This window comes from Mytilus trossulus, chromosome 9 (assembly GCF_036588685.1).
Source record: "Mytilus trossulus isolate FHL-02 chromosome 9, PNRI_Mtr1.1.1.hap1, whole genome shotgun sequence".
NCBI lineage: Eukaryota > Metazoa > Mollusca > Bivalvia > Mytilida > Mytilidae > Mytilus > Mytilus trossulus.
Genome location: NC_086381.1, coordinates 26,857,331 through 27,001,509, shown reverse-complemented (window position 1 = coordinate 27,001,509; position 144,179 = coordinate 26,857,331). Strand labels below are relative to the sequence as shown.

The 144,179-nt window shown below is 31.9% G+C and overlaps 6 protein-coding genes across 6 annotated transcripts; 3 read left to right on the top strand and 3 right to left on the bottom strand.

Moving 5' to 3' along the window:
• Positions 1-6,686: 6,686 nt before the first annotated feature.
• On the top strand, positions 6,687-14,710 carry LOC134684431 (uncharacterized). Its single transcript, XM_063543716.1, has 2 exons — positions 6,687-7,152; positions 14,280-14,710. Exons 1-2 carry the CDS (start codon positions 6,702-6,704, stop codon positions 14,708-14,710), a joined length of 882 nt encoding a protein of 293 aa, XP_063399786.1. The 5' UTR covers positions 6,687-6,701.
• Positions 14,711-25,402: 10,692 nt separating this feature from the next.
• LOC134683751 (uncharacterized) lies at positions 25,403-30,582 on the top strand. Its single transcript, XM_063543064.1, has 3 exons — positions 25,403-25,780; positions 27,329-27,511; positions 30,038-30,582. The coding sequence occupies exons 1-3, from the start codon at positions 25,471-25,473 to the stop codon at positions 30,274-30,276; spliced, it is 732 nt and encodes a 243-aa protein (XP_063399134.1). The 5' UTR covers positions 25,403-25,470; the 3' UTR covers positions 30,277-30,582.
• Positions 30,583-34,880: 4,298 nt separating this feature from the next.
• On the bottom strand, positions 34,881-58,126 carry LOC134685392 (uncharacterized). Its single transcript, XM_063545113.1, has 6 exons — positions 57,587-58,126; positions 55,251-55,379; positions 53,122-53,272; positions 49,113-49,331; positions 37,319-37,505; positions 34,881-35,260 (listed from the first exon to the last, which is right to left on the bottom strand). Exons 1-5 carry the CDS (start codon positions 58,045-58,047, stop codon positions 37,320-37,322), a joined length of 1,146 nt encoding a protein of 381 aa, XP_063401183.1. The 5' UTR covers positions 58,048-58,126; the 3' UTR covers positions 34,881-35,260; position 37,319.
• A 13,492-nt stretch (positions 58,127-71,618) lies between these two features.
• Positions 71,619-75,638, bottom strand: LOC134684430 (uncharacterized). Its single transcript, XM_063543715.1, has 4 exons — positions 75,574-75,638; positions 73,248-73,484; positions 72,756-73,094; positions 71,619-71,622 (listed from the first exon to the last, which is right to left on the bottom strand). The coding sequence occupies exons 1-4, from the start codon at positions 75,636-75,638 to the stop codon at positions 71,619-71,621; spliced, it is 645 nt and encodes a 214-aa protein (XP_063399785.1).
• A 6,653-nt stretch (positions 75,639-82,291) lies between these two features.
• On the top strand, positions 82,292-87,920 carry LOC134683750 (collectin-12-like). Its single transcript, XM_063543063.1, has 3 exons — positions 82,292-82,762; positions 84,014-84,196; positions 87,580-87,920. The coding sequence occupies exons 1-3, from the start codon at positions 82,453-82,455 to the stop codon at positions 87,810-87,812; spliced, it is 726 nt and encodes a 241-aa protein (XP_063399133.1). The 5' UTR covers positions 82,292-82,452; the 3' UTR covers positions 87,813-87,920.
• Positions 87,921-103,939: 16,019 nt separating this feature from the next.
• On the bottom strand, positions 103,940-110,806 carry LOC134685391 (serine/threonine-protein phosphatase 6 regulatory ankyrin repeat subunit B-like). Its single transcript, XM_063545112.1, has 2 exons — positions 110,694-110,806; positions 103,940-107,998 (listed from the first exon to the last, which is right to left on the bottom strand). The coding sequence occupies exon 2, from the start codon at positions 107,979-107,981 to the stop codon at positions 105,180-105,182; it is 2,802 nt and encodes a 933-aa protein (XP_063401182.1). The 5' UTR covers positions 107,982-107,998; positions 110,694-110,806; the 3' UTR covers positions 103,940-105,179.
• Between the last annotated feature and the right edge of the window lie 33,373 nt (positions 110,807-144,179).

The window sequence follows — 144,179 nt, the reverse complement described above, 5'->3', positions numbered from 1 at the left end:
GTGTTATAACAGTTATTGACTAATCAAATCGGTATACATGATTTAATCTGCACGCTCATTTGCACATTTAATTTTTCATGTAAGTTGTCCGTATTATTATGACCCTGTTTATTTTTGTTCAATTTAAACTTTAGAATTTGAAATGATGTCAGTTGTGTTAGTACAATTAATTTTACGTCAAGAATAATGTGTATGCATTACAGTTTTAGCATTACACATCTCATGGTCATAGAGATTATTTGGCTCTGACCGAAATGTCATGGTCTTTTGACATTGAAACAATTGCTTATGTCTAGAGTTAAAGTCTCTGTCAGTTAAAGTAGAACCGCTAATGATCAGTCAATTATATTTAGTATGCAGTTGTATCAGCAGTATACTTTTAAATGTAAGGTGAGGCATAGAACAGTTGTTCGCTATTTTATTTTGGGTTCATATTTATTATTGATGACACAGCATCTCTTAAAATAATATTACTTTGTTTTAAACTATTGAATATCATTGTTTAAGGAAATTGACAAAATGTCCAGACATGAATCTGAAATGTTAAGAATAAATCAAAATTTTATGACAACTGATGTTGGATAGAAAAACCCCAAAAATTGTCAAATATAACTTTTGCCTTTAAAGAAAAAAAAAACACAATTGCTTCCGGAAACGAATTATTTGTTTTATCTACAAATAACTTTCATAAATCTAAAACGGAATGTGTTTCCTGTGAATAAATTAAAGTCAAGTTCGATTTGAAAGGATTTAGCGTTAATTTGTCGTTATTAAGTTAAGTTAAAGACTTCAAAGTATCAGAAAGTGACACTTAAGGCGTTGACCGTGCAATAACTTGAATACTAGTTGACGCAATCTTTCATAATTATTTATTATGTTGTTTCCTGTAACTATAGAAGTTCAGTTTGTTTATCTTTTTTTATTGTTGTGCAATTGTACACTCTGTCCGTGTATTAACTTTAGAATGTTTCGACGAAATCTTTTCAAATTTAAAACTAATATTTCTTGGAACTAAATGAAGAAAAAGTTTGGTTTTCACAATTTCTAACTTTTCTCATTGTTAAATTGAAAATCTTTAAGAGTTTTCACTACTCTTTTTTTGACTTTTAGGCAGATATTCAGAATTCTCTAGGTTTATTCATCATGTTCATGAAGTCATCTGTAACATCTGTCTTTTTCTAATGTTTCATTTTAGTATATAAAAATGTTTTTCTGTTACAAATCATGATGTATTGTTTTATGTGTACATGTTATGCTGCCCATCAAGGGCCCTTGATTGGAATAATAAAATTTGTGTTCTTATTCTTATGTAGTGCTGAAATAAATTGAACCCGCTAGCCCCTGCTATCTTTTGCTAATTTTGTTAAATATAGTATAAAAATATTGAACCTTATTTAATCCTTGTTGTTTGTTTTCATAGTTTTTGAAGGAAAGAAAGTTCTAATGTTTAATGTATGGAAAGTGTAGCGAGAACATCCTTAAGTTCGACTTTTATTTTATTTTGTACCTTTATAAACATCATGTATAATATTTAAGATGTAAGATCTTAGTTACTTTTTTTTTTATAAATATTTTGAGAAGCAAATAAACTCATCATAGATACCAGGATTGATATATATGTATTTGTGTCAGACGCAAATTCACATGTATATTATGTATGATATCTCCGTTGGAGAGATTTTGTAAATGTATGTATAGATATGACTTAGATTTCATATAGTTATGTATATGTCGTGTAGAAGTTGCAATTTTGTACAGGTTATAACGTGTACAAAAATATTGTACATGTTATAATTTGTACAATGCTAAAATACAAATTATAACATGTACAAAAGTACCTCGTACATGTTATAACCTGTACAAAATATTGCTTAAAAATGGTTTTAACCTATACAAAATTGGACGCTGACGATGTACCTGGTTTCTAATTAGTATCCCTTTATTTATCCCACTTTAGTTCCAATTGTATAGCCGCTATGTTCATTCACATTCATCATCACGCCTTTTGTGATTTTCTAATCAGCAGGGCTGATTATTAGATTTAACTTGCATAATCCATACACAACATGGAAAGTGTATCATGTTGTCACAACCAATCATTTTTTATTATATATTTTTATATCATATTACAATATATATAATACTACATTTTTAACACAAGAGTCTTTAACACATCAAACACTAAAGTAATACGTGTCACCATACAATTTAACACATAAAACACCGCAGTAATACCCAGCAACACGTGTAAACATACAACTTAACACATAAAACACAGCATGAACACGTGTCACCATAAAATTTAACACATAACACACCGCACTAATACCCAGTGACACATGTAGCCATACAACGTTTTCACATAAAGCATAGCAGTTACACATGTTACCGTACAATTAAACACATAAAACACTGCAATTATACCCAGTGACACATGTAACCATACAACTTAACACATAAAACACTGCAATAATACCCAGTGAACTAACATAATGAACAATTGTAATCACGTATATACAGAAGTAAAGAGTAATGCATGTATAGTATAGTACCTTTAATGATGTGATTATGAGACGTTTTCAAATGGATTAGTTTTACTCAATTGTTAGATGAAAAATATTCTTTTAGTTTAGTATGACGGAGTTAAGTATGACGTCCATTATCACTGTACTAGTATACAATTTTTAAGGGGTCAGCTGATGGACGCCTATGGGTGCGGGAGTTTCTCCCTACATTGAAGACCCATTGGTGGCCTTCAGCTGTTGTCTGCTCTATGATCGGGTTGTTGTCGCTTTGACACATTACCCATTTCCTTTCTCAATTTAATTTAGTGTTCCTTTTTCTGGCACTTTTAAATTCTGAAAATTGCTCATTAACATCCCACTCCTGCGACAAAATAGCTTCAAGACAAACAACAACGAAAAATATGGTTCAGATTTTCTTAGCATAAGTTGGATGAGTTTAAACTTATTAAAAAACCGAATACAAGTCAAAATACATAAAAAATCGAAATGTGTACATTTCAGATAACAACCAGATGCAAACTAATTGAATAGGAAATACAAGACGGCACGGCACATCCTTTAGAAATCAGGGTAGACATTTCGTCGCTTCTTAATGTAGAAAAACTAACATAGATCTGACTATTTTCTAAAACAAAAAATCGATTCAAAGTTTCAGATTCTGTCCTCTAGTATCAACATCAACAGAACAATGCAAATCTTTCGTCTGTAAACTGGCTAAACTTAACAATAATTTTTTTTTATACAAAACGCGAGAAAGACTAAACATCAGTTATTCGACTGAATATTTTTCCTAAGTTCTTAAAATCATTCTTTTAACATGGGAATATGGTCTTCATAAATATTGCGGAAAGGTATATATGACCCTTTATGCCTTTCCGATATAAATTCTTAAAATCATATTCACCTACAAAATTTTCTACATTTGAAAATGCCTGTACCAAGTCAGGAATATGACAGTTCTTGTCCATTCGTTTTTGATGCGTTTGTTTTTTTGATTTTGCCATGTGATTATGGACTTTCCAAATTGATTTTCCTCTGAGTTCAGTATTTTTGTGATTTTACTTTTTTTTTTCGATACCAATCTTGATTTTGCAGTATTATTAGAACTTTTGTCTCATCATTACTATTACCAAATGCGGAATTGTACAGACCATTTTCTTCAAAAGTGGGCATCGTAGATACAAATTTCCTGTTTAATGTCAATGCATTAGTTGATCGCTACGACAAGTATGTGCGTCAGCTCAAAAGCAAACAAGCTCAATTTAGATATCAGGGTTACATTTTGTATTTACGCCAGACGTGCGTTTCGCCTACAAAAGACTCATCAGTGACGTTCGAATCTAAAACAAAGTTAAAAAGGTCAAATAAAGTACATAATGAGCATTGAGGACCTAAATTCATAAAATTTTGCCAAACACAGCTTAGGTAATCTTTTCCCTGATGTACAAAATGTATAAAAGCCTTAGTTTTTCAAAAATTCAAGTTTTGTAAACAGCTAATTTACAAACATGACCATATTCATGATGATGTTTGTAAGCACAGAATGGTGACTATTGGGCTGTTGATACCCTCGGGGAATTTTAACTCCACCAGCAGTGGCATCGACCCAGTAGCTGTAAATAAAAACATCATACATATCATGATTAACTTTTGTATTTACGCCAGACGTCTACAAAAGACTCAACAGTGACGCTCAAATAAAAAAAAAGTTTAAAAAGGCAAAATAAAGTGCGAAGTTGAAGAGCATTGAGGACCAAAATTCCTAAACGTTTTGCCAAATACAGCTAAGGTTATATATACCCTGAGGTAGAACAGTCTTAGTTTATTAAACAAGACTGCACACGCTGAAATGTCTCGCCTTCTTTACTAATCATTGATATTATGTTGATACACCTAAATATAAAGCTTTATTACAACTTTCACATAAACTCAACATTAACCAAGAAAATGAAACATTTATCAATTAACCAAGAAAACTAAACATTGATCAATGAACCATGCAAATGAGGTCAAGGTCAGATGAAGCATGTCAGGCAGACATGTACAGTTAACATATCTTCAATACAACAAATATAGTTGACTTATTGCTTATAAATTAAGAAAAACAGACAAAAAAAAAACCACTTAGCAATGGACCGTGAAAATGAGGTCAAGGTTAAATAAAAACTGCGTAACAAACATAGATCATAAAATATTTTCATACACCAAATATAGTTGTCCTAATGCAAAAAGTGTAAGCAAAATAGACCAAAACTCAAAAATTTAACTTTGACCACTGAACCATGAAAATGAGGTCAAGGTCAGATGACACCTGTCAGCTAGACATGTACACCTTACAATCATTCCATACACCAAATATAGTACACCTATTGCATATAGTATAAGAGAAACAGACCAAAACACAAAAACTTAACTATAACCACTGAACCATGAAAATGAGGTCAAGGTCAGATGACACCTGTCAGCTAGGCATGTACACCTAACAATCCTTCCATACACCAAATATACTAGCCCTATTGCTTATAGTATCTGAGATATGGACTTGACCACCAAAATTTAACCTTGTTCACTGATCCATGAAATGAGGTTGAGGTCAAGTGAAAACTGTCTGACAGGCATGAGGACCTTGCAAGGTACGTACATACCAACTACAGTTATCCAATTACTTATACTAAGAGAGAATTGAACATTACAAAAAATCTGAACTTTTTTTTCAAGTTGTCACTGAACCATGAAAATGAGGTCAAGGACATTGGACATATGACTGACGGAAAGTTCGTAACATGAGGCATCTATATACAAAGTATGAAGCATCCAGGTCTTCCACCTTCTAAAATATAAAAGTTATAAGAAGTGAGCTAACGCCGCCGCCGCCACCGGATCACTATCCCTATGTCGAGCTTTCTGCAACAAAAGTTGCAGACTCGACAAAAAATCATTTGTTTTTTAACATCTAATTTATAAGTATGACCATATCAATTATAATTCATGTCAGCAAAGTGATGACTTCTGGGTTGCTGATACCCTCGGGGAAGTAAAACTCTACTAGCAGTGGCATAAACCAAGTGGTTGTAAATAAACTCATCATATATACCAGGAATAAATTTTGTATTTACACCGGACGCGAGTTTCGTCTACAAAAGACTCTTCAGTGACGCTCGAATTCAAAAAGTAAAAAAGTTTTAATCTAGCGTCGTAATACAGTACATGATTTATAAGGCATGGAGATGTTATTGTTACAGATCAGCTCAATTATTTATAGTAAAGGATCCTACAAACTAATTAATGCAAGATACAGTCACAGAAAATAATTATATTTATATATATATATATATTTATAAGTTATGAGCACAACTTACTGCAAAACAATATTTTAAAGAGAGCATATGGTACATCTAATTAAATACTACATCAAACTGAATTATTCATTTTTGATTCATGTTATCGTAAAGGAAAACACACCTTTTGCATTCTGTAGGATAAGTAAATGCTATAGGACAAAAGAGGTAAGTAGAACTATAATAACAATCATACTTTAACCGTACATTAACGATAATAGAAAGATACAGTAACAATATAATTGATCATTTAAGAACCTCTGCGATGATTGGAAAGATGTGTGTTATTATCAAGTATCCTCTCCCTTGACACCGTTTGCGAGTATGGTCTTGAGGAAACAATGATAGTCCGTCGGAAGGGGACGATAAATGGCTGACCCGTGTTAAGAGAGAGCCATATCTCTTGCACGTTAAAGACACCCTTTTAGATTTCGAAAAAGAGTAGGCTAATGCCACTACAAGTCAGCACTCGCATCCGCAAAGTGGAAAGGGATTAATATAAGTTGCAAAATAAATAATAAATAATATGTTTAAACTAATTATCAAATATATAAAACATTTACGTAAAATCGAAATATGTTTTTTCTTAAAAATGTAAATCTCCGATTCGACAAGCCTTTTTCTCTCTCCTATATAGCGTGTGCTTAGCCCAGAAGCAGTACATTAATGGTTTCATATCTTTTGGTTGATCACGAAAGACATACTGAACTTTGGAGACGTGCACACTACGGATATAAATATTCATTCTTATCTTACGATAATTACATGTATATGTATATGTTAGATAAAGCTTAAAAGCTCTTATCTGTCTTACTATTCACAGTCTAAATTCACAATCATGGACAAACTAGATTCTTTGATTGTGGTAACCGGTATGGCATGTGTAATATGGACAAGGAATGCTACTGCATCGCCAGTTGAAGACGCACGGGTGTACACATCATATCCCGATCAGGTGTTTGAAACTATACTTGTTAAGTTTCAATCTATGGAACAAGAATTGAAAATGCTGAAATCTGAACTTAAATCCCAGAAGGAAACAAGTAAAACAAAACTCGGAGCTATGGCGGATGAACTGAATAGACAAACAATTCTCATTCAAAAACAAGATATTCAGATTCAGAGACTTAACAACGTGCTTGTTGGTAGTGACATTAAACCACATAAATCAATGTATAATAGATCACAGGAATATCCTAGTCAACACCAATCTAAACCTCTGCGGGACAGGAGGAATACCGACGAGTTTATTTCTAAAAAGGAAAGACAGACTCAAAAGCGTCTGTTAGGTATCGTTATCTACAATATTTAACCCATCAACAACTTTTTGTTCAAATATTATACTTACATAAAATATTTGTTATAATGATAAGGTCACTGTGTCTAAACCACACCGGAAAAACTTGTTCGGACTCGATGGTATCGAACATCCGGCACAATGACGGAACATCAATAGACAGAAGAAAGATATGTTTCTCCATATTTTCTTAATTTTTTTTATTATATCGAAGAATATATATACATATACAACTATTTTCTATTGTGATATGCAATATTTTCTATGACCGTTTTATATTAACGGAGAGATAAGTAAAAATGCATGTCAAAATGACGAATTGAGTGAACATTGCCTCGAAATTGTTTAATTTCTCGTTAAATTTTTCACATTATACGGAAAGAAAGGTACGGGAAGATAGATGCTGACACGGAAATTGCAAAACTAATCATTATGAGCATCTCAATACTTGTATTTCTGCGTAACAAAAGAAATGGGTCATGTCAAATTAGAATACACCGGTTTTGTCATTGTTGTTTACTACACAATAACCCGGTTTCGTCTATATATATCATTCGGTTTTTTATATTTTTTTAAAACCAACAATTTATGAAAAGCAACATAAACACGGATTTGAACATTGTCACTCGAAAGAATTTAAATATATATGACGCCCGTCAAGCAAAAACAAACCTTATCGCATCTGACGTCGTTATCGGTAGTCAACGCTAGAATGTAAAGTACAACAAACCGATAAATTGCACGTTGAAATTGAGACATTTTTCTAAACATAGCGTTATCCATTCGAATTGAAGTATATTCTTAGAGTACATTACTTCTATATGAAATATGGAAAATGTGTTTAAACTTGAAATTAGAGTTAAACTTTACGGTCTTAAAAAATCGAAACACACAATTGATATGTGATTTTATCGTAAAATCGGATGGACACCTTTATAAGTACTCTAATTATTCTATGTATGTAATATTTTCTATGATCGTTAAAAATAAATCATTGACGTTAAGACAAATGTATATATGCATGCATAATCGACATAGAAAATAAATGTTTATTGGAAGAAAAGGATTGCAACTACCAAGCATCTAAATGTTGGGTCTGGGGCGTGCAATCTATACGCCTTCTAGATTCGCCACTTATCTTATAAAGTGTTTACCGAATTAAAATATTGTTAGAAATAAGAAAACAGGGACACCGGCGAAATAGGATTGTGTGAGTTTGATTATGTTTATTTTAAACATTATCATTGATATATTTAAACAAGCGACACTAAGTGATTCGAATTCATAGCGTTTTGAACTATTAGTATAAAGCTGCATATGTCAAAAGTTAGGTGGTTTGATGTAAATATACATGTATGGAAGTTGGAACACAGATCTAGCGACCCCCCCTATTTGCCATATGTCCATTGCCCTTGCTCTTGATCTCATTTCTATATTATTTTCCTTTGGCCACATGACGATCCATGTGACCGTGAACTTATTACCCTCATTGATTGGTAAATGTTTAGGTTTTGTGTTGTTGGTTTAAATAATAAGAATGGGTCCATGTCCGTCTGGCAGGATCCATTAGACCTCGACTTAAATGGTTCCATAAACAATTGGTTACGTTTCTGTGACCATTTTTTTTTTTATCTTACAGACCTTCATTATAAATTGAATTGCGATCCTCAAGCATTTGTGACATGTCTGTGCGTACACTTAAATATAAATAATATGTCTTATTATTCTTTTATTAAAAAAAAAACCGCCAATGAAGTTGTTTGCTATGTCCGACAAGTTATCCGGTTCGTGAAATTTAAAATTTTCAGTTGTTACATTTTTTTTTAAATTCAAGTACGGTGTCATTTTACTGTGACCCCGCTTGTCAACCAAAATGGCCGTCATGGCTAAGAAATAAAAAAAAAGGGGGGGCATGAAAGTGCATGATGTCAATTATTTAAAAACAGCCGTAGAAATATAGACAATTCGAAAGGGCTAAATGACAAGTTTGAAGTTCTTTTTATCAATTTCTATCTATTATTTTCAAACATATATATAAAAGTCTTATAGCAAAATTGACTTAGGAAGTCAAGAAAATATACAAATAAATCGACATGGCCAATATCCTAATTAAACTTATTGACCTTTGAGTTTTTTCCCCATTTCATTGCGTTTTTACACGCCCGTCACAATTTTGACAGGACCTATTATAGTATACATCCGTCCGTCCATCCCTCGGTCCTTCCATCCATCCGTCAGTTCCTCCATCTATCAGTCATTCTGTATGTCCGTCCGTCCGTCTATCTAACCGTTTATTCTTCTGTCCAGCGTAAACATGTCGCACCGTAACTTGAGAACAGCTTATCTAGTTTTCATGAAACTTAACAAAGTTATTTCTTTAAATGGTTTGACGATCTGTAAACCTTTTAGTGAAAATCAAATTAAATATTTTTGAGTTACAGGACTTTGTAAGTAAAACAGGAGCTGTGTTTTTTTAACATGTCGTGCCATATTTCAAGGTGTAATACCACCAAATCATTGTACGTCACATCCGGTTGTATACGAAAGTAGGCCTAAAAAAATATCCCTTGAATTTGACAGTTGTAGAAAATTAACCCTGCATTTCAATGCACTTAAATTTTTCTGAGTCATAAACATGTATATTGGTTGTCTGAAAGCATCATTCTTTTTCTATTTGCTGGTCTTATACAATATTTTGGAACGTTAAGGTTAAATAGTTACCAAAGCAGGTAACCAGTAAATAACAGTGTAAAAATTGGGTTGTTTACTTCCGGTGCTTGTTATTTTCGTATATGCAATGAAATGTAGTGTGAAATTTTCACTATACACTGGAAAGGATTAAACTTTATACATGCAAAGTATTTCTTTGGTTGAAATAAAGGTAAATACTGTACATTTTTTTTAAAAGTGCCAATTTAACAAAGACTTATAGGGAATAAACTGTTATCACAGAGATATGTCTCGCCTTTTTGTAATTTTGGCAATGAATTGTGCGAATTAATGCTAATACAATTGCAAACCAAATATCAATGACCTACCACAAGTGGATCCCCATAAATTGACCTGATCACAAACTAATACATATAATGTAAGCAAACCAATCAAAGTCAATAGACCATGACTGAGGAGGCGGAGCCAAATAATCTCCATGGCAATGAGATGTGACAATGCTAATACATCTGCATACACATTATCATTGATGTACCACAAGTGGATCTCCATAAGCTGACCTAATCACAAACTAATACACGTAAAGTAAGCAAACCATTCAAAGTCAATAGACCATGACTGAGGGGGCGGAGCCAAAAAATCTCCATGGAAATGAGATGTGGAAATGGTAATACATCTGCATACCAATTATCATTGACGTACCACATGTGGATCTCCATAAACTGACCTAATCACAAACTAATACATGTAAAGAAGGCAAACCATTCAAAGTCAATATACCATGACTGAGGGGGCGGAGCCAAGTAATCTCCATGGCAATGAGATGTGGCAATGGTAATACATCTGCATACCAATTATCATTGAAATACCACTAGTGGTTCCCCATAAAACTGAGCTAATCACAAACTAATACATTGTTGACGCCGTCGCCGTCGCCGACGCCGGAAACAGCATACCTATGTCTCGCTTTTTGACTCCGTCAAGGCGAGACAAAATTCGATGGTGGTATTACACCTCAAAACGATTTATCATTATTGCGTCTTCTTTTACAACCTTCATAGTAATATGAATCTTTACCTCTGCATACCATTTGGTGATGTTTTAAATTTTGTTTATTAAGCGTAATTTGTAAAAACAAAAAGGGGGTGTCACATATTGCGATGTAACTCAAAACCTTTATAAAAAAAAAATCATTATGTTAATGTTAAATAGAATAATCATATATCAGTGTTTGCCATTGAGTATTTATATTCCATTTAAAATTAGTTTGAAGATCAGTGAAATAACGGATACGCCTTTCATTAGGAAAATGTGTATTACTATAATTACCTATGTATATAAATTTATACACGCCAAAAAAATGCAAGTTTACTTTATAATAAATATACATTTAAATTCTTTCGAGAGACAATGTTCAAATCCGTGTTAATGTTGCTTTTCATAAATTGTTGGTTTAAAAAAGATATAAAAAACCGAATGATATATATAGACGAAACCGAGTTATTGTGTAGTAAACAACAATTACAAAACCGGTGTATTCTAATTTGACATGACCCATTTCTTTCGTTCCACAGATATAAAAGTATGGAGAAGCTCATAATGACAAGTTTTGCAATCTCCGTGTTAGTATCTATCTTCCCGTAACTTTCTTTCCGTATAATGTGAAAAATTTAACGAGAAATTAAACAATTTCGAGGCAAGGTTCACTTAATTCGTCATTTTGACATGCATTTTTACTTATTTCTTCGTTAATATAGAACGGTTGTAGAAAATATAGCATATCACAATAGAAAATAGTTGTATATGTATATATATTCTTCGATATCATTACAAAATAAGAAAATAAGGAGAAACCTATCTTTCTTCTGTCTATCAATGTTCCTTCATTGTGCCGGATGTTCGATACCATCGAGTCCGATCAAATTTTGCCGGTGTGGTTTAGGTGTCAGAACACCAATTAAAAGTCACTATCTGTTCAACCAAATTTTGCAATTTTCATAGCTTTCTAATTTTTTTATCTTAAGTTTAACCTCCTACAAACCAGGTATGTCCTGAATCGTACAGGTATCAATCACCTTTCATCATGCCAATTTTCGACATACCTTTAAAGCCATATAAGAAAGAAGAGACCTTCCGAATAGATGTGTCACTAAAAATAACCCCTGGTTTTCTTGAAATCTTAAATTAGTATACTATGGAGCGCATTAATCCTCAATTTTTAATTTCAACTCATAGACAAGTAAATTTGGGTTGAAAATGGTCTTAATATATTTCTCTTTCACCAAAAGTTTCATTTCTGCAAATTTGTTGGGTAGTTTAAGTAAACGATGACATCAAATGCACTATTTTTTGTCCCGAGTAGGCCTACTTTTACATACGTTCTAAATTTGAAGGAGTAATTGGTGGTCTGACACCTATATACACAGTGACGGTTATGACTTCGATAAGGTAATAAGAATAAAGCCTAAGATAAAATGAGATTTGAAAAATATAATGTAGGGTAAATACTTGCCCCTTTTAGTTTTCCACGGGAAACTAAAGCATGTACATGGAATCGCAAAACAACTTAATGAAAAAAGTTAATAAAAAATGTATGCACACAATAAAAACTAACTTAGAAAAAAATCAATAGGTGCTCACAATAATGATTGATAATCATTTAAGATAAACAATTTAAAAGAAACAGATTTCTATTTTAAACTGAGAATATTTTAGAAAATAGAGAAAATCTGAATGGCCAGACCAAAAACAAAATCATCTCACTTACATACGGTAATGACATTTGTCAGTGTAACAAGCTTAAGAGTCTGCATTTATGCCGTTAATAATGTACAGTAAAATAATTCATGTTATATTTACCACTATACGACATACCGGGCTTCATGTGTTTTATCTATAGATGTAAAATTTCGCATATAATGTACTAGATGATTTGATTTCTAAATTCCACCGGAATAGGAGAACAACCAGTCTTGTGCTATTACTCAAGGTACAAGGGATGTACATGGGTGATTTAGTGGAATTTTATGAAAAAGTGCATACAACCTGAGCACGGGAAACTGTACACGAACATCGTAACAGTTATAAATATAACAATAATACTTTCAGAGAAATAAAATATTCTGAGAATAGTAGTACTAATGTATAGAATAAACGTAAATATCGTTTAAAAATGTTCAGCAACTTTGTTTTATCAAAAACAACAATAGTTTACCGCTGTTAGAAAGTCATAAATCGAATGAAAGAAGCATATTCGGAATAATCAAGATTTAAATTTTCTCAAAACCGGTTCTAAAAATTTTCTAAAAACTATATGTTATTCCTCATGAAATTTCCATTTTATTGGCATTATATGTATAAGAGGTCACTGAATTCGTTTTCTGAATATGAATAAAATTAATAAAACGAAAAGTTTAGTGAAAATAACCACTTGTGGAGCAGGATCTTCTGGCCCTTTTGATTTGAATCATCTGAGATCACCCCCAGTTGTTGTGTACTATCATTTGTCTGTATGTCTTTCTATTTTTTAACCATGGCGTCGTTAGTTTATTTTCGATCTATGCGTTTGGCTATCCCTCTGGTATCTTTCGCCCCTTTTTGGAAGAAAAATTCTTGGACACGTTTTTGAGAAAGACAATTTAAAGTAATTTTTTGGAATATTTTAACATTTACAATGTACCTGCTTCCTATACATTACTACTTAATTTTACAACTTATTAAATTTGCTATACTAAATTAAAATCCCGGTAGCTTTGATAACTATACATCCGAAGTTATCAAAGGTAATTTTTCAATAGTTATATTCATTGTGCACTTGTTTGCAAAATTTATAAAAATCCGTGCGATTGCACATTCACGTACATGTTACCTTAATTGCAAATTTCGTAAGATTACCCGGTAGAGGTAAACAGAAAAAGATGTGTTATATCCCTGGTTTAGTTAGATTAAACTACACACATTTTCACACTGAAATCTATACCTATATACGATGCCTAAAAAAATCATACAAAGTTTGATTGACATGATATCAAACGTAAAACAACGAAAAATACCGACCTCGGAGAAAATATTAAAACGGAATGTCTCTAACGAAATGCCAAAATCAAAAGCGCAAACACATCAAACGAATGGATTTCAACTGTCATATTCCTGACTTTGTATGGTAATTTTCTTATTATAATTGTAATCACTATTAACACAAACAAATGTGTCAACAAAGGAACACAAAAAGGCATATGGACAAAATGATGTTGTTACTGCTCACACACATTTATCAGCAGAAATTAGAAAAGGGGTAAAGCAGTCATAGGAAATGGAAGTGTAACGGTAGAAAGGTGATAAAAATGTACGGGCTCTAACATAATGAATCTTTCTTGAGTGTTTACTCAGTCCAGCTAAGGGAGCAATTATACAAATAAGACCATCTCTAACACTTAAATTGTTTTATAGGTATTACTTCCACAACGAGCCCGATAACATCTCCTATAGCATTTTCTGCATATTTCTCAACAAATGAAGACCAGTTATCAAGTCACCATACTCTTGTATTTGATGTAGTACAAACGAATACTGGAAACGGGTATAACAAACACTCTGGATCATTCATTGTACCACGTGCTGGATTATATGTTTTCACTTGGACATTGATTACCGATTCAGGTGGAGAAATTTGCACTAATCTTGTAGTTAATGGTGTAAATAACGGTTTTAGCTATGCTCATGGCAATTGGCAGCAAACAACATCAATTGAAGTTATTCAAGTGGAACAAGGCGATACAGTACTTGTGCGAACTAATAACTATTCTGGTTGCAACCAGGCCGGATCGATAAGAAGTGACAAGTGGCGTCGTTCAAATTTTTCTGGATGGTTAATTAGATAGATGAATAAAGGATGATCTCCTTTTTTTTTATGATTTTCTTATATAATATATGGGTAACCATATCCTAATTTTTGGCAAATGAGTGATACAGATGTAAAGATGAACAAATAATATATTTCAATTAATTATAATACTTCAGAAATCAATCTTAAATAGAAAATGTATCGCTACATGAATAGTTCTGATTCCTCGTCATTGGTTGGCTTTCTGTTGATTTTATCAGATCTTCAAAATTTGTTTATATATATATATAACATATGACATTTATTGTCGAAATTTGGATCTGGTGTACACAAATTATTGACACCTTATGTTTGAGGCATAACTATCTTGGCCACTTGTTAATTGTTTTTTGTGTTTAGTATTAAAGTTAATACATTAAGATCCATTTTGTTACATCTTGTGATCAATTTTATTTGGCAATCGCCAATAACAGTATAGCAGGGTAAAAGAACATCAGTTGTTCGACCTGTTAGTCAATTGCGTTTTGTTTAAATATATTTTTTCCCTTTTTTTGTCTTTTGGAAAATGTTGTTTGTGCTGTATTTATACCCTTCTACAACGAAATTTGTTTTACATCCACACGTATAAAAATTGCGGTTTTTATCCAACGCAATCATAGGTTAGAACGTAGTTTTCAATTTAGACTTGTTAATATTTTTTCGTTTGGGCTTGTATCATATTTTCTCCGGTTTATATGATCCGTTCATACTAAGACTCTTAAAATTCAAGGCTCTACCTAAAAATGAGGGTAAATTATATATGGCCTTCCAAATACCGTTTCGATCCCTAACATCTCTGAAGAGACACTTATTGTCGAAATCCGGATCTTGTGGACAAAAAATATTGACACCTTATGATTTTGGCATAACATCTTTGCCACTAGTTAATTGTATTCTGTTTAGTATTAAATTTAATATATTGAGATCCATTTTGTTACATCTTGTGATCAATTTTATTTGTCATAGGTCTGAAAGTTGTTTTCAATTTAGACTTGTATATGACATATGCGCATACAGTGTAACCTGCCTAATACGACACCTGAATATTCCAACATCGATCCTGCTTTAATCGACATATTTTCATAGTCCTAAATATGCCCATCCTTGTACAAGAAACATAAGTATCCCAACACCCTGCTTAATCTGATATTTTTTTTATAGTCCCACAGTGTGTCGAATAACACAGGTTACACTGTACTTTAGTGTGAGAAAACTTGACTTATGTTATAAGACTTATATCGCCGATTTGCGTCTACTGTTTTATGTATGCTATTTCATTTTAACGTGAAATCGATTTATTTCATCATCATCATCATCATCATCATCATCATCATCATCATCATCATCATCATCATCATCATCATCATCATCATCATCATCATCATCATCATCATCATCATCATCATCATCATCATCATCATCATCATCATCATCATCATCATCATCATCATCATCATCATCATCATCATCATCATCATCATCATCATCATCATCATCATCATCATCATCATCATCATCATCATCATCATCATCATCATCATCATCATCATCATCATCATCATCATCATCATCATCATCATCATCATCATCATCATCATCATCATCATCATCATCAGTCTATTAATCTATAAACGATTTGAACATTGGAAAGCTACGGTTGCCGATTCTTGTGATAATCTTGGTAATATTGGCGTCAATTGAAAAACGTGACTTTGAATCATTCTGATGGCCACCAATTAAAACATTTTGATTAAAGAAAAGTCCTCTGACGACCTGTTATTATTGTTTTGGTTATAAGGTAAAGCTTTTGCCCAACACAATTTTTATGAGTAGGCGTTCATGTGCAAACAAATAATTAGTAAGGGTTCCGCGGAACCCATGCCAGTGTCTCGCCTACTTTTTCTCTAAATTGCAGACTCAACAAAAATGAGGAAAAAAACCCCAATAACAATATTCCATTTGGTATCATTTTTTTGGTTGTAAGAAGCCTCTGCCTGATTTTGGTAAAAATCCAGGATAGTTTATGAATCTAATAAATGTTTTAAAAAATTTAACTGCAGACTGTATGTAATGTTAACTGAAAGTAAAAGTAAAATTGAGAATGGAAATGGGAAATGTGTCAAAGAGACAACAACCCGACCATAGAACAAATAGGTCTTTAATGGAGCGAGAAATTCCCGCACCCGGAGGCGTCCTTCAGCTGGCTCCTAAACAAATATATACTAGTTCAGTGATAAAGACTAACAAAGGCCAGAGGCTCCTGACTTTGATCAGGCGCAAAAATGCGGCGGGGTTAAACATGTGTGAGATCTCAACCCTTCCCCTATACCTCTAGCCAATGTAGAAAAGTGAACGCATAACAATACACACATTAAAATTCAGTTCAAGAGAAGTCCGAGTATGATGTCAGAAGATGTAACCAAAGAAAATAAACAGAATGACAATAATACATAAATAACAACAGACTACTAGCAGTTAAGTGACATGCCAGCTCCAAACATCAATTAAACTGACTGAAAAATTATGATTTTATCATATGAACATCAGGTAAGATCCTTCCCGTGAGGGGTTTAGTATCATACCATCATAACATTTATGAGAAGAACATAACCCGTGTAATGCCAACAACTGGTGTTTGAATAAATGTGTTTAGTTCCGAAGCAAAGACCCTATAAGTGAATCAATATTTACGCCAAAATATGCAATCTTTAATGACCTGGCAACAGTATCGTAACTATATACCTTCTTAATAAGTCTATTCAAAGGTTTTGATAGTTTCTGAGGTGAATACTGACACCTTTTGTGCTTTATAAAGATATTTCAATAAAAAAATGGATGTGAAATACCTGAATAAATCCATTTAATAGTAAAATACAGATACACAGGTGTAAAATTTTTAACAAAATGTCCTTCTAGATACTAACTTTTGATCATAAACTAGCTTATGTCCAAGTTTTGTACAAATTGTATAAGATAGTTATTAAAATTTAACTTTAACCACAGAGTGAAGGTGTAGTTTCGTGCAAAAAATCTAAGTCCGTTTAAAAGTAAAATACGGTAAAATAAGGATTTTTTTTTACAAAATTTACTTCAGGATACTAATTTATTATCATAAACAAACTTCTGTCTAAGTTTGGTAGAAATCCAGTATAGTTTAAAAAAGTTATTAAAATTTCTGAGTGAATATTTGAGAACACAGCCGATGACGAGGACGACGACGAAATGTAGGATCGCTACGTCTCGCTTTTCGACTTAAGTCGAAAGCGCGACAATTATATACCAAATACCAATCTACAGGTCAACACAGACATCAAAAGGACCGCAGCGGTATATATTTGTATATGCAATATGGCGATGTGTAACTCGGTATAGGGAAATGTATTCGAACCCACAAAAAAAACTACAATACAAATTATGACGAAAGAGAACAAGGTGAAAAGTTAAACTTTCTTTCAGATACAACATTGAAACATGGTAACGGAAGAAGTTCGAATCGCCTTAACGAATCAAAAACTAAAATCCGGTTCTTCAATATTGGAACCATTTTTTTGTCAATTCTCGAAATACCCTTTATGAAAATAAGGGTATATTATAAGGAAACAATTTACACAAAACGAATATGACAGACATGAACCAACAACAGCTAGTGATTTAGAAACTCCTTACTTGTGAAAGTGACATAGAGAATGTGACAGATGAGAACATGTTTAAGACCGTTCAACCCTCCACATAACCTGTGACAGTGGTGTTATAGCACAGCACAGGTAGGTACCCACTACATACATCAGTTGATAAAGCTTAACTCATCAGATCAATACCAAGCAGAAAAAATCTTAAAAAAAACACACGTACGTGCCCGGATATGTATACATTCCAAGATATAAAAAAGATATAGAGTACAGATATATCGTTACATGGTTCATACTCAGTATGTGCCTATCAGTAAAAAAATGACAACCAACACAAGTATTTTGTAATAAACTACACTTTTAAGATACACCTGTTTATAATTAACACGGATCCATTAATCATTTGTTTGTAGGAAACTTTACCAGGAAAAATAAATTGAACAAGTGAAACTGCGAGCTACTGCTCACTGATGATTCCCCCGACGCAAGTGGATAATATTAATAGTGTAAAAATATGCAAGTGTTCGGTAAACAGGAAGTTGTCGAGTGATGAATCTGAAAACGCATCACAAGGTATAGCTGACTTATAAAAATCCTGAAACCAAATTTCAGAAATCCTTGTATTGTAGTTCCTGAGAAAAATGTGACGAAAATTTTTAACTTGGTTATCATGTGTAAAATCATACAAGTGTTCGGTAAACAGGAAGTTGTCGAGTGATGAATCTGAAAACGCATCACACGGTATAGCTGACTTATATAAATCCTGAAACCAAATTTCAGAAATCCTTGTATTGTAGTTCCTGAGAAAAATGTGACGAAAATTTTCAACTTGGCTATCATGTGTAAAATCATACAAGTGTTCGGTAAACAGGAAGTTGTCGAGTGATGAATCTGAAAACGCGTCACACGGTATAGCTGACTTATATAAATCCTGAAACCAAATTTCAGAAATCCTTGTATTGTAGTTCCTGAGAAAAATGTGACGAAAATTTTCAACATGGCTATCATGCGTAAAATCATACAAGTGTTCGGTAAACAGGAAGTTGTCAAGTGATGAATCTGAAAACGCATCACACGGTATGGCTGACATATATAAATGTTGATACCAAATTACAGAAAGGGTGGATGTGTAGTTCCTGAGAAAAATGTGACGAAAGTTTCATGGGACGGACTGACTGACTGACGGACTGACGGACGGACTGACAGACAGAGGTAAAACAGTATACCCCCTTTTTTAAAGCGGGTTTAAAAAAAAGACTGATTTTTTAATTTTGCTGTAGAATAGAGATAAATATAAAGTATCTGAATTTCAGCCTTCGTATACTGGAAATTTTGATGTCGAAAATTGAAAATATCTAGCAGTACCAATCGGTTGGTCATAACGCGGAATAAACGTTTTTGTGTATTACAGTAACTGCGTTTTCGCTAAAGGTAGATATATATATATAGGGAAAACGGTACTATTTATTCTGCCATAGGCGACAATACTAACATATTCTAAATTTACCAGTTTTTATTATAAAAACCTGGATAAAACAGTTATGTGTGGTGTTAGTACTTTATTACAGTATTCTAAAAATTGAAGCCAAATAGTATCATGACCAATTTCCAACGGAGCTGGTTTATGTTATCCATGCCCACCATCATTTTGCACCAAATTTATGAAATTTTGGAAGCCTTTTCGAAAAATTCTCTAGAAAATATTTCAAGAGGTTTTAAAATTTATATTGTAAATTTACACACTGTAGTTATTCATAAATAAGAAAAAAAATATATTGTACCCTTACATCCAATCACAGCGCTTCTAATTTGACTTCCTTTACCTGTCTTGGGTACACAAAAGGCCAACCTACTGCTGGGAAAATGTAATACGACCGTTTTCCCAATATATATATAGTGATACTGGTTGACGATAATAGGACGTCATAATTCTTATATGATTTGCATATTAGGAAATACGTTGATATGATCGGTCGAGATATATTCCGGTAGTTGACCTTGACGTTGGTTATTTATATGATATATAGATGAATTTCATGGAACTTCTTTTCGTAACCAATGTAAACAAGATGGAGGCGATACTAACACCAACGTTAACAATTTTTTTTTCACTGCACGTTTTTCGTTTAATAATATAATACACAAAAACATTCGTTGGAATGATAATAAGAATTTTTTTACTTTTAATCAGATAGCAAATTTCATTGGAGTACATAGTTTTGCGTTAACCAACACATATGTTCATGCGCCAGGTCTATTCAATGACATACATTTACAATTTACGTGTGATAGAGGTAACGAGTGTGAAAAAATAAATTCTATATCTCCAATTTTAAGGAATTATAAGGATTAAGCGCATTTTTAAAGGAAGTTATTGGTGTATTAACTCGACCAATTACTCACAAACAAATAAAAGTCCGAAATCACAATTACTCCCCCGTTTCGTCGATTGTGTATTCGTCGAACAACTTCTGTTTACTTCCCTATTGGATGTGTTTTGAAAGGATTGCTTTTGCAAGTTTTCAATGTTACAATTATCGAAAGTTTGTTAGGGTCCAATAACTGCCGTAGAAGATATCAAATCAAAATTAAGTTACTCTATGGTGAACTAAATATGATGGCAATTAATCTTATAAACATATTTTAGCTTTCTGTAAAGGAAGTTGATTTACAACAAGGTGTCAATATTATAAAACTCTTTAATGTTTTAAATCGGATCACTCCCGTCAAATTTTTAAAATCAAATTAAAGCTGACGTTGTTCAGGGTAAAAAAATATGACGCCACTAAAGCCTATCAAATACGAAAGATTTATGTCAAATGGTCATTCAGCATTGATGTGAATGGACGGCCGCTATACCAATACCCTTGTAGCATAAGTACAGAGAGGACAAACACGGAAATACGTGGTTTTTAAAAACCCTGACTGTAGTAAATTTAAGATGCAACACTTTCAAAGGACGAAACATGCATACATACATACATCACATCATGACAATTATCGTTGAAATACATTCCGTACGGCTTAAAAAACAAATCATATATGTATGATTGATTGATCGATTTTAAATTATTTATATTTGCTCCATGCGCATCAGTGCAAACAGGCTGTATACTGCGACGATTTTTTAAATTTGTATCATATGTTTCGAACAGCGGTTAGCTACTGTTTCCTATATTTAAAGACTTTCTTCACAAAAATTATTTATTTTACTAATTTTATTTCCCAATGAAACACTTTAACAAAAATATCGAACTTCAAGGCAAATTAAAAACGGGGAAGTCAATTAATGAAGGTTAATAAGAATGCAATGTATGCTATAAATAAAATCTGGTTAAATATAAAATAGGGATACCCGGGATATATCAAAACAAACGTGTTGGGAATTCCACACAGTTAGTTGACTAACTCGAACGATATCAATCAACGGAACAACTGAAAAACATCTGCTATATTCTTGAACTGGTACATATTCTTGAACTGGTACAAGATTTTCGAAGAAGTCAATGAGCTCAACTTGGTTTTGTAGCTAGCTAAAACTCCCACGTGTATGACTGATGAAACCTGTATAAATTTAGAGGAAAAACGATGACGTAGAAGTGAATTAATTCTATAACGCAGTAAAGATTTAAAGAATAAAATGTCTCATCTAAAATACCGTAGATTTTCATTAAGAGTAAACGAAGACCAAAACATTTTGATAACACAGGATCCCAGATGACAGTTGATACCTGTATCACTGTATGGACTTTATTTCACACTAAAAAAACCCGATGACGCAGAAGTGAATTAACTCTAAAATCTAAGTAAAGATTTAAAGAATGAAAAGGCTCAATTTAAATTCCGTAAATTTCAATAAGAAGTAAACGAAACCAACACATTTTGATTTTGCATGATCCCAGATAACATGCATGTCCCCACGGACAATATAAATCATGTGATGCTCCCTGACTATCAATGATCAATATAAACTAGAGGCTCTCAAGAGCCTGTATCGCTCACCTGATTCTACTTGGGTTTTTGAAATCATATTAACAAAAGATAAAATTTGGCAATAAAGTAACAACACTTGGCCAGCACCTCATTGAGAAAGGAACATTAATGCTATGTTTGCTTTCATTCCATTTAGTTGTTCTCTAAAAGAAGCCATTTAATGTATGTATTTCCTATAGGATCCTATGTTAGATCAAGTCCTCTGCTAGCGCTGGAAGCCATCTTGGGTGATGGATGGGATATAAAGTAACAGTACTTGGTCAGCATGTCATAAGGAAAATTCATGCTATGTTTGGTTTCATTTCATTCAGTGGTTCTCTAATAGAAGTTATTTGTATGTGCATTTCCAATAGGGTCCTATGTTAAACAAAGTACCCCACTGGCTGCCATCTTGGATGCTGGATTGGCTACAAAGTAACGTCACTTGGTCAGCACCTCATAAGGAACATTCATGCCATGTTTGGTTTCATTCCGTTGAGTATTTCTCTAAAAGAAGTCATTTGTATGTGTTCAAGACCATATGAGTATTTGGACCATACGCATTTACTTTCAGACGGTATCATAGCTTTTTTGCATTTGCTAGTCTTGGTTGTGCACGATCCTTTTCATTTACACCTTCTGTTTGCGAGTGGAAAGCTAGCCTTTTTGTAGCCGCTTACAGTGGTATTGTGGTCAAGGTCCATTCCGATGTGTCTACGGTGTTTTTAAGAAGCTCTAGATCTCAAATATCGTAACATGAAAGCAATGCATCATATTCACAAGACTTAAATAAAATATGTTAATTTTCAGTAACTTCTTGTGTATCAGTTCATTTAGAAATTATGGATTTTTTTTTTAAAGTCCACATATTGCTATGCACTCGTAATTACAAATCGGTAATGACCATCGGTATAAAAGAGGGACGAAATATACCAAAGGGACAGTCAAACTGACAACGCCATGGGTTTATTATAGTTTCGACAGGTAAGTAACATTAACTACTTGAATTTTAGAGTTCTAATTTAAATTTAGCTAATCTTTTTATTCTATAAATATAATAATAAAACTAACAATAAGATAGCGTCTTTTTAATGAACGGTCATACCATATGAAGAGTTTAGAAGTATTCAAAGTAAATTGTAACAGTTTTAGTTACACCCACCATACGCGTACGGTCGGACAATACGCGTATGATCTGACCATATGAGTATATACCCATATGGTCATGACCATACACGTATGGTCCAAATACTCATATGGTCCGAAACATATGTATTTCCCATAGGGTTCTATTTCTAACTAAGTACCCTGCTGGGGCCATCTTGGATGATGGATCGGCTACAAAGAAACAACACTTGGTCAGCACCTCATGAGGAACATTCATGCCATGCTTGGTTTCATTCCATTCAATGGTTCTCTAGGAGAAGTTCAAATTATAAATAGTCAACGACGACGATGGACGACGCCGGACGTCGACGGACGACGCCGAGCGACGGACCACGCCGGACGACGGACGCCAAGTGATGAGAAAAGCTCACTTGGCCCTTTGGCCCAGGTAAGCTAAAAAAGAAGTATGTGTCTATTTTTTAAACACAAACAATTATTTTATGTATTTTAACCTTTTTGTTAGTCGAATCAACGTTTTAAATTCAAAAGCAGTAAACACAATAGAAGATAGTTTTATGAAATATTTATCAGTTTAATTCTAAAAGGTATTGATGTAGATTTTTTACAATGAATACAAGAGAAGAATTGCGGAGGTAACATATATAAATGAAAATCTTGTTCAATCGTTTACTACAGACACCATTACTTGGGTGCTTCATTAAATGCAACTAAAATACTAGATGTTTTTCAATGTCTTACATCTTATGAAGATATTGCACTTAGGGTTTCTAGTAGCAAAAAATAAGTCTTCATTAATGACATCTTTAAAATGCAATAAGAAAATGGATAATGGCTGTCCATCTATGTCACAAAATCAACATGGGTACAGCAAAAAAGACAACAACAAAAGATTGAATAAAATTGAAAAGCCTGCCTTTCATCTTAACAACAGAACGCGTTATTTCTCTAAATTATATTGCTTCACACGCTAGTGGTAAAGTTCTGTCAGATGATATGTAGCTTCAACTACTTTAAAGCCGAAATTTTCGTGGATTTAATTTCACTTATTTCGTGGGAAGAATATTTCCACGAAATTAAAACCTCCACGAAAATTTAACCTATATCTTTTATCACTTCCAATTACTGGAAACCACGAAATTAAATCCCAACGAAATCTCACTTAGAAATAGAACCACGAAATGCTAACCAAACAAAAATTAATGTTTCTACAGTATATAACGTATTCCAGTCATATGTATTAGGACGGACATTTACCTATAATGCTATAATGTACACGAGCCCTAATTTCTGTGTCATTTGGTTGGTTTCATGAGGGGAGATGTCTCATTGGGAAACATACCTTATTTTCTTATTCTTTTATTGGTAATACGTACATGTGCAGACATGACAATATGACCAACATTTCCTATGACTGTAGCATTCAACAGTATTGTGTATTCAAAACTTTTAAAAAGGGGGTTGTTTTTCGGGACTAAATACCTATGAAAGAGTTCAGAAATGATTTCACCTCTTCAAGAATTACATCTCATGTATGTGTCTACATGTATAACGTTAGGCATGACGTTAATCATCAAATTAGAGGCAAATCCATTCTGATAAAAGTAACCTTGGAATTGTTTGAACAAACAGGTAGAGAATCTTATTATTAAATTTTAAATGTTTACATGACCAGTTATGTTCCTTTGTTGCAATTGTTGACAGAAGATTGACCGACAATAAAGACGTAAGAACGAGGCACTTTCCCTCAAAAACCAAATTGTACGGAATGCCCCTTTGTATTCTTCAAAATATATGAATTTTAATTATGCTTCTTGTTTAGATATGTAATATGCAGACGTACATTGGGGATTATAGGATAACAATCATTGAGAACTTAGGTATGAATAATATATTTACAATCACTTTGCTTTAAAGTTTGTAATTGGAAAAAACACAATACATTTGCAAATCAGTCTTATCAAATTACGACCGTGTCAGTGTCAGTACCATTAGTCGAGTAAAATAGTTTCAATGAAAACACCACATTAACATGGAAGCTGGGTTCTTAAAATGTGTCTGTTTTATAGTTACTAGTTATATGACTTTAATTTCAAAACCTATTGTTGGCGATTGTTTTAAAATGACAGAAAGAAACGAATTGAGAAATAAACATATCAAAGGAAATCTAGTTAAATCTGTGACGACGGAGACTAGTATTGAGTGCTTTAGACAATGTAATAAACTAATTAGATGTTCATCAATATCTTACAACCCACAAAATAAGATCTGTTATATGTACTCGAGGTTAAATACATATTCAGATGGAACCATAGAAGATGGAAGGATGTACTATTTGAAAGGTTAGTGTGTCGATAAAAATGTTTAAATTTTAAAATTTGAAGTAATATATTGTGCCAAAAGTTCTTATTGGTAAAATGAAAGTAATGATAAATTGGACGGACGCCATTCTGATTTGATTGACTTGTATGGTATATCAGTGTCTCAAGCGCATTTGGTGACCTATAGTGGCTTACAACATTTTGACACTTTGTGGTTAATATCTCAATTATGTCATAGATCAATGTTTTTTTTATTATTAAAATCGCATTTAATTAATTTTCTAGAGAATTTTCACTCCCTATGGACTGACTCCTGTAAATACTGAAACTATCCGCTCAGCTGGAATAATAACTTCACATCTAAGTGAGTTGGTGAAGGGAATTGAAGAAGTTTATTGTACGGTTTTCCAGTATATCATTAATTTTGATGTTGTATTGAATTCATGAACAAGAAACATACTTTAGTATTTGTACTTCAGGATTTAACAATATACATAAATATTAATAAGTGTTATTTGCATAAATTAATATGATGACGATTAATTAACACTTTATTTATTTTCTGCGTCCGATATTCATGTTTGCATTTATCTTCATCAAGAACGCTCATACCATAGACATTGATGTATGAGATCTAAACATGAGAATACCTATGTGACCAAAAGAGACCTAAACATGAGAATACCTATGTGACCAAAAGAGACCTAAACATGAGAATACATATGTGACCAAAAGAGACCTTAACATGAGAATACCTATGTGACCAAAAGAGACCTAATAAAACATGAGAATACCTATGTGACCAAAAGAGACCTAAACATGAGAATACCTATGTGACCAAAAGAGGTCTAAACATGAGAATACCTATGTGACTAAGAGAATTAAACACATTTCCAAGTCATATAAGGCCAACTTTGGCCGAGGGAGTTGGAACCTTTTTTTCTCAATAGTTTATTGATTAATTCGGGAAAAGTTCGAATAAAAAAAACACCGAGTAAACACCATTTGTATAGCAGGAGGTAAAGTTTAAGGATAATTCCAGAATATTTTAATTCCTCCTGAGAAGCTCTGTGTGAATGCTGCTGTATGTAAATAAAGTTACAAGTCGTCAAGAAGAAGAGCACAGTTTGATCCTATTGGAATACCAATTGTTTGTTGAAATACACGTCCTCTAAAGGTTATAGATATGTAGTCGATCAAAGATCTTTAGGATGTCTGTTTCGGAGATCGTTCATTATCAGAGTGCTTATTCTTTCTTTTTTTTATATATATATACAGCATGAGAGAGTCAACGCATTATTTCGTAATTATTATGTACATTGAAAGGTTTTAAAATTTATCAGTTTATATTTGTATCCGAAATACATATATTTGATGAGTCACTTTATTAAATAGACGTAGTTTAGTTGTGGGTCAACAATGCTTCTCAACTTCGCGATGTATTTGCCCTTCTTTTCTTTTTATTCGAGCGTCGTTGATGTATCTATGAGGAGGTTTTTTTTTAATTTTATTTTTTACATCATTTTACAGAACAGAATTAAAAAAAAATGGTATATCTAAATATTACAGATGTTAAAAACTGTCCCACAGAAGAAGGATATACATATAAATCGAGTCTCATGCTGTGCATTAAGTTTTATGATGTTGAAGTAACGTACCAGAATGCTGTTTCTACATGTCATTCAGAAAATTCATCCCTGGTGAGAATAGATAGTCCGGAAGTTCAAAAAATTGTGTATTCATATTTAACATGTGAGTATTTTTATCATTTTCCTAATATGTAAGATAAAGTTTATCTTTTTGTGAATAGTTCAGTAGCAGTAAAGTTTTATGAAATATAACGGCGATTTGATTTATATTAAAAAAATATGCTGATTTACACATGTTTTTGGACCAATAATATTCAGCACAGAAACTCGAGAAAAAAGTATGGAAAGGTAAAATTCATAATAATTGGGGAGCAAATAAACAAAGGAACTTACACCGACCAGTTACAACCAAAATAAAACCAATGTTGATATTTTAGCTTATTTCATGAAGTCCACTACTACTAGTACTAAATATGGCGTGTTGGTTGTCTTGTAAGCTTAGTAAGCATACTATTTAGAATAACTACCCTAAAATTGCATGGAACGTTCATGAACTAGTGACATTGGGCTCATAACGGTCATAACATATTTCTCAATTTAAAATGTTTGATTTATATAAATTCATTTACTAGGTTTACATGGTTTAGTGAGCGAACCAGTTAAACTCCGCCCAGTCAAGTAAAATAAATCGAGCAACACCAATGATGCAACTCTCCACCAGAGAGCATATGACAGTGAAGTTATCAACTAAATGCCAACATACAGCCTGTAACAATGAGCAACTCGAACATGAGCGCATGATACGCCCGACGTCTTGTGTGGAAGTGTTTTGAAATAATCATTAATAGTTTCTGAGAAAGTTTTAAGCAATAACCATATATTGTTTTTGAGATACGGCGAGACATGTGAAACCTCCAACCCTGTTTTTTTTTAACAAAAAATCTAAATATCACAAAAATAAAATTTTGAATCAAAACCAAAAAGTATACAGATCTTTAGATTAATATAACAAAGAAGTGTGTAAAGTTTTAAGGAATAATCATAAATTATTTTTGAGATACGGCGCGACATGTAAAAAAAATCTCCCCTGTTTAGCAAAAGACTCAATAACTCAAAAATGAAATTTTGAATCATCACCAAAAAGTATACAGATCTTAAGATTAATATAACAAAGAAGTGTGTAAAGTTTTAAACAATATCCATAAATTGTTTTTGAGATACGGCACAACATGTAAAAAAAACCTCCCCCCTTTTTTTTTTTACAAAATACTCAATAACTCAAATATTGAATCATCACCAAAAAGTATACAGATCTTAAGATTAATATAACAAAGACATGTGTAAAGTTTTAAGCAATAATCATAAAGCGTTTTTGAGATATGGTGCGACATTTAAAAATAAACTCCCCCTTTTTTACAAAATACTCAATAACTCAAAAATGAAATTTTGAATCATCACCAAAAAGTATACAGATATTAAGATTAATATAACTGAGAAATATTTAAAGTTTTAAGCCATAATCAAGAACCGTTTTTGAGATACGGTGCGACATGTGAAAAAAACACATCCCTGTTTTAGTGACAAAGTGCCGTAACTCAAAAAGTTTTAATCTTATTTTTACCAAAAAGTATACAGATCATTTGTCCATCATAAAAAACAACTATATTAAGTTTCATGAAATTTGGATAAGTCGTTCTCAAGTTACAGTGCTACATGTTTACGCCGGACAGACAGACGGACGGACACCGGACATTTGTATACCATAATACGTCCCGTAAAAATTTTTACGGGCGTATAAAAACCAAAAAAACTATAAAAATAAAACGATAACCACTAAACTCACTTAAAGAAGTATATTTAGAGTCTTGGTGTCATATTTTTGTTATACTGTAAACAATAGAATTTTGGAAATAAGTCATCTTAGATACCAGGATTGAAATTTTATATATTTACGCCCGACGCGCGTTTTGTGTACAAGACTAATCAGTGACGCTCGAATCAAAACATGTTAAAAAGGTCAAATAAAGTACAAACTTGAAGAGCATTGAGGACCAAAAATTCCTAAAAGTTTTGCCAAATACAGCTGAGGTAATATATTCCTGAGGTTTTGTTCACAGTTTATTTACAGTTTTGAACATACCAATAATAAATCAAGTAAACACAGAATTGCTGATTACTGGGCTTGTGATACCCTCGGAGAATTAAAACTCCACCAGCAGTGGCATCGACCCAACGGTTGAAAATAAACTCATCATCGATACCAGGATTGAAGTTTTATATTAACGTCAGACGCGCGGTTCGCCTACAAAAGACTAATTAGTGACGCTTGAATTGAGTAATACAAAATTCCACCATTTAATTTAGGACAATATTTGAACAGAGAATTCCCCACACTTTTTAAGAGTAATGAAACGGGGAAAGTTTCAAGTTTTTGGTAGGGTTCGTGTTGCTTAGTCTTTAATTGTGTTTGTTGCGTCTTGTGTAATATTATTGGTCTGTTTGTCTTTTTTCGTTTTTAGCAATGGCGTTGTTTATTTTCGAGTTTTATGAGTTTGACTGTGCCTCAGGTATATTTAGTCCCTCTCCTTGACATTAATTTGCGAAAACTAGAACAACAGTTCTTAACATATTTCAAAAATACCTACCCTTGTCAACAAAAAAAAACTGTATAGACTTTTTGTATGTGCAGATGATGAAAAGTTTACCAACAGTAAAGCCTATATACAAGGCAACAGAAAACAGAACACACCAGAATGGGAATTCGCTGATGGAACCCTTATATCATACATGCCATGGAATCTGAACCAAAAACAACCAGAAGCGTATGATCAAATATTCTTATGTTTCAATGTTGTAGACCAGGGCATGTGGCATGACTGCATTGGTACACAATTATTTAGATTTGTTTGTGAAAGATATTTGTTTTAGTTTGAATATAATAAAGATACACTGTATCTTGTAACTAGTGTTTAAGTGTATTCCGCAAAATGTTATACACTTGAGGAAAATTAATATTTAATAACCGATGTTTGTGCTGAAAAAATATATAGATTATAACATGGCATTTTTCATATCAGACCCAGGTCATGATAGCCTGAGAGCCGACAAGCTAGAGGTATGAGTTTGACCATGGGCTGATAAGAAGTCTGAAAAAAAATATAAGGAATTAGAAAAATATATTATCAAAAAATACAAATCAAATAACAAAAGCTATGTTCTTTTGATCATTTACTTCAGCAGAAGACATGAAGACAAAAAAACTTCAAATCTTTGAAAACATGAATTTGTTGTTATTTGATTTGTATTTTTTGATAATATGTTTTACTGATTCCTTATATATTTTTTTTATCCAATTTCATGTGATTTTATCTATGTTTAGATGAAACCCTTTTGTGTAAATGAACACATAGATATGTTTAACAATTAAAATCTCGAAAAGTGTAATTATGTAGTTGTTTCTTTCTTCCATTGATAATGACCTTTGAACGACCATTTAGAATAAAATATCACTGCAAGATATATTTTGTCTAAGTGGTACTGACCAAGTGTAAACTTGTATGTGTCTCCATGTATTTGTGAAATTATATGAAAGTTAAGTTTGTTCTATAATAGAATATGTGGCGTAAAAACATGTATAAATTCAATACATATTATGGCTTGTATTTTGTTCTTGAAATGGGAAAATTTGCACACAACTGCTGCAGTTAATGGAGAATTTGGTATAACACTTTTCATAAGCAGTGGAAAAGCATTTTCCGTTTGTGTTTTATATTAAATAACATGGGCTCAAATCAGTTTAATGCAAAAGTTCATAAGTGCTAATACTAGTATAAAAGATAAGTGTGTTAAAATCTGGAACTTTTTGTAAGTTACCTTCTGTGAACTAAATTTAAGTCATTTATCATGTCCTATGAGCAAAGAAACATTGGAAAATAACTTTCAGGCACAGAAGTGCTTTCGCCAAAATTAGATGTGGCGTTGCTCCAATAAGAATTGAAACCCAGAGATATGAAAATATCGTTTTAGAAAACAGAGCGTGAAGTATATGTACCGGTTTTCTTGAAGACGAAGCGCATGATTATAAAGATGTTCCCATTATGACGACTTATGATAACCAAAAGTTAATGTTTTTATTCTAAGATGAAAATATGATATGTGTGAGTGCCAAAACCTGTTATTTAATTTAAAAAGGCGTAGAAATTTTTATATTGTAAATAGTATTTTATTTCATATTGCATAATGTATTATATCTATGCATTGTAATAGTTTTTGACTGTCCCTTTGGTATCTTTCGTCCCTCTTTTCTTATAATTGAAATTTTGTATAGAATTTCTCTCATATTATATAGTATTGTTTTAATACAATGTATTAACATTGATTGTATTTGTCAAGGGATGAGATTTTGATTGAATTGATTATAAAAAACAAGTCAATAAAGAGTTAGTCAATAAATAGGTAAATTTTTTTATTAACTCTATTGAAAAATTGATGTACCACATGCATGGATATAATTCCTATAGTAGATAATTTAGAACTCCCATTTATTTCAATTCAAACAATACAATTAAAGTGATAAAAAGCAATGAACGGTAAAGATTACTTCAAATTATCAGTGGGTAGTAAAATTAAATATTGCATTGGTTGAAGTTGATTAAACAGCTATTATACAAAGGAACTCCTTTTATTTAAAGATGAGGTTAACAATGACATAATTTATATTTTTTAGAACATCTATTAGATTCATGCACCTTCCAAAAGTTATGTATTTTTTTTACAAGTGCAACATAGTTTTGTACCTTGAATACCTGAGCATATATTACATCGATAAATTTCTGGAAATGTTAATGGATAGGATGTCTAGATTGTTATGATCAATGCACTATATTTTGTGAATCAAAAAGTTAGTGATCAGCTTTGGAACATTTAGATATCTAGTAGGTCCCATAAGGTTTTGATTGCATTTCATGCAATCTTTACCTAAAAACGGTTTGTTTAATGAAATCATTAGTTAATATTTTCAATTAAAATGTCATCTGATGATTACTAAAGTATACTTTCTTGATCAAATAAAATAATGAAAAAAGAAGTACTTAAAAAATGAATAACCTATGCTTTGAAAAGATAACAGGATTTTGGCGTTATTTGCCTTTAATAGAATAATTCAGAAAATGATATAAGATCATACAGATATAAAACAAAACATAGCTTTGAATGAATAAGTTTTTACAACAGGGAAACATATCATCATTTGCACCAGTTTATAAAACGTATATCTACACGTGTAAATTATCGGAGATTTCCCCTGGTAAAATGCTGCAAATTGACTTTTTCATTTAATCTTTTAATAAAGGAGAAAATCCAAAGGGACAAATGGAATTAAGAATTGGAAGAGATATTCACAATAACAAAAACACCCAAAACGAAAGTGCAAAAAAAAAAAACACTGAAAAGAAAAATCTTAGCAACACAGACCACATATAGTGAAACAGAAGTGTAAGAAAATCTGCTTCATATGTAGGTAACCAATTTTTATTCTTTTATATGTTTTGGAGTTTTTAATAATATCTATTTTCACTAACAAGTACATATTCTTGCTTAGGAGCAAGCTGAAGTCTGCCATCTGGTGATGGATTTCTCGCTGTGTTAAAGACCCATTGGTGGCCTTTGGCTTCTTAATGCTCTTTGGTTTTGTTGTTGTCTCTTTGACACATTCCACATGTTCATTCTCAATTTTGTAATCAAACTCTACTTAGTATTCATTTGCTAATTATATTTTATAACTCTCTTTAGTTCTCTTTTTTCTTGAAGTCTTTTCATCAGCAAAGTTGAAAGGGATAAATATAAGTTGTAATAGCTTGTTTCAAAATCCACTATAAATAAATAGGTTAAAACTAAGTATTTTCCTAATGGTTTCACATTATTTTTAGACTCAACACAAATTAAAACTTATAAATAAGATATGACTCTTTCAATTATATAATATATTCCCAAATATTAAGTTAGAGATATAATGATGAGTAACAAGTCATTAACTTCCAAGCCGACAGTTAAAATCTAAACTTTCATTGTAAAAAAACCCCAGAAACTTATTAAAAAAAACCAGGATATGATTACAAGCTTGGACAATTTATTCCATATAGAATAACAATATGCATAATTGTCAATTATTATTATCAAGTGGATCAACATTCAAACTTTAATTTATATACAAAACGTGTTGTGTGTGTACAAATTTCAGCATTGATTGGGCACTATCAAAATTTCTGACTGCATCACTGGTCAGCGGTGGTGAGTGATTTCATAAAATTGATGTCAGAAGTCATAGGTCATCTCCATATCAATAATAACACAACAGAATCAAGTGCTTATTAACAGTTAAATCCAATCAGAAACAGGTCAACCTCATGAATTATATAAATGAATTGGGTTTCGATGGTGAGAACACTGCCTTGCTAAAAACTTAACCACTTGGTAAAACGTTATCCCACTGGTTGTAAGACCTTTTTCTTATTTCAATGTCAGAGGTGCAAGTCTATTTAAGGCAATGCCAATATCAGGATTTTAAATGATTAAAGGATAAATATGTCAAAACCAGAAATCACCTGTGACTGATTTACTTAAAGAGGAGAATATACTGTGGATTCATTATTATTCGTTGGATACCAATTTTCTTGGGTTTCGTGGGTTCAGATGAACCACAAATTCAAATTTTCAACGAATATCCTATTTTCAATAGGCATTATATACAGAGATCTGCAAAACCACGAAATCAAATATCCACGAATATGCAAGTTTTCAGCAATCCACGAAAATTGATACCCACGAAAATAAATGAATCCACAGTAAATGAGTGTAGAATTGAGAATCCTTCGTCAATGTGGATTTAAACTGCAATAATGTAAAGCCTATGTAGGATAGAAAATATGTGCCAATATCACAAGTAGAACTATGACTTATTACTCACTAATGATACTTCTTTGTAGTTGTTGGTTATATATCAGTATGTTAAAGGGCAAAAAAAAGGAAATTTCATGAAGCTCTGACCCAAAAGTATATGACGAAAATTTCATACATGGCCATTGTGTTTAGAAACTATAAATTTTCTGTAAAAAGAAAATTGAAAAGCATCGAATCTGAAACATGAAGCCTGATAATTTTCAGAAACTTCTGAATTGTAGTTTGAAAAGAGTTATTTGTAATATACATGTATAAGTATTTGGTAAACAGTTAGTTAATTAGTAAACAAGAATGTGTCTATAATACATCTGCACTATCATTTTCTATGTTCAATGGACTGTAAAAATGGGGTAAAATCTCGAATTTGGCATTAAAATTAGAAAGATGTCCCATAATGGACATAAAAATGTTTTGCCATCCATGAGAACAAATTCTGAGAAATATCATGGGATGGACAGAGAGGGGCAGATGTAAAGAGAAGGGATAAAACAGTATACCCTTTTTTTCTTTAGAGGGAAAATACAATTAAATACAAATTTTAAGTATGCCAAGCCTGATGAAGATAAACCATGTAGTTAAATCCTAGAATACAGTTTTAATCTTCAACCTCTGCTTGACTTCGGATCTCCTCCAGGTAAAAATGTCAACAAAATATTGAAACATGAATAATATGTCCCTCAAGCCACACATAAACACAAAGAGATCAACTGTTCCATAACAGTATCCCCTGGTGCAACTTTCTTTAGAGCAGATATTTAATTGAAATTGGTGATTATGAAAGCTGTGTTTTTGAACAGCTAACACATACAATTGATCTCTGCCTTCATCATGTCATATAATTTCCTATACCGGTACTGAAAACATGTCCCATGATTTACTGTACTAAACACATGTTGTCTGTTCAGATATAGATCTTTGCATTCTGTCAGTGCTTCTAACTTTTCTGGGTTCAATTCTAAAAACAAACAAAATAGAAAAATCAAATGTCAAATACATTACTCTATATTCTGATTGTTTTGTAATTGTTCAGCAATGGACAACATGCAATTCTAATTAATGCTTTTCCAGGACATCTGTAGATTTTAAACTAGCCATTACCCTTTAAATAGACAATCACATATCAGTGAACTGACCATTGCACTTCACCAAGACAACAGCACTTCAACATCTTCTTTGCACTTCAGAGTACTACATATTAATCTGATTTAAAAGTCTTCACTTGATGGCAATTAAGGCACTTCCATTTGAAAATGTGCTTGTTCAAGAGTTTAATGACTATCTCCTTAAAGATGCAGTATGCTTTGAAACAATAAACAATAATTTACTGGTTTTGAGGTGAATAGCCACTTTTTTAAAACTTATTACTAATTTGTTACTTTAGGCTAACTGACCTTGACAACAGGTAGGTTTGAGGGTAAAACAAATTAGTTATTGCTGTAGAACCCAGTCGAATATTGTAATTATGCTGCCACAATAGAAGCATCAGATTAACCACACCTCTGTGGTCAACAGTCTGATGGCTGTTGACCAGTTACATCAAATTTGGAAAACTTATAAACTCCTTCATAGCTGCCTCTGTTTCATTATATAGGGATATCTTATGAAGGTAGAATAGTTTTTCATAATCAGCTTTAAAGAAAGGAACAATAACCCAATATATGCATGCAGTATACGTAGCTGAATCAATCTAAAGTCAACTAGATCACTATTGTCAGAATTGAAAATAATCCCTGCAAAAGTAGTATTAGTTTACCCAAGAAACCTATTTAACACATTTGCCCATTTTATATCCAAAATTTAGAACCTTTAATGACTCAACTTGCACTAAAATCCTTTTACAAAAAATCTATTGTCAAACAATTATCATTGTGTATCATATTACAGCAGATATAGGTACTAACTAAGCGGGCATGATTGATTTTGAACTGACACGGTAATGAAAATCTATGTTTTTGTTTTATCAAGATTCAGTGTACATTTCTCAACATCTGAAATTCCTGCTCCAAAATAATTTTCACATCGATTTTTTCCTATTTATAAGACTTTTATATTCTAATAAGAACAACTATTACTTATAAATGCGCAAATAGCTGTAAATGTCAACACCAACTTTCAATTTCAATACAATTGTTGAGACATTTACATGTTTTACCTGAAAGAAAGCTAATACAGGACAAAAGTAATAGATATCAATCATAAATCTATCTGTGATTACTCATTCCTTGAACCTTTTTGGTTAATAAATGAGTATGAACATTTTGTTTTGTGTACGGTGTTCAGCAACTTAACTATGCACTGTACAGAAGGATTTATGTTGTCAGCTAAACACTGTACACAACGCTTCTTTTCGGAATAAAATATAGAAAAAAACAAATGAAAGTAAGATTTCAATGCCAATTATTGATACAACTATACTTATTACACACGTACAGTGACCTTGTATCAGAAAAAGAGTTGCAATGAATATAGAATTATATCGGATGAGACGAGTGCCAACTTCTTTGACAAGTATTTGCAAATGTTTTATGTAATGATCGTTCTTTTTTTGGGAAAATAATGAGACATCTCTTATCATTAACCTACGACCAAATCATTTTTTAAAACAACAATTCTGTTTAGATTGAGGTTCACATTGATATCATGTGAACAAAACGAAGATTTTTGTTACCATGTGATGTCAAAATCTATCACGCCAGCTAGGTTAGTACCTATATCTGGTGTACTGATGATACACGGTGGTTATAGACACGACAGCTACCTTAATAACTAAACAACTTGATTTATTGATGGTTGCCTTAAGTCAAGAAAGATTTATGACAGACATATAGAGTACAAGAACATTATAATGAAATATGAGTATCATACCAATTTAAAAAAAGTATTAGTTTTGATCTTGCAACCAACAGTGCCTACCAACTCCTGCTTCTAGCTGGTAAAAAAAATAGATATTTAAAAACTAAACCTTACAAAATTTAAATGTGTAAAGTTTATAAACCAATAACTTATTCATTACCTCAAACAATCTGCATCACTAATTTCTCTATGCCTAACAAAACAGGGATTAGATCCTTTCTTCCTTCCTTTGTTAACAAGTTACATTCTTTACTGTATCTCACATCTGCCCAAATGTTTTTGGTTTTGTCATTTATAAGAAGATTGTTAAAGTACTTCTTACTGCTTTGTAGTGATACAAATGTTACCTAAACAAAAAACAAAAAGACATGAATTAAGAATCAACTGCTCTAAAAACTTAAACAGCATTATACAGATAATATAAAATAAGGAGATGTGGTGTTGAGAAAACAATCAACCCAAATTCAAATGAAGTGGTTGTTAACAACTATAGGCAACAGTACAGTCTTCAACAATGAGAAAATACTCAGAAAAACCCATATCATATAATCTGCTTTTAATGACCTTACAATAAAACATTGAAATAAATAAATTTATTAAACTAACAGATCAAATTTATAACAAATTAATTTTAATACGAATAACAATTATGACAGGCATGACCCTATGACAACTACTAAACTTCAGGCTTCTGAATTGGAACAATGTGAGTGCTCACATTGATATCTTTCCCAATCCAATTCCAAACAAATCAATGATTTAATGGTCACTAGAGTAAGATGGTCAGCATTTTTCAATGTTTTGTAGAATATTTTTACCTAAACACCACTTTGATTGATGTGTTCTGTAAATACCAAATTTGTGACCCTATTATTATTTTACATCATTAAAATAAATTTATCCTTATCAAACATGCTTTATGTTTTCCACTAGTGCTTACTGCTTAGCTTATATTAATATGATTTTTATTTGTGTTGATTTGCCTGACGCTTAATTAAAATGTGCATGACTGAAGCTTAATTTGTACATGTCAAGAGCTTTTATATTAGCTGCTATTAATTCTCAGTTACATATACATGTTTTCCTGTGCTCATGGTGTAAATATCGTGAAGTGTATTAAATATACACTTGCAAAATCCTGAAAATGTTAACACTACATGGACAATATCTACTGATTTTATTGAAAACCAAACACTTGTTTGTCTGTTTGTACAAAACTAAATATACACATTTTTATTGTCTTCATTAACCCTTAATTTCTTTCGGCCTTTGTCATTTGAATTGAAAGGAAATAAAAACCAACTTTAATCAACAAAAACAGTGTATATTAAATGCATTTAGATTTTGATATGAAAACACATAATATGATGGAGATAATTTTTATTATAATTTAAATTAGATAGATTTATCTCCCTTTGTACACAGTATTTCTGTATTAAAAAATATTTGAACACAAGTGGATAGGTTGCTCTTCACTACAATAGTAATTTGTTTTTAATTTTTATTATATCTTTGATATTTACACTATGATCTCAAATTTTCTTTCTTTTTGTTTCTTTTATTTTTTATGCTTGTTTTTCATTTTGACACAGTATTACTTATTATATGAAAACTATGATGTATTTAGGATACAGCAGGAAATTAATCCAGACAACGTAGAGGAGGTCAGACATTTCAGAGTTACACTATCACTTATTTTTATAAATACTATGGGCGAATTGATCGCATTACACTTAAAAATAAATGAATAAATGAGTGATAATGGTATAAAAATTGTTTCATACAACTGTCAAGGTTTAAATTCAAAGGAGAAGAGGAGAGATGTTTTGGATTATCTAAAAGCAAAAAATTGCCACATATATTGTTTACAAGATACACATTTTTCAGAAAAAGAAGAAATATCAATAAAAAATCTATGGGGAGGAGACTGTATTTTCAATTCTTTTGCAACAAACAAAAGAGGGGTAGCAATATTTTTTACCAAAAACTTTGAATACAAGATACATAGGATAAAAAAAGATGATCAAGGAAATCTGTTAGGCATTGATATTGAAATTGAAGGAAAAAGAATAACTTTGATATGCTTATATGGTCCAAATAAAGATTCACCTGAATTTTATTCTAGAGTAAGTGATATAATAGAAGACTTGAACAACCAATCAGTTATAATAACTGGAGATTATAATTTAGTCCAAAACCAAAATCTTGATACTTATAATTACCAAAATGTAAATAACCCGAAAGCCAAAGAGGAAGTTTTAAATATAATAGAAAATTATGATTTAACAGATCCCTATAGGGAATTGTACCCTGAACAAAAAAAATTTACATGGAGAAAAAATAATCCCATTAAACAAGCAAGATTGGATTTCTTTTTATTATCGCAAAGCCTTAATCAACATGTACATGATATACACATTCTTAACAGTTATAGATCGGATCACTCCCCAATAATGTTACATTTAAAGATGAATTACTTTATAATTGGTAAAGGTCTATGGAAATTTAACAATTCACTTTTACATGACATTGAATATTCAGCTGCTGTTAAAGAGACTATTAATAAAGTAAAAGAACAATATGCATCACTAGTATACAACAGAGAAACATAAGAAAAGATAAATGACTTAGAAATTCAATTTACTATAACCGATCAACTCTTTTTAGAAACTTTATTAACAGAAATTAGAGGAAAATCAATTGCATATGCCTCTTTTAGGAAGAAACAAAAAGATAAAAAAGAAAGAATATTATTAGAAGATATTAAAAAACTAGAAGAACAAATATTGTCAGAAGAAATATTTTTTGAAATTGAAAAAAAGAAAACTGAGCTTAAAGTATTAAGACAAGAAAAGATAAGGGGTTCTTACATCAGATCCAAAATGCAATGGATAGAAGAAGGAGAAAAACCTTCAAACTTTTTTCTAAATTTAGAAACAAAACATTTTATAAATAAAACTATTCCAAAATTAGTCAATGAAAAAGGTGACACTATCAGTGAGCAAGATAAAATATTAAAAGAAGCAAACAATTATTACAAAAGGCTTTATACTAAAACAGAAAGTTTGAATAAGGTCAACCTAAAAAATGAAATCCCTGATACTGATATTAAAAAAATAAATAATACCATCAGAGAATCTTTGGAGGGTGAAATTACTTATGATGAATTAACAACAGCTTTGCGAAAAATGAAAAATGAAAAAAGCCCTGGATCAGATGGTTTCACAAATGAATTTTTCAAGTTTTTTTGGATAGATATAGGAAAATTTGTATTTCGGTCTATAAATAATGGTTACGAAAAGGGGGAATTATCAATAACTCAAAGACAAGGTATTATAACCTGTATACCAAAGGGAGATAAACCTAGACAGTTCATGAAAAATTGGCGACCAATAAGTTTACTAAATACCACATATAAATTAGCATCAAGCTGCATAGCTGAGCGTATAAAATTAGTTCTACCCCAAATTATTAACAGTGATCAGACTGGTTTTATTCCAGGTAGATTTATAGGGGAGAATACTTGTCTTATTTACGATATATTATTTCATACAGAACTAAATGATTTACCAGGACTGCTCCTTCTCATAGATTTTGAAAAAGCTTTTGATTCTGTATCATGGAGTTTCATTGAAGAAGTTTTAGATTTTTTCAATTTCTGCCCCTCTATAAAACAATGGGTGAGAACCTTTTACAAAAATATAAGTTCTGCAGTTTCTCAAAATTGTATTTTATCTGAATTCTTTGAAATTCAAAGGGGTTGTCGACAAGGGGATCCTTTATCTCCTTATATATTTCTTTTATGTGCAGAAATACTTGGAATATTAATTAGAAAAAATAAAGAAATAAAGGGAATTAAAATAGATGACACTGAATATTTGATCTCTCAATATGCTGATGACACGTCAATTATTCTTGACGGTACACCAGAGTCCCTTGACGCATCTCTCCGCTTATTACATAAATATGCTGAAATGTCTGGTCTCCGTATGAACTTAGACAAAACTAAGGTGGTATGGATAGGAAAGAAAAAATATAGTCAAGATACCATGTGTGTAAAGTGGGGATTGGAATGGGGTTCCAGTAGGTTTACACTATTAGGAATAAACTTTTCTGTAAATTTGCAAGAAATGGAATCTTTGAACTATTATCCTAAAATAAAAGAAATTGGAAATATAATCAATATTTGGTCTAGACAAACACTTACTCCAGTGGGAAAGATAACAATTATCAAGACGCTAATTATTTCAAAATTAAATCATCTATTTCTAACATTATCAAGACGCTAATTATTTCAAAATTAAATCATCTATTTCTAACATTACCAACACCATGCAATACTACTCTTAAACAACGTATTCGTACACTATATTCATTTATTTGGGAAAACAAGCCTGACAAGATTAAAAGAAAAATATTATGTCTGGAACATAAATTTGGGGGGCTGAAAATGTTAGATATTGAAGAATATATAAAAGGGTTAAAATTAACGTGGGTCCGACGGTTGCTAAAAAACAATTCAAAACTCAAAAAACTTATAGAAAGCACAGAAAATATTAATATTGAAGATCTAGTATTTCTAGGCCCACCAAACAAATGTAAAAACCCCTTTTGGAAAGATGTTTTTAAAGCATGGACAGAAATGCAAAATAAACTTAAACCAAAAAATGAAGAAGAATTTTTAACAGTTTCACTTTGGAATAATGAAAATATTAAAATAGGTAGCAGATCTGTGTTCTATAAAGACTGGGCTGATAACGGTATTTTGTTAATTAATGATCTGGTAGATAATGAAGGTAAATTAATGTCGTTTGAACAATGGAAAAATATTTATGAAATTAAATCTAACTTTCTAGTTTATAATGGAGTTATATCAGCAATAAAATCATATCAAAATTCACTTAAACATAATATCTCTATAGAAAATATTTATAAAGTTCATGGACCAGTTCTACCAATTAATATTAGAACATTTTTATTGTCAGTTAAAGGATCAAAAGATATGTATAATATTTTCTTAGAAAAAAGTAATACTAGGCCTACTTGTGAAGATAAATGGTCTTTAAGATTAAAAACAAATTTTGATTGGAAAAAGGTGCATACGATGTCTTTCTACACCACAAAAAGCTCTAAACTTCATTGGTTCCAGTACAGAATAGTGCACAGAATCATAGGCACAAATGAATTTTTATTTAAAATTAAGGTAAAACAATCAAGATTAATGTACTTTCTGTAATGAAGCTATTGAAGATATTGAGCACATATTTTGGACATGCCATAAAATATCAGATTTATGGATTGAACTTGGTGATTGGATTTATAACCAAACACAAATATTGATTCCAGTTAATATAGATATTATTTTATTTGGAAATTTAGGTAACAATGGAAATGATAGGATAAAAAACTTAATAATACTCCTGACAAAATTCTATATTTACAGAACTAAACTCTGTGAAAATATTGTAAATTTTACAGGACTTAAAAACTACCTCAAAGAATCTCTGGTACTAGAAAAGAATTTATTTTTTAAAAGAAAACCTTTTCATAAGGCCAATATTTGCTGGGACCCCTGGCTTCCGATTTTAGAAGACTAGTTTATTATAAACCAGATGCTCCGCAGGGCGTAGCTTTATACGACCGCAGAGGTTGAACCCTGAACGGTTGGGGCAAGTATGGACACAACATTCAAGCTGGATTCAGCTCTAAATTTGGATTGTGATTAAATAGTTGACACAGCATAGGTTTCTGACACAGAATGAATGTGTTCTAATGAACTTAAAATTTTTGTTTTCTCTTAGAGCAATTCACTATGCTGTTCAATATTAATCCTCTAAAAAAATGTTTGAAGAAATTTTCTATTTATTTATGAAATTTCAAATGAGAAAAATTGAACCCGTTTTTGAATCACATCCCCCTTTCCCTTATTCCAAAACTAATCTCAATTAAAATATTCTAATGGAGTTTGCAACAATAACTACTCATTTAAATACATCATAAAATATTAAGATGTAAAAAAACTGCTTGTTATCACTGAATGGTAAAGATTATTTAAATTTATCAGTTGGTAGTAAAAAGTGAATTTACATTGTATATTGTATATAACAAAGATTTAAGTTGATTCTGGACAAAGAAAGATAACTCCAATTAAAAAAAAAATTTGCAATAAGATATTTCTTGCTTACTATTTTGGACAAAGAAAGATAACTCTAATTAAAAAAAAATTTGCTATTTCACAATATTGTGAAATTAGATATTTCTTGCCATTGCACAATACTGTGCAATTGAAAAGACTTGCTATTCCACAATACTTAATATAATAATTTTAGATCCTGATTTGGACCAACTTGAAAACTGGGCCCATAATCAAAAATCTAAGTACATGTTTAGATTCAGCATATCAAAGAGGCCCTAGAATTTAATTTTTGATAAAATCAAACTTAGTTTAATTTTGGACTCTTTGGACCTTAATGTAGGCCAATTTAAAAACAGGACCAAAAATGAAGAATCTACATACACAGTTAGATTTGGCATATCTGTGACACAACACATGGTTATTTGGAATAGTAGTTTATTCAAGCCCGTCTGGACCAGTGTCCATAACGGACGGTCTCCACTATACAGTAAAATACACAAGTATATATACAGAATATAAACAGTGTCAAGGTTTCTATTAATTTGACCATCATAGTCTTAAATTAAAAGATACAGGGATGAATATCTATTAAGTTGACTCTAATTGACATGTTTTGGCCAACCTGGAAATTAATGATCAAAGAATACACACATGTCCAGTGTTTTAACTAATTGTTATTGCTACCTGTCTCCACATGGTATGCAATACACGTATGTCCAGTGTTTAACTAATTGTTACATGTCACCTCATGATCTGCATGTAAATATTTCATATGCAGTAGCGGTCAATTGAACAACCTTTTACAAGGTCATGATTTTCTTAATAGATATTCCCCCGTATTTATATTATTCAATTTAATAAACATTTTAAGAATATATAATCATCAATATAAATATAAATATATTTTATATATATTTATATATATATTTTTCGCCTATCATATTGTCACATTCCTCCCTTTCTTAAGAAATATAATTTATATTTTAGTTAAAATCGGTGACAATATGAATGCTTGCAAATTTCCCTAAAAACAACAAAAATATTCATAAATAAAATCATTTCAAAAGTTCAACAACATCTAAATGTTCAGCAATGTATAGTTCATACAATTCTTGTGTGAATAACTAAGTTCGTAACATCAACTATTGGAACTTCTTATTCCTAGAAAAAAAGGCGCAACCATCAACTGCGGACCGTCTTCATAACCCCGACTCCAGTGAACTGCTCCTCTGATCGTCGTTGTCAACTCCAACAATCCATTTGTTTATCTGCGACACCAATTCCCGTCATTTAGAAGTTCTGCAATCATTCCAACTTCATGTGATCCACCATCCGTACTTCATGTGATCCACCATCCGTCCTTCATGTGATCCACCATCCGTACTTCTTGTGATCCACCATCCGTACTTCATGTGATCCACCATCCGTCCTTCATGTGATCCATCATTCGTACTTCATGTGATCCACCATCCGTCCTTCATGTGATCCACCATCCGTACTTCATGTGATCCACCATCCGTCCTTCATGTGATCCACCATCCGTTGTTGATTTACTCCTAACTGACCTAGCTTACCTACTCTGTTAATTCAGAGTCCCTGACTAGGTTGCTCAGTTATCACCGGCTGAAACATTTCAGGCAAATCTACCTGTGATGCTGTAGAACAATTCCCTCTACCAATATAGTTATGTGATCGTATAGTTTTATGTACATCTAAACGTCTGCGTTGTGTCCAATGATCAAAGCCAATATCCAATACTGGATAATGGTTATTAGTGGCTGGTTCTTAGTAATGGTGCAGAAGCTATTTTAACATCTCTGTAGGCAGTACCATCGCCCTCAACATCAGTTGACACCATTCAATTGCCACCAAGGTATCGTGGGACTATTTGAATCTCTCTATTACTAAATTCTCTTGGCTAAACACCTATTATTACACTTAAGAATATTTTAATAACAAATACCTATAAATATAGCAACAAAAATAAATTAATGCATTTACTAAATTTGATAGTTCAAAGTCATTCTCAAGTTCTAACTGCTTTTTATCTATTTGAAATAAGAACCAACAATAAATTTAAACTCAAATACAAAAACAATAAAACTAATAAAATAAACTTTTATCTAGTATTAAGAATGAAAAAATATTTACAATGTGGTTTAACATTCAACCAACACTTTCCTTCCTTTTTCATAAACAAAGCTGTGATTCAGAGATTACTGATATTTATAGGATTTCTTAACAATCAACAATTTTTCAGCGAGCCATCTGAAGCGAGAATTAGAATGATTAATCAAAACAAAATTATTTTATATACACATATATTTATTTAAAAACAATCATCACGAAGCCTACAACTACGATATGTTAGTCGTTCATTTTATTAAAATAACTAGAAATGTTTGAGAGAAAGTTAAACATTAATTGATTTTTCTTTCAAACTTTTGAATTTTCGTTTATTTTTATTTCGTATTTTGATTTTATCAACAGGCATGTCTTGGCTACTTTCTAAATTATGTCTATCAGAACTATTATCATTTGTCATATCCCTTAAACTGGAATTTATAAATGACCTTATGTTCCTTTATGTTTTCTCATTTTTTCTTGGTTTGCTAATTTTCTTTTAATTTAACCAGCATCACATTAAAATATTTGCGGAAGATGTATCGCGTCATTGTTTATAACGATTAATCATATGATACTTATTTCCATATTTTAAATCCTAAATTGTTTTCTTATGAAAACATTTTCATTTTTAACCCTCGCTATAGATTTATGTTCCCTATAAATAATCCTATATTTCATCTATCGCTAAAAACTGTCAATACGTTTAAAACTTATTGAAACCTACATTTCCCTAAGAGTGGACTTACCACTTATATCAATTTTAATCATTTAGGCGCTATTTTCTGAAGATAGGTCCGACATTCTTTAAAAATACCACAATAACTGTGCGAAAATAAAGGTTTTGGATTCTAAATACCATAGAATATTTTGTTTCTCTAAACAAATGTGCTTACGCACTTACCAAACTGCGTCAACCATATTTGAACAACCATATGATTATAACATCGCAGAAATACCCTTAAATCCGTCGCCAAAAGTGTTCTTATGAAACTTTCTTATACCAATGTATATAGGCGCGTATATTTTAGAATTACTGATTGTCTCTTCAGAAAACAGATCAAAATATGATTCAAAAATTAAATTATTATATTCAAAATCAAGATATATTTAAAAATGTTTTGATATTATCATTATTCATGCATTTAAATACTTTAAAATATAACCAACATCTTTAAAATATTTTTACTTATTGTTATTTAATTCTTAAATATTAATATTCAAGTGTTGTTTTTTTCTTATTTAAATATCTAGTCTGTCTTTTAAATAACAGCATATAAAAACTTCTCATTATATCATTACAACATGTACGCAAAACTTATATATTGACTATCAAATACCTACAAAGTTGCCAGTCTTTTATATTGACTAAAACAATCAAATACCTATCATAAATACCTTCACCCTTATCATAATGATTACAAAAAAAATAAACCTTCACCATTGACTTATAAGAAAAATAAAAAATATCTACATTTTCGCTTAAAAAAAAACATTATCTAATAAACATTTTTAATGAGTTAATCAGCATCTTGATCATGAACAATTGTGCTCACATCTGATACACCTATTCCTAATTTGTCCGATTTTGAACCATCAAAGCTTTCAATCGAATTAATGCCTTTTTTAAATACCTTTTGAGTGAAACTTTGAACTTGTGTTTCTAGATTTTGAAAAACAGACCCTGCATTAAATTCTTGTCTAGCCATTTTGAGAAATTAAGTAAAGAGTATCAAATTAAAAGTCACTTTACCTTAATATCCTTTGGTCACGGTTAACCAAAAATAACCACATGTGACACAACACATGGTTATTTGGAATAGTAGTTTATTCAAGCCCGTCTGGACCAGTGTCCATAACGGACGGTCTCCTCTATACAGTAAAATACACAAGTATATATACAGAATATAAACAGTGTCAAGGTTTCTATTAATTTGACCATCATAGTCTTAAATTAAAAGATACAGGGATGAATATCTATTAAGTTGACTCTAATTGACATGTTTTGGCCAACCTGGAAATTAATGATCAAAGAATACACACATGTCCAGTGTTTTAACTAATTGTTATTGCTACCTGTCTCCACATGGTATGCAATACACGTATGTCCAGTGTTTAACTAATTGTTACATGTCACCTCATGATCTGCATGTAAATATTTCATATGCAGTAGCGGTCAATTGAACAACCTTTTACAAGGTCATGATTTTCTTAATAGATATTCCCCCGTATTTATATTATTCAATTTAATAAACATTTTAAGAATATATAATCATCAATATAAATATAAATATATTTTATATATATTTATATATATATTTTTCGCCTATCATATTGTCACATATCAAAGAACCCCAATTATTCAATTTTGATGAAATCAAACAAAGTTAAATTTTGGACCCTTTGGGCCCCTTTTTCCTAAACTGTTGGGACCAAAACTCCCAAAATCAATACCAACTTTCCTTTTATGGTCATTAACCTTGTGTTTAATTTCATAGATTTCTATCTACTTAAACTAATGTTATGGTGCCAAAACCAAGAAAAATGCTTATTTGGGTCCCTTTTTAGCCCCTAATTCCTAAACTGTTGGGACCTTAACTCCCAAAATCAATACCAATCTTCCTTTTGTGGTCATAAACATTATGTTTAAATTTCATTGATTTTTATTTACTTAAACTAAAGTTATTGTGCAAAAACCCAGAATAATGCTTATTTGGGCCCTTTTTTGGCCCCTAATTCCTAAACTGTTGAAACCAAAACTCTCAAAATCAATTCAAACCTTTCTTTTGTGGTCATCAACCTTGTGTAAAAATTTCATAGATTTCTATTAACTTAAACTAAAGTTATAGTGCGAAAACCAAGAAAATGCTTATTTGGGCCCTTTTTGACCCCTAATTCCTAAAATGTTGGGACCATAACTCCCAAAATCAATACCAACCTTCCTTTTATGGTCATAAACCTTGTGTTAAAATTTCATAGATTTCTATTCACTTTTACTAAAGTTAGAGTGCGAAAACTAAAAGTATTCGGACGATGACGATGACGACGACGACGACGACGCCAACGTGATAGCAATATACGACGAAATTTTTTTCAAAATTTGCGGTTGTATAAGTTAACAAGGCCGGAATAAGGTACCGGTATTTGATGTATCCACTAACAATTGTAAAAATATCAATAAAGTATGATTACTTCAAAAAAAAAAAAAAAAAAAAAATTAAAATAAATTTTTTAAAGCATAATCTATGGTATGGAATAAGAGACTGGATAACTTCAAGACACATTTGATTGTATGTGCTTTCTATATACAATTCTTCACCTATTTTATATAAGTTTTCAATCCAAATATTTCAGAAAATAAAAATGATCAGTGGATTATTTTTTCAATTTTCCATTCAGTTCAATAAGCCAAAATTGTATGCAAAACTCTACAACAATGTGTGACATCGGCAATTTATTGTAACTTGACAAGAACTGTTTTATTGTTGTGTTTTGGCTTACTGTATTTGATGGGTTTTTGCTTATTATTGACCTGTAATTTTTTATATCTTTGTCCTTTGGTCTAGACTATTGGTAGTTTGCTCATTGGGAATCATACCACACCTGCTTATTTATGTACATGATGTAACGTATGTGTAACTAATTTAGATTTATGACAATTTTCATAAATAGAATAATAATGATCAGAACAAACCTTAGTTCCCTGGACAATAAATCCAAATATTCCATTGTAGTCAAAGACAGATGCTTCAGACTGAGTTACAGCTAACATATCTCTAATATGTTGTCCTTCCAATCTTTTATGTACATGTTCAGCAAAACTGTTTATTAGTCTGCTGTCTAGTCTTATTTTCTTGGCTTCTGGTGATGAATCAGAATCCTGGTCTGGTGAATGACTGTACTCCTTTCTTACCTAAAAGCATATTGAAACATGCCACATATAATTAAATCTAAGGTGGCTATATACATGATATAGACAGCTATGGCAAAATTCATAGATATATACCTGATGTAAACTTATTTACATTTTTGGTATTTAGCTAAATTTGGTCTTAAAATGACCTTAGATCTGCTGCAAATAACTTTCTGACGTCAAGCAACAATCACTTTTCAATTGTGACATCATGTTGTTTGAACTGTGATCTCAAAGTTTACAGGAACATATGTGATTTTACAAGATCATGGTAATGGTGGACAAAGGAATAATGTCAGTAAGAATATATTTGTCTCCGATTATTAAGTTCAATGTTACAAGACAAAAAATGTTTTAAGTTGACGTAAAGATGTGTGAGAATGTTAAGTAGAACTGTTTTTAATTCTAAGACGTTAATTTTTAAATCCCAAAAAGGTCAAGATATAAGATTGTGGTGAAATTTGACAAAATTGACTGAATTTCAACCAAATTTAGGACCAGGAAACATAGAGCGCAGACGTTGACAAACTAAACTTTCAAATAAGACATGTGAAATGTCTTCAAAACATTATTTTAAAAGATCTTTGTTGTGGACGTATGCACTCTATGTTTCCTGTCCAATAATCTATGAAATTTACCCATACATTTTCATTGATTTTTTCTTGGAAAAACAATTTGAGTACAATTTGTGATGTCATAATAATAGTCTTTTATTCAGAAGCAATACAGCTTATAGAATTTACATATACAAACATAATACAGTGATATGCAGTGAAGTTTAGCACTTGATAGTTCATTGATAACATTCTGGCGTATCATAAACAAACAACTTGTAACGTCTCATTTCATTGGCCGAAAGATTTAAATACAACAGCAATGTAGTCAGTTTGCACGTGAATTGACACAGGTGACCGACAATGGAATTTACTATATGTTTAATACTACGAACGTAAAAACAATGATTTGTATAGTTTACAAACCTTTGGCCAAAAGATTTATATAAATGTTTTGTTAACTTCAAATAGTGGGGTCAAAATAGTATACTGATATTCTAAGTTCTTTATGCATGCAGCAACTCAATTATCTTGTACCCGGCATGATGAGAAATATAAGGATAAAATAAAATACATATGCCGCTTTTATACGGATGAATAAATGAACCACTTTTAATTTCTTTCATACCTACGATAGGTTATAATCCTCACAATGTCGTAGTCACTTATAAAGTATTTCATAATACTGATCCCGCTTTACAATAATTAATGATGGGTTGCACTGACATTCCTCTTTTATTATTTTCATGCTAAATACACACACAGTAGCTACCATAAAAGGAGGAAGTTGTCCCCCAAAGATAGAAACAAAATAACTCTAATCGTATCATTTGTGCACCTGAATAAATTCAGTGAAGATTATTTCTTTCGCATGTTTGGAACTAAATAAATATTAATTCTTGTGAAAATGTCGTCGTCTATAAGGAACAACTCCCGTTTGAATTGTTTTACATTGTTATTTCGGGGCCTTTTATAGCTGACTATGCGGTATTGGCTTTGTTCATTATTGAAAGCCGTACAGTGACCTATAGTTGTTAATTTCTGTGTCATTGTGGTCACTTATGGAGAGTTATCTCATTGGCAATCATACCACATCTTCTTTTTTTACATATATTAAATGTACTGTTTTCGGTTATGAATGGGTGAAGATTTATTTTTTAAATTTATACTGTAAGAATAGAGTTGCATAACATTGTTGAACAATCCGCTAAAGTATATGTAGTATGTATCCGTATTTAAAATAAAATACAAAACGAAACATGTATGATAAACTGATAAAAAAAATATCAAGAAATTAAGGATGACTAAATGTATGTACAAGATGAAACTCACCTTTTTATAAATAGATATAGGAAGATGTGGTGTGAGTGCCAATAAGACAACTCTCCATCCAAATAACAATTTAAAAAGTAAACCATTATAGGTTAAAGTACGGCCTTCAACACGGAGCCTTGGCTCACATCGAACAACAAGCTATAAAGGGCCCCAAAATTACTAGTGTAAAACCATTCAAACGGGAAAACCAACGGTCTAATCTATATAAACAAAACGAGAAACGAGAAACACGTATATATTACATAAACAAACGACAACTACTGTACATCAGATTGAATACAGACATTGTTTGTTTCTATTTACATAGATATAGGAAAATGTGGTGTGAGTGCCAATAAGACAATTCTCCATCCAAATAACAATTAATAAAAGTAAACCATTATAGGTCAATGTACGGCCTTCAATACGGAGCCTCGGCTCACACTGAACAACAAGCTATAAAGGGCCCCAAAATTACTAGCGTAAAACCATTCAAACGGGAAAACCAACGGTTTAATATCTGCAATATATAATTTACGTTCGTTTTTCAACCGAGAATAGTAAAACCTCATGAATTATATAGTTTGTATAAACATCATTTAATTATCCGCTGTGCCATGATTGGCCATCTCCATTTTTTCATAACAAAGCGTGTTACATGTTATGAATTTACTTACAATTTCGGGATTTGATTTTTTTCTTCAAGTTAATGGAATCAGAAAAAAAATCACTATTCTATGAAGAATACCTAAAACTTGGCAAATAATATGAAAAGTGTTTGTAGTAAAGTATACAGTTTCATTTTCAAGTACAACGTTAATTAATAGAGTCCATTGAGTAAAAGACAAGGCAGGATAAGCAACTTGGGTGTGTCAATGAAAAAAAAAAGTGAATTGAGTTGTTTTTTTATCCTACATCAAACTTTTGATTAAGAGGAGATATTTAAATTTAATATTTTAACTGTTAAGATTTTAAAGTCAGTTTAAACTTTACTACCAATTAATTGCAGAAAATTATAAAACAAATGAATTTCACATGCACTGCACATTTATAAAGCTAGAATTGTGATTAGAATCATGTATGTGAATACGACGATAGAAGCTTTAGACGACCTTGACCAGCTACGTGAATATTAATCAGTCCATTCAACGTTAAAGTACGTGTGTTCTATTTTTGAAGGTGTGAGGTCGAAGGTTTGAATTGACCAATGAAAACGATAGTTCCTTAGAGAGTTAATCTAATAAAGTTTGTTTGTCTGATTATGTCGCACGACCCTTCGCGAAGCTTGGCCGCAGTTGGGTATAGCATCAGTGAATAATTACATACATGTTTTATAATTACAAAGAGTTTGTATCAATGGTGGAGAATGACAACAAATAATATAAATAATGAAATATAAGTATAATATTATGAATAACGAATCGTATCAGCTAAATAAAGGTATTTACCTAGATTGTTAAGCTCTTTAATGTTATGAACAGACAATAATTGTACGAGTTTGTAACTAGATGTTTTTTTCCAATAAAATGGTTTTATATATGTTTTCCTTATATCATGTATATCAGAATATCTAAAGGCAGGAACATACACTTTCAACACAATGGTGTATTTCCTATCTAGTTGCTGTATTTGTATATTATACTTTTAGTTTAAAGAGAAATTTGTCTGCGTCTCCTTATATATTCAATGTATTGTTCTGTATTGAAACCACTGCAGTTTTGTATTCTTGGTATAAAAATAAAAGGGCAATACAAAAAAACAGGAATATATTCACAACAGTTACTGTAGTTTGCATTTAGAAATATTTAAAATTGAAAGGAGTTAACAGATATTCATGCAGAATCAATTTAACACCTTGATTTTGTATGAGATTAGAACCTTTATTATTATATAATTTATATAATTATGTTGATATACCTCACCTCAACAACAGCAATGACTTTTGACACAAGTTTTGGTGTAATTGAAACCGTCCCAGCTGTGTAGCTACTCATTACTGCATCAGGTATTGATGTGGCAGTAAATTCTCTATGATGTAAAATATACCTGCAGCCTGGAGTGTTTGTTGTGTCACTAAAAAATACAAGGTGGTAAATGACCAATGTATTATCCATACATGTATATACTATATGCATAACTCATTGTAGCAGCACCTGCTGTGAATTCGTTATCATCTTACCTCCTATACATTTTTAGGAATATATATATATTATATAATATATATGTCAGTTGGGTTCCATATTAGGTTAGTGGGTGGGGATTATTTCAATAAACAGTTAGTAGTGGTGTTATGTCCCTTTATAAGAACAACACAGTGTCAATAAAAATTCTTAACGGTTTATCAACAGACAATACAAATTGATGATCATGATGATTCCAAGGAAAACACAAATTTTAATATTCAATGAATTACATATTTCCCAACAGAATATACACATGTATGCATGTATCCAGACTTTGACAAATAACACAGAATTAGATATCCATGAAAATGCAAGTTTTCCTCAATACGCGAAAATTGTTACCAACCAAAATAAATTAATCCACAGTAATTCATATTGATCAATAAAATGAGGCCTAAGATACATGTACAATACTAACTATTGATGGTGGAAATGGTAAAATATACAGTGTAGGAAGCTGTGTTTTAGGTAAATCAATTAAAAAATCTCTCAGTAGTCAGCTAGTTCATCCAATGAACTTCCATGTTATAATCAGATTGACCAGCAAAGTATATGTAGAATCTTTTTTAATTTTAATTTTTTTTATAAATGACATCCATTGAGATCATGTAAAATAAATTCATATTCCTTAATCACATGACCGATGACAGAAAACTCTGAACTTTTTCATATATATCTTTCACTCTTCTAAAAGTTAAACCTTGAAATTTTACATGCCCTGGAAAAAGTTTTAACATCTTACATGTACTTGTGAATGGTATAAATATAACAACAAGAGTGCACACACTGAAATGTCTCGCCTTCTTTACTAATCATTGATATTATGTCCATAGTCCTAAGTATAAAGCTTTATTACAACTGTCACATAAACTTAACATTAACCAAGATAGCTAAAAATAAGACCAATGAACCATGAAAATGAGGTCAAGTTCAGATGAACCATGCCAGGCACAAATGTACAGCTAACAATGCTTCCATACCACAAATATAGTTGACCTATTACTTATAGTTTAAGAAAAATAGACCAAAACACAAAAACTTAACACTGTGCAATAAACTGTGAAATTGAGGACATGGTCAAACAAAATCTGCGGGACTGACAAATAGATCATAATATATTTCCATACACCAAATATAGTTGACCTTTGGCATATAATATTAGATAAAAAAAACAAAACTTAAAAACTTAACTTGGACCACTGAACCATGAAAATGAGGTCAAGGTCAGACATGTAAACCTTACAGTCATTCCATGCAATACATATTGTAGACCTATTGCATAAAGTATGAGAAAAACAGACCAAAACACAAAAACTTAACTATAGCCACTGACAATGACTGAACCATGAAAATGAGGTCAAGGTCAGATGACACATGCCAGTTGGACATGTACACCTTACAGTCCTTCCATACACCAAATATACTAGCCCTATTGCATATAGTATCTGAGATATGGACTTGACCACCAAAACTTAACCTTGTTCACTGATCAATGAAATGAGGTCGAGGTCAAGTGAAAACTGTCTGACGGGCATGCAGACCTTGCAAGGTACGCACATACCAAATATAGTTATCCTACTTCTTATAATAAGAGAGAATTCAACATTACAAAAATTCTGAACTTTTTTTTCAAGTGGTCACTGAACCATGAAAATGAGGTCAAGGACATTGGACATGTGACTGACGGAAACTTCGTAACATGAGGCATCTATATACAAAGTATGAAGCCTCCAGGTCTTTCATCTTCTAAAATATAAACCTTTTAAGAAGTTAGCTATCGCCGTAGCCGCCGCCACATCACTATCCCTATGTCGAGCTTTCTGCAACAAAAGTTGCAGGCTCCACAAAAATGAATCCATTGTACTTACAAAATTTTGAGATCAAATATCCTTACAAATGCCATGAACAGATCCTTAAACATTGTCTCTGATGGATTCCCTAAATTGTCCATAACAAACAGCAGCTGATCCGAAAAAACTTTCAGTTTTGCAAATATTCTGTAAAGAATTGAAATGACAGTAATTACTAGTGTATCTATATTTAAATAGTTTGAATACAATCAAATATACATTTTCCTGTTATCATTATTATATGCATTAGAATAATCATTTGTTTTGAAAGAAAAAAAATGTTTTTGGTGAAATGTATAATATAATATAATAATATAATATAAATAGTGTAAAAATATGCAAGTGTTCGGTAAACAGGAAGATGTCGAGTGATGAATCTGAAAACGCATCACACGGTATAGCTGACTTATACATGTTATATAAATCCTGAAACCAAATTTCAGAAATCCTTGTATTGTAGTTCCTGAGAAAAATGTGACAAAAATTGTCAAGAAATTGTACACATTAAATAAAACTAAATCATAATTATGTCATGTATGTTATAACAAGAATTTGTATAATTAGTCTACTATACAAATCCTTGGTTATAACTATGAAAACTATTTTTCGTAATTGTTAATTTTTATGTATAAACACAATGGACATGATAGAATTACAACTTAAATTATGGACGATATGACCAATGGATAATGAAGCAGTATGGCTGACATATCCTATGGACAATGTGGAAGTAAAGTTTCATAAATTTTCGATTGAGGAATACTTAAGTTGGATAACAGAAACGAAAAATTCAGCAATTTTTCCATTGGTAAAGGGGCATAACTCTAGAAAGGCTCCAAAATTCACACTTGACATCTGTTTTATATGTGGCATATATATGCAGTAACGTAGCTAGGTAATTTTTACGTGTATGCCTGAACCTTGGTGAGGGGCATGAAGGCCCAAACGGATTCAGACCAAAGAACCCGTTGGTAGTAGATTAGCGTGGCTGACGCCTTGGGAGGTTTAAGAGTTATCGAAAATGACCCATACCATTCCTGTCATTGAAAACTCATCAATAACAACATTCTTTAGATTCAAAATTGTTTCTTTTTTATGTTTTATCTATTCATTGTGTACCTTTGATAATTACTACATGTATTATTTAGAATTTAATGACGGTCATCCGCTTTGGAGTAAACGTTCATACCAGTTACTTTCAAATATGATTAAAGCCTTAGGAACTCTGGGGTAAAGCACTCAATCAACAAAAACACATTTTCGTGTGTAAATTTCACAAATGAGTTGTTCAGGTGAAATCTTAAAATTTGTAAAGGTTCTTTATGGAACCCTGGTTCTCGCCTGGTATTTCTCCTCGCAAAAAGTATATTCATTTATCAGTGCATTACAGGATTTAAACAAATCAAATATTATCATTAGATTTTTTTTCTTGGTCTGAAATATTAATTTCTGCACAAGTTTCATGACAAACTGGAGAGTCATAAATTGATCAAGTAAATTAACTCATCATAGATACATGTACCAGCTTTGAAATTTTGTTCTTGCGCCAGACGCTCATATCATGCATATCATCTACTTGAAACATTGACAAAGGACATATCAATGTCGCTCAGATCAAACGTGACAAAAATTCCAAATCATCTGATCAAAAATGCATAAAGATAAGTCCTTCTGTCAGTATAACACTGACAAATGAACGAAAAAAAGTTGGCTTCAGAAATTAACCATGAAAAAAAACTTCAAGAAAGTTTCATTAAATTCAACGATTGTTTAACTAGTTAATTGGCATGTAACACATTTTAACCTCAGACTGTGAATGCAAAAAGAAATTCCTTTTATCCATAAAATACGGGAAAACTCATCATTATTATACTTTGGATACTCTTTTAACCATCAACAGTTGTGGTCCAGCTACCATAAACTTTTACGAAGGTTTGATAATTAAAGTTATTGATATCGTAAGACTTTAACAAAATACTGAACCTACATGTACATAGTTATAATATTTGAACCGTCGACGAAATTTAGGATCTAAATGTCTCCCATTCACGACAGAAATGTCAATGGCTCTGCAAAAAATGAAAACCACATATCGAATCTTAGGACATAATGAATTGCTCAAAAAAGAAAAGGAAAGTAAGTATAGAATTCATGGTCTATTTATACATGTTATAATTTGATAGAAAATGAACAAATATATCATAATGATAGAAATTTTCGTCTCTTTTGTCACAATTACAAGCCATCGAAGGAAGAACTAGAAGGTTGATGTACTTTTATTTAATTCTTTTAATTTAATTCAGATGAATTTTTTTGTTTTGCCAAATTCCAAGTGTACTACAATATTAACTTACTTCTGACAGGTACTCCTCAGTAATGCCAATTGTTCTCCATTGTCTGTCTCTTGTTTTTGCTCTTTTGGTTCTACAAAGTCATGATACAAAGAAGATGTTTCAAATGGTTTGTCTAATACATTGTTCATTTTTATGGCACCTGAAACCTCAATATTATTAATAAATTCGTTATCTATCACCATGTCTTTCCATGTGTTTAATGCAAACTGGAAACATTCGTGCTTTGTTTTATATTCCTGATCCGGAGATTCAAAATGGTTTTTCATATATTCGATAAGTTTAATATTCTGCCCCATTAATTCGAGATATCCGATAATGAAAACAGAACGTGGATCGTCATTATATTTTCGTGTAACGCTGAGTTTGTTACACACTTCATCTGATGACCAAGCCCTTGTTGTTTCAGGTATATTTTCAGGATTTTCGCTTGAGGATCTCCCTCGCAGAAGATTGGATGACATTTAATATAGTTTCGTTTTTCTCTTGACTGTACTTGACCGAGTGTTGAAATAATTCTGTGCCTGAGCGCTGTCAGGGAAATCCAAGTATAAGGGAAAGAAATCAATGTATGTAGATTTTATAAATTTTGTTCTGTATAGGCATCCTTTTGTGGAGCACCATCATGAGAAATAAGAAGGAAAAAGGCTAGATTAACTATGCTGTATAAAATAAATTGGGGGTTAGTTGAAGTTCCTAAGGACAACTTAACAATATCTGATAGACGCACTAGGGGGAAACATAAATTTAGGCAAATATCAACAAATAAAGATTTCCATAAATTTTCATTTTATCCTCGCACTATTTCGGACTGGAATTCACTACCTGAAGCAATAGGTATGTCTGACACCCTGGAATCCTTAAAAAGTGGCATATCCACTCTAACATTTGAAGGATCCACAGCAACTTATTAAACTTTAAAGCCACTGTACATAATGTATATATGTTATTGATAACGATTTTTCTTTGTCAAATTATTTTTAAGTTAAGTCCATATGTACATAGCACACAAGTTCCGGGAAGTTTTACACTCCTACCTAGTCTACTCCAGTATTCGGAAGAAGAAAGAAGATGAGATATGATGAATCAGTGGACATAATGACATTTATCACACCGTTAAACACATACTATATTAGTTGGAAAATTGTTATGCATACATAATAAAAGACATCGCTGGTGTTTTAGCTACATAGTTTCTTTTCAACTCTATAATTCTAAAAGAGAGGAATTTGTATATATATATATGAATCATATATTGTCCCTAGTACACGGATGACCCATCCACATTATCATTTTATATGTTCAGTGGACCGTGTAAATGGGATGCATTACAATTAGAAAGATCATATCATAAGAAACATGTATGTTAAGTTTCAAGTTGATTGGAGTTCAACTTCATCAAAAACTAACCTTTAACCTGAAGCGGGACGGACAAACGAATGGTACGACGTACGAACGAACGGACGGACGAACGGACGCAGATCAGAAATTTCAAAACGTAATGCCAAAAAATCGGACATTAAAATGAAATACCGAAAAAGTTCATATGTAGGCTGTTTAAAAAAAAATGACAAACGGACAACATCCAGTATTGAAGTAAAACAGCTACCGTTAAATCATGACAAACTCTAACTAGTCTATAAATGAATGTCCAGAATACTGCGGCAAAAATACAGTTCATGTTTAAGCCAATATATATATTTGTAATTAAATATTTAATTATAATCCTTTATATGTTATTCGCTTCAACCATGCATTAACGCACATATATTCGTCAACCACTCATTCATCCATGCATATAAGGTTGCTTTACGTTATACTCTTTAACTGGACAGTTGTTGTGAGGATGCTCTTTTCAAGGTCAGTGCTATTGACATATCCGATCAACGATCAGTGTGCGACCTTGTCATTTGTTATTTGGATATTGATGGGAAAGCATCGGAAAGTGAATACCAGTAAATAAAAAGAAAGCTTTAACAACAGTTAAAACGTTATCAAAGGTACCAGGATTATAATTTAGTACGCCAGACGCGCGTTTCGTCTTCATGAGACTCATCAGTGCATGACGCGCATATTAAAATAGTTAAAAAGCCAAACAATTACAAAGTTAAAGAGTTGAAGTATGTTTACCAATAAGTTCAAGTTGGAAGCTTGTGGTTTGATGTAAGCAGTTAGAAGCCTTTACAGACTACCGGGTTGTTCTGAAAATGTAATATCGCACGGGAATGGTCACAATCTCTCGAACAGGTACAGTAGGGTGTGATTGTCTAGTGACTTCAGTGTTTCGAAAGCAAGGTTTCTCGGAGATTGAATGTTTAACTCGTGAATTCCGAATTTAGTATTTAGAGTTTGGATGTGTATCTTAGTTTGAGTCTCGGTTCTTTGTTCCAGGACGATTATTATAAAGTGTGATAAAATTTTGATCAACATCAAGGTATAAAAAATAAAATTAAAATAATAATAACATTTTACATCCTATCGATAGTAAATACTGTTTTGCTGTCCCTAGAATAAACACAATGGCCTCACCAAGAAGGTCACATAGAGACAAAATAACACCATACAGATACACACCCAGTCTGGCTGTTGCAAAACACAAGGCAAGACTGAAGAGCAAGGAACTAGTACAACCCTCTGGTAATATCACACTAAATAGAACACAAGGGAAGACAACTTATACCAAGTACACACTCAATACAACTAAAGCTGCCCAAAAAATGGTTGATGCAACTGAACAAATGGATGTTCAAGCTGAATTTAAAAGAGGGACACTAGTTATGAAGTTCACTCCTGCTGCTTTCTTGATGTTTCACAAACACACTCTATTATTTTACGAAAATTCTACAAAACTTACCGCCATTTCTCATTTAAAAAGAGACAAAAACAATCTTGTTGTAGAAGAATCTCTCAGTATAAAACCAATCACTACTACAGGAATTGGAAGGAGACAGGTTTATAGAATCAACATGTACAAAACTGCTTTTTCAGTAGAAGCCAATGGTAGAGACATAGGTGATTTTATTAGGAATGATCTACACGAAATATTACAGACTCTCCCTTCTACAAGTCTCCTGAACAAAATGAATTCAAGGATACAAGAATCTTGTAGCTCATTCTTAGCAGATAAACAAGTACACAATTCTATACAATCAATTAAGATCTCATCACATGATTCTCCAACAATACAACTGCAAAATAGAGGCGACAATGGGGCACCGGACACAATCTCAAACCATGATACAGATGCCGCTACTGCTACTTCAATTACTCCCTCTCAGATCTATCCATCTTGTCCTGCATGTTCCGGGAACATAGTCGATTATGATTTCATTATCTGTGCTGTATGCGACGAAAAATTTCATTTTCAATGCCAAAACATCACATCAGATTTTTGCAAATCAATGAGCTTCGACGAATTAGAAAGTTTTCAATGTATGCAGTGTAACGTCTCATTAAAAGACCTACCAATAGGTGAACTGGAACCAGGTACTCAAATTACTGAACAGAGTACTAACTCTTTGAACTCACCTGAAACCATAGTAAAAACTGTCCATAATAACCATGAACCTGTTGAACTATCACTTGGAACTGGTTCATCTGATAACATCTCAAGATCCAGCCCTCAAGACCACTTGCATTTAAATATGCAAAGTATCAAACAACCTGCAAACGTAAGAGCTCCTGACAACATAACACCAAGCCCTCCGACCTGCTTAGATCAAGTAGACACCACCAACAAGCAAACTAAGCAAGTGGCTCCAAAGAAACAAAAGAACATAAAGCAAGAAGATCTTAAGTCGAAGCTCGCTGTAGCTGAAGCTCACATTGCAGCTCTAGAAAATGCAGTTCTCGATAACAATAGCACAATAAGGAACTTGAAACTTGCTCAGTTGGGACATAATGATAGTAGTCAGAATAGAGTAGACTATCTCAGCTCAAACCCTAATGTGTTGACCACAAATTCTTCTATTCAAAACTGCCATTGTACACAACTTGATAACAGGGTTAAAGAACTAGAACGAGAAATGACCAATCTCAGATTAATAAACTTGGAAAACCAAATGATAACGCTCAGGAATCAAAGTCAAAATAATTTCCACACACAAGGTCCTGTACAAATGGTACCACCACAACCTATCTTTCATGCTACTCAGACAGCAACACCAAATCCATGGATGCAACAAGTGCAACCTCACCCATTTTTCCAACATGGTGTACCTGCTCCTCCACCGTATATGTATGGACAATCAGTTAGAATACCAGAAACCTCAAGACAAGTTCAGAGACCTAATATTTATCAGCAAGCTCAACAGACTCAAATGTTCAATCCTTTACCAAGTGAATTTGTAAATCAGTTACCAACCACTGATAGTAATAACTGTATTGCTGTCGACCAATCATCGTCTCCACACATTTTATTCAACCAATCATACAGGAATCAAGGAAAAGGCAATGGGGAACCAAACATGAAATTAGCTCAGAGACTTAATGCTAATCAGCAAGCACAACAGGCTAGAATATTCAATCCACTATCTAGAGAACTTGTAACTAATTTACAAAACTCTGATAGTAATAACTGTATTGCTGTCGACAAAACTTTGTCTCAACAAATTGTGTTTAACCAATCACACATGAATCAAGGAAAAAGCAATGAAGAATCAAACATGAAATTAGCACAGCAAACTCATATTGATCAGCAAGTGCAGCAGGCTCAAATGTTCAATCCTCTACCAAGTAAAGTTGTTACTAATTTACAGACCTCTGATAGTAATAACTGTATTGCTGTCGACCAAACATCGTCTCAACAAATTTTGTACATGAATCAAGGAAAAGGCAATGGTGAATCAAATATGGAATTTAAAGTCACTGAAGATGAAAGGAACACACTCAGCAATGATAGTAAAAACAGTTTTGCTGTCAGTGAAGACTTGAAATTTAATGTTCCTGAAGATAAATATAACACATTGGACAAAGATAGTAAAAACAGTTTTGCTGTCCGCATAGAAAATGCTATGGAGAAAGCACCAAATAGTTCTATACAGGATCGTCATTCTACAGTTTCAAACTTGCCGCACGATTCTCATCAAAAGTTCATCCCATTAATCGACTCATCTGCTACTACTAATAGTAAAAACTGTTTTGCTGTTAAACATATGAAGATTTCAGACAACTATCCCAAGGCTGTTCAACCACATCAAAATCATTCTGTTCCCAGTGCGCTAAAAATGTAACCTCTTTTTTAGACAAAGGACAATTCATTCTCTTAGATCCGGATATAGCGCCCCCTGTGAATCGAATGATGTAATTTTGGAAAAAACAAGTCCACTACGTATCGTCATATTCAACATTAAAGGCTTCAATTCTAACAAAAATTACTTTAATGAACTCTTAGATATACATGACATCATACTGCTGCAAGAACATTGGCTTTTTAATTACGAAAAAGAACAACTGAAACAACATCATACAGACTTTCTCACCTTCTCAAGACATGTTGACGATGATGAACCAGTATCACCAATAGGTCGTCCAAGGGGATTTGGCGGTATCGCAATCTTATACAGAAAATCCATGTCTTCAATGTTTTCTCAACTTCCTGACGGAAACAACAGAGTTCAAGCTATTGAAATATCTACAACTGGAAATTCTTCTTGCCTTATTAATGTATATCTTCCTTCTAGAGGTACCGATCGTGGACATGATGCTTACAGAACAGCCTCAGACACTCTTAAAGAAATTATCCTCAAGTACCAAGATACGCACTCAATCATGATAGCAGGGGACTTTAACGCCTCATTTATTAGACATTACAAAGACCCCCAAGATAAACTATTCAAACAATTTTGTAAAGAGAATGGATTAGAACTCCCAGCAAAATATCCTACTGATCACACATATTTTCAAGGAACATCTAGATCACAGATTGACTACATATTGATAAAAGTTATTGAGAACAATATACATTTAAAAGAACTAATTCAGGTTAAAATCCTACATGAAGGTCACAACACCTCTGACCATTATCCTGTGTCTGCCGATCTCTGTATAGAACTAAGTACCAGTCAGAAACAGCAAAAAAGAAGTTGTCCATACAAAAATTAATTGGGAAAAAGTTAATAAAGATAACTATGCTCTTAAAGTTCAGGAAGTACTAAAAGATAGAAAATACCTTAACATTAGAACACCATATGGAATTGACCAAGCTACAAATCAATTACTTACCGGATTAAATAACGCTTTGGATGCATGCTACCCTCGTAGAAAATCAAAATTTAATAGAAGGAAAAAGATAAGTTGGTCACCAAAACTTGCCAATGACGTCAGTAAATCCAAAAAGGCATTCTTCCTCTGAAAAAAAGCAGGATCTCCCCCTTCAAAAGATAACATCTATAGTATACACAGGCTTGATTCTAAACGGTTAGTAAGATCAATACAAAGACAACAAACTGCTGACAAAAGAATTAAATCAGCTACATGAAGAAATTATGAAAGCTTCCGATAGATACAATGAACTATTCTTTAGGTTAATAAAAACCCAAAGATCATCTTCCTCCCAATTCACTCATACGCTGCAAACTCCAGATAAAGAAGCTTCTACGCCGGATGATATAAATGAACTCTTTAAAGAACATTTTGCAAATTTAGCTAAAACAAAAGACAATCCGTTCTTTGATAAAGAACATGACAACCTGGTCAAATTAGACGCAGAAACAATTGTAAATTTATGCAAAAATGATGACATAACTGTTCAACCGGTTACCTCTTCTGAAATTTCAAAACTTATTTCACAATTAAAAAGCGGAAGTCTGGAGATGTAGACGGTCTTACTTCAGAACATCTTATATACGGAGGTATAGCTCTAATTGACTACCTGACAACCTTGATCAATAACATTTTCTATACAAAACATGTACCTGCTGCCATAAAAAAGGGACTTTTAACTCCAGTCCACAAAAAAGACAAGGATTCCAACAATTCCATCGAATTATAGAGGAATAACTGTAATCTCTATCATATGCAAAGTGTTAGAACTCTGTTTAAGAGTTAGAATTGAAGGTACCTTAAATAAGCAACAAAATAGACTACAGAAAGGTTTCACAAAAGGCGCTTCCTCAATTAACATTGCTCTTTTGATCACCGAGGCAATAAATGAAGCAACGGATAATAATGAAAAACTAATTTTAATTACTCTGGATGCAGAAAAAGCGTTTGATGTGGTAGACCACATACATCTATTCTGGAAACTTTATCACCAAGGAATTACAGGCCCTACCTGGTTACTGATCAGAGAGTTGTATAATAATACATCAACCCAAGTAAAATCTCAAGGATGTATCTCGCAGGCTTTCACAAACGAGCAAGGAGTAAAGCAGGGAGGTATTTTATCTGCCAACTTTTATAAATCATACAACAAGATTATCCTAGATACACTTGAAGCTACAAATATTGGATTTAAGATCGGAACCAATTACTTAGGTTGTCCAACATGTGCAGACGATATTATGCTATGTGCAACTTCTGAACAGGATGCTTCAACTCAACTCCGTATAATTGAAAGCTGTACAAAGAATGATAGAGTAAAAATCAATAGTAAAAAGACGGAAATTTTACTGATCAACAAAAAGAGCAAAGAATTTAACCTTGAACTTTTCAACGAGAAAATCAGCGAAAAACAAACCATAAAACATCTGGGTATTGAAAGACAAGACCGAAATTCCCCAAATGTAGTCAACAGAATATCCACTGCTAGAGCTACCATGTATTCTCTCATGGGAGCAGGCTTGCATGAAATAAATGGAGTAAATCCGTTGATTTCATATAAACTGTGGAGAACATTTGTCATACCAAGAATGCTATTTTGAATTTTAATAAGGCTGATATTTTGAAATTAGAGAATTTCCAGAAAAAGACATTTAAACATCTGCTATCTCTGCCACAAAGAACTGCAGATGCTGCAATATATATCTTGCTTGGAGCAGAAGCCATTGAACAACTCATCCCCAAGGCAATGATTTCTCTATTCCTTAGAATTTCAAAAGATACAAATTCCATTGAATACAAAATAGGAATCAGACAATTAGCAACAAAAGATGATAACTCCAACAGCTGGTATATCAAAGTGGATCATATTCTCAAGGCATATGGATTGCCCTCTGCGCATGAGATAGTCTTAAATCCAAACAAAAACTGGAAAAGACTGACCCATGATATGATAGACTCAACATGGAAAACAAAATGGTCTGAGATAGCTAAAACAAAATCATCATTCAATCATATGGAAATAAGCAAATGGAATTTCCGAAATCCTAATAAGTGTTGGAGCAGTGTCAGAGACAACAAGAGAGACGTTGCTAAAGGCATAATTAAATCCAGAATACTCACTGGAACGTATAAAACTCAAAGTATACACAACTGCTTTGATTCAACAAAATCTCCACAGTGCAAACTTTGTACAGAAGAAACAGAAGACTATTAACATTTTCTTATGAACTGCGAAAGCCTTAACTCAGTCAGAAAAATTCACCATATTAGACTCAAAAATTTGCTGATAGAAAATCAAATCAACTACAATAACATCATTAAATCTGATGACGATCTACTCCAATTGTTAATTGACAGTTCCACTAACCTTCGGATACCAAAAGCTCAATTAGGAGATATAGAAAGAATCTGCAAAGACTGGGTATTTGCATTACACACCAAGAGAGCTGAATTATTGTGAAATATACATAACAATTACACTCTGCATATTAACTATAAGAGTTCTGGAATTCAGTGAAGGATAATGAACAATAGTACTCGACTCCCTACTGATGAACATCACATCATCTAAAAGCTAGTATCGGTCATGAGAATGGGTATATATATTAACTTATCTTCATGGTTATTAATGACATATATGATTGTTCCATTCCAACCATATAAAATTCAATAAACAGAGAATTAAAATCTGTTGCTAGACGATAATGTTAAAAATTTTAAATCTAATATGAGTCTCAATGTTATAAGTATAACAAAATTATAATACATGTTAAAATAAATCTGCAACATGAATTAATGTTTTTTTAGATTTTATATAAACATATAATGAGGATCCTCGTTTGATAAACTCTTTATCATCACTGCCATAGATGAACCATAAACATATTTTTATCTTTTAATAAGTGGACTCCTATATTCTTATTAACTTTAGGTTTTATCCATTTTTAAAATTTTAAATCTAAATAGTGTTTTAATCTTGTGACAGTATGCTATGTACAGTGTAAATACAAGTTTTTACCTTTTATCCTTATTATTTTGTTTTACTAAAACTAAGTACATATTAAATCCTAACAATTTTATTTATTTTATAAATAACTACGCATTTTTAAAAATTAACCCTGCAAATAGGGTGGACTTCCGAAGAAGAAGAAGAAGAAGATAAATAATTTAAGATCTCGGAGTCTGTTAGATTATTAAGAGTAGATTGAAGGTATAGTCTAGACTTTTGAACACAAAGTAACTTGTAAATAATATCGTAGTTTTTTTTTATTGTAGTTTAGAGTCTGTACCATTGGTTTCGTAAATTACAGTAAAGCTGAATAATTGAAAAAACAGAGAATCCCTAACATTTCAGGTACTATTCAAAGGTTTTCATAAGATTGATGAAATGCTATGCATAGACATGTAACTGATACTGCTTGAATAGGATTTAATGTTCACATATACTGATTTGACAGAGATAGCTGTTTTTCTTAAATGGTTGTTTCAATAACATTGATGCTTAGTTTTCTAGAAACATGCATGTATATAATATGCTATGCATTAATCATGTATATATGTAGCTCGTGCGGTTTGAATAGGAACTAATGTTCATGGATACTGATTTGACCGATATCTGTCTTTTACAACAGAATCAAAGATTATCGAATTTTATATGCCAAATATTCTTGTATTAAATTAAATTTAAGTGTTTTGTTAATATACAATTGTGGTTTCAGTTAATAAGTTAGAAGTTCATTTAACACAGATACAAAAGTGTATGGAAATTGAATTATAAAATTACATTCAAGATTAATTTGTTGATACTCTGCCTTTATTCGATAGATTTTCTTTATTTGTTTATCTTATTGTCGTCGATGTACATACACAGAAAAATGTAGAATATCTCTCAAAGTTATAAAATAATTGATACAAAGAAATTTTAAGAAAAGGTAAGGAACAGAGACTGAAAGAATCGTATAAACTCTAGAAACAAGCTGGTCGACAGGGTAACCGTCACCTACGATGCATGCATCACCAGCCATGCAAACTCAAACTCAGCAAAAATTTGGCCTAGGAAATAGGACACAATCTGTAAAATTTCATTTCAGACTATCAGGGATGGGCACAATTACTGACACATGTAATCGATTAATATTCGATTACATGAAGGATTTGTGTGCAATCGAGTATCACAAGCCCAGTAGTCAGCACTTCGGTGTTGACATGAATATCAATTATATGGTCATTTTTATAAATTTTCTGTTTACAAACCTTTGAATATTTCGAAAAACTAAGGATTTTCTTACGCCCAGGAGTAGATTACCTTAGCCGTATTTGGCACAACATTTTGGAATTTTGGGTCCTCAATGCTCTTCAACTTTGTATTTGTTTGGGTTTTTAACTGTTTTGGTCTGAGTGTCACTGATGAGTCTTATGTAGACGAAACGCGCGTCTGGCGTATTAAATTATAATCCTGGTACCTTTGATAACTATAAATACAAAATGCATCATTCAACATGTTCAAAGCATTGTTTTTAAATTATAAGTTAATAGTTGGTTTTTTTTAGATCAAATTTCTTGATGAAGATTAGAAATATTAAAAAAATTCTTGAAATTTTTACTTTCAACATAAAGGAAAGATGTCATCGCAAAATTTAGCTTTCTTACTGACTTACGTTAGCTTTTTAGTTTTTACTCTTTATAAAAAGAATATTTTAGCATAGTTAATTATAATGTTAATTTTTAAGATCAATTTGTTTTTATAATGACATGCATGATTTAAACCTTTTATTTGGATATAACCATCCTAATTACAGATTATTTAACTGCCACTGGAGTGCAATTTATAACCTGGGGCTTATTATTGTAAATTTCCTTCTTAATTAGACAAAAGATAATTAAAATAAAAACAAGGTATGTCTGTAATTGAATAGAACACTTTGATCATCTCATTAGTAAAGGCAAGAATTTTGTTAAGATTTGTAACTTCTTCAATCAAATTATATACAAAATATATTTATAGTGTCAAAGGATTTTGTGTTCTTTTTTAATTAAATTTATATACGTGTATATCATAACATTTAAGAAATCAACTGTTTATATGGAACGCCAACACTGTCTTATTATGCCCATTTTTCATTATATGTTGTGCATTTACCTTTATATGTTGTGCATTTACCTTTATATGATGTGCATTTACTTTTATATGATGTGCACTTGCCATCATATAATGTGCAAACACCTTTATATGATGTGCAAATATCCTTATATGATGTGCAAACATCCTAATATGATGTGCAAACATCATTATATGATGTGCAAACATACTTATATGATGCGCATATATACTTATATGATGTGCAAATATACGTCTATGAGGTGCAAATATAGTTATATGATATGCAAACATTCTTATATGATGTGAACATACACTTATATTATGTTGAAAGATCCTTATATGATGTGCACATATACTTATATGCTGTGCAAATATACTTATATGCTGTGCAAATATACTTATATTATGTTGAAAGATCCTTATATGATGTTGAAAGATCCTTATATGATGTGCAAATATACTTATATGATGTGCAAATGTACTTATATGATGTGCAAATATACTTATATGCTGTGCAAATATACTTATATGCTGTGCAAATATACTTATATGATATGTACATATACTTATATGATGTGCAAATATACTTATATGATGTGCAAATGTACTTATATGATGTGCAAACATTCTTATATGATGTGAAAATGTACTTATATTATGTTGAAAGATCCTTATATGATGCGCAAATATACTTATATGCTGTGCAAATATACTTATATGCTGTGCAATAATACTTATATGCTGTGCAATAATACTTATATGCTGTGCAAATATACTTATATGATATGTACATATCCTTATATGATGTGCAGTTTCCCTTTTATTATGTGCAAACATCTTTTTATGATGTGCTTGTGTCATTATATTATGTGCTTGTAATCTTGTGTTATGTGGTTTTATTTACTTCATTATATGATGTCGAAACGTCATTATATGATGGTCATTATATGATATTTGCACATCATATAAGGATATTTGCACATCATATAAAGATATTTGCACATCATATAAAGGTGTTTGCACATTATATAATGACAAGTGCACATCATATAAAGGTAAAAGCACAGCATATAAAGGTTAATGCACATCATATAAAGGTGAATGCACATCATATAATGAAAATGGTCAAAACAAGACAGTGTTGACGTTTCATATGTTTATCTATTCAAACTTTGATTGAAAATGATGTTTTCAGGAAAGTTAATACAAACAGCTTACTACTTTTAAAAAATGTAGTACAGAACTTAGTGAAAGACAGATACATTTCTTATTTAAGATCTATGTTATAATTTCAAATCTATTTTCTTATTTCAAATCTATTTTCTTATTTCAATATTAAAGCTCTTGAATTATTGACAAGCACATACATCCATTTGTTTCATAAGCTGGATATAAAGTAAATTTAGGTAGGGGATCTGGTTACTCGTAATACAGCTTGAGACAATAGAAAGAAGAAATAAGGCAGTTGCTTAACTCTCAAATTTTGTTGATGCATATTTTTTTTTATCTGTACTATAACTTGATATTATACATATTTTCCTCTGAAATAGGCAATTTTTCATCAACTATTTTACTATAGTAATCGAAACTTAATCGAAAAGCAATCGCTACATCCAAATTTTTGCTGTAATCGATTAGATTACGGTTACACGTAATCGAAAATGTCTTCGATTAAAGATTACTGTCGATTACTTGAAAAAATGCAATCAATTACAATCGATTACGATTACAGATTACGATTACCCCATCCCTGCAGACTATACTGGTAAAAAAAACCTACGGGAATAATTCCCTAGTGAGACAAAACACCAACATGTTGTCATGTTGACAAAAATACTACTAAGTGTCGATTGCAGTTGTTTTTCCTCATACAGAAAAGGATAAGGATATTACAGGGACATATGGTACTGGATATAATTATAAAAAGCAATTATAGACAACCGCACGACCTTTATAGATATTTTTTTTAAATATTCTGATCCCCAATTTGATGAAAAAAAATATTCTGGTCAAGCAGATGGCAAAATAAATATTCTGAATGCTAATCCGCCATATCTTTTAAAAGTGTTGAAATAAAAAAATAATAATAAGATTGATCGCGTCGAAAAACTAAATAAGTTTTTCCGACCAAGAAAAAAACCCATACACCTCTCTTTTGAAGTTAAATGGTTGCTTCCTAATAAATTGTAAGTTCACAATTGGAAATTTGGAATCAGTGCGTTTGTCATAGAATTTTGTTTGAAGTCCCCCATCTGTGTTTATGGGGAGCAAAAGATTAAGATATGAGCAGAACTTCTCCTGTCGATAATATCATTCAAGTTCACTAGTATACATTTATTTTTAGAAGATGTAGACACTAACTGAAATGTGGGTTATTAAGTGACACAACATCGTCAGTAAATATTTCTATGTGTAAAAAACATTTTCAGTTTGACTTTGAGAAGTTTATATATATTTAAGACAGACAGACAGATACCATAAACTTATTGACATATAAAAATGTCAGCCAGAGTTTGAGCTTGTTTTGCTATATCTCTAAAAACAAGATTGACGAAAAAAGGTCATTTATTCAAAATCATAAAATGCAAAAAATTACAATTTGCAAATAAAACATTTGACATAAAAGTTCATAATTAATATGCAATTATAATGCATAATTAATACGAAATTACATCAACTAAAATCATATCAATTGAATAAATGACAAATAATAGCAAAGGTGGGGAGAAAAATCTGCCCAACTAAAAAAATCTATTTACAAAACTACCTGTAAAGATAAAATAAATTAAGGGAGGTTTGCGGGTGGGAAATTTAAATTTCACGCAATGTTTTTGAATCACAAGTTATCAAGACGAAAGTTAATGATAAAAGGAAGTGCACACATGACACGTAAACATGTGCTGACCCCGCAAGATTATTGACCAATAAGAAGTAAGAAATCCACTAACATGGTTTTCTACACGTGAAAAAGTGTTATACAATTTAGACAATTAATCAAATAGCAATGTTATACAAATCTGACCCACTGGTCACTTCAGAGACATCGTAAAATTTACAATATAAAGTTCTCATTCTTAACATCAGTTAAAGCTATAAAACTACAAAAATATTCTTCCCTGCTGTCTTAAATTATTTTATTCTGCTTCTTAATTAGCAAATAAAATTGGTTTTAAGACAGACAAACAGATATCATAAACCTATTGACATATAAAAATGTCAGCCAGAGTTTGGGCTTGTTTTGCTAAATCTATAAAAACAAGATTGACGAAAAAAGGTCATTTATTCAAAATCATAAAATGCAAAAAATTACAATTTGCAAATAAAACATTTGACATAAAAGTTCATAATTAATATGCAATTATAATACATAATTAATACGAAATTACATCAACTAAAATCATATCAATTGAATAAATGACAATAATTATTATAAATAATAGCAAAGGTGGGGAGAAAAATCTGCCACACATACACCCGAGGGCTCTGGCGACGTGAATCCAGTCTATGTACATAAAATTCATGTTATAAAAATCAATTATGTAAATATAAAAAATATTATGAAAAAAATAATTACAGATTGCAGCTACAGACCAGGCAATGCTGACATCCATAACATGCTCTCAAAACAAATCACAAAACATATGATAATGTACGCAACTGTACAAATCAAAATTGAAATTAGCAGTTCTTATGGCAATGATTGATCAGAAGATTAATACAACAGACACTGGTTATTAATAACAGATATTAAATAACTAAGTGACAAATGTTTTGGCAGGCAATGCTGACCCAAAACTAAAATAAATAACTTTAAAATTTTGCATCCTTATATATTTCATAAAAACACTCGATTTCCATCTTCCCATCCCTTGAATCACGGAGTGGGGAATTCCCCTAGCAGCAGCAGAAGTCGCAGCCCCTATCCTGAAACTGTGTGCTTTATAGTACCGAGTATCTAAACCGATGAATGAGAGAGCCGACTTTAAAGAGGTGGTGAAAGAAGACCTAGTAACTGGAGCTCCAGACTTAAATTGGAACAAAGGTCCACTTGAATGGCCAAATTGAGACAGATAGTGATGAACAAGAGTGACTGGACACGTAATATTATCTGCACAAATCGGGATATAAATGGTTTTTGGATGCAGATCACTGTGTTTAGAATATGTCATGGTTATAGACATACCTTTCAAAGTACTATTTTCACGATCAAATGATATGTCGCCAACCTGAAGCACCTGCTTTGTATCGGAGCCACTTTTGGTCGATATCTCACCTTCTCGTTAAAAGGCATAAAAAGCAAGCAGAAACATAGCCTTAAGGGCTAATTGGTTGTCTACATTAACAATTACACACGGCAAAGAGTCAATTAATTTGATCAAAATGTCCTTAGTTATTGGTAGTCTAAGGTCATTCTTGCCTTTCAAATTCTGTACACCTTTCAAAATTTTATGAATAACAAACATATCTGTTGGATCAGGCCAACTATTTGATTTTTGCACAAAACTCGAAGCTGCTATATGGGTGACGATAGTTGATGGACTATAATTTCGTAAGAATAAATTAGCATTAAAATGAGATAGGAGTATGTGGGAAGATGGAAATGGTCTGCATTCAGCATAATACGTCTCACAAAATTGTAAATAATTATTTATCATTCAAGAGTAAGATTTGTGTGTAGCATTTGATAAAGATGCTGTGAATAACTTAGCAACTACAGAGTTAAAAATTGCACTGGAACTATTGTCTGTTTTGGAGACAACCATGGGGCAATCAGGCGCACTTTCTGAAAAGAAAATCGAGAGAGGAGATCACAAACGACATTATGATTTCCTGGGATATGCTTAGCTCGAAAGTATATATTATGCTTTAAAGATGCTAGGACTAAACGTCTTACAAGTCTCATAATCACGCTGACCTTCGAAGAAGTTTTATTGATAATTTCAACTACTACAGAATTGTCAGTGAAAAACAAAACCTTACGATTTTCTAAACGTTTGCCCCATATTTCGACAGCTAGCACAATAGGAAAAAGTTCCTAAACGGTTATATGTTCAGGTTCAATTTCAGGAGGCCAACTACCTGTGAACCAGTCATAACCAAATACAGCTGCAAAGCCTCCATGCACTTCTGCGGCATCGGAATAAAGTCTTAAAGTATCAGAGGACACCCAGTTGTCGAATAGAAAGCATAATTTTCCATTAAAATGTTCTATAAACTCGAACCAAGCCTTCAGATCCGCTCTTGCTTCTGCATTTAAGGTGATACGGAAATGATGATTAGTGTGACCTAAAGTGAGATTTATTAATCTTCGCAAAAAAGCTCGACCCGGTATGATAACACTGCATGTAAAATTTAATAAGCCAATTAAAGATTGCAAATCTCTTAGAGTCACACTTCGCCGTCGTTTGACGGAAACTAGCATATCATATATTTTCTCGATTTTATCAGGAGGCAACCTGGCTATCATTTCATTAGAATCAATTTCGATGCCATAAATGGTTAAAACCGTGGTAGGAAATCGGTTTTTTTCATGTTTGATTGGCACTCCAATCGTTTTACATAACTTCAAAAAGGAAGCAGTGAATAGACACAAGCTTTACTACTTGCTTTTTTAACAAAGACAAAATCATCTAGAAGATGGAAAACGTTAGAAATACCGAATTCGAATGAACTGGTTAAAATCCAATGGAGGGCAGTTGACAATTTTTCAAATAGCTGACACGATGAAGAAAGGCCCATGGGAAAGACAAGTATCATAGTAGAATTTACCATTCCATGTAAAGCCTAAAAATGGTAATCTTCATGATTTATGGGCAATAAACGAAATGCATTTTCAACGTCCACACGTGCCATCAGGGCTTTATGACCTTGACTTTGAACTAAATGAATGACATTTTCAATATTTTCATAAGATACCGAAGTATATTCAGCAGGGATTGACGAATTGACAGAATTTCCTTTAGGAAATGACTAATCATAAATAACACGATATTGACCTGCTTCTTTTTTCGGTACAAGACCCAATGGGGAACACACAAAATTAGGAAAGGGGGGGGGCGAATTAAAAGGACCTCTTTAGCGCCTTTTCTTAATTTCCTTTTCTATTTTTTCCGTCACACTGTCAGGTTTATCCAGCGCACTTTGATGATTTTTACATCTCAGAAATGAATTTTTTTCACCAGTAGCACCTAAATTAAAGCTTTTTGTAAATCCATTAATCAAAAATTCTCTTAGTTCCGGATCATAAAGCTCGAAGTATTTACTAAGCATAACCAGTTTAACTGGAGTTGGAATGTTTATCACCTGTTGGTCGTTTATTACAGATGTCTGAAGCATGTTTTTGTCCACAGTGAACACATTGGTGTTTGAGTTTGCACAATTTGCTTCCACACATACCAGTGTCGCAGTATCTCCAACATAAACTGTTTGGGTATTTACCTTGTTTCTGTTGGGTTTTACCGAGAAAGGGCGACCTGCTGGTTTTTGAACTAGACGACTGAGAATGTTGCTGAAAATTGCCTGAATGTTTTATAGCCGTAGCCAAACGGTATAATTCATCGTGCAAAATGACCCAATCTAACCTATGAACTACTCTAAGCTTTCTAAATTCTTCATCATAAAGTTTTACTGCCTGAAAGCCACTCTCATAACCAAGTTTTTCATATTATTTCCATATTTGATCAGATCTAACATCATGTGCGGATACTTAGTAAGATAAATTGATAAAAATTTATCAAACGCGTTATTCCACTGGTGCATGCTTGAAATTGCTTTTGGGTTTGAATTAGAAGTTGTCATAAGTTGACACCAGTGGCAATTACATGAATGTCTTCAGTGAATTGAGTTTGTGGCAGTGAGGCAGCAAAATCAACATACTCATTATTGAAAATAATATTTCTATTTTTTTCATTTACATGATATTCTAAAGGCAATGAGTTCTTGACTAAATGTACAGAGCTAAATGTTATAGGAGTGAGTCTAAATTATAGTTCAATGGTACAGGCATCGAAGTATTTTCATGAAGCAAGCTGGTGTTAACTGGATGTAAAGCAGTGTTCATGACGGTTGATGACGAACTAGACATTGGTGGAATAATTAATCGTGGGTTTCTCATTGTTGAGGTACTTGCTTGAGTTTGCTGTGCTGGTTGGTTAACTAACTCAGCTAGTGACGGCTGATGTTGAGATGTTGGTGCATTCGACAGCATACGGTTACGTAAAGCCAAAGCAATTTCGTCTGCAGTAGGCATTTTTTCAGGAGAACTTGTGGAAGGTTGTTTTTGATTTTCAATGGAAATGTTATTTTCGGGTAAAGTTGATGCTGTTGGTGACATTTTTTGTGTCCGTTTCCTCTTCGCAGGTATGACAACTGGATCTGGCACAGTTACCGAACTGGAGGATTTAACCGAAGCTGCTCTCCTCTTTGATTGTTTTGCTCTAGGCATAATTAAGAACTAGAGAAAAGAAAAAGAAATTGTAACAAACCGCTGAATGTATCCAAAATATAATAATTTTAAATTGGTTTTTTAAAATAATGCATTAATATTGGTATGAAAATTGACAATTAGATTTAAATTCCATCGCAACCCAAAACTACATGTTTCAACGTATTAGCATACATAATAAATTGACAACATGAATTAAATATCATCATATATCTAAAAAATGTACATGTATAAAAATAATACATGGCAATTATAACCTATGATAGGTTACAATGCAAAAATTATTATGTTCCAAACCAATATCACCGTGACAATACTAACTGAAGTAGCATGAGTTTCATTACGAAGCATAAAACATAAAAATAACGCTACATTTACACATATTTGACGAAGCAAATACACAGAGGGCATAAGTACAAGCAACAACGCCCTCCGCACCAGTTAAAATATCATCTACCTTACACCAAGCTAGTAAGGAAAATTGGTTTATTTGCAAAACAAATACACAAAGGTCATAAGTACAAGCAACCACGACCTCTGCACCAATTAAAAAAACGGTAACCTTACCCAAGTAAGCAAGGAAATTAGGTTTGAAAAATAAAATATAAGAAAATGATTACCAATAAATGAAATAAAATAAGTGTTGGGTTGCGACATATTTAAAAAAAAACCAACATATTTTCATACCGTAAATTCAAAGTAATGAGTAACATATATGCATACATTAAAATAAACCACGTCTCATACAGATGCCTAAGGCGGATCTGATACTATTTGCAAACTTTAAAGTGCCTTTTTCATTTAAATGCACACCGTCATTTGCTATCAGGGATTCAGAACCAGACCACATGCCTCTATGATGCCAAAACGATAATTTGTCTATATTCTTTATGATCAATTTAACATGTGTATTTACTTCATTAACAATTTCGTTGTAATTATATGGCCGATTAGCATTAAAACGGTGAAAAAGTTGACCAACAATACTATGTTTTACATCATAACCATCAATGATGAAATCTGCAAATGAAGTTATATCTCGAGCTAATAGCTTTGGGTCAACACTAGCATGCTTAATATCATTACCCCTAACTTGCAAAAATACAACATCGGGTTTATCATCAGCTATAACCTTTAATAAGCATGGTTGAAACATACATTTTGGACCTTGACGTACAGTGCCGCCACCAAAACCAGATACGTTTACTAAAATATCTCTTTCGTAAAGAGACAAATTTGACCATCCATTATGTTTATTGCATAAAACAAAATCATTTGACCTACGCATAAAAGAATGGCCAAAAACAACTGCACGTTTGTCCATAATGAAGGAAAAAGTTAAGTTAATTTAATTTAACAACTCAAATTATAAATACACAAAAATATGGTTCGCCTTTACCTCAAATTGCTGAAACAAATCAATCCAGGCTGGAACTTCCAGAAAAATTGAATTTTACACAGATAAGTTAAAATTATACCCAATGTTGAATTAAATTTCACGCGATGTTTTATAATCACAAGTTATCAAGACGAAAGTTAATGATAAAAAGGAAGTGCACACATAGCACGTAAACTTGTGCTGACCCCGCAAGATTATTGACCAATAAGAAGTAAGAAATCCACTCACATGGTTTTCTATACGTGAAAAAGTGTTATACAATTTAGACAATTAATCAAATGACAATGTTATACAAATCTGACCCACTGGTCACTTCAGAGACATCGTAAAATTTACAATATAAAGTTCTCATTCTTAACATCAGTTAAAGCTATAAAACTACAAAATTAATCTTCCCTGCTGTCTTAAATTATTTTATTCCGCTTCTTAATTAGCAAATAAAATTGGTTATACATACTGATACTTATGAGTACAATAACAGTAAAGCGATGCACATTTTTTACCGAATGGATACCAATTGCAGAGGCGGATTTAGGCGGGGGCGTGGCGGGCGTTCGCCCCCCCTAAAATGTTCAAAGCATGATTGTTTTCTAACTTATTTAAATATCGGAAGACACCATTCCATTTTTTTTAACATTAACAGTATATAAAGCAGTCAGTTTAACAGAATCAATCAACTGACCTACAATTTATGTAAGCCCTATAAATATTATATACATGTACCTATACTGAAAAGGAAGGTGTCAAACGCGGAGCTGCGTTTAATGACAAATAAAATACTTTTTTTGCAGTTCAAACAATTGTTACATTGTTTTGCGGTTATCATAATCAATTTCTTTGATAATCGAATGGTTTGTGGCGAACACGTTATATATAACACGGGCACGACCTCCGAAAAGGAAAAAAACAGATATATACTGAACGGCTTTAGAAACGCAACACTCATTTTGTTAATTTTTCTTACCAAATCTTGTTTGATTTTCTTACAACTACTTTGCATGCTTATCATACTTCTTTCTCCGTATAAAAAATCAAAATCTAACTTACCTGTGGTTATAATATTGAGCATACCGAGTTTTTGAAGTCGCACGAATTTCTTAAAGCGAAATTTTGGACCCATGAAAGATTGTTTCAGTTGTTTTGCTTTATGAAACAGTTCTTTCAATCCTTTGCCTCACTTAAACCAGTTTAAAAATGTTGCATCTCTATTTTGCCAAGACTGAGAAACAAAAAACTGAATAACCCCTTAAGAATACTGCAAACATTCAAACATAAACGTGCTGCAACCACACTGAATGGCTACAGAAACTTTTCTTACTGTCCTTCCGACAACGATACAAGTAGACAAGATTTGTTGCTGGCCATCAATGAACAGATAAACGTTTAGAGACAATGAAACGTCAACAGAATTAAATTACGCAACGTCATTTGCCAAACATGTTTACGGCCGCAACGTCAACTGCTAATCAAATTGCCGAGTGCCACTGGGTACAGATTCATGCCATAAATCTTTCCCATCAACTGAATCGCCAAAGAATCAACTGAAGGAAAACCTTAAATGCCCTCAAGTTCCAACCGCATAATTGCCAAAACCAATTAATGGGTTGAACAAATGCAAAACCAGAAGGTGTAAAACAGAACCCAAAACATGTCGGACAGAATTTGTTGACCTTTCTAACAATTATTTTGGCGTTTGCAACATGCAGTCATTGCTTTTGACCGTGACACATTCATTCAAAAATAACACAAAAATAATCTAGTGTTGCGTTTCTAAAGTCGGTCAGTATATTATGAAAGGACCTTTCAAAATCACGGAGAAAAGTAGAAATTTTCGTTAGCAAAATCTAATACTAGAATTGGTCAGAAGAGCTGTTGTGCTCTGTCTCGTCTCTCCTTGCTTCCGTAGGTCCACCCGTCTATCTGTCAACTCATCACATTTCCATCGTCTTAACCAAGTATGTCGGGGCTGGTGTTATGAAGTGTTTAAGTAATTCTTAATTTCATTTCACATTATTGAAACCGTGTACAATCGGCTTTGACACATTGACGACGTGCAAACAAGGGTTATTTTTTGTGATGTTTCTGTATTTCGTTTTGTCACAACTACCAACATCATGTCTTTCAAGTATTAGTTTAGATATTTATTACCTAATATTGCTATAAAGATCATTTTACATGCAATAAGTGCTGGTGTCTGGATAGTAGATTGGTTTGCATAGGAACACATAATCAAAATAAAATGTTCGCATACTCTTCAGATTCTGTTGTTAGGGCTGCAGCTTTATAACTGTAGCTTTATAAACTCATATATGCAATATGCATTTCTTAGTGCGTAAGTTAGGGATGTTAGGAGATTGTTGCAGATTTTTCTAATTTGTAGGAGACCTTACCATCATAACTTGCCATCATAACGGAACAGGAACATATATGTATATATATTGTTCTAAATCTGTCCGTCCATCCGCTAGTCAGTCAATAGTGATCGTAGATTGTCGACAGGGTAGATTTATGCGGTTTCTGCTAGAAACTTAATTTTCGCTAATTTTACCTCTTAATAGTTCGGAATACCTACATTGCACCCCTTTAGAAGAGTATTTCAATAATTTTGCCTCAAAATTTTGTTCGCCTCGTTCCGCTCGGCAATGGTATAAATCTTTGCGCCCCCCTAATCTAAAATCCTAGATACGCCCCCTGAATTGTGCTTAAAATTCCACTATCAAGTAGCACCCCCATCATGTTTCTCCTAGCAAGTACAAACTTAAGTACATATCTATAGTTTAATGATATCACAATACAGGAAAGCAGGAAGAGATTTAAGATAAAAGGCACTTCTAACACGACTTTCAGGTCCAACACACTCGTGATGACGCCTGTAAAACGTCCGAAGCATGACCACTCTAAATCATTGGTATTGCTGTATGGTTCATACATCATTGCGAACCAATAGTTACAGGTACGAACTGGACCCTCAGAGGAGTCAGATCGCGATCGTATGTACACATCTGTGTTAACTGCTTACATGTTCACATCTTGGTGTACCTTATAGATATTTATACAGATTTTTTTCAGCCATTCAGACATCTGTATAAATATTATGACTTGTGAAATTGCCGACAAGAACAAAGAATTGCACTTGCGATCTTTGAGCGAGACGCCAGTTCACAGTTTCCATAATACAAAGCTTTGCATTCCGCTTTTATACGTACATTTTTTATATTCTCTTTTGGCCTAAGTATAGTTCACATGTATTAAGACACACATTGGTATTTACCAGTATTGTTAAGATCAAAGTCTCGGGACGTTTAACATATATCCTTTAATCATATTTTGTTGTTGTTTCATTCTAATTAAAATATTGATCTCTGATTACGTTATACTATATATAAGTTATACTACATATGTAGTATAACGTAATCAGTGATCAATATTTTAATTAGATTGTTGTCGTTTTGGAATCAGTACAGTTTGTTTCAAGTTAATTTGTTATTACCTTTACACAAAGACCATGTTTATACGATTTATAATTTGTATGCAAAATATCTGTTTAATAACTGTTTTAACATGTTCAAGATTTATAACGATAAGTTAGAAGATGTGGCATACGGTAATTGCAAAAGTTAGCTATAAAATACCTAATGTGAAATAATTCAAACTTGAAAACTAACATCCTGATTTATGTAAAAAAATAATAAGCAAAAACAAATTCAACATGATATACAACTGTTAACAACAACCACTGACTTAAAGGCTCAGGATTTGGGACAGGATCATACATAATGTAGTGGGATACAACTAATTTGTGGGCGCCTAACATTTCCCATAACCTGAGACCTAGGAGTAACCTAACAACATAAGGTAAACTCATAGTACCAGTTGGAAAGGGCTTAACCCATCAGATCGATACAAGAAACATAACGCAAGCACATTATCCCCACAACATAAAAGACACTGGCAGATCCAGAGAGTGGGTGGTCCGGGTGTTCGAATCCCCCCTTTTTGGAAGATCAATGCATTTGCATGGGGACATATGGTTGCAGATCTGAGAGTATTCGAAGTTACTGACAGCTAGAGCATGTCCATGCTATCCCAACTGATAAAAAAATCAAACAACTTAGACTAAAATATCGATCAGTACGTATCCAACATCCAATGGATTCAGCTTTAAAGACGTCATCAAAAGTCCTCGAAAATTCTTGACATTGGGCCATGCCAATGTGCGGATATCGACACATTGTAGAGCCATGAATGAGCATATGCATGTATAAAATTAATGTTTAATTTGGTTTTGATAAACTTTGATTTTCTTGTCCAAATATTGGAAAGGAAGTAAATATTGAGCGTGGAGACCATTTTTTGTGTTGCATATATGATTGAAGTGTTAAAAAGATTACGATCAATGATAAATGCTGCCAATATTAAATCAACAATCAAACTAATTTAACGCTTGTTTGGATAGTAGAAAATTAATTACAGGCAAAATCATTAGAATTAACTCCACTAGGATTAAGTCGTCATTATTCGAATCAATTGATTATGGTCAGATCATATGTTTTCGTACTATGCATGCTTTTTTCAATTCAAATGTGACGTCACAGTACATTCTTTTAAAAAAGAACGAAAACTAATGAGACAAGGATATACATGTATTCAGAGCAAAAGTAAATATGAAACAAATGTTGAAGAACTATTTTTGTTTTATAGTGACCGGTTTTATTACTTTCATTCCCACAAGAATTGATGGAGATTTTAACAAAATGACAGAAAGAAAAGAACTACGGAATAAACATTTACAAGGCAATCTGGTTAAATCTATGACGACAGAGACCAATATAGAGTGCTTTAGACAATGTACCAAACTTACCCAATGTTCAGCAATGTCTTACAACAAACAAAATAAGATCTGTTATATGTACTCTAGGTTAAATACATATTCAGATGTAACCGCGGAAGATGGAAGGATGTACTATTTGAAAGGTTAGTATATATCAATAGATATTTTTATCACGGGAATTGGTAACATATCTAAAACCCACTTTGTTAACATTTTGGATATCGTGTCTAAAACTGTTTCATAGAAAGCATTCCCAAAAGGCGTAGAATATGAAATCGCAATCAAACAAATTTCGTACCAACAGTACAAATAATTCAGACCTTTTTTCTATAAAAAAAAAAAAATTAACGACAGTGTTAAAAATATACACCATCACAATTCCCGCATTGCAGTCCTGAGTATGAAATCGGTCAAATTATAATTGAATACTGTATTTCCCAAAATGATCTCCATGTAGATCATAAAAGCATTTTATTGAAACAAAATATGTTAACAAATGTTTTGAATTTGTTAATTATGCCGGTAGTTTTAATTATCATTCTGTTAAAATTCAAATTCTTGGCTGTTTTGATAATACTGAATTGCGCCTTATTTGATATGTTTACAAACCACCCAAGGTAGAATAATGTATAAACTATCTATCGTTCAAATTTCCTTTCAAGTGATAGTTTATTATGATAATAACAAAAATGAGGATGTACGAAAGAGGGGCGAAAGATGCCAGAAGAACAGTCAAACTCATAGATCGAAGAAAAAGACAAACAGACAAAATAAAACATAGAAACTAAAGACTTAGCAACACGAACCCTACCCAAAACTGGGGGTGAATTCAGATGCTCCGAAAGGGTAAGCAGATCTTTTCAAGCATTGGGGATGTACCTCAGCTCATTTATAGATACAATACATTATGGAGAGGATTTGCCTGTTGCCCAATTACATTTATTTGAATAACATACTGATTAAACTAAACAATGCATTTGATAATACTGCGACAAAACGGATCTTCTGTAAACAAATTTCAGTTTTCAACTATAACTATCTTACATTTGTCTAAGTCATCTACCTGTTTTACAAAAAAGAAGAAGAGAGATATTGATAGGCATTTAAAAAATCAATCCGATGATGAATTTAGTAAATATTATGACACACTATTGTTCTTCTTTACTTTGTCAAAACTGATCTCAGAAGGATTTTCCAAGTTTTTTTTTGGGAAAATATCTCGTCACCAGTTTTGACGTATTTGCTATCTCTCAAACAATTTGTGAGTTTGAACACCGGAATACAACTGTTGCCTTTATTCGGTCTCTCAAATTTTTTTAGCTTTGAAAGTTCCTTTTGCCAGCAAATCTAGAAAAGTGATTCGGACGCATTCATATTGATGTTTTTATTTACAGATGTAAACAACTGTCTGACAGAAGAAGGATATTCATACAAATCAAGTGTCATGCTATGTATTAAGTTTTATAATGTTAAAGTAATATACCATGATGCTGTTTCAACATGCCAATCACAAAATACATCACTGGTCAAAATAGACAGCCAAGAAAAACAAAACGTTTTGTATTCCTATTTAGTAGGTATGTATTGTGTTTATGATATATATGATATGTAGTTTTAGGTGATCAGTTCAGCAAGTTTTCATAGTTTCATATGAATACCTATAACTATGATGTTAATCAAAAGTTAAATCACAAACGTACTGAACTCAGAGGAAAATCAAATCGGAAAGTCCATAATCTAGTATATATATATATATTTATTCTGACAAATCTTCGTCAATACAATGGTATATAAAAGTTACATGTAATAAATAACACAGTTATAAATTAGAGAAAACATAATATGTACACTATTTACATATATAAGTTGAGTTTAGCCAGGAGAAAACACACATGAATTGATATGCCTTATAAAATGTACATAGCTTTTTTTTTACAGATGATTGTTTTTTCATATTATTATTTCCTTAAATTTAATTATATTTGGATAATCAATATACTTTTTAGCGATAGTCATAAATTTACACTTCATTACATAGTGGAATTCATCTCCAAGATCTTTAAAGTCGCATAACTCGCATATTCTTTTATCTCTCTGATTTTTTTTCCATCTTCCACTTCCTATAGGTAATCTGTGATTAATGAGTCTAAATTGACACAAAGTATAGATATCACGGGGTTCCAAAAAGTCTAAACACTTTTCGAATCCGAAAAGTTCCTTGAAAAGGCGATAATTTAATGTTTTTGATTTCGTTTGAATGTCTGAGTGCCATGTTTGTTTAAATTGATCTTGGAGAGATGTTCTTACAACAGTCTTTGACCAAATTTCATTTATACAAGTTTGAGATAACCATACATAAGATAAACCAGTTTCATTAAGAAAAAATTCTATACATTTCATCCAATAAAGTTTAACATTATTTACATGATATAAACATTAATTTGTATGCAATTGCTGATTATTTACTGGATTTGCTAAAAATCAGTTTCACCCAGTATGAAATAATGCGAACCTTGATATCTAAACTAATAGGATAACGTCCTAATTCTCCATATATAACACAATTCGGGGTAGAAGATTTAAGATGGCGTCGAATGTTCGTTTTCAGGTGTGGCATCGTTACGTTTTTCTGGGTGTCCTTGGCGATCAAATGTGCCGATGTCATCATATATCTCATACAGTTCATTGTCGATATAGAGTCGGTCGCGAACAAGTTTCACATTTCTTCTTTTGTACTTTGCTTCTTTCATGATTGGATACAATTTTGTCCTTCTGTCTTCTATTTCTTTTGGAAACTGCTGTTTGATACCATATCTAGTATTGTGTAACCTGTAAGCATTTCTAGTACATACTGCAAATCGGCTTGATATAGAAATCGTGCGACGATTGGTCTCATACCGCGCTGACTTCGTCCAAAACGATGGACATTACCTAATTCAATTTTGTAATCAATACCAATTTCATTATGGAGGAAACCTCGGAGAAGTTCTTCGCTGTTTTCATCTCTTACCCCATAAAGACCAGTAAAGATGAGATTGTTCTTCATAGACCGACAAGATAAGTCAAGCACTCTTTTCTTGAGATTCTCTAGTTCATCTTGTCAGTTACATTCAGTAAAAGTTCTACCTTGTGACTTTATTTCAGAAATGTCTTTGGACACCTTATTTATACTTGATTTGGTTTTGTCAATTTCACTGGAATTCTTGTCATTGAGGCTCTTGTTTTTATCACATTGAAATTTTAGGTTATCGAATAAATTCCCTTCTCCTTGTATGTTGTTTTCAAGTTCAGTTATTTTGCCTTGACATGTTTGTAAGCCTTTTTCGTTTGTAATAACTCTACTTGTCAGAGATGAAATAATACTTTTTATTTCTCCAAATTTGTCAATGCCTATTTCGACCGACTGTACTCTTTTATCAATGCTTGATACTAGGTTTATAAAGGTGTTTAAAAGTAGGGGTACGCTTCAGTTCTCCCCATTTTCTTCGACAATCTTTCTACTCTCCTTCAAGAGCTGGCGTGTTTCACTAAGTGACACTATGTATATGGGTTTTATAATTATTGATGAACGTATGGTCAAGTTTTCAACAAGGTCCAAAGTCCAATTTCGATGATCGATTGTTACACCTCACACTTTAAATTACATTGTTCGACTTAGTGAATTGTTCTCATTATATGTAGGTGTAATGTTCTATTATTCTTCAAATAAATTGCACAAAAGGTGAATAATTAAATCATTATCATACGTTTGTTCTTTTCTTCTCACCATGTAGTATATTAAATGATGTTCCCTATGATATATCGGTTATCTTCGTTCTTTTTGTTAATTTTACATTTTGAATGATTTTTGTCTCTCTGAAAATTCACACTTCCATTACGACAAGGGGACCTCACCGTAATCACATTGCGAAATCAAATGACAAAGCACATAAAAAGCGAATGGACAGCAACTGTCATATTTCTAACTTGGTGCAGGCATTTTTAAACGTAGAAAATGATGGATTTAACCTGGTTTTATGATACAATTATGATACAAAATCAGACTAAAGGTACTTAATCATACGCCTTTTTAACAAAAAGCGTATCTGGCGCAACTTCATTATAAACCTGTAGCATACTTGAAATGAGGTCGATGCACTGCGATTAGGCGTTTCTTCTACGAAGGAGTCACCAGCCCAATAGTCATCAGTTTTGTGTGCATATGGAATATTGGTGATAAGTAATTTTTCTGTAAATGTACTGTTTTTTTGAAAAGCTAAATTATTTGGAACACTACTGTTAAATACACGTCCACAATAAGTCTTTAATACGAAAACAAAAAACGCACGTCTGGTATATACAATTATTATTCTTGTATATTGCATGAAATTATTAAACAGCGAAAACGTCAAATGCACAAGGAAAACAACGGGGGTCACATGTGGTACAGGATATGCTAACCATAACAGAGTTCACGATATTATCCGCGGTATTTGGTGTTGTTCGTGTTGCTCAATCTGTAATTTTCTATGTTGTGTTTGCGATAATTATGTCATGAAATAAATAAGATGTGGTATGATTTTCAGTGAGACAATTCTTTACCAGAAAACAAGTGACATATAAGTAAACACTGTTTCGTCGTTGTTATTGTTTTCCATGGTACCAGTTCGTGTCCGACTTATGCGTTTGATAATCAATTGGTATATTCAGGCTCTCGTTTAAAGAATAACAGAATGTTAAATAGCTTTCGATAGGCATGTTTGTTAATTTACTTCTATTAAAGACTGATGTTTGTCTTTTTGGAATCTGACGTACATCTTTTATTTTGTAGATTCATTTACGTTAAACTCAATAAAACAAATTCTGATTTTTTTTAATTTATGATGATAACAATTTGTTACACATGACGCGTTTCTACATATATAAGATTAAAGCAATCTAATTCAATATCATACCTGTAATAGGTTGTATGTATTTGTAGTTGATGAACAATTCAACGCGGGTCATATATACTTGCAAGGGAACAGAGTCCCGAATACATCAGAATGGGTATTTGATGATGGAACCCCTATAACATACTTACCGTGGAATCTAGGACAACCAGAAGCGTATGATCAAATGTATTTATGCGCATTAGCTCAAGACAAGGGAATGTGGCATGACTGCGTCGGGACACAATTATTTGGATTTGTTTGTGAACGAAATTTGTTCTAGTTTGAAGAAAGATGACATTTGTCTTTAATTGATCATAGTAATGAACTTCTGACTCGACGCTCGGGTGATGAAAAAGAAACTCTTGTTAGACTAGTGTTTCATTACATATTTGCATGTCAATACATCAGTACAAACGTTTGTTTAGATTTTAAGTGATTTACTTTTTTAGATGTGATAAGATAAAAAAAACCCCTTAGTATCCAAAATCGATGCTTTTAACTGAAATCCATTAATTCCATCAAATATCAGTAGCAAAGACATCAGTTCTTAATCTACAGGTGTTTGGATGTACATAATTCATTTTAAATTATCTGTCCTTTTCAACAGGGTTTACATAGTGTGGACTTGCCAGTTAGTCGTTTTCATATGATGATATAATTTCGTTCTGTAAAAGAAAATTCTGCCAAATACATAAATAGAGTTTTGCTTGGGTCAAAATTAACTCCTTTTATAAAAAGCCTTGACCATGTAAAGATTTAAAAATATTCTAAGAAGCAAATATTATCTTTATGCTTTTCAGTTGGTCCTATATGTATCATGTTTTGGTGTTTTTCATATTATCTTAAATGTTGGAATTTTGATACATTATTTTCTTCCAAATAAAGTCGGCCAATAACTTATTAATAATGTGCACTTTTTATAACAAAGTAAACTCTATGACTGACAATAAATAAGAAATACGAAGATCACACACCATGAAGTTAATATACATGGATTTGTCTGAATGCTCAGAACATCAAAACAAATTGAGCCAAGTCATGAATACAGATAATACATTACTGGATTACGTAACATAATTAATATGTACTAATTGATTATCAAAGTAGAAACAGACAAAACTCAAATTTATCATGTCAGACTTAATCAAGATTTGTATATGTGGTCAATAAATCTACTACACTACAGAACATGCAGTACAGCACGTAATGATAAATCAGGAAACAATTAGTCTATCGCCAGTACTGGACAGGAAAATTGTTTTTGAAAGCTATTCGATATATTACGTTGGCATTGGAAGTTGTGCACTGCTGTCGTTTTTTAATCAAATTAAATTCAAATGTAAATTTTCTTCCAATTATAATGTCAGTACGTATGCTCTTTGATGTGATCTACCGTTCTGTAAAACATAGTAAATATGTAAATTAATTTCCGTTCTATATAGTGTGCCTAGATGTAGAACTATGATTGTGCTAATTTGCTATTTAAAAAGAAATGCCTTCTGTGACTGTAACACAATTTATGATGTTAACACATGAGGGCTATTTAGAAAGTACAGTGACATATCTATGTATTTTTATCAGGCTAGATACGAACCTTTATTAAATAGCCAATATGTAAAGTTGCCCTGTTGATATGTACAGTTTTTCTGTCTATCCAATACAGAAAAAGCCGTTTTGAATAAATAACTAACATATGATAACCACTTACAAATGTTTCACACCTCACCAAACTGTGTATGTACCTTGATGCATAATACATTGTGTAATCATATTTTTTAAACTTAAAATGACATTAAAAGTCAAAACTATGGTTCGTGTTTTATTGCAATTCGAAACAGAAAAAAATCACGTCCTTTTCGATTAAACCCTTATTCATTTCCGTCGATCATAACTGTAGTTCGCTAACGATAAGACTAATATTGATAGAAGTCTTCCCAAGTTCTTCATATTTGTTAGATAAATGGTATTCATGAGCATTACGTAAGTTCTCGGAATCGAAAACGGAAATATTGACGAAAAGTGTATTTGAAGGCCGTGCATTGACCTATAATGGCTTGGTTTTATAAATTGTTATTTGAATGGAGAGTTGTCTCATTGGCGCTCACACCACATCTTCCTATATCTATTGAACAGACAGTTTAAAAACGACTTCGGGAACCTGCATAAAGAAACATGTCTAGATTTAATCGAATAACACGATTATATTAATAAAGTGGTATGGACGGGATGTTTCTGTTTTACCCAGTTAAGATCATCGATTAGCTATATTCGACCCTTCAATTTTTCGGTGATCCCAAGTTTGACTATTTTACATATAGTATGTCTGTTTTGTTTCACACATCGTCATAAATATAATGGAATGTGATGCGACTGTCATACAAGTAAAGGGTTTAGCGCTTAAAACCAGGTTCAATCCACCATTTATATTATTGAAAATTCAGGAATATAACAGTTGTTGTTCATTTGTTTGATGTGTTTTATCATTTAATTTTGCCATTTGATTAGTAACTACGGTTTGAATCCCCCCTCAGTTCAGTATATTTTTGTGATTTCACTTTTAAGGTATTTGAATTTTTTTTTGTGGTACGTTTCGAGGACATGTATTTCAAAATAAAAATTGTCATTCACATGGAAGCCTGCTCACCTTTTTGCCGTCCTGGTTCGTTATTCATACAACGTATGAGGCTGATTTCATATAGGTGACACTAAAGCGCGTCTGGCGTACTAAATTATAATCCGGGTACCTTTGACTATTAAGAAGAATAACAAGCAGCTGGTATTAATCTTCAACTGCACGTTCTTCTATATAGATGATGTCCTCTACCTAAATAATTCAAAGTTTGGTGACTAAGTTGATATTATCTATCCTATCAAACTTTCAATAAAGGACACATCAGATTCACTAAAACCTTCTTTATATATTGACTACCATCTTGCAATAATAGTCCAGTCAAATTAAGATTTAACCCCAAACTAATTGCAACAGAAAATGTTTTAGTTCTAATCTATAGCATTAAGCCCTTTATATAAACGAGTCTAAATTGAAAACTACGTTCAAACCTATGATTGCGTTGGATAAAAACCGCAATTTTTATACGTGTGCATGTCAAACAAATTTCGTTGTAGAAGGGTATAAAAACAGCACAAACAACATTTTCCAAAAGACCAACAAAGTGAAAAGGTATATTTAAACAAAACGCATTTGACTAACAGGTCGAACAACTGATGTTCTTTAACCCTGCTGACTGCCATTCGCGACTGCCAAATAAAATTGATCACAAGATGTAACAAACTGGATCTTAATATAAATTTGATACGTCACAGAATTTTTTTTTTGTTAACTTGTGGCCACGATGTTGCGCCACAAACATTCGGTGTCAATATTTCTTTAGTACACCAGATCTAGATTTCGACAATTTATGTCTCTTCAGTGATGTTAGGGATCGAAACGGTATTTGGAAGGCCATGTAATTAACTCTCAATTTAAGATTGACTATTGAATTTAAGAGTCAATATAGGATGAACGGATCATATAAACCGGAGGGAAAATATGATACATGCCCAAACAAAAAATATATATAAACGAGTCTAAATTGAAAACTACGTTCAAACCTATGATTGCGTTGGATAAAAACCGCAATTTTTATACGTGTGCATGTCAAACAAATTTCGTTGTAGAAGGGTCTAAAAACAGCACAAACAACATTTTTCAAAAGACCAACAAAGTGAAAAAGTATATTTAAACAAAATGCATTTGACTAACAGGTCGAACAACTGTTAGTCAAATGCGTTTTGTTTAAATATACTTTGGAAAATGTTGTTTGTGCTGTATTAAGCCCTTTATATATACAGAAAAAAGTCCCATGAATTCTAATTTGGATGAAAACGCCAAATCAGCATTTTTAATTTCCTATGGAAATTAACATTGGAAGGGGAGATAACTCCGCAAAAATTAGTCTTTTTTGGGTCAGTTTTTGGTTGATTTTCTGAAAATGTATGTAAAGTATGATACTTTGATTAGGTTATAAGTACGTATTTGACTAAATTATATAATCTTCTGTTTATGAAATGTACAAAAAGGAAGTGTTATGTATAGTTTTATTTTTTTTGGTGCATTTTTCATTAAAGAAATTGCAAATTTGTGGCTTTGTGACCATTTTGAAAAAATAATGTGAAATTTGGTATTGTTTATATCTGTATATTATATTTTTTCAGCATCTTTCTTGTTTCAAGAAACTTTAAACCACAAATAGAAGAATACATGTTTAATTATGTTTATTAAATTTGAGATGCTTTGCATTGATATGTTGAAAAATTCAATAAATGGTCAACTAATGAATTACAAAATATAGATTATAGCTTGTTAAAAGATAAGAAAAAACCTTTAGAGTTGTTTGTTATACTCTAAAGACGGCTTAAAATCAAGAATCAATACATTCTGATGAATAGAAGCGGTAAAATTATAAATGTGTATCAATTGTTATTGTTATTTCTGCCGTTCTTGCAGAGTTATCTCCCTTTTCAATGCAAATCTCCATAGGCATTTTAAATGGTGATTTTATTTAGTCTTCCTCAAGTAAGGTTGTATGGGACTTTTTTCTGTGTATATTTGGGGTATAATGCTAAAGATAAAAACTTTAAAATCTTCTGTTGCAATTACGTTAAGGTAAGGGTTAAATTTATGCTAGATTGACTGGACTATAACAAAAAACAACCATCTTATACATAAGAAAAATAGTTGTACCAAGTTAGGAATATAACAGTTGTTATCCATGTGTTCGATCTGTTTAACGCTTTTGATTTTGCTATTGGCTTAGAGACTTTCCTTTTATAAATTTCCTTAGAGTTCGGGATTTTTATTAATTCACTTTTTTTAGAGTCAGTTCCGAACAAAACAAAGGAGATGATGTCATATCAGTTCGTTGTGTGCATGTTGACATGTATTTGAAATACATGGAAATATTGTCTACAAACTCCTTTAAAAAAATGGTGTACATTATCGGTTGCCATACAAGTACGAAAATGCTCTCTTGTAAGATTGTCATGCAGTCGTTGGACTCCAACTTTTGAAACAGAATACAAGATATACTATCACGCATAACTGTTTTGACCTGTTTATATTATAAAAAGTGGCCTTTTTAAAAAATAAGTGTTATTACCCTTGAGGAAAATTTCTCTATAGTATCGTTTCTTGAAAAGACTTACTTCATAATAAACGTTTAACAAAGTTACACTAAAACATGTCGTGCAGATAGAAATAATCTAGACATAATTCTATGCAAACAATTCTATTGGCATTAAAACAGATGTATTCGATTATTACCGCATTTAACCTAACACTCAATGATACACACATTACATTTGATGTTTCCATTTAAAACGGATAAACAGAGAATTTAAATCTTTTTTTAATTTGAAGATCGATGAATTATTTTTTTACTTGCAATCCAAACTGTTTGACGCAATTTCAATTTATTGAACAATACAATGAATTCATTGTAATTTCAATGGTTTGATTCCGTTGCTCTTATTTATTATTCTCTGGTGTTTTATCAGGTCAGTACTTTATTGAGTATTAACTGTCATTATTTGATAATACCAAAAACACACTTTTGCTTAATTGCCCATTTATTTATTCACGGAGTATTAAAACAAAAAGGTTTCAATGTCGGAAAAAAATCATATTTCTTTATCTGAAGTAATCAAATATAACAGAAAGAACATAAAAGCAGATGGGACAGTTCACTTGAAATTTACTGACGAAACTTGAGACAAGCCCGGTTCGTATTCATCAATTAATCAATGGGACGAAAAAGAACCCGAAATACAAAATGTATTCTGAATGTTTATATAATAGATTACAGATAATCAATAAGTAAGCATTTGATGAACATTAAAATGATATCTAGCTACAGTATACATCTCCTTGAAAAATTTCTAACATGCTTTTTAAAGCAAATGGTATATAAAACATCTTGTATTTTCACCACTGTCTTGATCGGTTTCGTTGTGTCTTTTTAGAATCATTATATATATTTGTCCATATAGTTGCCAGTCTTAATTATGATATCCGATTGTCCCAATAAACTCTTCACTTGTTTTTTAAATCAATATGTTCAGACCAACTGATGATATACTAGTATTTTTTCTTTCGGGATTTTTGGTAGAGACGTTGTTGACCGTCTTTAATAATTTCGATGCACATATAAAACGTAGGGATTTATCCAAGTGAAACGTAATAAATGTAGATCAGGAGCCTTTAATTCAGTAGTTGTCGTTTGTTTCTGTGTTACATATTTGTTTTTCGTTCATTTTTTTGACATAAATAAGGCCGTTTGTTTTCTCGTTTGAACTGTTTTACATTGTCTTATCGGGGCCTTTTATAGCCGACTATGCGGTATGGGCTTTAGTTTAAACATATTTATTTATAGTGGATTGGGAAACAAGTTTTGCGACTTATATTAATCCCTTTCCACTTTGCGGGTGCGAGTGCTGCCTTGTAGCGGCATTAGCCTACTCTTTTTCGAAATCTACAAGGGTGTCTTTAACGTGCTTTGCTCATTGTTGAAGGCCGGACGGTGACCTACAATTGATAATGTCTGTGTCATTTTGGTCTTTTGTGGAGAGTTGTCTCATTGGCAATCATACCACATCTTTTTTTTATATTTGTTTATTTATCATTACAAGGGCCTTTTTTTATGTAAACGTACTAGTTGGGAAAATCACGAATATAGATTAACACAATGAGCTGTTTTTAAAATAAATGACTATGGTATATGTGATGTATGCTTTCTCAATACAATTTGCAATAGGATGGTACCAGTTGTAGTGTGTACAGAACTATTCTTTGCAATGCTTTCATATTATGCGCTCTAGCTTTATAGGCGTTTAAGGTTCAAAAACAATTTTTGCAAGGTTCCCAGAAGTTACACGTTAACAATTCTAGTCAAAGGTTTCAGAATATCAAGGAATCTCTAAATGCGATTTCATGAAATTTTCAAAATATGACCAGACCTTTTGTTTTGATATCAGAATGACTTTGATCATTTACACATTCAATACTTCACTTGTACGTGGCCTTTAATACTTTTTAAATACAATGTTGCCTACTAAACATACATACATTTTTGTCAAGAACAAAGTTTCTGACATTAATCAAGATATCGTTTTGTTTCTTTATCTTTCTTGATAAATGTGATGCTTACAAAGACGAACTTAACCCATAGATATATCGATTCTTATGTGGAAATAGCATATTAATTGATATTTCTAAACATCAATTTTTATAATTACAAAACGACAACAATGCCATTGTGTGAGAACATTTTAGTTCTAAATTATTATTAGTACTTCAGTACAAAGAATCAGAGTTATCTCGCATTGATCTGCATATTTCAATTTTTTAATCTTAGAAAGTCCTTAACTATTCTGTTTCCAGTACAGTCTGAAAGAAAAGTTATGTTAATATCTGTTGCCGAACATTGTTTCTCATAAGAGTAGCCGACAATTACATATTTTTAAGTTAAACTAAAGTAGTTTGAAGCTTTTTGTAAAAGTAAACGTTCAATGACTGTCCCTTTGGTATCTTTCGTCCCTCTTTCATAATTTGCATTTCAAATAATTAAGGCAACAGTAGTTTATTGTTATCCAATAGCTATAAATATGTTAAGGGAAAACAAATCCTGGTCAAAGACCAAAAACGAGGGAAACACACCTGCTATAAGAGGAAAACAACGGAATAACATAAGCACTCAACTATAATAAAAACAAACACCAACATATATCGAAATAGACTATTTGATAACCACTGCTACATTCCTGATTTGGTTCAGGACATTTAAGGAATAAATGGTGAGTTGAAGTTAGTTTATGAATAACCAAACCTCTCGCTTATATGATAATTTTAAAAAGGCCACTTAAATGAGAACTCCACGTGGCATGAATGAAGTACACATAAACGAAATAACACTCAGGACAGATGCAAATATAACAGTGTATTACAACATGTCATCCACGGAATAACAGCAAACACCTTACAGCTTGTTTAATACAGCTAGCTTCCAGCAACAAGGAAATCAGGAATGGGGAAGGTATTATACCAAGAGTTCCAAATGATGAAGTTGGAATCATCCCTTCGTAAACATGGTAAATATTACGGACGTCATCACGAGTTGGTTGACCGTTATGAAATAACCGTTTCACAAAAGATATCGGATATGTTCCTTACGTCGTAACTACAATTCCCTTCCCTTTCATGAATGTGACCTACCGAATAAGACTATTTACCGCATTTGTTATCACATAATCAACACGATGGGTGCCACATGTGGAGTAGGGTCTGCTTATTCTTCCGGAGCACCTGAGATTACCTCTAGTTTTCAGTGGGGTTCGTGTTGCTTATTCTGTCGTTATCTATTTTGTGTCAAGTGTTCTATTGTTTGTCTGTTTGTCTTCTTTCAGTTTTAGACAGGCGTTGTCAGTTTTTTATGAGTTTGGCTGTCCCTTTGGTATATTTCGTCCCTCTTTAACACACAGAGTTCACTACAATATAATTATGAAATGTGCGTCACATGAATGTATCAAAGCCAATCACAATGACGTTACCATGGTCACAGGTAAATCATCAAAAACAGAATTTAAAATTAGGATTGATTTTTTTAAGGTGTTACATTTTTTATTTCTAATCATTACAATAATATCAATATAAAATTATGTTAGTAAAGGTGTATCTGTTTGTATTGTATAAGCATGTCGGGTTTCCTTTTAAATGAAAACTAAAAAAACAAATAAATCCTGTGCATGTAGTTTCGTTTAACTAAAATTCATATAACTGAATTAACTGATAAATTTCTGTATTTTTGAATTCATATAGAAAATACATACAAGACCTCCGATAATTGTTAATTTTACCAAGCCGCAATGCCCTGAAAACATATCTATATTGAAATGAAAATAAATCTTAATTTCTATATACATGTACATATCAGCACTTAAAATCTACATCATTGTACGATAGTTTTGCTATGCTACGAGAACTGAAATATCAAAAATACCGAATTCCGAGGAAAATTCAAAATGGAAAGTTCCTTATAGCTGCTTCCCTGAAAACGTTATACGTATTAAATTATAAGCCTGGTATCTTTGATAACTATTTGTCCAATCCAAAAGTCCCATAGTTAGTAGATATCATTGGTCTGCATGATGACCGTATGTTTAAACAAAAGATAAGACCTACAGATATAATCAATTACAACACAGTAATAGATCTAAACTACACAAAAATAAAATGGAGGACAGATGAAGATTTGGGTATGCATTTTTTCGGGAGCTCATAATCATGCATTTGTTTGTCTCTTTTGCTGTCATTATAGGGGTTGAAGTAGTAGTATATTAATTTCTATCTTTTTCGGCGTAACACAGTCACAAAACAATACCATGATAAGAACTAATATGAATAACAAAGAGGACATGCTCCTACTTCGGTTCCATACGAGATTCGAGCAAAAAATACACATCAAATTTCGTCGACTTCATGATTTGTAATATTTCAAAATAAAGGCGATCAATGCTTAGCAGTCGGTAATACTATGTATAATCAAGATGGCGGGACGGGCAAAATAAATTGTTTCAATTCATACAAAAAGACAATATATAACTGTATAATGTAACATTAATAATTTGTTCAAATGGATTATTAAGTAGAAACAGACAAAACACAATATTAACATGCCAATCGAATTGTTATTATATTAGATAAGTGGGGTAAGTAAATCTATACTTTCAGAGAATTCAGTATGACACGTGACCATACCAGGAAGTAATTAGGTAAATACTAGACATGACCTGATTTATATTGATTTATATCCATGTTGGAATCCTTTCTTTATCAATTATATTTTATATTTGGTTGTCATGAAGTGACATTGTGTCATTCATCTTTCTACCAAAAAACTAACATGGAAAAAGATTAATCACATACAAATACAACCAGATGTGCTTTATTAAGAAAGCACAGTAAATTAATGATCTTAATTTCTATTCTTTCTAGGTTAAGATTATTTGATCTTATTCATGATTCGCACTAGTTCCATGCACAATGTGGAATATAGAAATAAGAACACAAGAAGTGAACATTATAGGATTATTGTAACATGAATCACAATTGTTCTTTAATCTTCTAGTGAGTTAACTTCAGTTATGTTTAGAAGAGTGCCGTTAACTGAATGATTTTTTAGTTATTAAACACTCTAATCCCGCCGTTGATGGCTACTTGTTTGAATACGAAATAATGAGTGGAGATTAAACTAGTGAATTAGTTTCCAGCTCAGATGTTTTTAATGCAAAGTATGGCTCCGTCTCCTTTGGGTAGTAATTAAATAAATATAAATGTCTATGTGTTTTCTTTTAGTTATGTTACTTCAATGAACCGATCTTTTTCAAGTCATTAGGAATGAAAGAAGATTTGTAATTTCATAAATAATCAATAATTGGTATTAGGGAACTATATCTTTTTATCACAACGTCTTTTGAAACTACTAGTTTTTTTTCGGATTAAAGGGCAAATCAACATCGAATAAAATTTTGAATTACCCCACCATCCCCTTTTCTCTCACAACCACAGCCCAATTTCAAAAATGTTTTGGGAAAAAAATATTTCCTAACACATAAGTGACCACCGAGATTTAATCTTTGACACGTTTTATAGCACATTAATGTGACATTCTTCCAGTAGCATATATCAAATATCGCAATTTTGTCTCTGCAATTCACATTTTTAAACGTTTATAATATTCAGGCAAACGCTATTTATACTCTTATTTAAACAATCTGGACTTTTACCTGAGATAATGTAAACATCACCAAAAATAATGCAGTCCATTCATAAGACCAGCAGTTTCTTTTGGTTGTGGTGTCCTTGTGTTCTGTCGTTAATTCATAAGAGTTGTTATTCTACGGTTATCATCTTGTAATGCACTATTGCATGATTTACTGATGCATTAATCTGTGCTGAATGTACTTGCGTTGGTTGTCCTATATTCATGTAACATAGTATTAGCAGTTTACCGGTATGTTTAGCAGAACCATATCAGTGGAAAGTTTGTTGCTTTGATTTAGTTCAGTGTTTCTGTTGTTTTCTTCTTTTAGACTCGGGTTTCGTTTACTACCAATGTGATGTTTTGCATAATCGAAATATGACTATTGAAAATTGGTAAAAAGTAAAAACACAAAAATACCGAACTCCGAGGAAAATTCAAAAAGGAAAATCCAAAATCAAAAGGCAAAATCAAAAGGCAAAATCAAAAGTCCAAACACATCAAACGAATGGATAACAACTGTCATATTCCTGACTTGGAACAGGCATTTTCTAATGTAGAAAATGGTGGATTGAACCTGGTTTTATAGCTAGCTAAACCTCTCACTTGTATGACATTCGCATCAAATTACTGTTGCGTGTATTGAGAACATTTTAAGAAAGGAATTGAATTTAATACTACTATAATCGTGCAGTTTTCGTCGTACTAAGGAGTAAAATATCCGTGAACATTTTTTTTTAGTTTTTTCGAGGGTCTGAAAGATGGCTTATTGTAAAAATACCAAGTTTAATATGAGTAATAGTAGTATTTTTCTTGATTGAATTAAGTAATTGTGTGTGTTTTTAAAGTGTTAAAGTGTATGGATTAAAATAGGAATTGTTGATGTTTTGATTATATAACATTCAAATGACATTCAAACAAAACGCAATTCTAACTACTGATTTGTTGTTTAACAATTTATTCATGTATGTGATAATTGCAGGAGATGTAAACTGTCAAAATGTCATTTGCTCAGCCTTTTTCTCTTTAATTTGTATTAGATAATCCAAAGTTTAGATGTGCACTTGATTATTTTATAATGTTAAATCATTGAGGTGCACTCTATTATGTTAAAATGTTATATTATTCTGGTTGAGAGATGCACTCGATTATATTATAATGTTATATAAAAATTATTTTTCACTGCATGTAATACCACATTATAGAAAGATGTTTCTTTTTCATTCATTGTCATATAAAAGAATAATAAGTAGAATACTATTTTTTCGGATAAAACAATGCACTTTATTTTGGCCTCCTACTTCCCGGACAGTTGTTTTCTAATGTAAATTGGAATCCTCAGTTTGCATCCTGGGCAACTGAAGAAATTGCAAAAAGGAAATTTTTGAAATAAACAGGTATTTATTTAAAAATAAAGTAAAAAAAACCCCAAAAAACTCAAATTATAAGTGCATCTTTTGTTATTTAAAGGGGCACTGGCTGTCAAATTCATGGTTACCCATTTGACTCAAACTCTCATATTTGATTTATAACAATGTAAAACATTTATTCAAACTATCAAAAGTCTAAGATAAACAGTTTACAGAGCATGGGGTTGATAATATATAGGTTCGTTTCGTATGTATTTATGTATTTAGTCAAGATGCCATCTAATTAGCTATCGATTTCACCTCAGATGACCATATACGCAATGTTAACATAAATAAAGATATGAATATATTAAACCAACACGTGCAATTGGATTTTGATAGGTCTGTTTGATTTTATATTATAGATTAAAAATAGATGTATTTCATTGTTTTTAACGTATAAGAATGATTATATGTGCATCGAATAAGTAATCAAATGATTAACCGTAGTTTCACTTTCATTGTTGACATTCTTTTTCTTTAAATAACCAGTACACGTACAATGCATGCATTGTCAATCTCTAGCTAGGGGTTACATTGAAGTTCACATGAATACGGATTTAAAGAGGTCGACTCATTCACTTGCAAGTGAATAACTAAATATCAATGTTTCTTATCGTAATTTGACAATATTGAACCTTTTTGGCTGCAAGAAGCGGATTGTTATTTCACTATTTTACTTTCATTTAAGGAATGACTGTAATATTTTTTTCTGTCTATGAAGAAATAACATTAAAAATTTGGTGCACACTGAAAAACGCGCGTAGCGGGTTATTTAACAGTGTGCGCCACATTTTTTATATTATTTCAAATAGACAGAAAAAATATTACAGTCATTTTTTTAAATTTAATTCTAAATTCCATTTAAAACCGTAGAAAACCATGATAAAACGTTGATGACGTCATGGTCATATGACTAAATTATGTCTATGGGCTCATAACTAAATAACGTCAGCCAAACAGAAGACGCGTTACATCAAAATTAAATTATTTTTGATTGAACAAAAAAAATCAAACATTAATTTTTTTATATATCTCGTAGCTAGTGCCCCTTTAAGTGATCGAGACAGAGGTTTGGCTTATACCAGGAAAACAAGCATATTCAAAATTTTGATCTTTAAAAGAACTGAGATTAAAAGAACCACTCATTGGAAAAACACCAACAATCAACCGATTGGGGAAATGATAAGTTGGGTAAAATAATATCACCAAAGATACCAGGACCAAAATTATGTACAACAGAAAAATTAGAGAAATATTTATTAAAATCATTTAAACATCTTTTCAGGTGAAAAGGCATTGACGTCGACATGTTTGTTTCGTGCTAATTATACAGCATCAATGAGTTATCCATAGATCTTCTGTTTATGTGGTTCATAAGTTTTTTTTTGTTTCTCGTTTTTATATAGATTAGACCGTTGGTTTTCCCGTTTGAACAATATTAATTTTCGGGACTCTTTATAGCTTATTGTTCGGTGTGAGCAAAGGCTCTGTGTTGAAGGCCGTACCTTGACCTATAGTGGTTTACTTAGATGGAGAGTTGTTTCATTGGTATTCATACCACATCCTCCAATGAACTGAAGATTCTTAAAAAAACAAAGCATAACACTTTTTAAATATCTTGATCTTGATCAAAATATCTTGGCATTGCTTGCTTAAAAAGAGGTTTAATATAACTATTTTTTAAAACTAAATACAATATGTACTAGTTTTACAAAAACAAATATTTTAGTTAAGGTAAAAGGACAGAAAATAGATTTTAATATCTTGGTACACCATTAATATACCTGTATGTGAATGTATATGCATCAACCTATTTGAACTTCTTATCTTTTACGAGTGTCTGAATAAACTCAGAATCATATGAAAATCAGAAAAGATTGACTAGGAGAGGTCAACAGATTACTAAAAAAAATGAATGCCAACAACCTGCAACGAAAATGTTAATCCAGAGTCAACACATTTGTTTGTTATCATTTTTTTATCAATATTTCTCCTGTGAAAATCAAAATGCGATTTGTTCAAAAGTAAACTGCAAATTTCATAGACAATTTTCAATATCGAATAAGCATGTTCAAGTTAAGCAACAATACCAACCGTAAAATTAAATTCAGTTAACCTTATTATCTTTTCTATTAAATAGATGAATTGATTCTATACATTTCAGAACGTTTTTGTACTCTGACGATATTTTTGATGTTTCTTAATTGTAATTTAATGCCAGAAAAGCAACAGTGAACTTCAAACACTCATTAAATGAAGTCTTATTTGCAAAGAATTATGGGCTAAGGTATTTCACTTATGCTTGCTGTGTTAATAATTAAACACAAATCGCTCGGGTCTCGATAATGGTTGTAACCGTGTTATTTCAATGACTTGCAAATACATGAGTCTTAAGAAAAAACACCAACCAGAAAATTTATAGATATCGGATCGTCTGGAAGTGACAATGCTTTATATACAGAAACAACTATATGCATTAACGGTTTTAAATTCTCCTCAATCTCATCAAATAGACTACACATTAATTCAATATTTCAACATAGAAAGGGACTGACGAAGCAATCTTAAAAGTTCAAATACTTGTCTTTCAGTACCACGAGATTTAGTTTTTGTACATGTGTCTTATTAATTTCTATGAATAGATATTAACACTTGCATGTATATTTAAAATGTAAAATGTTCTCAATTACGAAGCAAACTATAAAGGAATGAAACAAAGAGATAATGTTTCGTGTTACATGAAATGAAAAGTCTGCAGTGAACACAAACAATCATAGTGCTTAAAATTAGCAAAAGCTTCAAGTAAAACTAAAGAATCTGATGTAATTTTAAAAATAAGTTTACAAAGTTGAATGTGCATGCAATCATTAAGCAACCATGTTGTTCTGAACTAAGTTTAGTTAACATTGTTATCTTTTCTTTAAAATAGGTTAACAGGATTGACTCTATAAATTTAATGAGATTTGTGTTTGTACTTCAGAGAATTCTGTTGTTTACGCTACCATTAGTTTAATCCCAGTAACTCAGGAAATGAGTCTTCAATCGTCTTGTGTGTCCCTCGTGATAAAAACGATTGATAAGTCTCCAAACTATTTACCAGTCTTGTTTTGACTCTTCATAAAACAAAAAAAAAGGAGAGAGTGAAGAAATCAAATATACAATCAATGTCCAGCAAAGCAGCTGTAAATGAAATTTCAATCGTTTTGTGTTTTCATCGGGATGAATACGGTAAATAGGTCTCAAAACTATTAACCGTACTTGTTTTGGCTCTTTAATAAAAAAAACAAAAGAGAATAAATGAATGTTGCAATAAATGTTCAATAAAAAACAGAAAACACAATGGATAAAAAGAAATCAAGTAAAAGGCTAACTACTAAAACATGTTAACCGTCACATCTTCACTTGGTTTAATTTTGTCCTCGTGTTTCATTCAAGTTTAATTGTTTATCTACATGTAATTATTGCCTTTTTAATACTCTCTGTTCATACTGATCCCATTACTCAACGCAACACAAAATATACAAAGTGCCTTTTAGTTCCGTTTTAAAATACAATAATTACCAAAGATATACTGTATGCAACCCTAAGACGTTACATAATCTTTGAATGGTTGATGAACTTTCAAGGAATATCTGTCGGTGTGAAATTGTTTTATTAACTGGAAAATATATGCAATAAAATTAACGGTACCAATTTCTTTGCACCAGATGCGCATTTCGACAATTCTTGTCTCTTCAGTGATGCTCGTGGCCAAAATATTTGAAATCCAAAGCTTATATAAAAGATGAAGAGCTATAATCCAAAAGGTCCAAAAAGTATAGCCAAATCCGTAAAAAAATCCGCAAAAATCACATAACAGTTCAGAATTATTCCAGTCGTATTCTTTATTTGTTTATGACAAAACAAATCTTAATCGGTGAATAGAATATAGTGTTACCACAAGTAACATATTCTTTTTCAAGATAAAAACAATATATTGCTTTTGATTTGTTTAAATCGTTCACCTGGTATCTGTCCGCCTGGTAAAAACATGAAAAATAAACATCTATAATGGACGTACGTTATCGGAATGTATCAGATTTTATTTGAAAGAGCTTTAAAAGGAAAGTAACATGAAACAATTCTAGTCGCCTAATTTTTCTTTAGATATTATGAAAGCCAGCACAAATTGATTCATATATTTTACTATAGTTTTTTCCTGCAGTTTAATGTTCATTTTTTAAAGATTAAAATTTAAAATCCAATGTAAGTCTGCACTATCTTTACCATGTTTATAAGACATTGACATTGCTTGACTGCATATTGTCCGCTGAGAAATCATTACCTGACAAATGATAAGAAATAATAGTTTTTCGAGTAATTACTTATCTCTAACGCAAATGTACAATTGCAGCAGCTTCAATCAAAATCTTCAGCAAAGAGTAAAATCACAACAATACTGAACTTAAAATCAAACGGTCAAAGTCCATAATCAAATGGCAAAATCTAAATAATAAAACACATCAAACGAATGGAAAACAACTGTCATATTTTTGACTTGGTCTAGGCCTTTTATTCATTTTCTTATATTCAATATTTAGAAATTTATAATTTTAGAATTTTATGCAAGCTGTCACTTTTTAGTCACAAGACATTTATCTTAAACATGATACTAAACAGAGCATAAACATGCACCTAGTAATCTAAGCTGTTAAAATAACATCGTAGTATAATAATGAATCTATACGTTGTGTCATTATCTATCTAACCAGAAATACAATTTACGTCAAAAATTGAAAAGTTTTAATAAGGCGACCTCTTATCTAATGAAAACTGTAATGCCATCAATTTTAGTCAGAATGCATGTGACGGGCTTTTGCTTAAAAATTAATTAATAATGTGCAGTAGAATAGGATTGAGTTTTATTTTCAAACATTTGGTTCTGATCTGCAGTTGATAACACTGCAATCAGTTAAATAAGAAGTTTTCATGTCAAAGATTAAATTGATGGGATTTATACTATGTCATTGTCAAGTTTAGTTTGTTAAAGTTCGTTTCACTTATACAACATATATGTCAGGTCTCGTTTGAGCTTCATTTGTGTTATATACCTGATTAGGTTTCGGCGGGCTTAAGACAAATATAAAATATAAATCAAACGAAGAGTGTTCAAATTACATACTTTAACTTTTGGATTCAAACACAAAAAGAGGCTTATGGGAAAGGCTATACTACTACATGAAGTTAGGATATGTCAATTTTATTACATCTTACCTACCATAACAGATTTATAAAATGTGACTTAATCTCTAATTTAAACTTGTGAATTATGGACAATAGTAAAACAGATAAAGACCACATACCATTCAAAACATTTGTTAGAAAAAAAAAACTATTGTACTTTTTCATTGTAGAACTGCAAATCAGCTCAATGTTAGCAACTTATTCCAAAAGTTTCAGAATAAATTTCACGTATTTATGGACTTTTTCCGCATCACCAGACAGAAGTTTAGCGTTAAGAACGTTCTGTTTAGGATTAAAAGATGACGGTACGAATCTGTTGAGTAAACCAGTTTCAAGCATACTGAACAATTCGCGTACCAAAGGTATGTCAACATCAGATGAATGTTCCGTATGAAACATAGTCTCAGCCGGTCCATATGCCGGTGCCGAACACTCATGTGTGTCAAACCCTTGGTTGGATTTGTCTCTCAGTTTACAGTACACACTGTGTATTCCGTTTGTCAAAGCACGCTTTTCTACAGCCTGTAAAAATGCCATTTTCAAAAGATATGAAGGAATTAAACTTTCAATGCTTTCATACATGTATATCCCTTCTAGATCTTCTTCTGACAGACCCTTTAAATGTCCATAGTACACTTTCATTTCCTCGTTTCCACCGAAATTAACTTGTGGGCACACATGTGAGTGGACGAGAATCTTTGAAATAATGTAACTGTTTCTAATTTTAGGCAACATTTTTCGAAATATTGCTATTTCTTGTAAAACCATTGAACAACGCCAAAGATCTTCATTTTCACCACTTGTCATTTTAGGAACAGCGATTGACGGCAACATCATCATGTCCTTGGTCAAAAGTATTGAATCTTGATTAATTGTGGGTGGCCATGAAGGTAGTCTTACAGCTGGAACAATATCTACGCTGATCTGAAGATCCTTAAATCTGGAACCTCTCCATTGTAATAAAACTTCTGGGTGAATTGTAACTTCCTTAATGATTAAACGTTCGTCCTTTGGAAAAGAACTTGCAAACATAACTTTAGTAAGAAGCTTACTAAACAGATAATTCATTTGACAACTGGATAATAAATCATTTTCAGCAGCCCATTCCGACAGTAGATTGGAAATAATTTTGTTTGAAGAATGCAAATATGCATATCCAGATATGGACGTAACCTCTTCCTCCGGTTCAATCCCAGCAAAAGCATCAGAAATAGTTTTATTTCCAGTACTATATGGAAGGGCTACTGCTATTTGAGTCATTGTTTCTTCGTCTTTGTATTCAGGATAAGATGCGTCACTAATTACTTCGAGACAAAATGTAAAATCAAATTCATCAGGGTACCGTACTTTAGTTCCTTCTGATACACTGCCGATATGTAGAAGCGTACATTTAAATCTAGGATCATGTTTGTTTACTATATCTGCTAGATGTGATGCCATTGCCTCAACTGCTAGTTGTATTTCTTTGACTTCTGATTCACAACTTCTTGAGTAAGGCATTTCATTTTCAAATAATTTACCAACGAAATTATTCAGTTCTGGTTCACTTGTTTTAATCATACCATTGCAAGTTATTAGCTTTTCCAAATCATCTAAATGCATCAGAGAATCTGCATAGTTCGTAAATTTGCATTGGGATTTCTTGTTACTTGTTTTATTTGTAAACTTTGACAATATATCGATAGTATCCTCTGAAGACCTGTATAAAGATAGATCAAACGCAGTGTTTCCGTTTTCGTCCTTAAAGTAAGGGTCGCCCTTGTTTTCCAGTAAAAGATCCACAGTACTTGTGTTGTCATTCCAGGTTGCAAGATGTAATGGTGTATTGGAATAATTATCAGTTATGTTTGCATTCATTCCTTTTTTAAGAAGCAACATCACAATATCGTCTGAACCATTTGATGCCGCAATGTGAAGTATTGTACGTCCTTTAACATCGCCTTCATCGAAATTTGTACCGTTATTAATCATTTCTTCAACAATTTCAATGTCCTTTCTCTCGGTGGCTGAATGAAGGGCAGTCTGTCCCCAAAAGTCTTTTATATCAGGCCTACATCCGCCGGAAGTTAAAACGGAGCAAGTTTCAACAGAATTTATAAAATGTAATGGAGTTCTCCCAAATCCGTCAGAAATATTACCGTTGCTTCCTCGATTAAGGAGAAAAGATACAATTCTATCGGTAGTTTTCTCGGCAGCATAATGAAGTGGTGTTTTACCTGCCGCATCAGTCACGTCTGCGCAATCTTCTCCCTGCAAAAGTTTGTCGATTCCAGCTACAAATAAAGACTCATCCTCTGGATCATACAAATGATAGTGATTCATTAGGTAATGAATTGGACATAATCCTTGAAAATCATGTTCCTGAAGAACTGCATTCTGAGCCACGAGTAAACCTATAATGTTAGAAGTTTTTGCATTCTGACATGCATGATGAAGAGCACTCCTTTTTAAGTTATCTAGTGTGGTAACCTCTATTCCATATCGAATGAGCATTTGAACTGTCTGAAAGTTGTTTTCGTCAGACGAATTTTTACATGCAAGGTGTAGTGCGTTTTGTCCATTATAATTTGTTTGGTTAATATCTGCCCCAGTATTTAGGAATAATTCAGCGATTCTATCATTGCGAAATTCCGTCGCCTTATGTAAAGGAGTGTTTCCTAACTCATCGACTGCAGTCACAGATGACCCAGAATCAACTAGTAATTTTGCTATTTCAAAATCATGTACTATGTTTAAAGGAACACATTTTGGGTTTACACTTGCACCGTGTTGTATCAAGGTTTTAACCACTTGGAAATGATTATTTTGTACCGCCATGTAAAGCGGGGTGTTTCCTCTGTCATCTTCCAAGTCGATTTGTACATCACCTCCCTCCAACAATTTCACAACACATTCTATATCCCCATCAACAGTTGCCTTATGAAGGCCACTTTTTGATGCAGCAGTATAGTCTGTCGTATATTTCATTAAAAAGTCTGTAAATGGATTTGAACTCGCCATTGCTAATACCTACGTATCTGAAAAATAAAAATATTTTGTTATTTAAAAAAAATGAGCAATCCAATTAACATGAATGAAAATATGTAATGATAAATTTAAAATTCCGAAGTCTTGTTCTGTTGCGAATGAAGCTTGTTACCCTTTTCTTGCAGGTAAGATATTTTTTGTATCACACTGCATATGATGTGAGATGAATCCCAAAAGTAATAAGACAAATGCAATAATTTGACCACAAAACAATACGCCTACACATTAGTCGGACAAAAAGGTGTAAATTTCAACCATGGCAGTTGAGAAATGTGATTCCGTAATAAAAACATACTCAAAGCGCATAGGTGTCTCGTGAAAATTCTAATTCTGTCACTTATTATAACTTTCTGAATTGTCAAAAGTTGACATCGGAATAGCACATACCCATCATACGTGTATGTGTAAAAGTCTAAATCAACAAAATGTAGACATTTCTATTTAACAAACAGTAATTATTTACCATATTTAATGACTCATGAAAATAGACCAATGGGTAAATTTATTATTTAGTTAAAAGTTCGGTTTGCCAAAAAAAAGGGATATCAGATTCTCTCGCATGATGAAACCTATCGTTGTTTTTAGTTTAAGTTTATTTTGTACAGTACATAATGTACCATTCCAGCTAATGTCTGCTAAAGGGAATGGATGGTCTTTTCTCACTATTAGGTGTAAAATTCATACATCTTAGGGGTTGTATTTTTTTTCCATCTGAAACGTACACTTATTCTAAGGGTCTTGTAGCAGTTAATAGTTGTCAAGATATTACATATAAGGAAACTATACATCTGATAGGTTTTAATTATAAGATCTGGTTGTTTTTCATGAATTTCTTTCTGAAACGTATAAAAAAAAATCACCATCCAACCCACCTGTCAGAAATAAACTGAAATGGTCCAATGACAAACTGTACGATATGTGTTTTCTCAGGAAAAAAGTAAAATAAAAAATTATGACTTGTAGAGTTCCTAATCTAATCTGATGTAGGAAATGGCGGATTTAATATGCATATGATTGTATAGCTAGCCAAACCTCTTCCCTGCATGGAAGTGGCATACTATTCCATGATATTGTCAAGAAATGATGTTAAGTAGTTGTCGTTTGTTGATGTGGTCCATAAGTGTTTCTCGTCTTTACTTTGATTTGTTCGTTGGTTTTCTCCTGTTTGAATGGTTTTACTCTAGTAATTTTGGAACCCTTATTATATTTTTGTATTATCCAAGGCTTCGTGTTGAATGCAGTACCCTGACTTATAATTCTTTACTTTACAAATTGCGACTTAGATGTAGAGTTAAATCATTTTCTGTTTGTAGACGATGATGTTCCTTTGGCGTTATCGGTTTTAATAAGTTGTTATTAGCTTTGAACTAGCTGTTAGTAACTGTGTTCTCGGATCTGCCTTTTGTTGCAGGGATGTGTAAGTAGCATGTCACGTCCACTATTTTTGTACATAACTATATATAGCTAAGGCTGGTAATTTTCTTGTTTGAAACGTTTAACATTCATTTTGTTATTTCAGAGCTATTATGCTTTATGGGTTTTACTTATTGTTGAAGACCGTAACTGAACTATTTTTTTTTATTTCTGAGTCACTATTGTCTCATTTTCAGTTAAACCACATATTTGTATTGATATATTTATAACCTTCTGCAGAAAACAAGTTTTACAATAATTAAGAACCGTTAATTATTATGCTCAAGTCGTTTTTCGTCTAAAATTGTTTAAAAAACATGCTAAACAAATAGTAAATCAGTCAATTTTTTTACATAGAACCTTTCATAGTTTTTTAGAAATGCAGCTTATACGATAAAATCAGTTCAATTTGAAATAGACGGCTCGGTCCAAAAATGAAAATTTGACAGATTTCCAAATGCAACAAGCAGCCTGCCTACAAATAAAACAATGCATGGGAAATCAAATAATGAATACAAAAAGGTGACTAAAAATGACTGAATACCAAGGCATTCTGATGCATTTCTCCTGTTTACCGAATTCGAAGAAACCTAATTTTAACAAATTGGTATTAGGCTGTAATAATTATAATAAGTCTATCAGTTTTTCATTATCAGCGAATGACTAGTCTTTATTAATTATTTTTTTAATAGGACCATTTTGCAACTAGTTAATTCAATTATAAACATAAAATTAAAAATCATGATAACTTGAAACTGGATTTCTATTTGTATTGATAACATTACATGTGTCTACATTTGAAAATGCCTGTACCAAGTCAGGAATATGACAGTTCTTGTCCATTCGTTTTTGATGCGTTTTGTTTTTTGTTTTTTGATTTTGCCATGTGATTATGGACTTTCCAAATTTATTTTCCTCTGAGTTCAGTATTTTTGTGATTTTACTTTTTGCTGGTAACCATATACATCTAAATAGTAAATGAAGTATGAACAAGTTGTACTTAATGACCCGGGACCAAACGTGCTACGTTTCTCCTCTTTATTCTTGGAAGAGACTATCAATCTTTTATAACATGATGAAGTGACAAATTCTTTACCAGTAGTAATATTCTGAGCACTTGATAAAGAAAAGTACAGTGCGTGTTCTGGTTGGATAGGCATGAAGAGAAACTACTTGTTTTACTTCCTATATTGTAAAATCACTATATATGTATTTCCTTTATGTACATATTGATATACAGTTACTCCGTACTATTTGCTGTATGATTCTTACCTAATTATAGATTTTATTCCTTAAGTCACTCCATTTTAGATGTCTTGTACATATAGCCTCATGAATGTTGTTACAATTACTCTCACAACATAACTAGGTGTTGTAAACTTTTAAGGTTAAATTATGACGTCATTTGAATGCATTTAAAAATATTCACCAGTTTAAATATATAAAACTCAACAGACCAGTAACTGTTAATCACCAAACCTCCGCCTATTTAACGTTAGTATTGAAAGAAGGTGATTAATAAAATAGTTTGATCTTTTGATATAAAATGTTTAATTCAGAAAAGAGAACTTTAACGGATCAAACTGAAGTTAAAAGTTCAATTGACAAACAAGTATTTTGAGAATGTATGTGAGATCAGCATCGAATAAATTCTCATGATATTAGATTGAAATAACCAAATTTCGAGAGAACCATGGCTTCATAAAACATATTCTTTATTTAAATATATATGTGAAAAAAATACCAAAAAGTAACATCACAAAATTACCAAAGAACTCCAAAGAATATTCAAAACGTTGAGTCCCTATTCAAAAATCAAAACCAAAAGCTGAAACACATCAAACGAATAAATAACAGCTGTAATATTCCTGACTTGGTATCCAGGCATTTTCTTATGTAAAAAAATGGTGGATTAACATTTACTCGTACTCGTCGTGATATTGCCATAAAATACGTGATGTACTATTCATTAGAATGGCACCACATACAACCCGCCACTAATGTGACAAAGGTTTTTGCTTTTTGTTGAAGGCCTCTACAGCTGGTATCTTCTGTGTCATTCTGTTGGAGAGTTGTATCATTAGCAATCATATTACATCCTTGTTTTTTTTTTATATACACGCTGGTTTATAAGTAAATTGCATATTAATTTGTGAAAATAATCAAGTTTAAATTGATACGCATAGGACAAAATATGTTTTATAAATATACACACAGATAAAGGTATATGTCTTCATGTATATGACAGCAGGACAACAACTCACATATTATTTATTATAATAATACAGTATTTATAACAGCGCATTATATAATATTTAAATTACCCTAAGCGCTTAGCAATATATAGCCATTCATATATATAAGTATTAACAATAAAATAAAAAATATATAAGCCTAAAACTTCTAAAACAAAAAGATTTAAAAAATATAGCATTGATAGAACAACACAATTTCTATGAAATGATAAAATTAAGGAGATACAAAACTCAGTCATCTACCTTTTTTAATTACGATAATTGGAATCACAAATTATGTACACGAAAAATTGTTAAATAGGAAAAAATACAAAAGCACCATTTATGTCTAAAGAACTACAGGAAACTTTATGGATGAACATGTATCGATGAAAGAACTCTCATCTTGACAAGACATCAGGGTTTTGTAATAATAAAATTTCGGAAAGACAACTTTAACACAAGTGTATCTGTATCAAAGAAGGTTTGACTTGCTTCAATAGGAAGCAAGTTTTTGTAAAATAATCACTGATGATATAGACACCATGCTAAACAAAACGCTATTAAACGCGGCTTTGTTTTTGAAAATATTTGATACAACTTGTTAATGCGCATAGTTAAGGAAGATATAAACATAATGCAGAATTTAAAAATAGAAACAAATACAGAAAAGTTTAAAGCAAACTGATGTCGCCGTGATTACGTCTTGCTTCTCATTTAAATCTAAGCAAAATGAAATGTATCACCAAAATACAAGATTGAAGACAGTTAAAACAACAGAAAGTAAGATTTGAATGTCACAATTTCTCACTTTTTCATAATTCTGATACAAGTTTTTGACAAAATGTATATCTGCTTAAAAAGAGAAATAATGCAGTATACATGGTATATATGTATAATAAAGATAAATAAAGGAAACAGAAGAATACCGTTTTTCATAAATAATACATCGATTGAAAGATATCAAATCCGAAAAATGAAATACTGGTTGTCATATATAAATTCATATACCATTATATTTTTGTTAAAATGAGAATTTCCACGTTAAACAGAAAAAAATGCATCAAAATTACCACGGCGTCTCATTTACTTTTATTCGCGTCTTTTGTATGACTCTTCATTTATGTATGCCGTCATACTTTGAGCGACAAACTTATTTTTTGTCTACCTGTTCGAATTTCAAACGCGCAATTTTACACCAGTACTGAAAACCTTCCATCCTTTACGTGTAGACTTTTCATAGATAAATAAAGTCGTAAAAGATAAGAAAATGAGTTTGTTAAATTTGATATATGCCTTTTTGTGCTTCTTCGTTACATTTGTTGTTTTTACAGTGCTTAAGATAATAACACAATATTGACTGCTGTACCCCTATTTTTGTCATTTTTACTCTTTGAGTATGTTTGTTTTGTTCATGCATCGTTGACAATATAACGGAATTTGATGCGACTGTCATACAAGTGAGAGGTTTAGCTAGCTATAATCCCAGGTTCAATCCACCATTTTCTACATTAGAAAATGCCTGTACCAAGTCAGGAATATGACAGTTGTTATCCATTCGTTTGATGTGTTTGGACTTTTGATTTTTGACTTTTGATTTTGGATTATCCTTTCTGAATTTTCCTCGGAGTTCAGTATTTTTGTGTTTTTACTTTTGTTTGTATACATTATTTGATTTTACATGCAACCTAAAACCGTGGAAACACATCAATATAAGAAGAAAACAAAGAAACAACATGAACACTGAAGTCATCTCATCAACAAACAGCTTATAACAGAAAAAGGAGAATGCACATTAACCACGAGGCACGAGTTTTACATTATCTTCAACAATTGCAAGGATCATAACCCTGGTGCATTCAACACATGTATATAGACACATGTTACGGTTACATCTCATCACATATCCAGAATCTCATGTAATAAATTGGATAAGATATGATTTGAAGTGAAAGAGACACAACCCTTGTAAAAAAAAACTGCGGAAAAATATACAAATGTATAAATCACAGCACTTTGAAAATTATCGATAAGACAGTCCCTAATGATGACCTTTAATTAATATAATAATAGATATTTTGAAAATGTGCATATAAATAATATAAATTGCACATTCGACTGGCAAATCCTTCTTTTACAATATATTATCATTCGCAGAACATATCACTCTGATTATTACATCTCTATACAAAAAAAAAAAAAAATCGAAGGATTTCATCTACAAATTTACTCCAGGCCTTACGGTCATAAAACTTTCGAGCATGCTTTTTGTACTCAGACTCGAAAATCAACCAATCAAATTTCCGGATTTCATGTTTCGAGCATAATTTTTTGTGCTTAGAGCACTGAGCTAAATTTTATGCCTTCAAGGCCTGGTGGTGCATTTGATTTTGGACACTTTTATTGACCTTTTTACTATGTGCATAGTGCAAACAAACTTTAGAACTAGTATGTATTTTGTGTAAAAAGTTTCAAGATTTGTTATAAAATATAACATGAATATATTTTTGAACTCATTGTAAAGATATGTGGCAAATCACGTTAGAATACCTCATTCTATTTTGACTTGCACATCTTAATGATTTTGAAAAGTATCGGATTTTCATCCTCGCCTTTTTATTATTCCCTATACAATTCTCAGTTTCGATTCCTTAAACTAAACAATATAATTTTATACGAAAATATACTAACAAGACATTGTCTCATATATTTCATATAAAAAGTGCTAGCTTCATATTTTTTCTTTGGTTAAAGATTTCTTTATATTTATTGTATGTTGAGGTTACTGTCTCATTGACAACATACACACATATCGTTTTACTGCACAATTGGCCATATTGTGATAATCTATAGATTACTTTTTTGGTATCCTTGACAATTTTAGGTTAAAGTTGTCTCGCGTTTTGCATTAGAAGTCTACTATCTACCTAAATTATTACACCAATAATCAATATAATAATTGAAAGACGACTACACGAGTACTGGTACCTCTTTAGCCGAAACCGACAGTGAGCTGAATGGTAGAAAATAGCAAGAAGTATATATATATGTATATTTTACTTAAATTATGTTATCAAAATTTTAAAGCGTCATTGCGGATAACATGCGAAACATTCGAAAAATAGTAAAAAGTTAAGATAACCCATTCTTAACAAACTCCCGGTGGTAGTTGAATATATTTAAGATGTAGTGAATTTATCATTGCTATTAATTTTAAAACTTTACTTCCAAAGAACAATGAACGTTGTTACATTTATGTATTAGACAGTATTATAAAAAAAAATGTTTGTCATCTAAATACGGTTTTGAAATTTTCTTTTTTTTCTTTCTGAGGATAGTTATATGAGGGATTGAGAAAAGGACACCACAAAATATGAAATGCAGAATGACATATGGTTTTCAATGATATAAAAGAGATTCAAATACCATATGCCCATGTTGTTAATGTTAGCTTTCACTTTACGAGGATTAAAGTTTTCTTTTGGTTAATGTCATTAGAAAGCAAAACATTAAAACTGATTCAGTAAAAAAATTGGTTACTCTACAATATTGGTTAGGCATATCCTTTCTGCTAACACAGCAACAATGGCAGATTACGATGTATTTCTGAGTAGAATTCTTTTTAAATAATCTTGTGCACTTTCTAAAAGGACAGTTCATAATATATATCCACTAACTTGTTTCAACCACTATCATGTTAAAATCAGAAATTTTCTGAAAAATATTTTAACCATTCAATGAATGTTTATATATAAAAAAGAAGATGTGGTATGATTGCCAATGAGACAACTATCCACAAAAGACCAAAATGACACAAACATTAACAATTATAGGTCACCGTACGGCATTCAACAATGAGCAAAGCCCATAACGCATATAGTCAACTATAAAAGGCCCCGATAAGACAATGCAAAACAATTCAAGCGAGAAAACTAACGGCCTCATTTATGTAAAAAAATGAACGAAAAACAAATATGTAACACATAAGTCTTTTTGTTTTCAACGTCTGATCATGTTGCAATATATAGTACAAAGTCATGCCGAGCATGGAAGGTAGCATATATTTTTATTGTAACGATATTTCTTTAGACCGAGAAACTACTATCAATATCACTAATGATACTTGCAAAATTACTATATGAACAACAGAATAATAGCATATAGCTAGCAATTGTGTATTCTTGTTTTAAGTAAACACTTCGTAACCGATTTTTATCATAGCCATTCACAAAAAAGAAAATCCGTTATTCGTCCTTCTCTCTTTCAATATTAAAATGACAACTTTTTACTGGATGCATAATCTTCAAAAAGTATCAATATAAACAGAATGTTGTCCCCGAGTTCATCATAAACTCAGGGATCACAATGTTTGTGTTGGCATGACATATAATTGGTATAATTTTATTCTCTTTCTCTTTCAATATATATATATATATATATATATACAACTCGTCTAAACATCAACCCAACAATGTTAGATCTGTAAATTTGCTTTCTCAAATTTTTGGTTCTTCTCTCGCCGGGATTCGAACCCATGCTACTGTGATATCGTGACACCAAATCGCCTGCACTGCAGCCGTCCCGCTAGACCACACGACCACCTGGGCTCTCAAAAAAAGAGCTTGCGGTGGCCATATGTTACCTTTCCACGTCAGTTTTAATCTAGTAGGCATGAAGATGTTATGGTTACAGATCAGCTAAATTATCTATAGTAAAGGATCCTACAAATTATTGTAAGATACAGTCACAGAAAATAATTATATTCATAAGTATATATATATAAACTCGTCTAAACATCAACCCAACAATGTTGGGTTGATGTTTAGACGAGTTGTATATACATTATGTACACAGCCATGTATCACCATCATTGATGGCGATCCAATGGATACATCTTTTGTAGGGTTGTCACTGACTCAGACGTACTTATAAATAGAATTATTTTCTGTGACTGTATATTACATTAATTTGTAGGATCCTTTACTATAGATAATTTAGCTGATCTGTAACCATAACATCTTCATGCCTTATATATCATGTACTGTAGTACGCCACTAGATTAAAACTGACGTGGACAGTTAACATACGGCCAGCGAAAGCTATTTTTTTGAGAGACCAGGTGGTCGTGTGGTCTAGCGGGACGGCTGCAGTGCAGGCGATTTGGTGTCACGATATCACAGTAGCATGGGTTCGAAAGCAAATTTTCAGATCTAACATTGTTGGGTTGATGTTTAGACGAGTTGTATATAACAATAACCCAACAATGTTAGATCTGTAAATTTGCTTTCGCAAATTTTTGGTTCTTCCCTCGCCGGGATTCGAACCCATGCTACTGTGATATCGTGACACCAAATCGCCTGCACTGCAGCCGTCCCGCTAGACCACATGACCACCTGGGCTATATAAATATATTTCTCTAATTCTATGGAAATTTATCCCTTTTCGAACCCATTGTATAAAAAAATTTAATCAACGTGTGGTTGCTGGTGATCTCAGAAGATCATTGGATGGTTTTAAGGGTCATGACCTTTTTGGCTGACTGGATGAACCAAAATATGATAACAGGTGTTAATGAAATTGACAACTTCGTGCAATGTGAAAGGCACTCGAAGAGGATTTTCGGTAAACAAAAAAAGAAAGTCTTTTTAATCATTAGAGAAACAGATTCTTACATAGTTATAGGCGGCTCGAACTTTAAAATTGATAATTTAACTATCTCGATTGGATAAATCCGATAATCCACTGGTATCAATGTAAGAATCTATATATATATAAAGTGTCGATGTAAACTTGTTGAATTACACTATTTTTTATCAGAGAATAACACTATGTAAAAAAATCACATTACGTTAGTTTACATTTTTCAAGCATTATACATTTTCCTTAGTGTGACGACACACATGTACACTATATGTTGCTTAAGGTGGTATTGTTGTATAAATTAAAAAATGATAGAAATTATCCATACTTTGCCTAAACGAAGTATATATTGATATATTCAAAAATATAAATAATTGATAGGTCACCGTACATTTTCTCAAGTTACATGTTGTGACAAAATGACACTTTGTGTATTGATTATATCAGAAAAAAAATCTCAATAAGATTAGAAGAAATTGTAAATTGTAAAATAAAATACGAGAATATAGTTTTTAGAAAATGCTTTAAGAATATCAAAAGAAAACAAAGGGTCACCGTGCGTTTATTCTTGCTAAATACAAAATAACAGAATCCCATGTAGATTCCCACTGTTTTAGAGTTACCTCCCCTTGAAATGCCAATTTAAAAACATTAATAATTAAGCAACACTAATATGATATTAATATTTATAAGACAAAATCATATATATTTGTTCTTTTAAATGAAAATTCACGTTAGTTATCGGCATTCCTGCATATAATTTTGAAAATCTGGACCTTAGGTTCTCTGTTTTTCACAATCAAAGATGGAGAAAGACACCCATACGACCTTAAATGCATTGCGAGTATTCAAAGAAGAAAAAACATTCAAAATGTCAGACACTGTGACTTTATTGGAAAGCATTCAAATTCTCGTCACGGAGGTATATGATGATTTACAAAATGTAAAATACATTGTGAGAAAAGGAATACAAATAAAAATGTATTTCCTTTTAAAAGTGATAAACATGCAAATGAGTCTGTAAAGTCTCATTCCACTGTCTGATATTAATAAGCATTAAAACGTTTCCTTATAAACATCTAAAGTTCATGTTACAATAAATAAATGAGACATTGATACTATGAGACTTTCGAGAGGTAAAGAATATGAAATATAATTACAGACGTGAAAAAAAACATTCTGTATGACTTAAAATTCTATCTTATTCCAGACTAAAATACATAAAATGACGTAAATAAATCTACAGGGATTTTTACGCTCAATGTACAAAAAGGTATCTAGCTTATAGTTCGTTTATCGTTGATGTGATTGAGCTTTTTGTGAATTAAATTTGTTTTGCTTTGAACGAACAAAAAAATATTTTCTCAAATAATTATACACACACAGAAATATTTTGTTTTTGTCTTAAGGTTTATATTATTTTCAATATTTTGATACCTGATTCGTTTGATTCCATGACATTTGAGTTATTTGGAAATTTTAGCAGATGGAAATGATTGATAAAAAATTGCATTCTCTTTTAAGTAACCGTTACGTTAATGTCTAATATCTTGTGTAACAGGGTAATACATTTATGGTGAACCAACTTTTCGTTGCGTTAGTCATACAAGACCATTACCTAATTTGATAGAATAGTTATCAGGTACAAGGATTATAATTAAAAACGTTAGACGCGCGTTTCGTCTACATAAAACTCATGAGTAACGCTTAGTAAAAAATGTTATAAAGCCAAACAAGTACATAGTTGAGGTGCATTGAGGAACCGAAATTCCAAAACGTTGTGCATAGAACGGCTTGTATAATACGAAATTCCTTAATTTTTTTAAAAGTTTTGTCCACAGGAAGTTCATTGAAATTACCATATGAACGATAGTCATGTCAACACCGAAGTGCTGACTACTGGGCTAGTGATACACTCGGGGACGAAACCTTCACCAGTAGTGGCATCGATCCAGTGGTGTAAATAGTTATCAGAGGTACCAGGATTATAATTTAATACGCAAGATGTGCGTTTTGTCTATACAAGACTCATTAGTGACGCTCAGATCAAAACTTTTCTAAAGCCAAGCAAATACGATGATAAGATGCACTGAGGACCCGAAATTTCAAAAAGTTGTGCCAAATGGCTTTGGTAAACCATTCATGGGATAAGAAACTCCTTAGTTTTTCTAAAAATTAAAAGTTTTGTCAACAGGAAATTTATTTATATGACAACATAATTGATATTAATGTCATCACCGAAGTACTGACTACTGGGCTGGTGAAACCCTCGGGGACGAAACGTCCACCAGCAGTAGCATCGACCCAGTGGTGTAAATAGTTATCAAAGGTACCAGTATTAAAATTTAAAACAAAAGACTCATCAGTTAAGCGCAGATAAAAAAAGTTAAAAAAAAATCAAATTCAAGTTAATGACGGATTGTGAAGAGGCATTTTAGAACAGAAGTAAAAGCAGACAACATAGAAAACAAGACAATTTGAACTCGCACATTTACAGTTGTTGTCCTTTCGTTTTTGATGGGCTTTGTCATTTGATGTTGTCATGTGATAAAGGACTTTCCGATTTGAGTGTCCTCTGATTTCAGTATTTTTGTGATTTTACTTTTTAGAGAAGTCATTAATGCTGTGTAAAGTCAGAATGGATTGTAAGGTACAAAATCAAAGCGGAAAGAAAATATAGTATTCCTCGTGAACAGTGTAATATTGATCAAATCATTAGAACTTAATCTAACTTTTGTACTTTAATTTCATTTTTGCATATTTGTACTTCTTATAAGTATATCACATACTTTAAACTTTAATGGAAAAATTGAAAAAATGAAAGACAATTTCACTGTCCATCTGGTATCTTTCGCCACTCTTTTGCTGTATGTTAATAAAGCAGTACTATTTCTGATATGAATTCTAAGATTTTGTTATTTTCATATTGAGACACATGCGATACTAAAAATATATTCAAACTTTTTTAATTAAGACGACTCAAACTGATACTGCTATGAATTGAATGTTGTCGCCAAGCATTAATGCGTTTGTGGGTATTTCAAGCAGCAATCAAAATACAAACACGATATGATATTTCAATAGAAAACAAAAACTATTAATAATATCGTTGCATAATGAATTTAAACAATTTGAAATATGTGTTGTTTAAAAGAGTTTTTGAGTGTTTTATATACCTAGCTGTTTTAATATTTGAGTGAAATGATACAACAAACATAACACAAAGAGTTCGTTAATAACCTTTAAATCTTTTTTTTTAAAACTTAAACATGCTGGCCTAGGATATAGTAAATCGTCACTGAACCTGACAACCCACCATGCAACTGACAATTAACAAATTGTATGGAGATAAGAAAGTGATGATGAATATCGTTTTGCTTCTTTAGTTTTTGTTAGATAGCGTTTCATTTCAATCATATTTTGAGAGTTCAGGAATAGGTCACAAACAACTGCTCGTTGCATTACTAACAAAGAGAAGTGACATTTGATTAATCAAACTCAATCAAAATAAGGTTGACTGACATAACGTTCAGAATACTTGTAAGAGAGTGTTGAACTACAAACGATATGAAGAGAGTAGTACATAAAACATGATAATATCACGGCTGTTGAGATAATTTCAATTTCCTATAAATTTTCACTTCGAATTTATACAATGCGTATACAGGTGTAAGACGTTATATCTGTATAGAAAATGCCTTCTTTAAAAATTAAAAAAACACTTACACAAAAAACAATAACAACGATAATCAGTACACAAAACAAAACGAAAACGAAAACGATAAAAGTAAGAAAAAAAGCTGTAAATATTAAGAAATTCTCAATGGATATCTAACAAAAGTGATCAGATAATATATTAAAAAAAAACATTTAGATATATAACAATTGGAATAATCAACACAGTTTCGATTCACTTATAAATCATTTTCATTTTATAATTGTTCGTGCATGTCTTTATAAGTGTTTTTGGTTTTAATTGAAACATTTACAATAAGGGAAGATCCTATTAACTTATTTACAATAAATTACACTGCTAGGAAGGCTTATAACTGAGCATCACACTGATAACCCGAGGAAGATAAGTTCATTGGGCTTATATCGTATTCTTATGTAACAGTGTCATATACACTGAAGCTCTAGGTGGCCAGGTGTTACCTTTCAACGTCAGTTTTGATCTAGCGTCGTACTACAGTTCATGCTATATAAGGCATGTATCTTACATTAATTTGTTGGACCTTTTTCTATAGATAATTTAGCTGATCTGTAAAAATAACAGAAGACGTACTGTAGTACGACGCTAGATTTAAACTGACGTGGAAAGGTAACACCCGGCCACCGATAGCTTCATTTTCATGAAGCCCAGGTGGTGCAGGCTATTTGGTGTCACGATATCTCAGTAGCATGGGTTCGAATCCCGGCGAGGGAAGAACAAAAACAAATTGTGAAAGCAAATTTACAGAAGTAACATTGTTGGGTTGATGTTTAGACGAGTTGTATATACATAATGTGCACAGCCATGTATCACCATCACTGCTGGTGATCCGATGGATAAATCTGTTGTAGAGTTGTCACTGGCTCAGATAGAATGTTCGTTGTTCTGTAATAAAATGGTTTTACTTTATTATTCATCAAAACGAATAATAACTAAGTTCTCATTTAAACATTGGATTGCATAAATGCTATATTATACATTATATTGTCTTTTTAGAGACCCTGTTTTAATATTTTAGACTTCATTTTAGACAACCAATGCTTTGTGTAATTAATGATTTCATGTGAGCTAAGAGCACGTGGATGTCTTCAACGTGCGTCATTCTTATACTTGGACGTGCATATTGTTATTTTTTTTATTGTTTTATTCAAGGAAGTAATTAATTTGAATTCATCGAAACAGATAACATCCAAGTTCTCATTTAATCATGGAGTTGCATAAAGGCAATTGTTTAAATTTGATTCTGTAAAGGTGGTATGGATGTTTTTCGCTCTCTTGGATTTACAGAAAGCAAAGCACTATATGTCCAGATTTTTAATCAAATAAACAAAATATAATACCGGAATTCGACTGAGGAATGTGGATTTTCATTTTAAAGAACACATTACAAGATTTTTACTTATAACTAAAATTGAGAATGGAAATGGGGAATATGTCAAAGAGACCATATAACAGACAACAGCATAAGGTCACCAACAGGTCTCCTATATTTTTAAAAACTTAAATTAGTTTAGCTTGATTTAACTTGATTTGCAATGGTTTTAAATTGGCGAAATAAAGAGAGGTGGCTATGTAATAGTACATTTTTAAAAGGAATCTCCACGAAATTTGCTATGATTTGTCTAAGCAGCCACCAATATTTGAAATGTGTTGTAACAGCCTTCGGAAAAAATATCAGTGAATTCGATTTGGGAATAGCAATAATTCTATAGTAGTATTTTCCCTTAGATTTAGTTAAGATACGTGCGTTTTTTTTATAAAGGAAATCTATGTACACGTGTTTTATGATAAAATACGGAGTTGCAGATTGTTCAATATCAATCTTTATATTAACACAAAACCTGCCACTTGGGAGGTTTGCTATAAACTACGATTCCAAAGTATAAACTTGAATTCCTAACTACAAAGGACAGCAAAATTATGTACTGTTTACTATGTATCAAAACAGCCTGTAGCCTGCAAGAATCGTTAATACTTTATACTGTTTGCTTCAAACTAAAAACGTGCAGCTTGAACTTATTTGTTAACTAACTTTATCAATGAACAACTAATCATGTGCTATTATGTTTAAATTGCGTTTTCGTCACACATAGTCATTATTTGTTTGTTTGATGTATGATATTAATTTGAAGATATATACAGCTACAGACATGTATATGGTATTGTTCTTTCCTGTGTAATAAATCTGAAAAAAGTAAGATATATTAAATCAACGTTTTTTGATATAATGGTTCAAATAAATTGATGCTGGTCTGTTTTGAAAGTTTACATTATTTTCCAGTTATATATTAATTTTCTGTCATTGGTAACTTTGAACTCAAATTATGCATTTTTTTTTCTCAGTTTTTCCCCTTTATAAAATTAGGATTAATTTTGAATTCGTACAATGTATTTAAAAACAAAATAATGGATTTGAAATGACCTCCAAGTAATCCACGATTCTGTACTGAGGACTACCCCAATTGCACACATGCTAAAATTGAAATCTGTGAAAATTCATTTAGAAATAGATAATGTTTAGATTTATTTCTCCAAATATTTAGAATATTCTACAATAATAGTAATAATGTTTGAAGAAACGAATATCTGCAAAATTTTTATTTCTCATGTTCGTAGTTTCGTAGATTTTACTTTTTCCAGTAATACTTCAGCTTCACATGTATATGGATGTATATACTGTAAACGTTTTATAAATATTTATTTATATTTATATATATTTAGTTATTTAGCTATATGAAAAGACGTGCACAACGTCAAATCATAAAAATATAACTTATATATAAGATTTCCGCTGATATTTTTGCTAAATGGGTACATTTTGGTTACTGTGACGATATACATATAATAACATAAACAGGATGTTCTACAATGAATATGGCAGGGAAAACATCAATATTTAAGTGTAAAAGGAGACAACAAAACTCATTTATAAACTTCGTCTCTTATTTTGTGAAGATAAATTGAGTTCACGAGGAGGTTATATTGTCCTTGGCTTGTGAATAATGAAGTTATTTCAGCTGATGAAATTTCTCAAGATAGAATGCGTGGGTGTTGAAAGAAAATCATGAATGAAAATAACAACGTTCTCAGGCGTTACCAAGATCTTATTAGGATCTATCCAGTAAATGTCCATTCTATTTTCTTAATTAAAAAAAAAGTATTCGTAATCTTGATAAAATTCTAAAATCCTCTAATCGCTGACTATAGACCACTGTATTGATTCCTCCGTCACATATACGTCTTTATAGTTTAATCGTGAATATGACATTATTTTCCGCTATCAGTCTTTTTTCGAAATGAATGTAATGAAACTTGAAAATTAATACATAAGATCCTTTTTTCTATTGAAATTGTCTTCGAATCAATTTTCGTTTAAAATGATTAGGAAAATAATCAAAGAAAAGAAAGAAAATAATAAATAAGCAAACATAAAATTGAGAATGGAAATGGGGAATGTGTCAAAGAGACAACAACCCAACCAAATAAAAAAACCAACAGCAGAAGGTCACCAACAGTTCTTCAATGTAGCGAGAAATTCCCGCACCCGGAGGCGTCCTTCAGCTGGTCCCTAAACAAATATATACTAGTTCAGTGATAATGAACGCCATACTAATTTCCAAATTGTACACAAGAAACTAAAATTAAAATAATACAAGACTAACAAAGGCCAGAGGCTCCTGACTTGGGACAGGCGCAAAAATGCTTATGTATGCTATAATTTATAATAATGTATTATTCATGCTTTAATATGTATACTTGCATTTTCTTTTATTTTATTACAATAATAATAGTTGTGTGTTTTTATACCAATTTGTAATACTATTCTTTTTTATAGCGTAATTATATCCATCACTGGTCTAAGCATAGGTTCCTACTAAAATCATCACATCAATGTAAAACTGATTGAACTAATGTATAATTAAATACAAAGAAAATGACGAATATTATTTTTTTTTAAATTCAACTGAGATAAGGATTTTAATTCGTGCAAGGAACTAGCAGTTAACCTACGATGATACTACTGTTTTAATTGTGTTGCTCCCAATGGTTTTTGTTTTTGATAGATGTTCACTTGTTTTGGTTTTTCGAATTTTACAGATCTGTCCGTTGTTTAGTTAAGGTCTATCAAATGAAGAATATACACGAGTGATATGCTGCAGGGTTTACTGATCATGATTAAAACTCATCATCATGCAAAGAAGTGCTTGCAACTTGTTAACATGTCTTTACACTGCAGACTGCCGCGACATTTTGAACTTTTTAAAAAATTAGACTAGGCGGTTATTATGAATGAAGAATCTTTTGAAGAGTCTGAATTACATTTTACTTAATTTGTTTCCCGGAAGGAAAGAGATAACTAAAATTGTCATGCTACGGAAGATCAGTCAATAAATCCTATTATCCTGTCTTCTGTATGTCTCAGATAATGAGTTCATCAAAAGTTTATTTTCCTTCAAATACCGTGCAAAACCGTACTTAATTATAAAATATTCAGGTACATAGGAATCTAAGAAATGGAAAAAAGCAATAAAGCAAATGTTAATCATTTTTTAAAAGAAATTATCACTAAACCATATGCAAATCAAAAAATAAATAACGCTTATAATTGCACTAGCTAGCTGAATTATATTTGTTAAAGTACATATGTGCACGAATATTCTTATGGTAAAGGAAACATTTATGAATACGTTTTTAAGATTCGGTATAGTTATAAACTACAAAAAAATCGCTCAAAAGAGTTTTTAATAGAAATATAAACAGTCACATACATCCAGAGTATACACACAAATAAAAAAAAACAATCAAGAACGGAATGCGCTTGATGTTTTTTTTGTTTTTGTTTTTTTTTTAATCTTTTTAGTATATTCAATGTATGTTTTCTGGTTTATGTTCTGGACATCAGACGTTTGATCCTTTCGATTGGACAACATGATAACACAATGGAACTATAAAACGGAAAAATACTTTATACCAATCGAGTATCTAAAATTATAACACAATGTTGACTGCTGTACCACTATTTTATTTTTACCTATTGTGTCTGTTGGTTTTGTTCACACAACGTTTTCAATATTATGTCGGTTTCACAAAAAAACTTACGACTAAGATTGATCGTAAGTGCACTGAATTGTTCATTAACTTTGACCTATCTTAGTGGAAAGTTTCTTTGTGAAATTGACTACAGGTTTAATCCACCATTTTCTACATTCTACATCGGACAATGCCTGTTCCATGTCAGGAATATTACAGTTGTTATCCATTTTAGTTTGATATAAGCTTTTGATTTTGAAATTTGATCATAGACTTTCCGTTTTGAATTTTCCTCGTTTTTGTTACTTTACTTAATACTAAAATCGCTAAAATTTTTAATACTAACAATCGTTGATACCCTTCTATCGATAATATGCATGCCAAAAAATAACTGACATGTTCCCTTCTTTCTAATAACAATACAGCCATGTCCACGTGCAATGGTCGCTATTTTTCTAAACACCTTGGTTTTTTTAGGAGACCCCATACATTTTAAAGTAACTTTTATCAACAAATTAAGAAGTATATTTATATATAAGATTATTAACTGTTCCATCTTAAGAAGTGGGAAATAATCAACCTGCAGAGGAATATCTTTAAAATTAAGTAGTATCACTGAAAATAATTTAATTAAATTGAATGAAAAAAAATTACACTATACTCTTTCGATGGTCTTAATGATAAAATCATTGGAATTGGTAATATAGCATGAACGGATTATGTTAACGTTTTTGATATTTTTCTAAAACAGTTCGTATAAGCCGTTCTCATGAACGTAGAAGATAATCAGTATCCGAAAAAATGTTGTACCAACAATGTAAATATATATATATATCCTGTTTATTACTTCAAAAAACTTTCCTAACAATTGTTTGTTCATCAAGCTCTGTTTTAAAACTGTCAATACCTGACATCATGTATTTGAAGATTGCCACACAATTCCATATTCTAGTTGAAAGTATAAAATTGTCAACATTTTAATTGCATATTGTTATTCTAAAATTTTTGCCAAATAAAGGCAACAGTACAAAAATGTAGTATACCGCTGTTCGAAATGCAAAATTGATTGTTTTATGGATTTTGTAAATATTGCCAGTATCGTAAATGATCATTCAACATTGAACAAATTCCTGTTATTTCAATAGAACTGCGCTCCATCATATTTAAATGGGTTTACAACAAATCTACCCGGTAATATGTGTTGAATAATAAGCAGAGGTGTAAAGATGTTAATATCAGTGACAATACCAGAATTGTAGAATACATTTATGGCCCAGCTCCAATATCATAATGGAGACTTTACCTTCCACCTTGGACCGAGAGTAAAAATAAATATTATATATATATTTTTTAAAGTTCAGTATAAAACACGTAAAAATCGGTACCGTCAATTACTGGAATGAGTGTCGTAAATCATCCACGACCAACATCGTACTTACTGTATGCAAAAGTTAAAGCAAGTAAAACTGATAAAAAAAATCCATAGAACCTTTCATTTATTGAATTAAGAAATGATGTGTTAGTCTGTTAGTCTTTATTGACTGCAATCACTCATTTTTGAAAAATCGAAATCTACCATTGTGAAGCTCAGTTGGAACAGTTAGTGTTACACAGTACTGATTTAAATCACTAGAGTTATCAATGCGTATCAATCCGTTACAGATCATATCGGAACATATATCAATCAAATCAACATTGAAATCAGTCTAAACTAGATAAATAATCGAATCTGATTCAGTGAGCTCATACAGACATGAGCAATATTGTGTGAAATATTGAACATGTTTGAAGGCAATGTCTCATGTCGTTAATATAAAAATAAGGAAATATAACATGATTGCTATTCCAGCCTGAATTAGTCAAGTTAGGTTAAATTTGATCGATACAACAAAAACAAAATTCATTCAACATTACATGTATAAGCATTCGCACTAAAATGGTCACAAAGGGTTCAATATTAACAAAAATGTATATATTTCCGTCATGTTCATGTATTGTGTGAGGAATTTGGATGAACAATAACAAATACATGCTAGTCAAACTGTCAATCTTCTTGCAAATGATCATTTACATTCAATATATATATATAACTAGAATATGGAGCGAAAATTACTAGATGTTTCATTTTTACCTTTATGATAATGCCAGATAAGAATTACCAGACCTTTGATACTGTTGTTTTTGTTCTATTCAATAGCTACATGTACATGTTTACGACGCAGAGACATTCGACTATTGTTAAAAACTGTATTTTTACAGTTTGACGTCTTTTGTTGCGAGCATCCCATTGACATAAAAGGAAAGTACTGTAGAAAGTTCTGCCACATGTAGTTAAAGATGAATTTATAGTATTTTGTCTATTAACATGAGACGTTATGATGTCAAATGGCATACATGGATTTATTAAAAAAAATGATGATGTTTGGATAATTCTTATTTTCCAACTAAACTAGATATTATCAATGTTAGTAAGGTATAATTTCTTCCGACTGAAGACTGCCGAAAATACCATTAAAGCTTAACACTAAGTACTTTTCATCGTTAAAATTATCGTAGAGAAAAATATGAAAAAAAAATCTAAATTACGTAACAAAAGGCAATTATTTCTTAAACGAAAACTCGGTTAAATAACTGATGGGGGAATCTCGTTTTATAGAACAATTTATGACTTCATTGCGACATTTTCATATAGAAAATTCAAATTTCTTCAATACCATGGTTTAAAATCGATATCAATAGAAATTTCGATACATCACTGTTATGTAAATGTACTTATCTTCACAAAATAAAAACAGAGAATGGATGTAACATTGATAATTATTATCAAAATAATGAATCAAAATGACAAACACAACTCTCTTTGGCATAATGTAATCTTGACGTGTAAGAAGGGACCATGCAGTTAATCTAATAGGCAGAAAGACGTCTTTGTGAACGTTACTCTGCAAAACGTAAGAGACTACTATGCTTTATTACTGTTTGTAAATGTTTATTAGTAAGTGCCGGTGACTCTATCATGTTAAAGTATTTTAATAAGTGTAATACGTGCTTCAGTGTAATGACAATTTCTCAACTTTGTCTCAGTCATTTTTTTTAAATTCCATCCGTATACATATTCGGCTCATAATAACCTTATTTGGATAATAAACTAGATAAATTAAGAAAAAATGATTAAAAAGATTAAGATACGTATAGCTTTTATTTCAATAATATCATGGTCTATAACCAGATAACAAAGGTCTTTTTGTCAAATCGTAAATACATTTATTAATTTATAGTTACAAAGCGTCCTAAAACACCCTAACACTTTAATTGAATGTTTCCTTGGTAACGTAAAACAGCAGTCAACGTTCTGACAATTATCATTATTACTGAGTAACTTTAAATTCTGTTCTTCCTACCATAAACATGTCATTTTTTATCATTTAATAATTACTAAAATGACAGAATGACAAAATGAGAGTCAAATGATTGATAACCTTTTAGCGTTTATTGTTTTCTTAGACATTTTATTTGTCCTTTGTGGCTTCTATGGGATTTTCTATCCGTGGTTTCTGTAATTGACATTTAAGTATAAAAAGCTTTATCCCCACGTGGTATATATATGTTATCTTCAGTAATTGTATTTATTATATACCATTTTTAGAAAACTTGATTTTAACTGTCATTGGCTGCTAAATAATTCTATTATGGTACCACACAAAACCACAATTTAATATGCCATCACCAAAAGTAAAACCATTGTGCATTTAATGACAATATAGTAATTGAAGAGAGTTTAGGGGCGACAAGTTATAACTCATATACAGCTATACTTATATAAGTGTGTGTTTTACAGTTTTACTTGTATTTTATTTATATATATTGTTTTTAATTTCAAAACCTTCCAATTGAGGGGAAAATGTGTTATTTTGTCCACTAAGACCAGAAAGAACTTTAACATTAAAAACCAAAGATGATGGTGGTTTTTAAAGTGAATATTTTGTAACTTGGTAATTATCACTTTCACATTGATGATTCCACTTAGGTCCAGGATAGGGTCTGCTCTTCTGTAACAATTCATGAAAGGTAACTGAATATTTTACTGAGTTCGATTGAAGAAATATGTAGTTTTAGCTTGGATTTTCTATGTGTCTATGTTCTTTTTTCCAGAGCACCAGTGGTCATTTGTACTTTTCAGAATTATGTCTGAATTTAAATTACTGTGAGTGAAAGGTCAATATTTCTTAGTATCTTGATTTGTTTTGCGTTCAAGTCCGATTGGCATACAATAAGTGGCATTGACCTCAATATAGTAGGTAAGTGTGTTCCTTAGTAACTATACATGACAGGAAAACACAATATGATGATTTATGAAAGCCATGTGTACCAGAGGAAATGTTTTAGAGCGTCAAATATACTGCAGCTGTGCTATTTGAGCAGTCAAATTGCATTGACCGTATATTCATATTTGATATACATTCATTTACCGTATATTACCTTTTTTATGACGTTGACAATGTGTTTCCGTAGAGTTTTATTTGTGACGTCAATAAAACATACAGGTTCGCGGAAATTTAACGTCGTCCGCTTCAAATTAAGAAATGATGTTTTTTACCCAAAAAACTTCATTAAGAACAGTTTTAAGAGCTGCAGTATATAAAAAATAACAATACATTGTCTCGAAATATCAATGTTATTTGTACTCGGCTCGAAACAGGTAGAAATGCTCGGCACACCCTCGCTTTCTACAATGTACCTGTTTCAAGCCTTGTACAAATAACATTGATATTTTGAGACAATGTATGGTTATTCTATATTTACAGTTCATGATATCATAACAAAATAATATGAGAAATTTTCATACAAAGGTTATTTAAAAGCAAAATGAATTCTTTCCACATCAAAATGAAAGAATACATGTATATTTTCATTATAAAACGAGGAAAAGAGCCATATACATGTATATATAACCAGCTATACGTTTTAATTTTATAATGATTCCTTGTAGCATAACGTTTTTGCACACATCAGAAGATTACATAACGTATATACTCCTCCTCGAATGTGATCCATCGAGTTAGATTACACAACGTATATACTCCTCCTCGAATGTGATCCATCGAGTTAGATAACATAAAGTATATACTCCTCCTCGAATGTGATCCATCGAGTTAGATTACACAACGTATATATTCCTCCTCGAATGTGATCCATCGAGTTAGATTACACAACGTATATACTCCTCCTCGAATGTGATCCATCGAGTTAGATTACACAAGGTATATACTCCTCCTCGAATGTGATCCATCGAGTTAGATAACATAAAGTATATACTCCTCCTCGAATGTGATCCATCGAGTTAGATTACACAACGTATATACTCCACCTAGAATGTGATCCATCGAGTTAGATTACACAACGTATATACTCCTCCTCGAATGTGATCCATCGAGTTAGATTACACAACGTATATACTCCTCATCGAATGTGATCCATCGAGTTAGATAACATAAAGTATATACTTCTCCTCGAATGTGACCCATCGAGTTAGATTACACAACGTATATACTCCTCCTTGAATGTGATCAATCGAGTTAGACAAATCATCAGGTTTTTACTTAAATGAGCAAACCGAATGTTGGTATGGTTACTGTTGCTCAGTCTGCAGATGTGTACTGAAACGATTTATGAAAAAACTCTCTAAGAGTGTTCGTTTATATATTATGAAATTATAAAGAAACAAAGTTTCACATTCCATAAAGTTGAACTCGCTATTAATGTTCTTTCAATTGTCATATAGCCCTTCAACAATTCGGTTTTAGTGCATCCTTGGCTTTCACGTATTCTGCTTTGAGCGTTCCTGATTCAGTAATATAAAGATGAGCGCTTTGGGTGCATAACAATTTATAACGTTTTGTCTTAATTATTTTTAACACGTTTCTGTTATTATGCAACTTTGTTTTCGACTTATGTGATTTAATATCACGTTGATATCTTTCGTCTCTATTTAACGTAAAAAATTATGAAACAATAAAAGATCTACAACATTCAAAGCTTGGCTTTTAACATTATTGATAATGGATATCGTTTAAATCAAACCCGTTACTGTCCGGACATACTGTGTCACAGGTTAAGGGGAGGGTTGGGATCCCGCTCACATGTTTAACACCGCCACATTATTTATGTATGCGCCTGTCTCAAGTCAGGAGCCTGTAATGCAGTGGTTTTCGTTTGTTTATATGTTACATTTTAGTTTTTGTTCATTTTTTTTTATATAAATAAGGCCATTAGTTTTTTTCGTTTGAATAGTTTTACATTGTCATATCGGGGAATTTTATAGCTGACTATGCGGTATGGGCTTTGCTCATTGTTGAAGGCCCTACGGTGAACTATAGTTGTTAATGTCTGTGCCATTTTGGTGTCTTGTGGACAGCTGTCTCACTGGCAAGCATACCATATCTCCTTTTTTTATAATGATCGCTTTGATATGGACATTGTTAATTGTCTAACAGAAGTTATTTTTTAAAGAACGAGTTACATAGATTAGACACAAGATAAGTTTTACTATGTTTAGAACAATTAAATACAGATATATATGCACCAAGGTGAAATAAAAAAAATGAGGTTATTGCATCTACTCGAAAAACTCGATTGGTCGGCAGTATGAGCTATGAAAACCCTAGAATTAAGCTACTTTAGAAATAATTGTTCCGTATATATGTACATACATGTTTATAGATAATATATCGGGTTAAGAGGAAGGTTGCGCGCTTATAAACCCTCAACATTGTGTAAGTGCCTGTCTTCATTCTGTTATTCAATGCTTGTCGTTGGTTGCTGTTATATTATATTTTTAGGCCGTACGATGTCTCGTTTGAATGTGTTTCAGATTGGTCATAGCGGTATAGGTTTACTCATTGTTTGAAGGCCATACGATGATCACCTTTGGTGGTCAATATCTGTGTTATTTGGTCTCTTGTGGACAGTCGTTTCATTTGCAATCATACCACGTCTTCATACTTTTATCTTTTCTTCTGTTTAAGGTAATTCTGAACTTCATGAACTAGATGAACTATATCAATAAACCATTGTTGTGTTTTTATACTCTAGTTCATTGAGCTACTGACAAGCAAAATGATGGTATACATTTATCCTTTGCTAGGAGGTCAATATCAAGATTTGTAAACTTGTTAAGATTGTAAAGCTCAAGGGAAATTTTTTCACATGTTTACAATTCTGGATGACCATGGAGTAAATTGAAAATGTCTGTTATTAAACTGAATAAATCAGAGAAGAATAATGGATTGGCTCAATTCTTTGTCAATTTGAAATATTATATTAGAAACTTAAAAAAACAACAATAAACTACATGTGGAAATCAATCAATTGAAAAAGCAGTCAACAACAGAAATTACTATATACAACTTTCAGCATATGTAGCAAATAAAATACCATAAAATGTAAAAACAAAACCAAACAACTAATAAATCATCAAATGCAAATAAAGGAGTTTGTTCATTTGATCATGTTTTTATTCATCCAACAGTCCTGTTTACATTGGTACGTGTTTTCTTCGGAGAACGGTTTTATATTAACAACTGCTACTGATCAATTAACGGAATTTCGTAAGATAGTCATATAATTGTACTTGGGGTTTAGTATGGCGTTCAATATCACTGAACTAGTATATATATATATATATATATATATATATTCTGTGACTGTATCTTACATTAATTTGTAGGATCCTTTACTATAGATAATTTAGCTGATCTGTAACAATAACATCTTCATGCCTTATATATCATGTACTGTAGTACGCCGCTAGATTAAAACTGACGTGGAAAGGTAACATATGGCCACCGAAAGCTCTTTTTTTTAGAGAGCCCAGGTGGTCGTGTGGTCTAGCGGGACGGCTGCAGTGCAGGCGATTTGGTGTCACGATATCACAGTAGCATGGGTTCGAATCCCGGCGAGGGAAGAACCAAAAATTTGCGAAAGCAAATTTACAGATCTAACATTGTTGGGTTGATGTTTAGACGAGTTATATATATATATATATATAAAACGTCTGAATAATAGTCAACGATTTTTCCCACGAGGGCGCTGGATCGTTACAAGTAACGATACATATACACAATACAATAAATTATATAAACGCCTAAAAAGTGTACATATATATATGTATGTATGTTTAGGGGCCAGCTGAAGGACGCCTCCGGTTGCGGTAATTTCTCGCTGCATTGAAGACCTAGTGATTGCCTTCGGCTGTTGTCTGCTCTATGGTCGGGTTGTTGTCTCTTTAACACATTCCCTATTTCCATTCCCAATTGTATCACTTAATGTGTTGTGTTACAGCCGTGTCATTTATGTTTTTATTGTGAAACCCTTTTGTAACAGCTTCCGCTTCGAAATAAGTAACTATAATGAATAAACCTATGCGCAAAATCCTTACCGTATTTAGCAGCTGTGCACTTCCAGTGTTTTCTTCAAATTATCCCAAGGGTTCTCTATGGAACGCCGTAGCTGCCTTATGTGTACATGTTTTTAGATACGCTTATACTTTTCAATATATGCACATAGTTTTTCTATATATGCACATACTTTTTCTCTATATGCACATAGTTTACTTTATATGCACATAGTTTTTCTATATATGCACATAGTTTTTCTATATATGCACATAGTTTTACTATATATGCACATACTTTTTCTCTATACGCACATACTTGTTCTCTATATGCACAAAGTATACTTTATATGCACATAGTTTTTCTCTATATGCACATCTGTTACTTATTCGTTCTTAATGCGCGGAGTATACGGTTGCACTTTGAATTAAATCGTTTTTCAATTGTGTTCATGTCTCTGGTGGTAACAATGTGTTCTTACAGATGAAATGACCCTATAAGCGCGATTGCAACCGTTCCAGTGCTCGGTTAATACCCTGTTACTTATTCACTTATATTACGTTTGTTGTACGTTGCACCTTTTAAAAAAAAAATGCAATTGTGCCCATGTCTCTTGGTGTAACAATGTGTTCTTAGAGATGAAATGACCCTATTAGCGCGCATGTACCCGTTCCAGCGCTCGGTAATTAACCTGTTACCTATTCATTACCTATTCACTGATAATGAATTTGTTGTACGTTGCACCTTTTAGAAAAGGATTTTCAATTGTGTCCGTGTCTTTGATGGTAACAATGTGTTTTAAAAAATGAAATTACCCTATTAGCGCGCATGTACCCGTTCCAGCGCTCGGTTAATACCCTGTTACCTATTCACTTATAATACGTTTGTTGTACGTAGAACCTTTTCGAAAAGGATTTTCAATTAAGTTCATATCTCTGGTGGTAATAATGTTTTCTAAGAGATGAAATGACCCTAATAGCACGCATGCACCAGTTCCAGCGCTCTGTTAATACTCTGTTACCTATTCACTTTTAATACGTTTGTTGTATGTTGCACATTTTAGAAAAGGATTTTCAATTGTGTTAATGTCTCTGTTGGTAACAATGTGTTCTTAAAGATGAAATGACCCTATTATTGCGCACGCACCCGTTCCAGACCTCGGTTAATACCTGTTACTTATTCACTTATAATACGTTTGTTGTACGTTACACCTTTTAAAATAGGTTTTTGAATTGTGTCCGTGTCTCTTGTGGTAACAATGTGTTCTTAGAGATGAAATTACCCTATTAGCACGCATGTACCCGTTCCAGCGCTCGGTAAATAACCTGTTACCTGTTATATAAAATTAAAGTATTTACATGTTTCTGCTTTTGCACATGTTTTCCTTGGAGAACCCTGACAAATATGGTTGAAAATCAAATATGATGAATAAAAGATAAAAAATTGCTCTTCTTAATGAACATTTATCATTGTCATAGAAAATTGTAGATTAAAGCAATGTCCCTATTTTTTGGTGGCAGCTTTGTGACAAGTACAGCTTTCTCTTAAATGTTAAACTTACTATTCTAATAAATTCAAACTCTGAATGTTTACACTGCCATTACACATGGAATATTTAAACAAAATCATCCAAAACGTACAAACAAAAATAAGTCTGAACATACTACACTACACATAAAAAGTATTACAAACGTATTATAAGCGAAAAGTAACGAAAAGGTAACAGGGTATTAACCGAGCGCTGGAACGGGTACATACGCAGTAATAGGGTTATTTCATCTCTAAGAACACATTGTTACCACCTGAGACATGGACATCATTGAAAATCCTTTTCTAAAAGGTGCAATGTACAACAAACGTATTATAAGTGAATAGGTAACGAATAGGTAACAAATAGGTAACATGGTATTAACCGAGCACTGGAACGGGTACATACGCGCTAATATGGTCATTCAATCTCTAAAATCACATTGTTACCACAAGAGACATGAACACAATTGAAAATCCTTTTCTAAAAGGTGCAATGTAGTACAAACGTATTATAAGCGAATAAGTATCAGATAGGTAACAGGGTATTAGCCGAGCGCTGGAAACGGGTACATACGCGCTAATAGGGTTATTTCCTCTTTAAGAACACATTGTTTATACCATCAGAGACATGAACACATTTGAAAATCCTTTCCTAACAGGTGCAACGTATAAAAAAATGTATTATACGCGAATAATTAACGAATAGGTAACAGGGTATTAGCCGAGCGCTGGAACGGGTACATGCGCGCTAATAGGGTCATTTCATCTCTAAGAACACATTATTACACCAAGAGACATGGGCACAATTGAATATTTTTTTTGAAAGGTGCAACGTACAACAAACGTAATATAAGTGAATAAGAAAAACGGTATTAACCGAGCACTGGAACGGTTGCAATCGCGCTTATAGGGTCATTTCATCTGTAAGAACACATTGTTACCACCAGAGACATGAACACAATTGAAAAACGATTTAATTCAAAGTGCAACCGTATACTCGCGCATTAAAAACGAATAAGTAACAGATGTGCATATAGAGAAAAACTATGTGCATATAAAGTAAACTATGTGCATATAGAGAACAAGTATGTGCGTATAGAGAAAAAGTATGTGCATATATAGTAAAACTATGTGCATATATAGAAAAACTATGTGCATATATAGAAAAACTATGTGCATATAAAGTAAACTATGTGCATATAAAGTAAACTATGTGCATATAGAGAAAAAGTATGTGCATATATAGAAAAACTATGTGCATATATTGAAAAGTATAAGCGTATCTAAAAACATGTACACATAAGGCAGCTACGGCGTTCCATAGTTCTCGTACCAAAACATAGACTTTATCATTACACATTATGTATCCACAATTCATCTTAAACAACTTATTCATTCCTTAATACTTTATATCAATCATAGTCATGTCCAGCTTATGTGCACCTTCTATCGTGTTGTTTATCAGAACTATTTGTGAAGTTGCTAACTAACGCATGGACTCCCTATCTGAATTATCACAATGGCTTCACCCAGCAAATTATTTGGACAACCAAGTACGCATATTTCACAGAAATTCAAGAATCTTTTTATTTCAGAAAATAACTGCTGACAGCTGGGCTGTTCACATTCTCGAGGAAGTAGCTCACCTTTAACGGTATTAAGCAAACAATAATGAACAGTGGCTGTAAAATATAGCTTATCGAATATAATAACTTTCAAATTGGAAGGTCAAACGCGCATTTTGTCTGCATAAGACCCTTCAGTGATAGTTTGAAAGCATTAAAAACGTTGAAATGTTCCTTGTGAACTAAAAACAGATATTCTTGTTATTTTATAGTTTATTCAAATACAATATATTCTCAATGAATGTACCTGAATATCGCCCAGCTTCTTATATGTCTGTATGTTTTGTTTACACATCGTTATGTAAAGGAATTTTATGCGACTGTCATCCATATGATTTCCATATGAAAGTATCGTAGTACGCTTAGTACACAGCAAGTCCAAAAACTATTTCTGTGAATGTTATTTAATTAATATTTGAATGTGCTTAATTATATTGTGACTAATAGCATCAGAAGTACTACAAAACATCTTAACATTTGTTTTTTAACTTCACGTTAACCACATGATCTCAATTCATAAATTTGTTTTAATTAATAACGTGCACTTCCACACCTTGGTAGAAATATACCAACTGCACCTGCATATGGGATATACATTTCCCAAATTATTCGGTATTTAAGAGGTCACAGCTTCTACTCAGAATTGTAAAACGTCACCAGTGTCTGAGCAGAAAGTTGGGATATGTCAAGGAATCAAGACTTTGTTGATAAATATTCCATATCAACTTCGCAAATACTACACGATGGTCCTGAAATATTGATTGTTTGTACTGACGTTGTTAATCATCTTAATACTGTGTTATATTATCCTTTTATTTATCTTTATTCATATTACTTTTACTGTTAAGTATGTTTGTGTGATATCCATTTGACGTGACTCTGTACTTATGTATCACGTCATAGTTGGAACGACACATTTATTTAATTTTATAATTAATACGTTTACTGTTTAGGTCGTTTTTGAGACATCCATTTGACGTGACTCAGTAGTTATGTTTCATGTCATACTTTGAACGACAGCATTATTTTATATCTACCTGTTTGACGTCAAACGCTCGATTATACAAAGTACTTAAAACCTTTCATTCCTTATGGATGTTTTTTACATAAAAAAAGGATATTGTAAAACAAAAACGCAAAATAAGGTTGTTAAATTTGATGTATCTTTTTTGTGTTTCTTTGCTAAAATTGTTGTTTTTATACTGATTAAGATGATAATCGCAACGTTTGACTACAGTATCCATATTTTGTATATGTTTATCTTTTGTGTCTGTTTGTTGCGTTCACGCATCGTTGTCGATATAATGGAATTTGATGCGACTGTGCTACAACTGAGAAGTTTAGCCATTCTTAAAACCATGTTCAAATTATCGGTACCAAGTCAGGAATATGACAGTTGTTATCCATTCGTTTGATGTGTTTAATGTATTTGATCTTTTGATTTTGATGCAATTTGATTAGGACTTTCCTTTATGAATTTTCCCTGTATTTAACTTTTTGATGTTGTTTTTTTTCATGTTTACTCTACAATACGATTCATTTTTCTTTCTAGGCCGTTATAGAACAATTATTGATCACTTGAGTATAAAACAAGACATTAACCCAATGTCCTTTATTATCCTAAATCTTGGGTGTACCTTCTAACACTCTAACACTATTATTGCTATATTGTTCACAGCATTTGTAATTGAAAAATCTCCGTGTTCTCAAATTGACACACTGTCTGCAATGACAGACATGACAAGTATATTACATGGTGTTGTAAAGTATCACAATTATATAAGACGAAGCTTCGCAACTTACATCGGTTATCAAACGTCTTATTTTGTTATTTTGTTTATATGTTAATTTCTTTCATTATGCATCGATGTTTTTAACTATGAAAGCCTATTGGTATCTATAGTATCCTAATTTTCAAACTTTTAACATCTATCTCATTTGCAATGTTAATATGAGGTTTGATGGTTAACTCCTGTTCAACTTTTAAAATAACCACCAGTAAATGAATGAGAGTCCGAAACGTTCATTTGATGATGTTATCAACATCCTTTAAAGGTCTGCACAATGAAGTATAGTACAGGTTGATATTAATGTGAAAGAAATACTGAAATGATCCTGGTTGATTGAAAGCGGTTGAATTGCATGAGCAGTACTAAAATTACGACTATCAATGGACTTAAAGACAAATAATGATTGTATAATACACTTTTTGAAAGTATTCTAAGAGCTGATATGATCAAATGACATATATAGATGAACATGTGGTACTTGTAAATTAAAACGTGGAACAAATGTTTTTGCCGATTGAAAAGCTTCAAATTGATTTGAAAAAATACCTTCGCCATGTCCACGGAGTACCGTGACAATGTGTTACAAGTATTTGCATTTATTCACTTTTTGAAGAAAAAAAAAATTGTTTAGTGATGCAGATGCATACACATTTTTCATCCAGTTTCAATGAAATCAACATCATTGTATTATTTGGTAAAATTATCTTGACTGATAAGAAACATTTTATTCAGAACTTTTTTAGTGAATATATTTTAATTGATAATTGCAATTGGTTTAAATTGTAAGACTTATAGAATAAGAAGTACGACAAAATATCTTTATATTTGTTTTAAAGCTTCACGTTAACCACATGGTCTTAATTCATGAATTTGTTTTTAATTTCATAATGCACTTCTACACCTTAGTAGCAATATACTAACTTCACCTGCATATGGCATATACAATTTTCAACTGATAAAGTATTCAGAGCTTACAGCGTCAACTAAGACTTTGCAAAACGTCACCAGTGTCTGCGATAAAAGACGGTGAACCAGGTGTATGTAAAAGAACGTCTCTTTTTTTTTTTTAAAAAGTCCATCGTCGGGTATCAAGACATTTGTCTTTCTTGGCGTTAATAGAACAATTATTGATCACTTGAGTATAAAACAAGACATTAACCCAATGTGCTTTATTATCCTAAATCCGGGGTGTACTTTCCAACACTCATAACACTATCATTGCTATATTTTTCACAGCATTTGTAATTGAAAAATCGTAATGTCCCCAAATTGACACACTGTCTGCAATGACAGACATGACAAGTATATTACAAGGTGTTGTAAATTATCACAATTATATATTCATTATGCATCGGTTTTTTTCATACTATGAAAGCGGATTTGGAATCTGTAATATCTTAATTTTCAAATATTTTACATGTATCTCTTTTGCAATGTTAGAATGAGGTTGAATTGTTGAAACGTTCATTAGACGATTTCATCATCATATAAAAAGTTTGAACAATTAATTATAGTTTATGTTTATATCAATTACTGGTTGTGAAACAAAATACTGAAATGATCTTGGTTTACTTCAAGCGATTGAATTGCCTGGGTAGTACTGAAGTTACGACTTTCAATTGCCTAAAACACTTGTATTGATTGTATAATGCATTTCAAATTCTATTAAGAGCTGTTCTGATCAAAATGACAAATTTAGATAAAAACGGGGTACGACTGATTTAAATCGTGGAACAAATGTTTTCCCCGATTGAAAAGCTTCATAAATGATATGAAAAAATATCTATGTCCTTGGCAACGTCATGACCGAAACGTCTAAAAAAAATGCTTTATTGATACAATCATATAAAGTATGTTCCCTATTGGAATATTGAAAACAAGGAAAACTTATTTTATTAAGTGATGCAGATACAAACGCATTTTTCATCAAGTATCAATGAAATCAACATCATTGTATTTTTTGGTAAAATTATCCTTGACTGATAAATAACATATTATTGTTTTTAATTTGAGGTCAAAGTTTACTGAACCCTTTGTTTGGTCAGGTCATTCATAAGTCAAGGAACAATTCGTATTAATTATTTCACTTCAAGATCTTAAAACTGTCAGTTTTATCAATAAAAATATATTGTTTGTAGATTAAAATATGTAAGTATGTATCAAGTCAATCTCTTTCTCAATTCATTATCAGATTGCGACCATGAATTACAAATTACAACGGTTTTCAACATGAAAGTAATCATTTCTGATACAATTGAAGGTAGATAATATATAGAACAAAGAACTTCTTGATATATACATAATTAAATACACATAAATCCTAACATCATTGTATGTGTTAAGGTGGTACCTAACATTACAAGGAGATAACTCTTTAAAATTAGCTCAACGGTTTTATTACGTTGTGTTGTTAAGGGAATATTTAGCTTCTCAATGATCAAAATTAGTGTTTGTCAAACTGCTTTATAATCAGTGTATTTTTTCTGATAAAACGGTTGGTTCAAATGTTTTGATTTTTTTTTATATTTTTGTCAAATGGTCAAAGAGAATACTTTGTCAAATGGTCAAAGAGAATACTTTGTCAAAATTTTATAAAAATTAAACAAGCCAAATTAATAATTAGTGAAGGTGTTGGGTACCACCTTAAGACACAATAATTTTGTACTTTTACTTTTATCATAGTTCACAAATATAAAAAGACAACCAAAACTAATATAGTAGTACCAAATTGGAAATCATTTTGTCTCTCCTGGGACAAATGTTGCATCATGGGTTATATAGGAAATACAATCGGATGGCGTCGACAGAATCGTAAAAATCTGTTTCAAACTTTTAAACTTATTGAGTTATCACATAGTACATAATTTCAAAGAACTGCTTGTACAGATACTTGTTTGCTGCAGAAAAACGTTATGGACAAAACTCAATTAATATGATTTACTTGTGTCTAATCCATTGTGATATAATTTAGCAAATGCGATATGCTTAAACTAAACCTGCAGAAAATTCTGTAATGTTGTACATGATGCTCTGGTATTGTTAGCAAACAATTGGAGATCAAAATGATTCGTCAATGTTATTTTTCTAGGTTAAATCTAAATCTTAATTACTATAATCAGCACGTCAAGCACATTAGTGCATTGAATGATGGTAAGAAAAAAAACACGTTTGATGCCTGAACTGTTCCATCGTACATTAGACTTAATTTGATAGTTTATCAAAGTTTTCATAATTGATATCATTCTAAGATAATGTAAGCAATAGTTCCACTATATTTGAAGTGTGAAAAGATTGTTAGATGCACGGGTTAATTTGACTTTCACTTCATTGCCATGGAGCATTAGTGATGTTTAAATCATGTGCTACTTGTAGTAAAATCTTAATATATTTAAAAACTTCCAATAGAAAAATAATCATAGTAAATACACCAGGCGAGATATTTCAGCGTGTGTACTTTTTTAAATTAGTTTTTTGTTTACATTTTGGAAAATACAAATAAAAATTCAAATGGACAGTAAAAAAAGCGACATTACACCACATAAAAACATGAGATTGAGCACAAACAATCGGGCAATAACAAGTGCTCTGGAAGTGTGCAATGATCCTCCTCCATATATGACACCCGTTTTGACCTGTTTCAATATTGAGTTTAGTCTGACAAGATGTGTGACAATTGAGGAAAAGAGGACGAGGGAATGTATATACGCAAACATGGCCATATTCTTCAAGTAATGTAATAAAAAAAGCTGTAAATTGAGCCAGGTCAAAGGTCAAGGTCACATTCTAAATTTTGACTTTTCTTTGTTCAATGATTACCTCTGTCACTTTAAAAAAAAAATAATAATTTGTTAAATGTTTGCCTAATTGAGATAAATATATGATACATTTGGTCTTGCACAATCCAAATGCATACAGTTATCTCATTGGCATTCATACCACATCTAACTATATTTATAAACATATCATTTGATACCTTAAGTACCGATTATCTCCCATATAACAGACCAAAGTACAGTCCTTGGATGGTTTAAACTTCCCACTAACACCATACACCATACACCATACACCATTACACCGTACACCGCGTACAATTACACCATACACGTTACACCTTTGCACTATAGACCTTACACATTACACCATGCACCATTCCCCGTTCTGTCTACACGATCCAAAATTACCCATAATGCAATTACATTTCAAATACTGAGATTATTATTATTGTTTATGTTTACAATTTGAAAAAAAAATAAAATACAAAGAACTTCGTTTTCAACCAATGAAATGTCGTACACCATTATCGCACGTTACACAATCACAGCATTCCTCAAACACAATTACACCATTCCCCTTACACCATACACCATAGCATCATACGTCTTACACCATATGCCATACACCATTACACCATCCAAGGACTTTATATAGAAACCATATATTGTTTAATCACTGTGAATTAGACTATCCTTCGAGACCGGAAGTGACATAATTTTTTAAACCGGAAAAAGATTATTATCTCCGTTTTTCATGCATAAATAAATACAAACTTTTATTTAATAAATTAGTATGAAAAAACGTATGCTTGGATGCTAGTAATTTTTTTTTACTAAACAAGAAGTAGCTTCTAATCAATAATTTTGAAAATTCATGTGGATATACCTTCAATTAATCTCGAACAATTGGTTTTAAACATTTTACTCTGTACATTTTTGCACCTCCTTTTATTCGGACTTTTATAATACAGCAATCCTTTATTCTCTTCTCTCTAGTATATTTTAAAAACCCTAGTTTTCTATCTACTTG

Bases quoted from the DNA above. Each gene is read 5' to 3' on its own strand.
- LOC134684430 (XM_063543715.1), bottom strand. From the start codon at position 75,638: ATGTTAGATCTGATCAAATATGGAAATAATATGAAAAACTTGGTTATG. The intron at 73,485-75,573 runs GTAAAACTTTAT...ACGAAATTATAG, and splicing joins ATGAGAGTGGCTTTCAGGCA to TCCATCAACTATCGTCACCC. The intron at 73,095-73,247 runs GCTTGCTTTTTA...TTCTAAACACAG, and splicing joins GCCCTTAAGGCTATGTTTCT to TGATCTGCATCCAAAAACCA.
- LOC134685391 (XM_063545112.1), bottom strand. From the start codon at position 107,981: ATGGCGAGTTCAAATCCATTTACAGACTTTTTAATGAAATATACGACA.
- LOC134684431 (XM_063543716.1), top strand. From the start codon at position 6,702: ATGGACAAACTAGATTCTTTGATTGTGGTAACCGGTATGGCATGTGTA. The intron at 7,153-14,279 runs GTATCGTTATCT...ATTGTTTTATAG, and splicing joins GACTCAAAAGCGTCTGTTAG to GTATTACTTCCACAACGAGC.
- LOC134685392 (XM_063545113.1), bottom strand. From the start codon at position 58,047: ATGTCATCCAATCTTCTGCGAGGGAGATCCTCAAGCGAAAATCCTGAA. The intron at 49,332-53,121 runs GTGAGGTATATC...ATATGCTTTTAG, and splicing joins AAGTCATTGCTGTTGTTGAG to GTAAGAAAGGAGTACAGTCA. The intron at 37,506-49,112 runs GTTTGTTCTGAT...TTTTTTGTTTAG, and splicing joins TTATTGTCCAGGGAACTAAG to GTAACATTTGTATCACTACA.
- LOC134683750 (XM_063543063.1), top strand. From the start codon at position 82,453: ATGAAACAAATGTTGAAGAACTATTTTTGTTTTATAGTGACCGGTTTT. The intron at 82,763-84,013 runs GTTAGTATATAT...TTTTATTTACAG, and splicing joins AAGGATGTACTATTTGAAAG to ATGTAAACAACTGTCTGACA. The intron at 84,197-87,579 runs GTATGTATTGTG...ATGTATTTGTAG, and splicing joins TTTGTATTCCTATTTAGTAG to TTGATGAACAATTCAACGCG.
- LOC134683751 (XM_063543064.1), top strand. From the start codon at position 25,471: ATGGAAGCTGGGTTCTTAAAATGTGTCTGTTTTATAGTTACTAGTTAT. The intron at 25,781-27,328 runs GTTAGTGTGTCG...TAAATATTACAG, and splicing joins AAGGATGTACTATTTGAAAG to ATGTTAAAAACTGTCCCACA. The intron at 27,512-30,037 runs GTGAGTATTTTT...TTGTATGTGCAG, and splicing joins TGTGTATTCATATTTAACAT to ATGATGAAAAGTTTACCAAC.